The sequence below is a fragment of the Onychomys torridus genome, chromosome 4 (assembly GCF_903995425.1).
Source record: "Onychomys torridus chromosome 4, mOncTor1.1, whole genome shotgun sequence".
Lineage (NCBI taxonomy): Eukaryota > Metazoa > Chordata > Mammalia > Rodentia > Cricetidae > Onychomys > Onychomys torridus.
The window spans coordinates 117,646,794-117,755,082 of NC_050446.1; the positions used below are offsets into that span (position 1 = coordinate 117,646,794).

General features: G+C 48.5%; 2 protein-coding genes across 3 annotated transcripts; one reads left to right on the forward strand and one right to left on the reverse strand.

Annotated features, from left to right (window-relative positions):
- Positions 1 to 22,813: 22,813 nt before the first annotated feature.
- Rims4 (regulating synaptic membrane exocytosis 4) lies at positions 22,814 to 86,161 on the forward strand. Of its 2 annotated transcripts, none has more exons than XM_036185064.1 (6): positions 22,814 to 23,205; positions 63,681 to 63,819; positions 78,851 to 78,963; positions 79,202 to 79,303; positions 79,866 to 80,005; positions 81,869 to 86,161. In XM_036185064.1, the coding sequence occupies exons 1-6, from the start codon at positions 23,109 to 23,111 to the stop codon at positions 82,085 to 82,087; spliced, it is 810 nt and encodes a 269-aa protein (XP_036040957.1). In that variant the 5' UTR covers positions 22,814 to 23,108; the 3' UTR covers positions 82,088 to 86,161. The 2 variants fall into 2 exon arrangements, with proteins under 2 accessions (XP_036040957.1, XP_036040958.1); XM_036185065.1 differs by having other exon boundaries at positions 63,684 to 63,819.
- A 768-nt stretch (positions 86,162 to 86,929) lies between these two features.
- Kcnk15 (potassium two pore domain channel subfamily K member 15) lies at positions 86,930 to 92,335 on the reverse strand. Its single transcript, XM_036186473.1, has 2 exons — positions 92,002 to 92,335; positions 86,930 to 87,708 (listed from the first exon to the last, which is right to left on the reverse strand). The coding sequence occupies exons 1-2, from the start codon at positions 92,333 to 92,335 to the stop codon at positions 87,020 to 87,022; spliced, it is 1,023 nt and encodes a 340-aa protein (XP_036042366.1). The 3' UTR covers positions 86,930 to 87,019.
- Positions 92,336 to 108,289: the final 15,954 nt, after the last annotated feature.

A 108,289-nucleotide genomic window follows, 5' to 3' on the forward strand; every position in this document is an offset into this window, starting at 1 on the left:
CCACCTCCAGCCCACCCGACTCACTCCTGCAGCTATAAGCTAAAGAGCTAGTGGGTAGCCCCACCCTCACTCAGGGAGGTAAGTTAAAAAGAAGATAATGTGGTATTAAAAATATCTCCAGAGGCCCTGACCCTTCACTCTGCCAGCAGTCACATAATCTCAAAGTCATCTCCACTGCTCCCTGGCCAGGCTCCAGATGGATTAAATACTGATGGTACAGCTATACTTATCCCCCTTTCCCTCTCCAGCCAAGTCCTGACATCACTTCCTTCTCTCAAGTAAAAAATTTGAACACCCCCACCTTGGTGGAAGTCTCCAGACTATATGGAAAAGCAGGAAGAATAGAGAGAGAACAAAAATGTGGCCAGTGAAGGGCCTAATATATACTGCACATCCTCCCATGTCATGTGTTGAGGTGAGCCTGTGGCCCCCACAGAGTCTCTTTCCCAACACCTGACTCACCACAGTTAGAGCAATTCAAGAAAAGATCCGACTGCTACTCTTCAAAAGTTGAAGGGTTGAAACCCAAGCTAATTGAGAAGCTCATAGGCCCAGAGGAGACCAAGGAGATGGACAGCTATGTACAAGATGATATTCTAATTAAGGAACTGGAAGAGAAAAAGACACCATTGGAAAAAATTAGAAAGTCTGAATTAAATATGTAGAGTAGATAATAATAGACTTCCAATCACCAAGTCCATCTTTTAAGTTTTACAGATGTACCATGCTTATGTAAGATGTTAACGTCAGAGAAAGTAGAATAAAGGGCCAGTGGGAAGTTTGGAGCCTATTTCTTCGGTAAGTCCACATTTGTTTAAAAAATTAGAATTTAGAAACAAAATCAAACAAAAAGTCTGACCCTGGGGAGATGGCTCTGTCAGGTACGTGTTTACACACAAGCCTGAGACCTGAGTTTGGGTCCCCAGCACGCATGTTAAGAAGCCTGGTGTTGGGTCTGGAGAGATGGCTCAGCTGTTAAGAGCACTGGCTGCTCTTCCAGAGGACTCAGGTTTGATTCCCAGCACCTACATGGCAGCTCACAACCACATGCAACTCCAGATCCAGGGCATCTGATATTCCTTTCTGGCCTCCATGGGCACCAGGCACATATGTGGTACAGAACATAAATACAAGCAAAATACCCATACACATAAATAAATAGATAAAGACAAAGATGCCAGGCATAGCCTTTCCATGTCTGTAACTCTAGCTTGGAAGCTCGGAGTAGAATGTGAGGGTGGGGCTAGGGATGTGGGGCTAGGGATGTGACGTGAGGGTGTGAGAGGGTGTGGGGTGTGGAGACAGGCAGACCTTGGGAATGCATCCATTAGTCAGTTCTGGGTGCAGGAGAGTCCCTGTCTCAGAATGATAATGTGGACAGCCATGGATGGAGACATCTAACTCTGGCCTCCACAAACCTGTATCCCCCATCCAGAGAGATGTCGTCTCTTTCAGTATCCTTCTAGAATACAGAACAGGCTGCATCTGGCACTGTTTTAACTGTAGATCTTCTCCCTCTCCTCTTTCTCTTGTGTTCCTCTATGCTGTGGAGATTAGAGCCGGGGCCTCACGCCCCCTAACCCATACATTCCAGTTTTAGGTGGTGACTACCTGTAATAAAACATTGGTGCAGTTGTACTGTATTTTTTCAACTGTCTCCAAACTTCCTATTCTGTATTAACTACATTAATCTTCTTATATTGTTGAATGAGTCAGTTAAAGGTTGCTTTTAGCCATGGCTAACAGAAAACCCAAGTACCCAGTGATAAACAAACGGCTAACAAAGAGTGGGTTAGGCACCCATGATGTCTTAGTTGGGGTTTCTATTGCTGCGGTGAAACGCCATGGCCAAAGGTAAGTTGGGGAGGAAAGGGTTTGCCTGGCTTACACTTCCACATCACTGTTCATCACTGAAGGAAGTCAGGACAGGAACTCACACAGGGCAGGAATCTGGAGGCAGGAGCTGATGCAGAGGCCATGATGGGTGCGGCTTACTGGCTTGCTCCTCATGGCTTGCTGAGCCTGCTTTCTTATAGAACCCAGGACTAGCAGCACAAGGATGGCACCGCCCACAACGGGCTAGGTGCGTCCCCATCAATCACTGATTAAGAAAATGTCTTAGAGCTGGGTCTTATGGAGGCATTTTCTCCATTGAGGCTCCCTCCTTTCAGATGACCCAACTTGTGTCAAGCTGATGGAAAACCAGCCAGCACACGGACGGACGCCGTGTCTGTGCCTTGAGGATGTCAGGTTCCCTGCAGCTCCCCTTCAGTTTTCCTCATGATTGCAAAACCAACATTCTAACTCCAGCCATCGCATTCTTGTTCTTCTCAGGAACAATGGGGAAAATGATCAGATCAGAAAAGGAAAGTTTCCCACAAATTCCTAGTCTGGATCTCATCGACCATGACTATTACATGCTACCTCCAACTACAGTAGAGGCTAGGGAATACATTTTTCTTCCATATTAGACACATTTGATGGTTCTAAAATTGTTATTACTTAAGAAGATGCACAGGGGCTTGAGACATGGTTTGGTGGACCCATGTTTGGTTCCCAGCACCAACGTGGTGGTTTCCAACCATCCTTAACTCCAGGGGACCTGATGCCATGTTCTGGCTTCTATGGGCTCCTGCATGCACACAGTGCACATATACTCATTCAGAAACACTCAAATACACATAAAATTATATATAGAGAACTGTTAATCCTCACAGTTGTAATGCCTCATTTTATATTTAATCATATTTAATATTTACCAGTAATCTTAGATACCAAAGCCTTGTGTGTGAGAGTGATGTGTGCATGCTGTGTATTTGCACGTATGTTCCTGTGGAGGCCAGGGGTTGACACTGTGTGTCTTCTGTGATCATGTTCCACCTTAGTTTAGTGAGGTGGGGTTTCCCATTGAACCTGTAATTTGCTAATTTGGTTAGTCAAGCTCGCTAACATGCCAATGATGCCCAGTTCTCACCAGAGATTGCAGGTAAGCTGTCACTTTTACAAAGATTCTAGGGATCTGAGTTTGAGTCCTTGGTCCTGTGAAGCCAGCCTTTTACCCACCAAGATATTTCCTAGCTCTACTAAAGCTTTCTACATATCTATCTATCTATCTATCTATCTATTCATTCATTTATTTATTTATTTTGAGGTGGGGTCTCCCTGTGCATCTCAGAGTCTCAAACTCACAATTCTTCTGTCTCAGCCTCTTCAGTGCTGGGATTACAGGTGTGTCACTATCCCTGGCTGTTTCTAAATATTTTGTCTTTTATCTTCCTCGTCATTGTCAGTATTTCAGTACCATGGTTAAAGACCAGGCTCTAGGGAATTATGGCTAATAACTTCCCTCATCTCTCTCTGGTGTCTCCACTGCCCAGGAATCAGACTCTTCAGAGAAAGAGAGCATCAAGATGACCCAAGCCTGGCTCTCTCATCCAGGCAGAAACTGTCCCTTTAAAAGAGAGAGGAGCAGAGATGGCTCACTGCCTTGAAAAGCCTTCTGATTGACAGCCAAGGGCTCCCAGGAGGCCTGATGTCACCACCAGTGAGCAACAAGCCATCCAACCAGCAGCTGAACCACCGTTGTCTCCTTGGCCAGGAAGGTTCTATGCAGCACCTGCGCAGCAGGACTTAAATGTCGGAGGGAGCGTGTTAAGGACGCTGCTTTATGTCCATCCCAATATCCCCAGGGCCTCTCCTGCAGCTTTCTGTACCAAGCCAGCCCGAGCTGGCCTTCTCTCCCTTTTTTCTCTAGCCTTGGACCCTGACATTTAGTTCACACAGTGCTGAAGACCTTGAACAGATCTGACCACTTCCAGTGCTCCAGGATCATCTGGCTTTCATGTGCATACCTCCCCCCCCCCACCCCAGTTCTCTTGAACCCAGTGCTATCCTTTTCTAACATAGGAACAATGCAGCTCACTGTAAAGGAAAAGGGAAATATCAATTAGTCTATGGAAGATAAAGTGATTTACGTCATGTGTAGGATTCATCATGGCTGACACTGTTCTGTTCTTTGCTTCCAGGATATTTCTATAAACGTAAGCACTTTTTTTTTTAAGGGAGATATAAATTATGTAAACCTATATAAAGCACACATAACTATACAACTGGGTTAATTTGTACTGTGTAGACACCCATGTGATGACAACCTGGTTGGAGATTCATTATATATAAGCACCAAGTGGCTTCCTGGTCCACATCTTCCCTCCTCCTGCCTTGACACCCACTGACCAGGCACTAATTTTTGAACTTGATAAAAACGACATGTAGGCATTTAAAAGATGAGCATGAGAACTGGAGAGATGGTTCAGCAGTTAAGAACACTTGCTGTTCTTCTAGGGGATCTTAATTCGGTTCTCGGAAACCCACATCAGGTGGTTCACAACTGTCTATAACTCCAGCTATAGGGGATACATTAGCATCCACATGCATGTGTGCATACCTACATGTTGTTACACACCTACCTACACATAATTAAAAATAAATCTTTAAAAAGTGAGAATGGAGTTGGGGCTGGGACTGGGGAGATGGCTCAGTAAAGTTTGTTTTGCAAGCACAAAGACCCAGAACTCTCTCTGCAGCACCTGTCCCCCCCAAAAAGCCAAGCTGCTCGTGCTTGTATTCCCAGCGCTGGGAAGACAGACAGGCAGGTCCCTGGCTTGCTGCCCAGCCAGCCAACCTTGCTTAATTGTTGAGTCCCTGTCTGAAAATAAGGGGGATGATGCTCCCAAAGAACTACATACACTCAACACTGTCTTCTGACACACATGGACGTCCATACACGCATGTTCATCACATGCGCGCACACACACACACAAATACACACAAAAATTAAAATAGTATGCAGGTGTTTCATATCATCTTTTACTTAATAATTAATAAATATTTCTACAGTCATTATTCCTTCAAGATATTTTATTTTGCAATGGTTGGGATCCAGCCCAGGGTCTCACATATTCCAGGCAAGCACTCTACCACTGAGCTACATTCCTAGCCTCAAATCTTATTTTTCAAAATCGTGCATTTGAATAGACGACTCTACACCATTTATCTGACCATCCTTGGTTCTTGCACATCATGCTCATTTCTGATTGGCTGCTATTTTAAGCAGGACTGTGTGCAGCATCTTTTTAGTTCAGTGTTCCAGAAAACAGGACAAGAACTTGATCTAGAACACGAGGTTTCCAGTTTAGGTATTAAAGAGACCAGGGTTCAAGTCCCAGCCTGTTGCTGGCCAGCTCCTGGAATTTAGCAATTCACACCATCGTGGTCTCAGTTTCCCCATTTACTTCTTCTCCATCTCAGTTTCCACACATAGACACAGGCCTGACAGCACTTTCACCTCATCTGTTGCTCTAATGACTGAAAGAGTTAAGAGCAGAGTGCTGACATAGTGCCTGGTGGGGAGCGAACACTCCGTAAATGGTAAGCCACTATTATTCACCTTTGTATTCACTTCTAATTATTTCCTTAGGAAAAATTCCTAGAAGTCGGATTGCTGGATCAAAAAGAGTGCTTGTCTTCAGGATTTTTTTTTTAATAGTCTGCCAAATTGCCCTCCAGAAAAGCTGTGCCAACTCATAGAACTACCAGCTGCACTTGGAAGTGCCCTTACCATTTCCTCAACAGTGAATATCTAGGAAGAAAGAAATGAAGAGGGAGAGGGAAGAGAGAGGAGGAGATGGGAGGAGGGAATCCAACCCTTGCCAACCAGGCAGGAGACATTCCCTCACTGTTGTTTAGCTTTCCGGTGCAGTCATGTGCTTTCCTTCTTCACACTGGTTGTTTGTCTCTCCTCACACGGATGTGGAATGATTAGGTCTCCTCCCACTTTTTTCCTGTTGGGATGTGCGCTGATGTTCCACTGACGGGACCGCTGCCCCATTAAAGCAGTCTGTTCTACTTGGCATGGCCTGTTCCTGTGACGGGGTTTGACCTTGGTCTCAAGTTCCTGCCGAGGTGTCCTACATGATTTCCTGGGCCTTTGGTTTGTTTGTAACAGTGCTGCTGGATCATCCCGCCCATCCCAGACCTTGCTATCTTAGGATAGGCTGATGTCACCCACCCCAGACCTTGCTATCCTAAGATAGGCTGGTGCCCAGAGTGACCAGTCAGTGGGTGACTCAGTCTGCTCTACATGTTTGTCATTTAGCATACAGTCTAAGTGGCGCATGAGAAACAACCAAGAAGGAAGACGCCTTGGGATGACACTTAGCATTCTTCATTAAAAGTCATTCAGCTCTGGCTCCAAGCTCACATAACTGGAATAATGGAGCCAGTCCTGGGGTTATGCACACACACCTTCCTTAAGTTGCAGTTCAACATCATCTCCTCCCACAATGCTTAAAAGTTTTATCTTCAGGGGCTGGAGAGATGGTTCAGAAGTTAAGAGCACTGGCTGTTCTTCCAGAGGTCCTGTGTTCAATTCCCAGCAACCACATGGTGGCTCACAACCATCTGTAATGAGATCTGGTGCCCTCTTCTGGCCCGCAGGCCGAACACTCACTGTACACATAATAAATAAATAAATGTTTAAAGAAAGTTTTTTTCTTCAAATATGTGCAGTGATAACCTTGGCAAGAATCCAGGTCAATATGACTTTCTGAATTCTCATTTTATTTCTCAGGTTATTTTCCAGGCCCAGAGGTGCTTGACACCTGCCATAGCTTGACATTCTTGGCCATTGCCCTTTTGACCAGTGTCTTCCTGGCTCTGCCTTGACCTTGTCGAATCCATGCTTCTGAGGTCTTTGGAATCAGCTAGGCAATGAGCTCATCTGGGACAGTAAGTGTCTTGAAACCTGTCACTGTCACAACAAGACACTTCCACATATTTATTTGGAAAGAAGCATTCTAAGAAAAGAAGAGTAGATAGCTGGGTGTGGTGGCACACACCTATAGTCCCAGCGCTCTGGAGGCAGAGACAGGTGAAGCTCTGAGTTCAAGGTCAGCCTGGTCGGCAGAGAGAGTTCTGGGATGGCCAAGGCTACACAGAGAAACCCTGTCTCAAAAAACCAAAAGAAGTATCTGAGGAGGAGGAGGAGGGGAGGAGGAGGAGGAGGGGGAGGAGGAGGGGGAGGAGGAGGAGGGGGAGGAGGAAAAAAGGGAATCACTTAGGGAATATCAAGCACCAGAGAAAACTTTAAATAAGATAGAATAAGGGAATAAATGAAAAAGTACCATGCCTATAGATGTAAGAAATAGTGTTGTGATGGTACTGACATTTGAATGGCCTCTAACATTAGGAGGAAAGTGTTTGTATTAACTAAATCTAAACTCTCCATGGAAGACAACTGGGGATGTAGCTCAGTGGTAGAGCACAAGTTGGGTGGGTGGTGGAGGCACTGAAGACACAGAGGCAGGAGGATCTCAAGTTCGAGGTTAGTTTGGACTCTAAAGGGAGACCCTAGGTTTAACTTAGTTTTGAAGCAAGGAGACAGGGAGGGGTTGCATGAGTGGTGGCTAAGACAGCCTTTCTAAATACATATATTAAATATATATATAAGCAGAGGTGAAAACTATCATTCTGCCAGATGCTAAGGAACACTGTGATGCTGTTTCATGTTCTTGGAGCATCTAATGTAAAGTATACCGACGGGTCAGAAGGACTCCACTCAGTAACAGAGCTAGGTGGATGGCCATTTGGCCTGTGAAGAGGCAGCAAGAGAAATCAGTAGTGGAGATGGGTTATGTTAATGGTGTTGGGGAAAGTGGTTCTGAATGGAAACAAATACAAATGATTTAACAAACAGTAAAGTTTAAAGAGAAATCTTTATGATATTGGTTATGGAGCTATCTCTTAAATAAGATACCAAAAGTTCAAAGTAAGTTGGGTGCGGAGGTGCGTGGTCCAGAGGCAGGAAGATCTGGAGTTCCTAAACAGCATACTCTCACAAAAACAGAAAAAGTCCAAATCATAAGGAAAATAAAAGACATCACAAAGTCAACCAGTGGCTGACAGACTGAGAACATTTTTAAAAATTATTTCATATTTATTTGTTTTCTGTGTACGTGTGTGGCATGGGTGTGGAAGTCAGAGCAGAACTCTCAGGAGCTGGTTCTTCCCTTTACCATGTGGTCCTGGGGATTCGACGAATGTCCACCAGTCTTGGCAACACACACTTTCACCCACTGCGCCATCACGCTGGTTTAGGCTTCTGTAACATATTTTCAACAATAACCGAGGATTAAAGTCAATAAGATTATAAACTCAGCCACAAAGCATTGGGAAAAAATGACAAGACCTAATTTACAAAAAACAGGAAACTTATTTCCTAGAATCAGAGAAAAGAAAATGAAAACAGAAATGACTTATAAACTAATACTCTTCAGACTGGAGAAAAAGAAAAAAAAAAAAAAGACAGACGTCATAGTGATGCCTGAGATGTGGAGAGGTGAGCATCTAATGTCTTATAAATTCGTGTATTGACGAGCTACCTCAAAGTATCAATAAAACCAGATTAATTCTCATCCATTCCTTCCCACATTGCACACAGCCCATCACTATATCGTGAAACAACTAGTTTTGTAACTAGTGTGAAGTTGAACTAAACAAAATGAGACACATTACAGGTCTCTTCTTGCAATAATGAAATAAGTGTGATTATTTCATGAAAAAATTACCTGTGTGTGTGTGGAGGGAGCCTTATCAGGTGATGATGTAAATATATGTCTTACTAAAGGTTGCAATACAAATTTTGAATAAAATCATTTGGAAATGACTGCTATCCTTGCCCTCCCAACAGACCCATTTCTATATAGAAACTCTAGCAAAATTAAAGAGATGGTTATATACACAGTGAGTTCCAGATCTGCGGGGCTATGTAGAGAGATCTTGTCTCAGACAAACAGAAAAACAAAGATACAGGTATCAAAATCTTCAACATGCTGTTGTTTGTGATAGCAAAGTGCTGGCAACACATTACACCAGTCTGAAAATAACTTTCAATAGTGAAGGAAAAGTTTCATAGCAGTTAAACTGAATATATTAGCGTTATATAAATTAATATAGATCTTAAAAACATTATTGATGGAACAAAAATCAGTAGAATAAAATATATAGCAATAGCAATAGCATATGTGGGGTTTTAAAAAATGCCTTTTTGGTCGGGCAGTGGTGGTGCATGCCATTAATCCCAGCACTGGGGAGGCAGAGCCAGGCAGATCTCTGTGAGTTCGAGGCCAGCCTGGTCTACAGAGCAAGACCTAGGATAGGCACCAAAACTGCACAGAGAAACCCTGTCTCAAAAAAAAAAAAAAAAAAAGCCTTTTCAGGGCCTGCAAGATGATAAAGTGTTTGCTCTACAAGTGTGAGGACCTGAGTTCGGTCCCCTACACACATATGAGAAAAGCCCTGTGTGATGGCGTGTGCCTGCAAGCCCGGCACTGGGGAGTAGCAGAGAAAGGCTCATTCTGGAGTTCACTAACCAGCCATCTCTAGCTGAAACAGCTAGCTCTAAGTCCTGGGAGGCCCTGTCTCAAAAGTAGGGTGGAGAGCTGGCAAGATGGCTCAGGGGGTAAAAACACTTGCTACTAAGCCTGACCATTCAAGTTTGATTCCTGGGACCTGCACAGTGGTGGGAGAGGACTGATCCCCACAACTTGTCCTCTGGTCCCCACATGTGCCATGGCATGACGTACCTGCACTCTTCCAAACACATCATACACAGTGAATAAACAAATGCGCATTTTTCAAAACTTAAAAAAATAAGGTGGACGGTGATTGAGGAAGACACTCAATGAGGACCTCTGGCCCCCATATGCACACACCAGCACTTACATGCTCTCTCTCTCTCTCTCTCTCTCTCTCTCTCTCTCTCTCTCTCTCACACACACACACACACACACACACACACACACACACACACACACACTCATGTGCCTTTCAAAGTAATATTATACATTGTTTGTTTAAGGATACACCCGTGTAAATAAAGGTTTTAGACTGGATTGTCTAAATTCACAATTTAATAGATCAAGAGTGTGTGGGTGTCTCTCGGTGGTGGGGAATGAAAAGTAGCAAGTCATGGCATTACTGATAGAAAAAAATAAGTCACAAAGCAAACTGCTAAATTTTGAAAGTAATCATGAGGAATAATGTCATCCACTCCCAGAGAGAGGGAAGGTTGGTTCATATTAGCAAAGGAAATGCGTCATTACTTATGAAAAACCTTCAATACAGTCATTGAGTTGGCCCCACAGTTGCTTTGCTGGGGTAGTCAGCACCTTTGTAGTAAGACTATTTTTTAAAATGTTATTGGGAGAGCAAAAGACTGGAAACAATCTTAGTATCCAACAGCAGCAGGTAAGCTAAATAACATGGAATTATTCAATAATTTAAAACAGTTACAGGGAGGTGTATTTGCAGTGGGAAAAGGTAAATGGTGGATAAAAACAAAACAAAACATGGGTCACGAGACCCTAGTAGCATGCTGTCATTAAATGTGTCCATGGATGCGTGATGGACACAAGGAAAAGAAAGGGTAGGTGACCGTGGTGGAGAAAATGCGACATTTCCAGCAATGTTCTCTGGGTAATATGATGAAAATAGCGATCTATTTCCCCATTTAGCCATTCTCTTCATCAGACCATGGGGCTGAGAAGGTAGCAGAAAGGGTAGCAGTAGCAGTGTTCAAGCTGTTTACACTTCTCTTCCTTCACTCTGTGTGTTCCAGGCAAGGCTCCTGGTCTGTACAGTTTCTCCTCAGTACTCAGCAGTGAATGTATGAGCCAGAGCAGGCTACAGGTGCTACAAAGGGGTAATGGGAATAACAGGCATGGGTTAATTGGGAGGGTGTGGTGGTTTGAAAGGAAATGGCTTTCAGAGGGAGTGGCACTATTAGGAGGTGTGGCCTCGTTGACGTAGGTGTAGCCTTGTTGGAGGAAGTGTGTCACTGTGGGGGCAGGCTTTGAGGTCTCTTTTGCTCAAGCTTCCCTCAGTGTGACTATCAGCCAACTTCCTGTAGCCTACAAGATGTAGGACTCTCAGTTATTCCTCTAGCACCATGTCTGCCTACACGCAGCCATAATAATGGACTGAACCTCTGAAACTGTAAGGGAGCCACCCCAATTAAATGTTTTCCTTCTAAGAGTTGCTGTTGTCATGGTGTCTTCTCACAGCGATAGAAACCCTAACTAAAACAGAAGAGGAGAAAAGGTAATACATGAGAAGAAAAGAGGAGAAATAAATAACACTAAGGATGTTTGAAAAGGCCACAAGGAGACATTATTTTATAAACTTACCTAAAGCATATATAATACATGCATTTGTGGGCATATATATGTACACACACACACACACACACACAAAAGGGTTATGCCACATGGGATAATGGTGCTTTTCCCAACAACCATGCACAATCTAACAAAACCCCAGTGGCAAGCAGGAGACCTCTCCTGGAGTGGTAGGTTTGAGGAATGTAAGAGTCCCCCAAAGCATTGTGGGTGTTGCCATTGCTCTAGGCTGCTTGCTAGAACTTGAAGGCCAGAGCCCATTGCAGAAGACATCACACACATTGGACATAGAATTGGAGGAATTGAGCTGAAATTGACCTAAAAGTCTTTTTCCTGAGGAGTGGTTCTCACGCTTTGGGAAGGTGCTATGCAAGCTGCCAAGGAAGGGGAGCAGCCGACAGTCCCACCCGGTACTACCTGTGCCGCTGTGTAATTTGGGGAGGCAGTCACAGACCTGGAAGGAGACCAAATAAGACATAATGATCTGTCAGAGCTGGGGGCCTTCAGCAACCATCTTACTCCTTCTCTTCTTATATGTTGTGAGGTCAAGGTTTGGAGAGAATGGTATCTTCAGGATCAACCACAGCCTCACTGGGGATCTTGGTTTTGGGGAGTTCTTAAAGGGCAGATTCAGAAAGTTGTTTTATAGGGTGAGGAGAGTCAAAAGTTCTGGACCCTGAAAAAAAGGTCTGACCTCTTCCACCCAGCTGGGGGCTCTACAGACGCAGCAGAAGAGTGACAGCTTGGGAAATAGCAGAGCGAAGGGCTTGGGTCCTAGTCTACTTTCTTGCTCCCGGAAGAGAAGCAAAACATGTTCCCATTGGTAGAATGATCCCGGGGTGTCTGCTCTACAGGTGCTCCCAGGGCCTTCCACTCCTTGTGACATTGCACTTTACATTCCTGGAGTCACAGATAGCAAGAACCTACCATGTACCTCGGCACTTGTACCTTAATTATTCAGTCATTACTGACACTGACATCTTGTGGTGTGTGCACATATGTGTGGTTGTGAGCTGTCCAAAATATGTGCTGGGAAACAAACTCTGGTCCTCTGGAAGAGCAGTACCTGCTCTCAGCTGAAGCGTCTCTCTAGCTCCACAGAAACATTCGTGTATGTACTATCTTTGCACGAATGTGCAAGTGTATCTGTAGAATGCAGAATCAGTTCCTGGAAGATTGCTGTGTTGAATGGTGAACTGCTCAGGTAAGTGGTGTGTAGATTTAAGTATTTTGATCAATATTAATAAGTTAGTCTTCCAAGTTATTGTGTGACTGTTTTGATTTGACTGCTCTTAGTTAAACAGCAATGTCTTCTTTCTCAGAATGAAAGACAGAAAATGAGCAGAGGATCTCTCGGTGGTGAGCGGGGAGCACAAGGGAGTCCAGACAAGAGCTAGCAATCCCTCAGTGCTGCTCTCAGCCTTGGTCAGAGGAGTTTCTGCTTGCAGAGGGCAGCCATTAACACTCACAAAATACAGAGATTAACAACGTTAGGTACTTAGCCCTGCATGGGACATCTCTTTCACTCCCTCCAAAGCTCTTGGAGACTGTGGAAGAGAGGACGGAAAGAATGTAAAGGCTGAGGACAGGGAGGGGGGCTCTGAAATGCTGTCAACTGTATATGGCATAGCCTTTGCACCCATGAACTCACAGCAGCAGTGGCCAGCTGCACAGGACCTGAGCAAGACTGGGCCCATCAGCTGTCCATCATGGAAGGTGGAGGGGATCGTGAGGCCCCGACCCGCTCCCTGAGGAACTATTGGCAATGAATGGTTGCTGGAGATGGGGGAATAATTTTCTTCAGTGATGTAGCTACTGGTAAGTTGCCCATGCTCCATCAACACCCAACTCATGCTCAAGCAAGCAACCTTAAGCAAACACAGAGGATCACAAAACAAAAAATGTGAGAATTGGGGTTCATTGGGAAGAAGGTTAGTTCAACAGGGGCAGAGGAGGGTGACAGAGGGCATGGGGAGGAAATGACCAGAATACATTTCATACATGCATGAAATTGTCAACCATAGATGTTTTTAAAAAACATGCCTCACCTTTTTCTTTTTTTTTCTTTTTTTAGTGAACACAGGCATGTCATTAACTGTAATGATAACCAACCTTTTCTAGACTTTTCTTCATTTCCCAGAGTAAACAAGAACATTCAAATTTTCTTTCTTTTTCTTTTCTTTTCTTTTCTTTTCTTTTCTTTTCTTTTCTTTTCTTTTCTTTTCTTTTCAAGACAGGATCTCGCTCTATAGACCAGGCTGGCCTGGCTCTGCCTCCCAAGTGCTGGATTAAAGGCATGTGCCACTACCCTCAGCTTCAAATTTTTTCTTTATGCTTGAGAATTTAATTCATGTGTTCAATGAAATATGATCCCTTATCTCACAAACTCACAGCAGTGAGGATTATCTTCCCCAAACTGGTATAAGATCAATCCAGTTGAAATTCTGCACAGATTAAGGAGATGATTCATAGGCCCCATCCCTTACTGAAAAGTGACTTGGGGGGAGGATGTACCTCAAGCTGGTTTTAAAACTCATACTTCTACTGCCTCAGCCTCTTGAGTGCTAGGATACCAGGTGTGTACCACTACACCTGGTCTCCAAGGCCTTTTAATATTGTTTTGTAAGAGCTGTTTCTATATTAAGAGAATTCAACTTTTTGAGCCACCTCGTGTGGTGATCAGCTCATTCATTATTCCTCCTTATTTCCCTATCCCTGCATTTCCATGTTTCCTTATAAAAACTTTTCCTAGGTTGCAAACTTACTTTTCCAAATTTCTCTATTATTCTTAAAACTTTTATATTTATGAACTCAGTCTTGACACCGCATAGTGAGGTCTATAGACATATTATTCATACGAGGAAACTAAGATTCAGATGGGATGTGACTTAGCATAGCCTAAAGTCACACAGGAGTGCACAAAAGGACAGAATCCTCTCCTCTCTGGGCCTAGGCCTTTCCTCCACTTTGTGAGTCTGTGTGGCATAGTTTTGAGGGTGTATGCATGTATGGGAGTGTAAGAACCACCAAGTCTGCAGTAAAGTCCAACTCCATTCCCTTTGTCAAATAGATAGTGATGAGTCCAGCATTGGAGACAAAGAGAATCTGTGTCCTTGCCTGTGGCCCCTCAGGATGCTGGAGAACAGAGACCGGGAGTGTTAGGAAGGAGGCAGCTGCAGGCTGTGGATGGAGTCCTGCAGTAGAATGGGCCTGGCTTTGTCCATATTCTACCTGACTGTCTAAATGATTCCAAATGGTCCTGGCCAGTCTGGAGTGTTGTGGGTCTTTCTTTGTTCCATCAGCCAGCTTCCAAATCATGACATGAAGACTTAGTATTAATTATGAAACCTCAGCCGATAGCTTAGGATTGTTTCTAACTAGCTCTTGTAACTTAAACTAATGTATTTCTATTAATTTACTTTCTGCCTCATGGCTTTATTACCTCATCTCCATAGTGCCCATCCTGCTCACTCTGCATCTCATGATATCTCTGCCTTCTTCTTCCCAGCATCCTCTCTGCCCAGAAATCCTGCCTAGCTATTGGCCATTCCGGTTTTTATTAAACCAATCCGAGTGATACATCTTTACAGTGTACAAAAAGATTATTGCACAACACTGAGGCTTTGGAGCATCCTCTAGGCTGCTGTGTGATTGCATAGCTCTTGATGCATTTGAAAGTGCAGGTGCATCTGGAATCTCCTCGAGGAGGTAGTTATCCAAGGTCATACTGAGGGTGGTGACCTGACCAACTTCTAGCTCAGAGGTGGCATTTAGTGAACTGCTGAAGATTTGCTAAAATGTCCTAACCACAATGATGTGGTAATAATGGTAAGTACAGGGGCTGGAGAGATGGTTTACCTGGTGAAGCATAATCATGAGGACCTGAGTTCCGATCCTGAGCACCCACGTGAAGGGACAGATACAGCAGCCTGGCTGCAACCCCAGTACCAGGTATAGGGGTGGAGACAGGCAGATCTTTGAAGCTCATTGTCAGCCATCCTAGTCAAATAGATAAGTCCAAGTTCAGGGAGAGACTGTCTCAAAAACTAAGATAGAGAGTGATCCAAGAAGATGCTGGACATCAGCCTCTGGCCTCCACATGTGCACATATCTACAGGAACATACACAAACACACCAAAAACGTAAATATAGTGAGCACGTACAGAGAGCATACAGCACACTAAAAGTTTCATATGTATTGTCATGTACCCCAGCCCTATCAAGTAGCTCTGCCTTTATTACCTTCATTTTATGGTTTTTTTTTTTTTTTTTTTTTTTGGTTTTTCAAGACAGGGTTTCTCTGTGTAGCTTTGTGCCTTTCCTGGAATTCTCTTTGGAGACCAGTCTGGCCTCGAACTCACAGAGATCCACCTGCCTCTGCCTCCTGAGTGCTGGGATTAAAGGCATGCGCCACCACTGCCCGCATTTTATGTTATTTTGTTTTGTGTGTATGAGTGTTTTTATCGTATGTAGGTCTGTACACTACACAAGTGTCTGGTGCCCTTGGGGTCAGAAGAGGGCATTGGATCCCTTAGAATTGCAGTTAAGGGAGATTGTGAACCACTGTGTGGGTGGTGGGAATTGAACTGGGTCCTCTGGAAGAGCAGCCATTGCTCTTAATTGCTAAGCCATCTCTCTAGCCCCATCAACCCCATTTTATAGATAAGAAAACTGAGGCACCGAGTTTAGTAATTTACCTGAGAGATAACTACAAAGTAACTAACCGACAGTGTAGTTGGATGGATGGATGGATGGATGGATGGATGGATGGATGGATGGATGGATGAATAGATGAAAAAATAAATTAGCAGATAAGTAGTTAGAATTTGAGTTTATAAAAGTCCTATTTAGTATCTGCCTTCTAAACATCTTTAAGTTATGTTTTAGACATTTTGAAAACAGATATTTACCCAAGAAAATACAAGTATTTCCTCTCTAGCTATCAGTCTCCATGGTCAAGGTCACATACAACAGCATTCATACATAGTTTAGGATACACTTACATCAACCAGGATGCAGAGAGACAAGAACAGAAATCTTACACTGTACATAAATATAGCCAACCCAGTCAGTTACACCCACACAGACACTAATACACTTAGAGACAGGCAGACATCGAAAAGGACACACCATCAGGAGGAGACACTCAAGGAGACACAGAACCACACAAAGACCAGGATTTGTGGAATATGTGCCCTCAGATTCTCTCTCTCTCTCTCTCTCTCTCTCTCTCTCTCTCTCTCTCTCCCTCCCCCCAGTTTCTCTCTCTCTCTCTCTCTCTCTCTCTCTCTCTCTCTCTCTCACACACACACACACACACACACACACACACACACACACACACACACACGGAGTATATACAAGTACCAGGGTGTACGTTGCATTTAAAGCCAGACAGGACAGGCTTAGCACAAGGGTACAAACCTTGCAAGGTCATACTCAGAGAAAAAGTCATTGCTGCACAGATGAGGACATAGATTTGCACACATAAGCAGAAATCACACACACACACACACACACACACACACACACACACATACACACACATACACACACGCACACAGGCACACATGCACATGCACACACACTTCTACAGGCAGAGCAGAGACAAAGTCTGTCTTGTTCTTGCTGACCTAGCTAGCTGCACACAGACCCACATTAGGCTTAACTGCCTTGCAGCCCCCTGTCATTTTCTCCAGGCCAAAGCCATTTACTGGATTTTGTGAATCATGTAGAATATAAGGGCTTCTTCCCTCAGCTTAGGACAAAGGGCAGGAAGAAGAGCAACTCCACCCATATTTCCTTTTTGTCTCTGGACATTCAGAAATTCGACCATGTCTTTGTCCCTTACCTAATTTAATACACCACCTGTTTCTGTTTATAAAGTCTCCTGGCCTGGGCCCTCATTGTCTTCCATACAAGTCTTGACCACATTCTTCCATATGGCCCCCATGTCACCGGTCAGAGGAATATTCTGTCTCAGCTGTCTGCCTTTGTTGAGAAAGCAGAAAACAGCCAAGGGCATTTGGGTTCAAACCAAGACTTAGCTGCTAAGAAGAGGGGAAGGGGCCCCCTCTGCATTCACTCCGATTCACCCCATCCTCAGAGCAGCCCTAGGATTGTTTTAAAATGGAGCAGGGTTGAAGAGATACTCAATGGTTAAGAGCACTTGTTGCTCTACCACAGGACCTGGGTTCAGTTCCCAGCACCCACATGGCAGCTCACAACTGCCTATAACTCCAGTTGCAGGGTATTAGATGCCCTCTTCTAACCTCTGTGGGCACCATGCATGCATGTGGTTCACAGACTTACTTGCAAGCAAAACACCCATTCACACAAAAAACTGTAAAGCCGAGGCCACTGACTTTGTTTTCTTCATTTTGGGGGTCCAATACAGTGCCAGACTCCTAGTAGGTAACACCCCTCAGATTGAATATCATTTCTCCAGGGCAGGCTTCTTGAACCCTTGTCGGACTTATAGTCTGCCCACCCCCTAGTTCCACGATACTATAAAATAGAAATGTACTGTATACCTTTCATCACAGTTGTGGTTTAAATGCATCACAATCTATTACATAATGTCAGTAATCACTGGCATACTGTAAACCCCACAAAGGCAGAGAGACCAGGCCCATTTTACTCACCCCTGTATTTTGAGCTCTTCATACTGACTCATATGAATTAGTAACTCAGAACTTCCATTCAGTGAACACTTAGTAAATGTCATGTCTACTCTATACAACTGATTTTGCTCTGGTGTGTGTGTGTGTGTGTGTGTGTGTGTGTGTGTGTGTGTGTGTGTTGATGCATGTGGATTTGGAGGCCAGAGATTGACCTTGGCTGCCTTCTCCAGTCATTTTCCCCCTTAGTTTTTGAGACAGGTTCTGTCACTGAACCTGGAGCTCTCCAATCTGGCTAGCCTGACTGGTCAGTGAGTGCCTGAAATCCTCTTGTCTTCACTGCTCCAGTACTGAGATTATAGGCACATATCTGGGGATCTGAACCCAGCTCCTCATGCTTGTTCAGCAAGCACTTTACCAACCCAGTGGAGCCCTGCCCAGAATCCTTATCTTTATTTTTTTAATGGAGAATTCCCAAAGGACTTATCTGAGACTACATATCCAAAGTAAGGAGGGGCACTTAAGTTCACCAGACAATGCTTCTTCAGCTCCATTCCACCTGCCAGGCCTGTGGCATTCTGCATCTTACTGGTCTCAAAGTAGAAGATTGCCTGTGGTTTCCCATAGTGCTTTTCTCCTGGGTCCACACCCGCTGGTCCCCATCCACAATCTCAAGACTCCACTCACTCTTAGACTCCTTCCTCAAACCTCACTCATCTCACTCACACTCAGGTCCAGGAGGCCAGTCAATGAGATTTCCCACAGGGCAACGGCATATTTATAAGGGATCGAAGATTTAGGCTTTTAAGCCCAAACCTGAAATATTAGCCATGAGCTAACTCTGCAAGGGGAAATCACACCAAAGACTGACTAAGCTTTCTTTCCTTTAAAAAAAAAAAATGGAGCCAGGTATAATGGCACACACCTTTAATCCCACTATTTGAGAGGCAGAGGCAGGTGGATCTCTATGAGTTCAAGGTCAGCCTGGTCTACAGAGCGAGTCCCAGGACAGCCAGAACTACACAGCGAGACACTGCGTCAAAAACACAAAACAAAGATCAGTTTGTGCACATGGTGGGGTGAGGGTGTGTGTGCATCTTGAACTTAGAAACCAAGGACAGGGGCTCTTTCTTTTTACCAGGTGGGCCTCAGGGATCAAACCCAGATGGTCAGGTGTGGTGGCAGTCACCTTTGTGCTCTGAGCCATCTTACTGGCCCCTAGACTCGGTCCTTCAGAGCTGCCTTTCTTCCGTGCCACAGTCAGCTCCATCTGTCCTCACCAGGAGCCCCCAGACTCTTGTCAGCTGACCAGGTGACCTGGATCGTGATGAGTCAGCACAGGTCCGAGACTTTAAAAGGTCTCTGTTTTTCAATAGCTCTGTCCACATGTGCCATATGGCGCTTTCTGAGCCTCAGTTTCCCTCTCTCCAAGATGAGCCATTTGATGGTATTTCAGGTCCCCTTTGCTCGGCATGGTTGGCTCTGACAGGTGGAGCTGTGTGGACCTAAGTATAAGCTCACACTTACAGAGCTGTTATCTTCAGTGTTTTCAGAGCTCCAGGCTGAGGAACTCACTTATCATGATACCCTACTTCGTGAGGCCCTGTCTCTGTTACAGTTGGAGAGACTGAAGCCTAGATAGGTTAATTCACTTACTCAAAGTCACTGTTCCACTGTGGCATAAATATGATCAACGTATATATATGATCAACATATATAAATATGATAAACATATGTTTCAGAAGGGTTCAGTGGGGCAGCAAATACTCAGTGTCTCTCACTTGGTTGCCAGCAGGTGTCAGCTATGGCCCCATCAAGCTTCATCCAGGATGGGCCTCAGGATGGCTTTCCCACGTGGCCAGTGGTCCAGGCTGAGTGATTGCTGGTAGCTCCTTGGGGCTCTCTCATGGCATCTAGCATGGAGTCCTCACATAGGTAGGCATCTTGAGCAGAGGCTGGCTTCTCCCAAGGTGTGGAGCCTGAGCAAGCCAGGAAGAAGCAGCAAGACCTTTCTGACCTACCTGCAGGAGTTCTATATGCTGCACACCCTCTCCCCACCCCTGTGTTCCACTGGTTACAACATAATCACTGAGCTGGACATAAAGGGAGGGGCTTGGACAAACATTGTATACATGCTTTTAAGAGTGGAACAGAGGTCCTGCTGATCAGTGGCGAGCCTAGTATTTGACCCTCCAAAGGTTAGCTCAGGGTCTGTCTATATGCTTAACTGTCATGCACAGCCTGCTTTCAATATTTAGGCTTGGACATTGCTCTTGAGTCTCTGAGATGTCTTCCCGGGTTCCAGGCCAAGTTCTGTGACCTCCCACAGCACCCTCACATGGGCTTCCCTGAATTAATTTGCCCTGATGTTAGGAGGCTGACAGAGCACCGGAAAAGACCAGTGGAGTCGGGCTGGCCCAGGCTTCAGGCCCATTCCTTTCCTGTGACCTTGGGGACATCAGGTCTCCTCTGTAAGTCTCAGTTCTTTGTAAAAGATGGGAGACAGAAGTGCTAAGGACACCCCCCTTCATAAGCTGGTATGAGGTTCACTCATCCAACCTACAGTTAATTAAAGGGGAACCACTTTTTGCCAGGCACCCTACTAGTCTCTGGGGTGGGTAGATAGAAAGAATGAGAAAATAAGAAAAACATCCATCCTCCACAGATATGATGGATCGGATGGCTACTAGAGGTACACAGGGGGAAGAAAAGAAAGGGTGGAAAGAATTTTTCTCTCGGGGAGGTGGCCATGAGGGGAGCCTTTACTGCAGAAGTGATATTTGAAAGAATGTCCATGAGAGCAAGCCCTGCGGCTTCCCAGAGAGTGTTTCTGGCAGAGGGAAGAGAAATCCCACTGGATCTGAAGCCAAGTGAGCCACAGGGATGGGTAAGGGATGAGGACAGAGGTGGCAGAGCACAAAGTTAGGACCTTGTAGACTTGACTCAGACTCTGGACGAGATGAGAACCATGAAGGTTTGTGGCAGAGAAGTAGTCTACACTTTGGGTGTAGAGGACCAGAGTCACTGATGAGAGAGAGAGAGAGAGAGAGAGAGAGAGAGAGAGAGAGAGAGAGAGACTCTAAGATGTATGGTGTCTGAATGCCTAGAAAGAGGGAAGCTCCTGTTTACCAAGGCGGAGTGGCTGTGTGCAGAACTCTCCGATTTTTTGGTTGCTATTGCTCTCAAGGTCAGAGTATGATTCCTGGAAAGGGGACAAAGCTTCAGGAGTGCCTTCTTTGTGCCAAGTGCTCAGCAAGGCGACAGAATTGGAAGGCTGGTCCAGGGGTCCCCACCTTGCATAATTCCCTTCTGTTTGACTGTGTGTGGAACTAGGAAAAGGCATCACTGCCATGATCAGGTTGTAAGGCAATATAAAGGACGAGGGAGGACTGTCCTTTGGGGATAACCCAGTGGGGAGTTAGAAAGAGCAAAGGATGAGAAGGGCTTGGCGTGCCCACGGTGGTTTTGAAGATGGAGAGCCCATAGAGAGGGCCATTTGTAGACGTTGACCTGCCAGCACACATGGCCTTCAGGCCTACAGCCCAAAGGAACTGGATCCTGCTGGTACCCTGAATAATCATGGAATGAGATTCTTCTCCCTAGCCTTCAGTAACAGCCAGCCATACCTGACTAATGCTTGGCAAGTCTCTGAATAGAGAACCCAGCTGAGCTGCCCAGACTTCCCATCTAGACAGATTGTACATTGATCATGAGCTGTTGCTCCCGCTTGGTTGACTGCGAAGCAACAGAAAACAAATACAACCTCACAGGATAGAGGGTTCCTGTCGCCATCACATGCTTGAGGAAATAGGTCAGTGAGATGGAGAGGCTTGCCCTAGGCCTCTTGGAAAGAAGGGACCAAGCTGTCTTTCTGAGGTCACCTCGGATTGTTGCTTCATGGAGAGGGATGGGAGCAGCTGGAAAGGGGAGCCACTTCTGCTGGTAGAGGGAACTTCTTGTCATTCAGGTAGAGAGACTCTGCAGCTGGGGGTCACTGATGAACTTGTCTGTCTATACCCAGGCTCTGGGTATCTGAGTCTGTGAGTGTGATTCCAAGGACTGTGGTCATCAAGGTATGTCTGAGAGTGTGTGCCAGTGTGAGCCTGCAGCAAGGTCTCAGGATTTTGAGCCTGAGGGTGTCTGCATCAGAATGAATCCATCCCTGTGGGTGACTCAGTCTGTATGGCTGTGTCTGTAGGTATGAATGTTCTGAGGGTATGACTGTCCCAGGTTTTGACATATAGGTCATTGCAGGAGGACTGCTAAGTGTCTGAGGTGGTCTGGGACTATGTTCGGTGTGGGGGAGACTTCCAGGGTGTGGGTGCATGAGGAGGTGTGTGTCTATCTAAACTTCTGTGGGGTTTGTGGGATCTGAGGGTCTCCGCTGTGTGGGAGCACATGTCCTGCCTGTTGCTCCCTGTAATTCTGCAGGTCTCTGTGTACCCTCTGAAGTTGCCAGTTGGTGTATCTGCCACTGTGCCTCTACGAGTCTCTGTGTGTCTATAGATTGTCTGTTCAGGTGTCTATGAGGGTGTGTCTGTCTGGGTGTATGAGAGCCTAAGATCTCTCTTGCTGAGTAAATACATCCTTGTGGGTGCTTGTGTGTCTGAGGGTCTCCGTGTGAGCTGGAGTCCTAGGGGGGATCTGGCAGGGTTTTTGGATTTCTTGCACTGTGTCCCTCTGTTCACATGTGGGTCTCTGGGTGAGGCCTGCTTGAATCGGGGTGACTGGCCGCCTGCCCCTGGAGCGAGTCTGAGGACTCACAGTCACGGGTCAGAGCGGCCACTGGGGGTTCAACTGCATCATCAGCCCGGGCGCAGACATCAGCCTTGCGGCGGGCTCCTGCACCTGCCTGGCTAGCAGCGGCGGCAGCAGCGGCGGCGCAGCCCGCACCCTCTCGGCTCCCACGCCCCGCCCGCGGCGCCCCCTCCCCCGGGCCGCGGCGATTGGCTGCGGCGCTCGGCTCCGGCCCGCCCCGCGCGGCAGGAAGGCTGGGGGCGCCGCGGGCCAGAGCGCGCTGTGCCGCCGCCACCGCCGCCGCCACCGCCACCGCCGCGAGCACCGCGCGTCTCCGGCTCCACGCGCCGCCAGCGTCCGGCCCTCCGCGCCCCGTCGCCAGCCCAGCCGCCTGTCCGCGGAGCCCCGGGCCGCCGCCACCACGCCGCGCGCCGTACTCCGCGTCAAGAATGGGGCGGCCAAGCTGCCCAAGCCGCCCGCCGCCGCCGCGGCCGAGGCTCCTGGCGCGGGCGCCGGCATGGAGCGCTCCCAGAGCCGCCTCAGCCTGTCCGCCTCCTTCGAGGCGCTCGCCATCTACTTCCCGTGCATGAACTCCTTCGACGATGAGGACGCAGGTGAGCGCGCTTCTGGCCACCCACCCTGGGAGGCTGTCCCGGGATACAGATGCCAGGGACCCTCGGGGACCCGGGGCGGCCGGCAGAAGCGGCCACTGTCTCTACTGCACTCCCGGTCCCGCCGGGATAGACATCCTGGGGCCCCTTCCACTCCCTGGGGACCCCAGGGGTCTAGGATAAGCTCTGGTCCTGCCCCTCTGCCCCAGGGACCCCTTGATCATCTGCACTCACCCTTCTCCCGCAGGTGGGCCCTTCCGTGGCCTGGACTCAACTCTCCCTATTTATGTGTACCTGCCCTACAGGACTCCCCCGCGACCTCCGTCTTGTTTCTGGACACGACTTGCCCCCACCTAAGTCTGGTATATGGCCCCTAGTCAGATCTTAGGGTTTAGGCCGCCTCACCCCTCGGCTTCCGACGTGCCTCCCAGAGGTTGGAGGTTGTGCGCAGTCCTTACCTCTCCGAGGTCTTTGTGTCTTAGCAGCATCCGGAGGCTCCCTGCCCAAGACCTCTGTTCAGAGGCCAAAGCCCTGAGTGCCCCTATTTTTCTCTGGTACCCTTCCCCCACAGGCTGAGGTTCCCCACTCTAATCAGATTGGGGCGGGCCGCGCAGAACTGGCCCGTGTCTGCTGGCCTTTCCTCTTTCCTCCCCAGGGAGGTGTGAGGCAGTGTAAGCGCTAACTACACCAGCGCACCCTCCAGTGTGTGCCCCTGACTCAGGTGCTCTTGTCCCTGGGGTGGCCTTTCTGGATGGGCTGAACCCAGCTGCCAATCCGTAGCTCAAACCTTCTGCTTCTAGGCCTGAAAAAAAAAAAAAAAAAAAAAAAAAAAAAAAACCCAAAAACCAAAACCCAAACGAAATCAAACCCAAAATCCCAAATGATAGCCAGAGCCCAGGGGTGGGGAGGAAACCCTGGATCCTGGGACCAGGCAGAGGGTACAGAGAGCTGTGAGTTTGGTTTTGGGGTAAAGAAGGGAATCCAACAACAGGTGCGGTACCTAGAAGATTTGGGGGAGAGGTCCCCCAAAGAGTGCAGGATGAGGAGCTAGCATCAGATCCCAGTCTTTATTCCTTTATTCCATAAGCTGTGACCTTGGGCGAGTCATGCCCTCCAGAGCCTCAGTCTCCTCATCTGTGAAATTCGGATGACGCTGCCTCAGATACAAGGCTCCATGTGGTGGGAGGCTGGAGCGAAATGGTTTTTGAACTGATAATTTGAGAGTATTTGAAGTCAATGAGGGGCGGGGGAGAGGAGTGTGTATGTGTGTAGGAACAAGTGGGTTCAATACTGATTAAAATACAAATTAGCACTCTGAGGGAAAAAAGCATATAAGCATCACCCCAAAATTTTACTGCACAGCTTAAGGAATTCAAGAGCTCAGGTTTCAACTCCCTGCCGGCTGGATCTTTCTGCCTAGGTTCTGTTATGAGGTGGAGTGGTGGGTAATGGGTGCTCAAGTACCAGTGATAGATGAGCAAAGGTCTGTGGGTGGTGAGTGAATGGTAATAGTTGAGGCCAACACCTGATAGAATGTTCTGTTGACCTGGGGGCAGGAGTTGGGGGTGAAGATGGTTGTTGTACAGACCATGTACTCACCATCTGACACATCGAAGACCCGAGGCCCAGGAGCTTCTCTCCTCAGATAGCTGAGGAGTGTTGTATTATTATTCTAGACAAGACCAGGTGAGGTGGAGCTGGGGAGGGGTCCCTAATATAGTGGCCTCTACTGCAGCTAACTCAGACAAGAAACCAGCTGTAGAGATGAACAGGGGGAGTCTTGGGGCATCTGTGGAGAGAGAGAGAGAGCAAGCTTCCAGCCCTGGATTGATGTCAGGTTGCTCTCCTAAAGTTCGACAGACCACTTATTTGTGTCTCATGAGTCAAACTGGGCAGGAGCACAGGTGTGTAGGAACATCAGAGACAGGCATAGTTTGGTTTTTCTCCAAAGTCATGCTGCATGCTGTGGGTCAGGCACCTTGTCTCTTATCGAAAGATTCATTCTAGTTTCACTTAAGTTAAAGACAGCTTTATTGAGAATATTAACAGTATTTCTAAACACGAGTCTAATTGTCCCCACCTCCTAAGCGAGTTTCTTTAAATTCTTGTATTTTACTTGTAAAAGACCTTCTTTGGCCCTCCTAGGCCCCAAATACATGGGGTGGGAGTTGTGTATCTGTGAGAATGTGTGTGAATGGCTGAAGCCCTGGTGTGGTGTGGTGTGGGGTGGGGTGTGTGTGTGGTGTGTGTGTGTGTGTGTGTGTGTGTGTGTGTGTGTGTGTGTGTAAAACCCAAGGTCATCTGGTGTCTCATGCACAAAGCTGAGAGCAGAACCAGGTTTCTGGCTCTCTTCAGAACACCAGTAGCTTCTCTTTCTGGAGGAGGATTTTTAAAAAGCCAGATCTCACAGTGCAGAAAATGGTTCCCAGGTGAGGAGGCCTTGGGGTGTGGTTGGCAGCCCAGGGCTCTGTTTGGGCATTTCAAGCTCCCCACCTGCTCATCCCTAAGGCTCTCTCCAACTTGTGAAGGAGGAGGAGAAAGTCTACTTTTATACCTAGAAGAATAATGATGGGCTGGTAAGAGTTGGAACGCTTAATTTCTCTTCATCGTCTCATTCATTCATTTTCTCCTAAAAGAAGAAAATTGGGTTTATTTCCTTTTAAAAGAGCACTGAACGGAACTGTTTCTAAAGGCAGTTGGAATAGGTTCTGGGGTCCTGGACAGGGATTGGCTTAACCAGAGGAGGCCAGCCCAGACTTGGCTCGTCCTGACTTCCTCTCCTCTCCCGCTGGCCCCCTTTACTGCCTCTCTGTCCTTGGTGGCTTCATTTCTGAAGTGTGTCCCTGACAGGCTTCAGGCTCATCTGAGAGCCTCCTCTTTGTTGCTGTTCCCAACCCATGTCAATACATCATTCTCCATCCATTAGATTAGGCCAGAGCCATCTTCAAGGCTCTCATGCTTTTCCAGCTAGCTTCCTGAGTCATAGGCTAAGGATGAGACTTTTCGTTAGCTTTAAGTGGGGCAGAGCACCTCCCTGCTTTGGACTTAGGAGTGTGGGCAAGTAGGGTAGGGAGAAGCTGCCCTCTCTTCCCATGTCTTTCTAGCACCCTTGAGCCTAAGAAGATGATCACTGATGGTTGCTACAATGTCTGTCAAGAGGAATCTGCCCTCGTCCGTTCTGGATGCATCTCTGATGATGATGCTGTCTTGCCTTGTTCCCAAGGACGCTGGGGCTTTAGAGAGGCAGGCAGTCAGGGACAGTGGGTATTTCTACCCATGTCTTTGTTGCTCAGCCTTCCTGGCCATGGCTTTGCAACTAGGGTGGGGAGGATCTACACATGGGACCCTGTTCTCCCCTGCACAAGGAAGAAAATAATAGTGCTCCCAGTAGACTCCTTTGGGTCAATGTTTTAAAAATCATTACCATATGCTACATATCTTTCTAGGCTTTTAAGATGCATTATTTTAATCTTCCCTCATAACATCCCCATAAAATTAATATCCTGTATAACATCCCCATTTTCATATAAGAAAACTGAGGTCTAAGCAGAGTAATTCATTCAAGGTCATTTAGCCAGGAAGTGAAGGAGTTAGGGTTTGAATCTGGGAAAACTGATTCAAGCGCACTTGCTTTTAATTATGCTGCTTGCTCTGCAGTGGTACCTGGCATGAAGTGGGTCTCAATACATGTTAGCTCTGGTCTGTCTCATTAGCAAGTGAGAGTTGTCTCTGAGCATGGCCATAAAGAAGACCTCTGTGCATTTGGGCAAAGAAAATCCTGATTTTCAAAATTTTAGCCGTCATCATTTTAACAGACTAATTTTATTGCATTGTAGTTTATGAAGGTAGAGCTGGGCCAGCATTTTTAGAAGTGCCTAAAAGGTGGGTACTTCAGGGGGCTTGCAAGCCAAATGGAAGTGAAAAGCATTCTGGCTTATCGTTTCCCTTCTCTTTCTAATGAGTTATTTGTAGCAACCCACAGGCCAGTCCCTTAGGGTATAGCTGGGGATCTGGGGTATATCCCCTTTTTAGTAGATACTGAAAGAAGTTGTTACATCGGGGTCTGGACCTGAGGCTAGTATTCCTGAGCCTGACCAAATAATTTGGTGTCTAGTTCTCCCCCGCCCGCCCAGGAGAAGGGCGGAGAAGCTGGAGGAGCCAGCTCTGATTTGCCCATAGGATGGATGCTTCGATCCAGCTCAGGGAGGAAGTTACCATGGCAACACCAGCCGGCTACCAGTCCCTCTCCTAGCAGTTAAGGCCACATCTCTGGGCTGGAAAGCCTTTCATGGCACCTCCCTCTTCCGCCCAGACCAAATCTTTTTGAGGGGAGCATGTGGTGGGTGGGACCCACAAACTAGTACCACAGCCCTCATCCCCACCCCCGGTTTTGAACAGAGGGGAGATGGAGGTGGTTGTTTGAGTTACTTGGAGGCTGTGAAGCTACCCATTTCCTGCCAGACAGATCTTGGCAGTGGGAATCAGGGTTCCAGTTCCTGCCAGCACCCCCAGGCACCTGGAATGACCACATTGAAATCTCACTCTCCCTCCCAAATTTACAGGATTTGGCGGAGTTTTCTTTCCCAGGCCAAGTGCTAACTTTTGTCCTTGAAATTTGACCCAAGCTTCATCTGGGAAACAAAATGTCCTGCTGCCCCTGCTCCTTCCCCAGAAATGGTGGGAACGGAGTGAGTCTTTCAGCTCCAGCAGGGGGGCTGGGCTGTGTGCATGATTCAGGGAGCTCTAGTATATTGTATCTTCATGAGGGGGGTGCCTTAAAGCATGCGTCTAGGCTCTGGAGCCTCCTCTCCCTCCCTCACCCCAAGGGAGGCCACATTCTGTGTCCCTTTTCTTTTCTGCTGTCCGTTACCCACACCCTTGGTTTACCACACGGAACTGTAATCTCCTTGTTCGTTTTTTGAGAAAGGGTCTAACCATTCACTGTGTAGCCCAGGCTTTCCTCAAACATGTGGTCCTCCTGCCTCAGCTTCCTGAACACTTGGGTTACGGGTCTGCGTCACCACACCCCGCTTTGTCATCTCCTGTAAAATTGGGAGCTGGGCAGAATTCTTCTAGATTTGGAAAACTGAAGCCTGGTAGTGAATCAAGCCAAGTGCCTCTACAGTCAAGGTGAGCAGTAAGGTGAGCATGTTGATCAAGACATTCAAATCAAATTATCCTGAAGGAATCATCTCAGGAAAGCCAGGTGCAAGGACACACACATGCATATGCACGCGCACACACAGACAGACAGACACACGCACACAGCTTTGTACATGCCTTAGGACTGCTGCTATGGTTTTCTCTGACCCCCAGGGCTCTTTTCTTCAGTCTCTTCCTTGGGTATTTCACCTTCCTCCTCATCCAGCTCCAACTTCCTTGGTTTGCAGCTACACCCCCCTACACACACACACACTCTCTCTCTCTCTCTCTCTCTCTCTCTCTCTCTCTCTCTCTCTCTCTCTCTACTAGGTGGGGAAGGGTAAGGAAAGATCCTTCTGCCTTGGTTCCCTTTTGGGGATGAGGCCCTGTCTCCCTCCTTGCCACTCTCCAGTGCTCAGGCTGTTGGGGGTAGTTGGACTGTGGAAGAAAGTGGAACTGGGAGGCAGCACCCCACCCCACCCCACCCAGCTGCTCTTCTGTCTCTAGCAGTTGTTCTACCCAGCAGCCATCGCCAGCATACCTTTTAAAAACTATCAGGAAGGAACCCCTTCCAACCTCCAGGTCTGCACCATTCACTGTCTTTTTGTGAAAAGATCCTAGTTGACTCCACGGCCTGCAGCCTCAAGCAATCTTTATCTTCCTAAGTTCAGGGTTGGGGGAGGGATAATGATCTTAGTTAGAGCATCTCTCAGGGTGGTAAAAAAAAAAAAAAATGAGGGCTGGAGAGATGGCTCAGAGGTTAAGAGCACCGACTGCTCTTCCAGAGGTCCTGAGTTCAATTCCCAGCAACCACATGGTGGCTCACAACCATCTGTAATGAGATCTGGTGCCCTCTTCTGTATACATAATAGATAAATAAATCTTTAAAAAATAAATTTTAAAAATGTTCTAAAAAAAATGAAATGACGGAGGGGCTTCCTTGGTGTCCACTGCTTTCTATGATCTCATGGATTTCTGTATCAACAGCAGTGCTAGCTGCTGCTTCAGATGTGCCCATTTTACAGATGCAGAATCCTAATCAGCTGGAGCCATCCATGGGTGGTGATCTCAGCCCAACTGTGCTTGCCTGGAGGCTACCTTCCAGCTCTGAAGATGAGTTCCCTTGTGGGAATGGGCTGTCACAATAGCAAATGGCAAAGACCGGGGCCTGTTTGGCTTATATAAGCACCCCAGGGACTGGAAGCCTGCTACAGACCACCATTCCTGGGTGGTCCCCATCAGCTGGCCAGCAGCAGCTCTGACTGCATGACCTCCTTGAAGGATCCAGTTGTCTGCCCTGGCCCTGAGGGCCCAGCCATCACCTGCCTCTGCAGAGCGATGTAGGCCAGGACTAGATTATATTTAACGCTGTGCTATTTCCACTTGACAGCCCTGGAGCACCACCCCCTCCTCCTTCCTCCCCCCTCCCCTTCTGATTCACTTGGAAACTGATGTCAGTGCCTTATTCTTAGACCCCGTAATTGTAACTGCATTGAGCAGTGCGCACTTCATTAACAGTTTCTGCAGTGGGGGGTGAGAGGGCTGGGAGGCTGGGCAGGGACACGGGTGGAGGTGGGGACAGGGTAGCCACTGCTGGGACCCTGGCTAGCTGCCTGCTTTGGATGGACCAGACTGGGTGGGTTCCAGGTCTGGCTTTCTAAGACAGGCTGTCCTGGAAGGACCATTGGAAAGTAGTGGATGGTCCATTCTCCTCATTAGACAAGGAAGGAAACTGAGGCTCAGACAGGCAGAATGGCTTGCCAAGGTCACATGTTAATAATGGCCCAGAGTTTTGGCTGCTGAGTTTTTCCGGCATTTATTCATTGAGTTAGTCAGTGCCAAACTACATTCTGGGTGCTAGAGATGTGCTGGAGAGCGAGTCAGACGTGGTTTCTGCTCTCATGGAGCGATGCCCTGGCCTGAAGCATATAGACTATGTAATCAATTAAAAATACACATTTTTAGATTGTGATAAGTGATGGGAGATGAGATAACATCAAGTAGTCATGGAAAGCTGAGCAGTAACAGATGAGTTGAGGCCTAAGGGACAAGGAGCCTGGCTTTTCCAGGTAGGTGTTCCAGGGCAAAGGGCCTAAGGTCAGTGTGACTTAGGGAACGGGAAGTGGACAGAAGTAGGTAGCATCTGGTTAGGAGTTGCATCATCACAGCCTGCTAGGGAATGATCAGGGGCATCTGGTAGGGGAACTGAGGTCCAGAGTTGGGAAAGAAAAGGCTCCCATGTGAGTAGAGACAGCACAGGACAAGGAACTCCTCCTCACACCCATCTTTGGGTGCAGGTGGCTATGACTTTGTGTGCACAGCATGGCTTCCTCAGTGCTGAAGTTGGGAGGTACTGTGGAGTCCTGCAGACCTCCTACTGCTCACTCTGCTCTTCCTCTTCCTCTTCCTCACTGGACCCAGCTCCATCACTTCTCAGGCTGACAAAACTGACAGGGACCCTGGGGACTTCCAGGGTGGGGAAGAGAGAGTGAAGCTTGGGGTCTGCATACCTTGTTTGTGTCTTACCTCTTTTGACTCTCATTGTCCTGGGGGACCTTGGGACAAGTCTTTTTGCCTCTCTGCACTTCATTTCCTCCTCTGTAAGATGGGGTCATGCTCATAGACGACACCTCAAAGATGCTGCGAGGGATGAATTATATAATGTACATCTCCAGAGCTGGACACATAGGGTTGTGGCCTCTGTGATTGCGTGTCCGATGCCCTGTTCACAGCAGGTTTTAGCCAGTGGTGACTGTTATGGTTGTCCCATCAATTTGAACAATGAGCCTCAGGATTACCTAGGTCTGTTCACAGGCAGACTGTAGACATTGCCCCGATCCAGGGTTTCTTGTTCAGTCTGGGATAGTCCTTGAGAGTCTTGCTTTTCACCATCTCTCTCCCTTTTCCTCTCTGTCTCTCTGTCTTGGGTCTCTGCCTCTGTCTGTCTGTCTGTCTGCACCCCCTCTATGTCTCTGTCTGTCTGTCTCTCTCCTCTGTGGTGTGTGTGTGTGTGTGTGTGTGTGTGTGTGTGTGTGTGTGTGTAGTTAGAGTTTTCCTGCCTGGCCCAGTCAGGACAAATCTCTCTCACCCGCCAGTCCCACAGTCGCTCAGACCCAACCAAGAAAGCACACAGAAACTTACATTGTTTAGAAACTGTATGGCCGTGGCAGGCTTCTTGCTATCTACCTTTTCTATCTTAAATTAACCCATTTCTGCTAGTCTATACTTTGCCACATGGCTTGCGGCTTACCAATGTCTTTACATGTTGCTTCTCATGGCGGCAGCTGGCGGTGTCTCCCTCCAGCCTTCTACTTCCCAGAATTCTCTTCTCTCTTGTCCCGCCTATACTTCCTGCCTGGCCACTGGCCAATCAGAACTTTATTTACACAGAGCAATATCCACAGCATGTGTGTGTGTGTGTGTGTGTGTGTGTGTGTGTCTTTGAGAAACTAAAGCTGCATGTGTACATGGTTATGAATGTGTAGAGGCCAGAGGTTAGTGTTCCTCAGGCACTATCTATCTTGTTTTTTTGAGTCAGGGTCTTTCAGTGGTTTGGAACTTACCAAGTATGCTAGGTCCCTTGGACCCCAGGAATCTGCCTGTCTCCACTTTCCCAGCCCTCGGATTACAAACATGTCTGCCATGTAGGTTAATGTAGGTTCTGGGACACAAACTTAGGTTCTCAGGCTCTTGTGACCAGGGCTTTACCACCCAAGCATCTCCCCAGCTCAGGTGAAGGAAGGGCCTTGGCATGTGCCTCCCTCCTCAGAGTTGGCTATTGCCTGCAGGCCCTCTTGTTCCTTCATGGTCTCATCCAGAAGAACATCAGCTATGTGAGACTCACAGTGAGCTCCCTGGATCCTCTGGGAAGCCACGTGAACCAGTGATGAATGCAGCAATGTGTCTTAGAAATTGCAACAAGCTGAGGGCCAGACACAGATAGCCCTGGGAGCTCAGAGGGCCTAGGTCTAGCGCCTTTTACCAGATGGAACAAGGCACTGCTCTCTCTTGCTCTGATGAAAAGTAGGCAGGGCCATGTGTGTATACACACGGTTCATTTGAGGACAGCGTTGACTGGGAAGAAGTAAGTCAAACTGATCATGGATGTAGAAGCTTACTGCTGAGAAGTGCTGCCAAGGGGCTGGCTGAGTCAGTTTATTGAGATGCCTCTGAGACAAGATGGCCAGTTTCTAGGGAAGGTTTAGTAGGAGGTGGACCTTGTGAAGTAATAAATTTCTTATCTGGCCCAATTAAAGCTCAAAATAGGAAGACGAGGCACCTAGAGCTAGTTTACTGGGGAAGTGTGACCTAAGCAGATGGAGCACTCTCTTGGAGGGGTGGCATGGGGTAGCAGTGACCTGGGTCTACATCGTTGCTAGCTAGCCATGAGTCCACTGTAGGTAACTGGTCTGGGCTTCATCCTTGTGTGTTACAAAATGCTGCACAAAATCGAGATCCTGTGAAGATTTGAGGCTGTCTGTACCACATGTGGAGAAACAGGAGCTACTGACTTTCCTGTCATTGTAGACTTTCTGGAATGAGGTGACATGCATGCATGGCTGGTTGAAAGGTGGGAGGGTGGGAGCATGCCATAGGCTGGGGTGACCGTGCCTGGGTCTGTCTGGATGATGGTTCACTGTGCACCCATGGAGCCTGAGAGGCTGCCTTAGGGGTCTGAACAGCCATGAATCTTGGTGTCTCCTCTGGTCACATCTGGTTGCGTGTGTGTGTGTGTGTGTGTGTGTGTGTGTGTGTGTGTGTGTGTTCATATGAGTGCATGTATATGCATATGTGTTCTGGAAGCTAGAGGACAACCTCAGGTGTTGTTCTTCAGGAACCTTCCATCTTGCATTTTTTTCCTTTTAAGTCGGTGTCTCATTGGCCCTGCAGCTCTCCAGTTAGGCTAGGCTGTCCAGACAGTGAGCCTCAAGGACTTCCCTGTACTGGGGAGTACAAGGGATTTCAAGGGTGCACCACCACACCCATGATTTTTATGGGTGTTTGGAGGTCTTTACACAGCAATCAGTGCACTGAGCCCTCTCCCCAGGGGCCCCCAGGACTCAGCACCCCATCTTCTAATTGAGAGCCTGTTGGGCTTTATTTCTACATTAGCAGGACCTCCTATAAAGGACTTCATGTCCCACTTATTTCCCAAGTTTCTTCATTCAGAGTTCCTCATTAGCTGATCTTTGGTGGATGGATCATTGAATAATTTTAAAAATAAGCACTCGGGAGGCAGAGGCAGGCAGATCTCTGAACCTGGTCTACAGAATGAGATCCAGGACAGCCAGGGCTACAAAGAAAGACCCTGTTTCAAAAACCAAAACCAAACAAACAATTTAAAAAAATAAGGATTTTGGACATTAGTGTATGCAGATTCTAAAATTAAATGTATGAAAGATCTAGTGAGAAGTGTGCTGGGCACCCCAGCACTGCATCTTCCTGCCCCTTCCATATATGTGCACTGGTACCAGACTTCACAGCCAGGTCTGTTGCTGTTGTTGATGAAAACATCTGTGTTGGAACAAGCGGAATAGCACCAAAGGCCGTCAGAGAAACTGTCCGCCCACCTCCGGCAGGCCCACTCCCATAGCCACCACGGCAGTCTTTTTTCCCTTTATTCTGAGACAGGATTTCGCAATATAGCCCTGGTCATTCTGGAGCTCACTCTGCAGACCAGGCTGGCCTCAAACTCAGAGATTTACCTGCCTCTGCCTCCCAAAGGCATGCACCACCACACCCAGCTTCTTTAAGGCTTCAGTATCTCCTTACTTTCCTGTTACCAAATTGAGTCAAGTGCCTGTGGTGGTGTCCGTTTCTGAGCCAGGCACTGTGAAGTCTGGATAGGAACCAGATAATTCTGGGTAGCTGGTAGAACAGAGGTAAGGGCAGAAGGTGTGGTTCTGAGTCCTGGCCCTTCTATGTGTTGACTGAGTGACCATGGTGGAGTTATGTAATCATTCTGAGGCATCTGTAAAATGGGTTTATCAGAGCCCCTTCTCACTGCAAAGGTGCCACGAGGCTTAAATGAGTCAGTATTTGTCAAGTGCTTTATAGAGAGCCTGGTGCACACTGAAAGTGAGGCGTGCTTGTGCTTAGTATTATAGGGTTTTTAAACCCTGAGATTGACTCAGGCTCCCTTGGATGAGGACCAGAGAGGCATCTTCATTTGTCCACAGCCTCATAGCAGGTGGCTAGGAAAGCCAGAAACAGTGCCAGTGTTCCCATACTCATGACTCAGCCTTCCCTGACCCCAGATGTGCCTTGTGCTATGATGGATGGACCCTGCTGCCACCTGAGGCTTCAAGTCTGTACCATACGTTTTCAGCACTCAGTGTCCCTGGAAAATGCCACTTGCAGTCACCCTGGGACCGGGTGGGAGGATGTGTCACTGAATGGGACCTGCCGTGAAAATTAATTAGTGCCTCAGAAGATGTCTCGAGAAACATCTCTCATGTGCCTGGGTCCAACACGATGCTGGACTAGGAGTCTCTGGGGTGTATCCAGCCTAGGCTAGGCTACCCTCAAGCCCCCTCGCTCCAGGGAGCTGTAGCTTCTGGTGGGTATAAGTGTTGGAGAGGAGGGACCTTCAAACAATGAACTGGGAGTCTCTTGCAAGGAAGGGTTTAGCACACAGAGGGCACCTAGGATCCTTTGGCTGTTTCTGGTGGAAAGCAGTCTGGAGGCGGTGCAAACTCTCCTGCTTCACGATTTAGCTAGACTGGGCTTTGGGTTTGGCTGATGATTAGTAGGAATGACAGAGACGGATATGGGATGGGCAAGGAAGCCACACGGTATTCAGCTGCTTGTGCCAAGGGTGGTAGCATCCTAAACGAGCTTTCTGATCTCCTGTGTCCATAGCCCTCCAGCTGGGGAGCAGACATAACTTCCAGGGCCAGGCAGTTCCCACTAGCCAAAGGTGGGGCTTTAAAGACAGGAGAGCCACTTGGGGGTGGTGAGGGTGATGCTTGGTAAAAGGGTATATCCGGGGCCCAGACGTTAGGGATCCTCTGACTGGGGGAAGTGGGTGAGCCCAGCTCTGTCCTGGCCCATACCTAGGCAATGGCATGTCACCTGTCTGTAGTTCCGTGAGGTGGGCCTGATTATCTCAAGAGGCCTATTTATGAGTCTCTGGCTTGACCCCTGTCTTGGCCAGGGCCTTTCATCCCGTGAGAACTGGAGCCTAAGCCTGAACCCAGCCCAGTGGTCCCTTCAGCGTTCTGTGCCGCATTTCTAGTTATTCTAGAACATATATGTGCGTCTGATGCTTCTCAAGGCTCCTTTCCCAGTGCCACCTTGAAGGGCATCCTAAATGACTTCCACTTTGCATCTTCCAGGCACAGAGTACTCCATGCTGAAAAAGGATTTCAATCTACTCGATCTCATGGACTCCCATGGAACTCTGGCCTGAATTGGAGAAGTGGGCAGGCTGCCTGAGGGGATGTGACAGCTCCCAGGAACACTGATTTGTCATAGGGCGACCTGGATTTGAGATCTCATTTCTGCCAGTTTGCTGGTTGGATGACCCTGGGGCATGTCATTCTCCTCTTGAACCTTGGTTTTCTTGTCGGCTGAACAAGTGTGTGGTTATAACACAGCAGCTAACCTGCGAGTTCAAGATGCTGTGTGAACCCAGAACTCAGCAGGGTGCTCTCTAGCTGGTCACTGGTGGAGAAGCTAAGAAACAGCAATGGTCCCCATGCTTGTGGAAGAAGCAATGTATGCATAGGGAATAGTCTCAGTTTAAGGGTCCTCTGCAGAAGGGGCACAACAACACTTGCCCTACTGTCCACTGTCCATGTTTGGGTTTCCTCCGATGTAGACTCTGAGATGAGGATTCAAGTTTAAGTTGCAGAGAAGCCTCATGGAGCTGCTGTTTTTTCTGAGTTGAAAGTCAAATAGTGATTGTGTATTGTTCATATAGTTTACAAAAGTGATCTGTGATGCCCAGGAGGGAAGTGAGGAAGTAAGGCAGGAAAGAAGCCAGGACACAGCATATCTTTAGGCTGGTGACCTCTGAGTGTGAGAGACTGGAGACTCTGGGGAGACTCCATAGTACAGGGCTACCCTGTGAGAGGCCAGACAGCACATAGTTTGGTCTTTTCAGGTCCTGGATCTCGCTTGCAATTTTTCAACCACACAGGTATATACATGAGCAAAGACTGGATCCTAATAAAACTTTATTGACAGGTCAACTTAGTCTAAGGGTTATAGCTTGAGAACCCCTAGAGTAGAAGGCTGACTTGAATTGTCTACCCAGAACAAAGGAGCTGGGCTGTTTATTTTTCAGCTCCCTTAGTAATGGGAGCTGGGGTGGGTGCCAAGAGTGGATCGTGGCCATCATTTCCAGCAGATTAGGGGGGGCACAAAGAGTGTATCATAGCCATCATTTCCAGCAGGCTAGCATGTAGCCCTCAGGCAAAGAAATGCAGGTGCTGGTAAGAGAAGTCAGGACCGGGGTGTGAATTGGGATTGGCAACAGCTCATTGTAGCTAGGGGGTGGCTTGCTTGACCACTAGAAGGCAGTGTTGGAGAGAAGGCTGAAGGATGAACAGGACCCCAAGTTCAGGGCAGGGGTTTATTACTTCGTATTTCCGTCTTTAGCAAGTATTTGATGCTCCTTGGCTCAAAATGGCTTCTCTACACCTTATGCTGTTTTGTTGTTTTCCACACTCTGGACAGAACCCAGGACCTCACATGTGTTAAGTAGGTGAGCTATTTCCCCAGCCCCAACTGATGATCCCATTCTAGCTTTTCACTTCTGTGCCTCTGCTAGGCTGTCCTCTCCTGGGGTGCCTCTTCCTTCTAGGAAGCACTGTCGATCCCTCCACATGCACTGTGAGTTCCCATGGTCCTTTGCTTTTCCCTTTCTCCAGGGACTTGTGTGATCCTGTGTCCCACCCGGGGCACTGGTTTAGGACAGGCAGTTCTGGCTCCCTAGCCTCTTCCTCCCTTCCCAGCACCTCATTCCTGCCTTTCTTTCTCTAGTGGTTGCTGTTGCCAGGCCCTATTCTGGGGACCCCAGACAAGCTCCCTCTCATTGTCTTCATGGAGTTCTTGTCTGGGGCGGGGGTGGGAGGGTGGGGAGGGAGGAGATAGCGGTTGATATTGGACAGCCCAAAGACACAACAGATGGTTCCATCACTCCTGTGGTATGAGGCAACATACCAAAAAAAGGCCGTGGCAAGGGAGCTGACCCTGGGGAAGACAGAGGGGACGGCTAAGCTGAGACCTGGGGGGTGAGTACAGTTGACCTTGTACATGCAGCAGAGAGTTAGTGTGGACAAGGGGCCACTCTACTAAGCTCTGATAGGCAGCTATGGGGACACAGGTGGAGTCCTGGATTCTCAGTTGGTGTGATTGTTCTGACCATCCCCCTCTTTCTCTGTCCCTCTGTCTCTCTTAGGCATACACACACATAGAAATAGTAACCTCAGGTCTGTCCATGATAGAAGTATGGGTAGATTTTGCTCTCTAGTCTGTGTCTTACAGGGTTCTCCAATAAGATGAGGCATGCTAAAAACCGAGGGCTTCAGAGTCAGGAGCCCCAGTCAGGCTCCCACTGGTAATTGGCGTCCTTAACTGTTATTTGCAACTCCGAGGAGATTCTCTTTCTTGCTGTAGAAGGGGGGAAATGCTAACTAGCCCTACTCACATGGTGCCTATCACCTCACTAACTCATTGAAGCCCCGTGGCTGTGCTAAGGAGAAATTATGATGCTCCTTACATTATAGATGTGAAGTCTAAGACACAGAGTGGCAACAGAGGCCACCCAGGACCACAGCAGGGGTCAGAGGCAGGATTCTGTGCAACTGCCTGGCTCTGGAGTCTGAGCATAGCTTCTTGGCTTTAATGCCATCTCATAGGTCAGGAGAGAGGAGCCTTCACCCAGTGCCTGAAACATAGTGCTCAGGAAATGCTCACTTGTCATTGTCTGCAGCTGTCAAGGGCCCTGAAGTTGAAAATGGACTTGGTATTTTGAAAGCCCAGAGAAAGGACTATGTGGCTGATGGGGTAGCACATTGGATCATACTTCATTCAGTGTTATCTCTTACTCATGAACTTAAGGGCAGTTGGAGCCCTTGTTGACTTTTTAGCGGGCATGGGATGTGATACTTAGACTTGGGTTTTGCAAATCTTCAAAGACTTCTTTGGCGTCATGGAGAGGAATGGAGACAGAGGTCAGGGTTGGTCCTCTTTTGCACATAGTGATTCTTCTCACATGTGTAGGCTCTCAGCCAGGCCCATGATGGGCCGTTGTCCAGGCTGCTGCGTGGGCCAGAGCACCAGAGAGAAGGCAAGAGTGTGTCACCAGGCTGGTCTGGTGATGCTTGGAGGCAGGGATGTACCGGCTGGAAGGCAGAAACAAATTACTCTCCCGGAGCCGAGGCCAGGCCAGTTCCTGCCGTGTTACATTATTAAATTTGTAATCTTCGTGCTAATACTTTCCAGCAGTGAATAAGAACCAAATTTGAAATGCTGGCTTTACATTTCTGGAATGGGGTTCTTTGTCAAGAGCTCTTGAAACCCATAATTTCTCTCCAGAGGTGACTGTCAAAGTCTTTTTTAAAAAATTAAAATAATAATAAAAAAGGAAAACTATTCTTTAGTTAAAGGTTGAGGCTAGAGGGGTTGACCCCAGCTGTATGTCTCCAGTCCCAAGAAGGACTCAGAATCAGGCCAGACCTGTGGATGCTCAAGTCTGCCTTAGAATTTGAACTCCCAAATCTGGGCTCCGTGGGAGAAGAGAGTGAGAAAATCTTCGGGCCTACCTTGCCCTCCCCCAGGAGTTGTTGAGTCTCTAGATTTGTAAAAAAGAGCTTGGTGAAAAACCGAGTCACAGTCTCAAGGGACCAGCCACTGTCCCCATGACCTGCAGGTGGCGGCTGGTGGCCGACGTTTGTCACCTCCTTGGTCCCAGTTCTTCACCTGATGTGGGTGGGGTTGCCAGGCTGCCTGGTTGCTCTGTCTGACCCTCCTCCAGCCAAGCCCTAGCTCATGGGTATGAGGAGCCTGAAAGGGGATATGTTCACCCACCTGGCCTTTTCATGCTAGGCCAAGGTCCAGGTCTGGGGACCCCAGAATGCCCTGCTCACACAGCCATAAGCCAGTGGGTCTATCCAGATCCCTTCTCTGTGTTCATCCCAACTGAGAGGGGACTCTGCCACCGAGGACCTGACCAGTGACCTTGAAGGTGCTCCTTGTGTGGGTGAAGACAGCACGCAGGTGTGCAGTGGGGGCTGGGAGTGGAGAGCAGGGGTGGGCTGTGGCCGAAGTCCAGCACTCTCCTCACTTTACGATCAGCCTCAGGACTCTGCAGATTCTAAATCTGAACCTGCCCCTGCCTTCAAGGTCATTATGAAGACATATTTCTCAGAATAGAAGGAGGGGACATATTTTATTTAGTAGCCCTGATTTATAACTTTTAAATATTTAGAATAAGTATGAGAGTCTCATTTGTATCTCTGCCAGAGCCCTACATATTAGGGGCCTTTACATCATCCTTTGAACTATGAAGGAGACAGTCTGCTGGGCTCTTCCACTCTTGTGGTCCCCATCAAGGGCTCAGGGGCAGGAGCCTGGCTTAGATGGCACTTTTGTGTATCTTCTCACACCCTGAGATTCCTCCTCCAGGAAGGTGAGTTGAAGAAAGACCCCTAGGTCCAGTATCTGCAGGACACTCTGTGACCCCTCGGTCCAGTATCTGCAGGACACTCTGTGACCCCTCGGTCCAGTATCTGCAGGACACTCTGTGACCCCTCGGTCCAGTATCTGCAGGACACTCTGTGACCCCTCGGTCTAGTATGTGCAAGACACTCTGTGACCAGCAATCCTACTTTCTGCCGTCGCCACCCTCCCCTAGACACAGCCTGTCTGAGAGTTCACAGCTCCCTCTCAGACCAGACCCAGGGAGGAGCCACCATCAGGACCCAAAGGGAAAGTGCTGACGTTCTGGAATCCTGAGCAGTTTTCAATGTTGAAGGCATCCTTGTCCAAACAGGAGTGTGTGCTTATGTCTGCCAGATACTCCAAGCACTTTACCTCCATTATCCTATTGAGGCACCAGACTGTGGGGAGAATACAGTGTCACAGCCTTTGCACAGATGGAGAAGCCAAGGCACAGAAAAGACAGCCTTGAATTTGGTTCAGGATCATTCAGTAGTAATTTCCAATTCCCATCTGCCTGGTCCTTGAATCCACTAGTCTGACCTCTGTCCTGTCCTGCCCATTCATCATTTAAAAAAGCTTTTGTTTTCTACATTGATTCATTGATCTTGTGTATAAGAGAAGGGCATGGCACAGTGTGCACATGGAAGTCAGAGGACAGCTTACGGGAGTTGGTTCTCTCCTATCACATGGGTTCCAGGGATCACACTCAGGTTGCCATGCCAGGTCACCTTTCATTGATGCAGCCAGTAGTCGCTGTCAGTTGTTCCTGTGTGCTGTATCCTGAAGGGGTTGCTATGGAGCCAGCACTGCCCAGCGCAAGGACAACAGACAAAAGGTAACACTGCGGGTGTGTGTGTGTGTGTGTGTGTGTGTGTGTGTGTGCTCCATTGAGCGTAGGATGGAAAAGGCCCCAGAGCTTTGCTCAGTAACACCTTTCTTGGAGACCAGAATTACGTCGTTATTTTCAGATCTCGTTGGTCTGTTGAGATGGGTGGGACTTAACCTCCCCCTTCACCATCCTTGTGAAATTCAGAGAATGGGGATGGAGAGGGGGAGAGCCAGTCATTCATACTTCTATGACAGGTTGGGTTGGACCTTGACTCTGAGTACGCCAGCCTATGATCTTGTTCTAGTACAGGATACCTTTCATTCCTAAGAAAAGCGGATTTGCCATTTATCATATCAACTTTTGCATATATGTGAGTGAATGCGTGTGTAAGTGTGTGTGTGTGTGTGTGTGTGTGTGTGTGTGTGTGTAGGGGTATGTGTAGGGGTGTTGCACCCTGTTTCTGAACATAGAGGTTAGAGTTGATGTCAAATGTCTTCTTCAATTGTTCTCCAAACTTCTTGTTTGAGGAAGGGTCTCTCATTGAACCTAGCACTCACTGATTTGACTGGATGGGTTCGTCGGGAAGCTCCACGAACCATCCTGGGTCCACTTCCCCAGCACTGAGGTCACAAGTGTGCACCACTACATCTGGTTTCCACGTGAGTTACTTTACTGACTCAGTTATCTCCCCAGCTCCACACTGTTGTTGTTGTTTTGTTTTGTTTCAAGACGGGATTTCTCTCTGGAGCCTGTCCTGGAATTCGACCTGTAGACCAGGCTGGCCTCGAACTCACAGAGATCCTCCTGCCTCTGCCTCCTGAGAGCTGGATTAAAGGTGTGTACCACCACTGCCCAGCTCCCAGCTCCACATTTTAACTTTGACACTAGTTGTAAACTAGTTGTAAACACATATACCATCCCCACTGGCATTTCCTGCATATGTACTGCACTATCAGGTGCTGTGCTGAGGTTTCACGTGTGTTTCCTCGTGTGGTTTCATGTGGTTTTCTGGTGTTCCCAGTATCCAGGGCTGCACACACAGCAGATAGACACCTGCACTGAATTCCTCTGGTTATTAAATGCTCAGGCAATGCAGGGTGTGGTCATAGTGGAAACTTGAGGAAAACACAGAAAAAGCAGATAAAAAGAAAGTAAAAACAACTCCAGAACTGATTAGAACCCATGTTGGGGGAGGGGGGAAGCCAGGCATGGAGGCACATGTGTATTATCCTAGTACTGAGATAGTAGAAACATGCAGAATTCTGGGGCTCCATGGCCAGCCTGCTTAGTGAGTTCCACTGAGAGACCCTGTCTGGAAACACAAGGTAGGCAGCTCTTGAGGAATAACTCTTGAGATTGACCTCAAATCTACACACACACACACACACACACACACACACACACACACACACACACACTACAAAGGGGGGAAGTCCTAATCTTTTAGTCCAAAGGTAGAAGAAAGCAGAATGTACTGGAGCTGTTTTCAGAACAGACAGAAAGAGACAGAGAGAGGACGCATACTCAGGAAGACTTGTTTAAAGCAAAGCAGGGTTATACTATGACGCTGTTTTGTAAGCCAAAGCCACCGCCATTCAAAAATCACCTCAAAAGGACCTTCACAGGCTGGTCTCACTCGGATTTCTAGGATCAGGTCTAGAACTGAATGCTGCGGGCTGTTGGTCACAGGCTTGTCCAGGCTGCACGGGGACAGCACAGAGCAAGCCGCTCAGCCTGATGGGCCATGGTGCGTATCTATCCCTGCTTTTCCAGTCTCTTTCTTGTAAAACCAATCAGTAAATAAAATTTAAACTGACAGCCCTCCCCAGGATTTTATTCTGTGCCTGGCCCTGCATTTCTATGCAGAAGCAGAAGGCTTGGGAGCTATAAATAGCCCCAGCCTCTTCTACACAGTGGCAAGAAGCATTTGTAGGTTGTCTCCTCCCAACCTGGTGACCTGGATTACTTCCTCCCTGCAGTGGCTGCCTTCCTTACCACCTCCTGTCTGTCCTGCATGGAGCCGAGCAGGCCCTGTTGGTGAGCAGTTCCTGAGCACCTACCCAGGGCCACACCCTCTGGCCTGGGTGCACAGGCTTGTGATAATAGCCCCGTCTTAGCCTTCTGAGGAAGGAAGCAGATAGTGTAGACATAGTGGTCCATGGATGAGATTTTTTTGGGGGGGATTTCCTGGCTCTGGGAAGCAGAGGATGCTTCCTGGAGGAGCCCGGGAGGAAGCAGCCTGGGAGAAGGAGCTGGTGGCCCAGTAATCATGCTGGATACAGTCCTGTACAGACTCACTCTTCTCTGTTGCTAAGCAGACTGCACACAGTAAAGGTGAGCCCTGTGTTCTGTGGGCCCAGTGGTTCCCAAGGCTTCTGGAGTCCAGTAGTCTTAGGTGAGGAGGATGCCCCACTTTTACTGGTCCTTGGTTCCATGTTTTTCTGGATTCCCAGCTCAACCTAGACAATCAAATATCTCCATGAAGCCTGGGAACTCATCGTCTCTTGCATCCCCTGGGGATGCTTGTGTTAAGTCACACTGGGGATTCAATATGCTGTCCTGTCTCTGTCTAGGAACCGCAGCTCAGTCCCTGATTTACCTGATGAATGGGGCCACAGTCTCTCTTGGGGTGCCTCTAGTGATAGGAAAGGGGGTTCATAGCCTCTTGGGGTTCCTGCTCACCAACAGGCAGCTTCTTGAAGCCAAAGTCACCTTCATCATCAACCCTCGCACAGTGATGACATGGATAATTCAGCATGCATAGCGGGTACTTCTGTTATCCACAAAATAAACTGCTTTGGGAAGCAAAAACAGAGACAAAAACATGGATCTCAAATACACTTAGACCTGAGTTCAAACATCTCCCTTCTTTATTATTTTCCTACCCTAAGGCTGTGTCCTTAACCTCTTTGTGTCTCAGTGTCCACATGAGTAAGCTGGGGGACATAATGCTTCTTATAGTCAGGTCTCTGGAAAGATTAAGTGGGTGTGTGTGAGCAAGGTCCAGCACTATCATTACTATTATGGAGCACATTTGAATGGTGAAATCAATATCCAAAAAGTTTTCCATGAGTCCTTAGTGTGTGACTAGCCCTGCCCTGGGTGATGGGCACATTGCGAGCAAGTTAACACATGGCTGTTGTAAGTATCAGCATTGTTAGCCCCACTTGGTCATGATGGTGGGTAGGACAGTGTTCTTGATAAGAAGACACACACACAGGTCAGGTAGTGGCGCACACTGAGGCCCCAGCACTTGGGAAGTGGAGGCAGGAGGACCAAGAGTTCAAGGCCAACTTGGGATACATGAGACCCTGTCTCAACAAAACAAAATAAACGAGTAAGATGGAGGAAAGAGGAAGGTTAGAAAAGCTGGGGTAAGGGGTGGATTCTAAAATCCACTCAGCTGGTAAGGTGGGACTCATGTCTTCCACATCTTTCTCTCCTTTTCTTTACCTTTACTAGATTTTTCTGAGAGTCCCTATGGGAAGGGAAGAAGGAAGGAGGCTGGCAGATCATTTTGCACTGGACACAGGGACTTCTTCATCCTCAGACCCCATCATTTCCTCTGTGCTGGGCCACTCAGGGACAGTTATAGGAACCTTCTTCTCTCTATACACACTACCACTGGGGACTTAGTTCTGATGCCTTTGGGGGTCTTGCAGGTAAAATGGGTCCTTGGGACCACATGTACCTGGCTATTCAGTCAGCTTGGCCTCAGATCTGCTCTCTCAGCTGCATGTGCAGCCAAGACCCTCTGCCCTGTACGGAGCTCCTCCTCCACCTTTAGTCACAGCCTGAGCCCAAGTCTAGGTTCTCTAAGATTTCTGAGGCTCAGGGCTGGCACTGGCTGGCTGTGAAATGTCCCCTGTTGTCAGTGTCCTGCCCCATCCAAGGAAGCGAGAAGTCTGCTACTGTGTTCCCTCTTCTAGGGAAACTGGGCTTTAGGCCTGCTCTTTCTCCACGGGACAGAAGCTCCTGGCCAAGAAACCTCAGACAACCCAAGGAAATGAGAAAAGTGTTGTAGCTTAAAATGTACCTGTGGTCAGACTGCATGCATGTTCATTGCTGATGAGGTGGGTCTCAAGTAATGCCACCCTCGTTCTCGTCCTTCTGTTTTCTTTCTCTGCCATGATCCTGGCTTGGCTGCTCCTGGTCCACTTCATTGCCAATCTAAGTCCTGACACCTGGGAACCCCAGTGTTTACAAAGTACTTATTTTTCAGTTCATAACCTTGAACCTCATGGAGTTTTATACAAGTGGCATCGTGTGTGCCTGCCTCTTTTCCCTTGGGGGAAATCAGAATTATTCTCTCGAGGGAAACAACTCTCAATAGATTTTCAAGGGAGGCCATGGGATTAAGAAGGCTGAAAATTGTGCTCCTGGTTTATATGGAATGGGGCTGGGTGTGTTAGAGGAAAACAGGGGGCTTGGGTTCCCACTGATGATGTTCCTGCCCCCACTCTGCAGAATGCAGGCAATGTAAGCCTTGTTGAGCCTCGGCTACCTGTCTATGAAGTAGGCATCGGACTCAGAGAATGCAGGGTTACCTTTACCGGCATCACAGTCAAGGTCATCATCACTGTGTGTCAGGCCTCCTGACTGGAGGTCCTGTCTTCCAAACTGTGCCTTCTGTCACTTTTCCTGCATCTTTACAAGTTTACTTTATTTTTTCAATTGTGTGTGTGAGTGTGTGTCTGTGTGGGCTGTGTGCACATGTGTACAGGTGCCTGTGTAGACCAGATGAGGGTGTCACATCCCCTGGAATTACAAGCAGTTGTGAGCTGCCTGATGTAGGTACTGGGGACCAAACTTAGGTCTTCTGCTTAACTGCTGAAACATCTCTCCAGCCCTCTTTCCTGCATCTTGATCTCATCTAATATTATTTCCCCTTGATCACTATGTCCTAGCCACTCTTGCCAACTTGTGTGTGTGTACACATGTGTGTGTAGAAATACATGTGCTTGCTTGCACATACAGAGGTCAGAGACAACCTCAGCTGTCATTCCTCAGGTGCCATCCACCCTGTTTTTGCTTTTTCTTTACAACAGGGTCTCTCATTGTCCTTGAGCTGTCTAGTAACTCCCAGGGATCCCCCTGTTACAAATGTAAGCCAACCACCCTTACCTGTTTATGTAGGTTCTGGGGATTGAACTCAGATCTTTGTGTTTGCCAGGCAAGCACTTTACTGAATGAGCCATTTCCAACTTGTTCATTGAGCATACTGTACATAAAGCTGCTATGGGGTTTTTTGGTCCCTGTCCTGGATAGATATTCACAAGTTTATTTATTCCTTTACTCCCTTCAGGTTCCTTTGGTTTTTGGAGACAGATTTTTGCTATGTAATTCAGGCTACTCTTGGACTCCACTGTGTAGTCCAGTTTGGCTTTAAACATGTGACCATCCTTCTGTCTCAGCCTCCTGAGTGCTGGGATTACAAGTATGTGATGCCACACACTGCTTCCTTCTTTAGTTCTTTACCAGCTTCTCATGGTGAGGCTGCCTGACCCTCTGTGAAAGCATCTTCACATGTGAGTCATCCTCTTGTTGATATCTGTCACGTCTGCTGTGTGCTGACTTTTGTTGCCTAGGTGAGTTCCAGGGCCTAGGATAGTAGTGCTTGCCATATAAAACATGTTTTAAAACTACCTCATGAGTAGATGAACTCATGAATGGCTCTTGTCTGGGCTGAGGTAGGATGCTTTGGTCTCTCACATTCCCCAGACTTCTGTAATGTAGTAGTTCAACAAACTGATATTTCCCTGGAGACTCCCTATGCCACAGTGAGCCTCAGGTTCCCAGGATAGTGTGTGAGTGTGAACACCTCTGAGGCACTAGGGGCCTGGCAGGTGCCACGGCAGGACTCCCCTTTAAACACTTCCTGTACTTACTTGTAGCTAGCCCTTCTGTCCCATTGGCTGTTTCTTCGACCCAGATTGGAAGGGGCCAGGGACAAGGACTTCTCCTGCCATGCACAGTGCTCTGCCCCACTCCCACAAGGACAAGAGCACATGCATGTGCATCTGTTGTCTGAAGAAGGGAGGCCAGGTTGGGACCAGCTGAGGGACATGACTTAGATATACCCAGGAGGGGTGACTGGCCCTGCCTGGGAAAGTGTCCTGAGAGGTGAGGCCCCTCCTGTCCCTTGGCAGATTGCCTGATGCCTCACTTGGCTACCCATGTGGCAACTTGGGAACCATGGCAGGGTGGTGGCACCCTCTCCCTTGGTAGTTGGGTGACTCTTCTATATTTCAGCTTCTACCTGAACCTGTGCCCTTATAGTTAAAAATAGCCAAGGATGGGAGTACAAGGACACCGTGTCCTCTGCCACTAACAGGGACTCTGCTCCCTCTTCTCAAAAAGGACTGCTTGACTGCAGATCAAGGAAGGCAACACCGTAAAAAAGCACCCTCCCTGTTATCTTAGAGGTGAGCCCAAGCCTCTCTCCCCAGTCCAGTATGACCAAGATGAGCTATGGGTGTCACCACTGGAAGGCTCTCTGGGGTAGGCAGACATCTGGCAGGAAGTCCCAGAGGCCCTCTAGGCTTAGGACCTTGGCAGACATCACCAGTTAATCAAGGCCTTCTTTCCCAGGACCGTGGTAGGCATCACCAATCAATCATGACACTTTTTTCCCCTCAATCCAGACACAGTGTAAGAATTCTTAGCATGGGCTATTTTAGGCAACAGCTACCAGAGAGAGAGAGAGAGAGAGAGAGAGAGAGAGAGAGAGAGAGAGAGAGAGAGAGAGAGAATGAGAATGAGAATATGTTCATCATCACCAATCTGCCAGATGGGTCAGAAATTTATATGATGTCACATGGGAAGTCCACGGTGCAGCTGGGACCAGACCCACATTGTCTGAGTCCCTGCTAGGGCCTACCCTTCTCTGCTCCCATGGCTCCTTTTTTTCCATCAGAACTAAGGTTTCTAGGTGCTGAAGAATAGCTTTTAACCTGCAAATTACAGGCCCTAAAGATTTCTGCAGTGTATTGTCTGTCTGGAAGGTTCTTTTCTAAGGGAGGAGGGAATAGCATTCATCAGCTCTCAAAGAGGCCCCTTCAAGACCAAGGAGAGTGATGAAATCAGGAAAGAGAGGAGTATTGCTACTCAGTATGTGGGCCACAAATCAGCAGTGTTGGCCTCACCTACAGTGGCCAGAAAAGCAGACCTCCAGGGCCCACCCCAAATCTGCAGAGGCAGAATCTGCATTTAACAAGATCCCTGGGGGACCATTTACACATTACCACTGAGAGGTACCTGGTTGGCATTCACCGGGCACAGCATCTGTGTGCAGCACCCGCTGGTTGCCAGCTTTAAGGTAGGCGTGGTTCCTGCCCTCATTTGAGAGCGTGGAAAGGAACAGGTGCCACAGCTGAGCTGGGCCTAGAAGCTCTGCGGGGTGGGGGGTGGGGGTGCTAAGGCCAATTTGAGAGATGTCTTTGTTTCAATGGAAGAGAAAAAATGACCCCAGCCTGCATTAAGCTGGGAGTTTCTTGTGAGGAGGAGTTAGTGGGCACAGGCAGCTGCTGTCCTGCAGAGCAGTTCAAAGAGGGACTGGTCTTGGGACCTAAGGAGCTGAGCAGATCAACAGCAGATCTATCACTCATGGATGGCATTTCTCACAGCTCCCAGTGCTGAAGGCAGCTCACTCAAGGTGGAATTGCTTTCAAGGGATACTGCTGCTAGGTACTTTCAGCTGGTTCCAACTGGTTGCTCTCTGGTAAACTCTGAGGAAGTTGGCCATCTGTAGTTGAGGAGGGTAGAGGCGGCAACCCTGAAGCAGAGAAGACAACTTACCTTGGTGGGGTTGGGAGGAAGGAATTTGTCGTCCCCCCCCACTCCCACCCTCTGCTCCACATCCATGTTCCCCATCGTTGAAGGCTAGGATGTTCTGGAACTTTCCATGAGGCTCTGACGTATGGAGAAGGAACTTAGTTTCCTATCTAAAATTGGGCACGTGCTTGGCAAGGCCAGAAATGGCCTGGGGCCAGGGCCTTGGAGAAGCTGTGGCTTTGGATCCTGAGAACCCAACTCTTCCCCACAAGGGGCTGTGGTTATCAGGCCCAAGGCGACCATGTGCTCAGTCTGTGGAGCACTTGATGTCCTGTGTTCCCTTGTGCAGCATTGTCTGATGAGCTTCCTGCTGACTTCGTCCTCTTGTATGATAGTTTCATTACGGATGCTCCCATTTTTCCTTTCAGGAAGACTGTATATAAGGTGTGGCACTTCTTAATAAACTTGTTTGGCATGAAGACAGCTTGTGCAAAACCTCCCAGTCCAAAACTTTCCTGTCCTCTTTATCTTCTGATCCTCTGGTTCTTCCTCCCAGGGACCACTGGAGAACAACCTGCTGGTGTTTTCATCCCTGGATCCCCGTTGGTGTTCAAGTGCATTCTGAGATGAAGGCCTATCTGGCCTCCAGCAGGGTTCCCAAGCTAGCCTCTTGTTCAGTTAAAGTACTTCCTGTCCCTCGAAGAGGCCTTCCCCACCCCCAAGCTACTGTCTCCTTGACTCTGAGGGGCCTGTGTAGAATGGAGTTAAAGTCAGTCCTGGGATATGAGATGATATGGATGGAGATATATACATTTTACACACACACACACACACACACACACACACACACACACACACACACACACCTCTTACTGGACTATAATCCACATACCATATAGTTCACCTGTTCAGTTTATATAGTTTAGAGTTCTGTAGGTTTGTATACCCACAGACAAGTAACTGCCATCCCAGTCAGTTGTACATCGTTTTTGTTACCTACCAAAGATACTTTGTATTCATGACTGGTCAATTCCCATCTCTCCTCACTCCTGCCCTGACAAACCCTAGTCTTTTTATCTCAATAGGTTTATTTCTGCATTTTGTGTAAATCAAGTTACTGAGTGTGTGTGTGTGTGTGTGTGTGTGTGTGTGTGTGTGTGTAATGACTAGCTTCTTTCACTTAGCATAATGTTGTTAAGGTCCCTCTTATATGTTGTAACATATAACACTACTTTGTTCCTTTTTATAGCTGAATAATAATCTGTTGTGTGCATATACAGTCTGCTTAGCTAGGCATGTCTTGATGGACCTCTGGACTTTCTGAATCTCATAAAGGAACCTGTTGTCGGCATGTATGCTCCACACAACTGATTTTGCCTCTTGCCTCTACTGCTTTCTTGATGTGGAGCCTTTGGCGGGTTGCTTTGGTTCTCAGAGCTTGCTTCACGAGTTTCTGAGAATGGGGAAGACTGTGTCCACCTCAGCGTCATTGGTAATTGTGGCTGTAATTTACTCTATACCCTTATCTTGCTGTGACAGGAACTGTGCATATGCGATGCCACAAGGGACAGGAGAGACTGTTTCACAGTTAGTATGGCTCTCTGCTGTGACAAGCTCGCATGCTGCCTTGTCATAATGAATCAGTTAGTGACTAGATGAGTTCTCCTTCTAGTGTGGGTGCCCAAGCTTCCCCATTCTCTGTACCCTTGGCCTTTTCACAATATCAGGATGATCGTATTTCTTTCCTTTCCTTTTAGATGTTTTTAATCCTTTGAAATATATAAAGAGAAGAGTACAGTGACTAAAAACGCTCTCTGGGTCTCTGTCTCTCTGACTCCTTGCCTCTGAGGTGTCTCACACAGGACTTGCTCCTTCACCCCAGGTCCCAGAGTTATTCCCGGGACAGGGCTCCTGCTGACTCATAAATAATGTTGAATATGAGCAAAAACTAGACCTTTGTTCTATAAGTTACTGAAATTTGGAGCCCTTTGTTACTGCAGTGTTACCCAGCGAGAGCTGACTGATAACGCGGACTCCTAACAAAGGTATAAGGTGGGTTCTGTCATTATGTCTAGCATACAAGGGAACTGAGGCTCATACATTCAGTAACTTTCTTTAGTTTTCTCAGAAAGTGACATAGGCTAGGCTGAGGATATATTTGATAGCAGAGCACTTGCCCAGCCTGGACGAAGCCCTGGATTTGGTCTCCAGCACCTCAGAAGGAAGACCAGGAGAAGAGGGCTGCTTCTAAACCCTGTTACACAGCTCCAGAGCCTGTGCTGCTGAGACGGAAGTGAGTGGGCTGTTTGGTGACGGATGAGTAATCGGGTGTAGATGGAGCACCTGGTAAGTAAGTGCATGATGTCAGGCTTTGTAGTATAGGTTTAGGGCAAATCCTGGAAGCCTTGGATGCTGTGTGTTCTGTGAAGCTTCCCAGTGCCAGATGGGGAAATAGACCATACCTTTGTCCACAACCCACTTCTTTCAGTGTGTTTGTTGGTCCTGAGTGCTAGTAGAAATGGCTTTCTGAGGAAAGGTAGCCATTGGCGGGGACATCATTTTGGTGCCCGCTGTCTCCTAGTGACTGTTGCAAGGCCCCTTCTCTATAAGGTTGTTTCACGTTGGCTGGAGCAGAGAGAATGACTGCCTGCCTTCCTCTGCTGAGTATAGAGCCCCTCCCCTATTGTATTTACTCTGCATCTAGAACGTTCCAGCCTCCATTGACCTTTCGAATCAACATTTTTTTCACCTTCTTCCCACATGTTTCCCACTTGTTAACATAACCTTCAGCTGTACCAGAACGTAGCATTTGTATGGTCAATGAAGATACTATTTTATTTGCAATTAAGTGTAATTCAGCATAGAAATGATTCTGCTTTCAACCCAGACCCCCGCCTCTGCCTCTGGTGTAAGATTAATTATCTCTCTCTCTGGGTCTCATAATGTTCTGCATACATCTCTGCCCTTGCTCTGCACTACATTGTAATTATAGCACCTTGTGTTGTAATTGCCCCTTTACTTCTCTGCCTCTTCAGGTAGACAGAGCTTCAGCAAAGTCTGGGTTTCATTCATCTGTATTGTGAGTCTCGAGCACAGGCTGGGGCACTGAATAGGTAGTTAGTAAAGAGATTGTTGGATGAATGAAAATTACCTGCCACGTCTTCCTGCCTTCTCCCACCTGATAGCCCCTCAGGATGGAGATTGTTCTTCAGACCCCCGCCCCAAGAGAAACATGGCATAAGAAATGAGCCCAGGGGTTGGGGATTTAGCTCAGTGGTAGAGTACTTGCCTAGCAAGCACAAGGCCCTGGGTTCAATCCTCAGCTCCACACAAAAAAAAAAAAAAAAAAAAAAAAAAAGAAATGAGCCCAATAAATACTTAATTTGTTGGGTAAGTGCAAATAAAATTTCTTTCTAGGGCAGAAGCAGGTAGGTTACAAAGCACAGTTATAAGCTCTCACGCTCCTCCTTTCCCTCGCCGGGGCTCTCAGACCCTCACCACCCACCTTTGCCTCATTGTTTCCTTGTCTCTCCTCCTTGTGTCTGTGTGGTCTCTCCTTCAGACTCTGTGTGATAAGGCCAGAGGCATTCTTCTCTCCCCATGCCGAGGGCAGAAATGACTGGGTCTGCACTGAACCAAGATCCTGCTCTGGCTTTAGCTTCCTGCCCACCTTGGGCAGGTGCATTATCTCCAACTCTCCTGTGAAAATGGTCCATACTCAATGGAAGTGTGTGTGTGTGTGTGTGTGTGTGGTGGGGGGGTGTTAACCATGAGCACAACTTGGTGATGTGATCTCCTATCAAAGTATAAGTTTTTTTTTAATTACTGTTAATGTTTTTTTGTGTGTGTGTTGTACGTCTGTGAAGTGTGTGTGTGTGTGTGTGTGTGTGTGTGTGTGTGTGTGTGTGTGCAGGTGCTCATGCCAATGCCTCATGGAGGATGTCACGTGGCCTGCTCTCTGTCACCCAGTTGAGCCAGGGTCTCTCACTGAGCCTGAAGCCAGGCTGGTGGCCAGAAAGCCACGATGATCCTCTTGTTTCTGCCTTCCACGTCCCTGTGGTTACAGATGCATGTGGCCATACTCATATTTTTATATGCGTGCTTGGGATCCAAGCTCATGCTGACTCTCTTACCCTCTGAGCCATTTCTCCAGCCCCTGGACATGATTCTTTGGGGGCAGCTGGTGGGAAGTAAGTATGATTTTGAAATACACTAGCTGAGATGGGTGTGTCTCCCAGTCTGGAATTCGCTCCTTCTGTGAAACCTCCACCCCAGCTATGCCCACCTGATGACCTCTGCACTTGGCTAGCACCACGGACAGTTCCCATGGTTGTTGGGGCTGCTGCTTGGCTTCTATGCATAGTGGTGTCTGCGGCCTTTAAGAGCCACTCATGACTGTGTATCACCAAGATGGTCAAATCCTTGCAGGATTTAGCTTCTACATGCTGTTGGTTATCTAGCACCTTGATTCTGGAGATGCTGAAAATATAGGTCGTAATATCAGTGAAATGATGACTATTAGGCCTGGTATTGGAGAACAGTTGATGGAGGTTAATGATGATATCCAAGTTTATTTAATGCCAGATGGTTCCAGACTAGTGTCTACTCCTTCCTCTCCCACCTCTAGTGTTGTCCATTTCTTGTACACTTAACATTCATCAACAATCTTTCCACCATTATTTCCCACCAAAGATTCCCTGCACTGAATGTCATTTCTTCAGGATGTTGCTTCCTGCTGAAGGAAAATCTGTGTGTTAACCTGACCGGTCCAGAACATGCTGTAGGGATCCTTCTAAATCTGTATCCTATGGCCCAGCATTTCCAGCCTTAGGTTTGTGCCTTGCAGAACTGTGCACAAATGGTCACCAAAAGACACATGCAAGAATAATTTTGGCAGAGCCATTTGTAATATCTCCATATGGAGATTACCCAAATGCTCACCAATAATAGAATGGATGAGAATTATTTTGATCCATTCACACATTGTACTACAATAAAGAGAGTGAATGAAGCCATTAGAATGACAAACCTCCTAAGCAGACTTTTGAGTGGAAGAAGCCAGACGGTAAAGGAAGTATATTAGGAGGCTCTAGCTATCACAGGCTGCAAGGCTGGGGAGATAGTTCACTCAGTAAAGTGCTTGCTGTGAGTGGGCTCCCGAGAACAATCCCAGCAGGCATGTAAAAAGCAATGGAGCACATCTGTAAGCCCAGCACTAAGCAGACAGAGACATGCAGATCTCTGGAGCTCACTGGCCAGCCATTCTAGCCAATCAGTGAGCTCTAGGTTCAGTGAAAGACAGTGTCTCAAAAAATAAGATGGAGAGTATTCGAGAAAGACACACAGAACTGACCTCTGGTCTCTATACACCCACACAAACATAACACACACACACACACACACACACACACACACACACACACACACGGCAGGGAGGGGGCACACAATTTAATGGATAACATAGTCTGTGCTCTTAGGAATTGCAATAGTTAGACTGTTCTTGTGAGGGGGTAGCTAGATGTGGGCAAGGGGAGCTTCTGGGCATTAGGAGTGCTCTGTTTCTTCATCTGACAGCTGACACTGTAGACCAGTACTCTGTGCAATATTCACTAAGCTCTGAGCACCTAAAACTGTATACTATATAATTGTATACTTTTCTTTGTGTATATTATAATTCAACAAACAGTTGCTTTAAAAACATCTCCCTCCTAGGTGGGTATGATGGGGCACACCTTGAATCCCACCTATGGGGAAGCTGAGGCAGACGGATCTCTGTGTGTTCAAGGGCAGCCTGGTGTCTGTTTCAAGTTCTAGGCCAGCCAAAGCTACATAGTGAGACCTTATCTCAAAAGCAAAACAAAGCTCCATCCAGGGAGAAGAGGAGAGGGTCTAAGACTTTTCTGTGCAGGGTGGTGTAAAGTTTGGGACACATTTGGAAGTATTCCATCTACCAGAATGCTGAGCTCACTGGGGGAAAGGGAAACAGATCAACAGCATGGAGCTGGGGTTGTAAATTAGGACCAGGTCGGAAAAGCAGTGTGTTACAGCCTTTGATGTATTCTGCAAGCCGTGGGGTGCCTCAAAAGTTTCTAATCAAAGAAATGGTGTGTTCTTTAGGGGGAGAGCTTGCGGGGAAGGACAGTTTTGTAGTGGACACAACATTGCCATAGAAAAGGGAAAATGACAGTAAGATATTTTAAAATCTGTGTGTGTTTCAGTGATGGGGTCAAACTCAAAGCTTTGTGTGTTTTTAAATGCTCTACTACTGGGCCACATCTCCAGCCCTTTACATTTTCCTTCTTTTTGAGGTAGAATTTCATTGCACCCTGGGTCTCAGGATGGCCTTGGACTCTCTCTTTTCCTACTTGAGCCTCCAGAGTTCCGGGCTTACAGATGCACACCACCATGCATAGCTGAGGAGGAAGCTGAAATGGCGTGGTGGGGCAACTTACTCAAAAATCATATAGCTAATGATATGGCTGGGGCCAGAGCTAAGGACCCAGGCAACCAAGCTCTGAAGACTTCTCCATGTCTCATGCTTTAGGCTGCTAGACACTGGAATCTCCTGGAAATGCTGTAGATATCTCAGTGAGCAGCTGTGGACCAAAGAACAGAGAGCTAGAGAGCCATCCATGAGTTCTTACGCCACTGACATGACCACTGATGCCCCCCTGGAGCCTCAGTTGTCCTCTGAACAGTGAAGGTATTGGTCTGGAGGGTCCTGAATTTCGCTCCAAATGGAGGCTAATCTGGCTTCAAGAGAAGGCAGATTCTGATCACTCTAGATCAGAGGGGGGCAGGAGTAAGGCTCTTCATAGAAGTCACCAGGTTTATGATTCCTCTGCCTGTCCCTGGAGACACAGCCAGAGACACTGTCAGTTCTCTGAACCCCATGTATGGTATCAGGCTTCAGTTTTCAGGTGGATTTGAAAGCTCAGTCAAGTAAGGTAGGAGAAACTGAATCCAATAGGAATATCAAGGCCAGGGAGAGGTTGGCCACAGAGGGAGGTAGCAGCCGTCAGAGACAGCAGCAGCGTGCCAGGGCATTGGTGTTTCCCTCCACCTGGTTTGAATTAACTGAGTTACCTGGAGCTCTTGCCCTTTGGGATACATAGGCTGTGGTGTGGACCCACAGTGCACACTCACAGAGATTTAGACACTCGATGGGGGACCAGTGGTGGTTAGAGATGGAAGGCCTAGGGACCTGGGACAAGTGTCATGTAACCTCTCTCGGCTTCTGGCTCCTTGTGTGGAAAACAAAGCCAGCAACATTCACCTGCAGTGAGATGCCAAGGGGAGAAGTAGCTCGCCACCCTCCATCCTTCGCCCAAGACCTCCAGTGGCTGAGGATTCAGGGTCTGTGGTTCCCACTCTGGTCCTGGCTTTGCACTCGCTCCGGCTTGTCTGATGTATGCCTGGATGTGTTACTGAACTGCTTCAAGCCTGTTTCCTTGTTGTAAAATTAGGCTATAACGCTTGCCTCTCAAAGGCATTGCAGACTAAATTACATGTCTAATAGTGCACGGAACAGGGTAACAGCCAAAAATAATTGTGTCTGCTCTCATAATTTGTCACTATTATTTTCTTGCTCTTTGTAAACGCTCTTAGAAGATGCGTTAAGCCCGTTCCCATTTGGGTATGAGCAACTGAGCTCATTCTCTTGCTGGAGATGTGTAGTTTTCTTGGGGACTTGTCTGTACACCAATCCAGTGAAACACAGGTTTAGTGGCAGTGGGGGGGGAGCAACTGAGTGGGATCCTCAGTGTTGAATGGAAGCAAATGAGCTCTCATTGTCAACATGAGCCTGGCATGACCCTGCTCCAACATTCTCCAGTAGAGGTGGAGATCAGACGTCAACTCGAGGAGCTGGGTAAAAAGTCTCCTTGGAAGACTATGGTAGAGACTGGCTCATTAGCATACTGTCTTGGGGGCTGGAGAGATGGCTTCATGGTTAAGAGCACTGGCTGCTCTTTCAGAAGACCTGGGTTTGGTGTTTAGCACCTGCATGGCGATTCTTCACCATCTGTTAACTCCGGTTCCAGGGGAATCTGATGCTTCTGGCCTCTGCTGACACCTACACTCATGTGCATACACCCCCCCCCACACACACACACACATGCACACACCTACATACAATTTAAAAAAGTAAAAATAAATCTTAACTAAAGAAGGAATCTGAGTGAGGGTACCAGCAGGATGGCTCAGTGAGTGAAGGGGTTTGCAGCCAAGACCCAGGCCCCACGTGGTGGGAGTAGAGAACTGACTCCTGATTTCCACGTGTACCGTCACACACACACACTCACACACACACATATATACACACATATACACACATACATATACACACACTCACACTCACATATACACACACTCACATATATATACACACACACACTCACATATATACACTCTCTCTCTCTCTCTCTCTCTCTCTCACACACACACACACAGAGAGAGAGAGAGAGAGAGAGAGAGAGAGAGAGAGAGAGAGAGAGAGAACACCAGGCATGGGAATCAGAAAAACCTGGTTTGGCTCCAGCTCTATCCTGAGCAGCTGTGGATGTCTGCATGTCCCCAGGAAAGTTACTAAGCCAACCACAAATTTGCAGTCTTCTGCCTGCACACCCCAAGTCCTGGCATTACCACTGTACACCGCCATGCCCAGTGGAAGTCACTTTTTGGTCCCACTTTCTTCCTGCGTAAAGTGGAGCGGCAGCTAGTCCCAGTTATTGTGAGAACTGAGCAGGTCGATGGCACTGACTTAGTGATAAGAATGTCCTGGTGATAGCCACCCTTGTTGAGTGCTGGCCTCTGTCACTAGAATGTCCAGAGGATAAAACCATCTTACATAAACTACTACATTTACTTTTATCTTTTATTAAATTTGTCCTTTGACAGTTTCATACACACACATCTAGTGCACTCTGATTGCTGTTCTTTACATCTTCTCCCATCCCCCAATCATCCTAATATTCCCTCTCCCCACCCAGTCCCTTTCTTACACCCATGTCTTGTATGTGTGTATGTTTGTGTGGGCTACTGAGTTGAACCTGAGCCATCTGTGTGACCATGAGTGCGGAACTGTCCGTGGGAGCATGGTGGACTCATCCCTGTGGGCACAACTGAAGGAATGTGTGCCCCCTCTCAGAACCCATCAGTAGCCAGTGGCTCTGCAGGAAGGATGGGGCACTGTTGGCCTCTTTCCTATTGGCTGTTGGCAATGTCAGTCTTGTGCAGATCCATTGCAGGCGGCTCCTGCTGCTGTGAGGCTGTGACGGCATTGGCGGGGTCATACTGTAAACGATGACATTTAAGGCTCACAACCTCTCTAAGAATTTTGTGCTGTTGCTACCATTCTATAACAAAATGGGATGTAGAGTGCCCGATGTAGGTGTTGTTCAAGGATAGACTCTGGGGGATGGTTAGAAGCTTGATGGTAACGTTGAGGGAGGGGGAAGAAGAGGAGAGGGAACCAAGATGGGGAAGCTCTGAGGATGGATATGGAGCACGGAGAGTCCATCCAGGCTGAGGAGACAGGAGGACAGGGAGCTGGGAGGGAACTGGAGCAAGAGGGAGTCAGTGGCGTGTCAGATGCAATGAGTGTACTGAATTTGTCAGGACAGGAAGAGCCATTCTAGGGTTTGGAGTAAGGTCATGCATGGTTAGAGCTGTGATCTAGTTATGAATATATTTGTATTTTACTTTCATTTATAGTGTGAACTTAATACATTTAACTATAAAAAAATCCAAATGGCAAATAAGCACACAAACGAGAAATAAAACCCCTTCTCGTGTGCTAGATGGAATCTAAATCGGTGAAGCCATTTGGCAAAGTCAGCTACAGCAGAACAAATATCCACCTTGTGATCCAGCAGCTCCTCTCTCAGGTACATTTCCAAAAGACACAGGTGCAGACTCCCCCAAGAGGCTGCCACTGAAGTGGCCACAGCAACATTGCTCCTCCATGGCCTCCAACTTGATGAAAAGCCAGCAAAAACCCCCCACCAAAACAGCACGTAAGCAAGATGTGTCAGTGACTCCAAACAGAAACCTGAACGCATCTCCGAGGTGGGGCAAGAAGAAAGCAGCTGCTTCTCCCTAGAGAAGAAGTGCTCCTTATGTAACCGTGAAAACCACGCACACCACGTAATTGCTGCCGTTAGAGACCCGCGTGGGGGCCGTGAACCACTGGTCAAAGTGCTGACCTCCTTGAGGTCCTAGGGATGCTTGCTGTTGTTTGTTTTAGGATCTATGTTAATTATACAATCTTATTTAGTTTGTAAAAATTCACCAAGCTCTACACTTCCAGTCTGTGCACTTAAACTTAGATGTAGAAGTTATAAAAAATGATCTTGTACACACTTCTTCTAACAACCCCACCCCACAATTACTCACCATTGACTTTTTAGTTCATGTCTTCCTAGATTTTTCTGTTCATATGAATAAATATAAAAATGAACTGCTTCTCTCTCTCTCTCTCTCTCTCTCTCTCTCTCTCTCTCTCACACACACACACACACACACACACACACACACACACACACACACACGCACGCACACACGCATGCACAGCTATCTATAGCCTTACAGAAATGGCACCATGTTTTACATACTGCCTGCTGCCTGCTTGTTTAACTTAGCGGTATGCTGAGGGAGCCATTCCGTGTCACTGTGGGTGTAGATGAGTCTTCTCAGAAGTTACACGGTCTTTGATTGTGGTGATGTGTCATTTAATTAACTGGTCCTTCATCGATGGGCAGTCAACTCCGGCACCTCATTGACAGGAACAGTACAGTGGGGGACCCCTTGGTGCATAGCTTTGTGTTTTTCTGTGATTGCTTGTGTAGAATGGATGAGTAAGAGTGTGCAATGCCTCGGTCTGAAGTGGTGTTTTAATCTGTTAATGGCTTGTGGGTGGTGGGTTGGAGGTGGCTCAGAAGCCATTTAGAGTTCAAGCTCGAGGTAGCAGGGGTATGTGGCTGTGAAGATGGACAAGAAGGGGATATACAGTATAAGAAGGGACAAAGCCCTTGCAAGCCCTGGAACACAATAGATGAGAGAAAAAGCCTCTGTAATCCTGGGGGGTTCTGAGTCTGGGGGCACATGGATTAGAAGCTTATTAGAAGAAGAAAGACCATAGCAGACTGAGCTTTCTGTAGGTTGAGTCCAGGGACCTGGTTCTCTTCCCTATGGTGATGGAATGCAGTAGCAATAAACACAGGCTGAGGGGCTGTGACTAGAGGGCGGGGCTCACTTGCGTAGGGTGGCTCTGAGAGAGAGAGAGAGAGAGAGAGAGAGAGAGAGAGAGAGAGACCCCCAAGGATGGTAAGAGCCTAATTTGTGTAGAAGCCAGTGGGACTGTGAACAACAAAAGCAATGGCCAGAGGCATTTGGAGATCCAGTAGAATTCACTATCAAAGATGTCAAAGAAAGATGGAGTCCGTACCTCCGGCTCAATAGGTAAAGGAATCCCCATCTAAGTTAGTCCCCATCTCTGCTGACCACCATGGGTGTGCCGCTACATCTAACGCTGGCTCTTACCAGCACTTAGCTTACCTGTGATTAATCACTGATCGTCTACTTGCCAGCTTCCCCTCTCAACAGTGAGACCACAGAGCCGGGGACCATGCCACTTCAGCTCCATCCTCTAGTCCTTGGTCACTATTGCCTCCTGTCCCTTTCCCTGTCTCCTTCTCTCCTCCCTCTAATAAATTGGAAGAGGGGGGACTTAGGACCCTGTGGGGGAAAATGCAAACTGTACAGTTGGAATTTGGGGTACAGCAAAGCTAAGTGCCTGTAAAAGATGGGAATCATGTTGTTTATTATACAACAGGGTGGCCAGCCTTTGAGGGTAGCCGGTTGCACTTTTGGTACTCATGGTCTACAGAACACAAACTCTGAGCTCCACAATGGTAATTGTGCAGGATGGAAACAGTCCTTTGGCCAGTGTTCACCACCTCTGGGAAGCCTCCTCCATGCTTAATCTACCATGTAGTGGCACTTGTCCCCATTATCTATAGAGGGGATGGTTGCCCCTGAGTCCACAGTGACTGTGTTCATGCTTTCCCAACTCTCCTGCCCTATGACCCACCTGTCCTGATGTGACCTTTCTCAGGATGAGACTGGCCGGTGTCTCTTCTGTGTTTTGATCTTCCTCACTCCCAGAGGAGGGACATCTTCCTCCTAGGAAATAACAGCCTGAGACAGCATCAGCAAGAGATTAATAGAAGAATTGAGTAGCTGAGGTTAGATGGTGAGCATTCTTGGAGTGCTTGCACAGAGCATCTCCAGGTGAGAAAATACAGCATGTTGATGAAAACTTCAGCAAGACAGTTGGAGAGGGCGAACTGGGAAGTGTCGTGAGGTCATTCTCTCCCTGTAATGACTGTAGCCACTTCTGAGTAGCATCTACTGTGTGCCAGGCGTGGTGGCAAACATCCCATCATTAACCCCTCACAAGCCCCATGAGTGAGCAGTCTGATCTTCATGGCCAGTGCCCGGGCCATCATCCTTAAGAGCCGGACTCCCTGTTTCCTGAATCCAGCTGGCATGAGGCCCAGGAGCCTGCGTGTGAGGCTCCTTGAGGGCTACAGGCTGTCACAGACATGAAATACATCCCGGCCTCCTCAGCCCCGGGGACTGAACTCTTTGTCATGTGTGACTCTGTGTCTGTCTGTGACAGTGGCATGGAGGCAGGGCACAGGGCTCAGGGATGGGGATCAGATGCCTGGGAAGGTGTCTGAAGCATGTCTGCAGGTGCTGGTCATGGGTCTGAAGCCTCAGGAAGGGACTGTCCCTGTGCAAGACTTCACTTGTTTCCATGTGTTTGTGTGTAGAGGGACGCTTCTCTTACCTGGGTGTTTCTGGGTTTTCCATAACTCTGTACCCGTTGAACACAGAAGTAAGGATGGAGATGGCTGGTTAGAGAGAAGTAGGTTAGAGAAAATAAAGCAGACAGACAGAACACACTTCCATCACGTGTTCATAGACACTGGGTGACACACAGAGAAATGTGTACTGCTGCCTCTTTGGTGTGCTTTCTCCAGTGGGTGGGCGTGGACCTTTTAAGGATGCACATCTGGTGTACCCGGTTACCCTCAGACACACATTGAACAGGGGCTAGGGACCCATGGAAACACAGACAGTCGGGTGGCACAGGTACACACCACCTAGTTGCCCTCAGACAGACAGCAGCTAGCTACAGGTGGAAACACACATGTATTTAGACATTTAGAGTCCTTGCATCTTTGCGTGGGTATTCATATGTGTTTCTCTGAGTATACAGACACTCCTGTATCAGTACACCAGGAGCGCATGTAGGAACATGTAAGCACACACTTGGGCAAACATACACAGCTTTGATAGCTCTCTACATGGGTATCTGAGATTCTGAGAGTCGCAAAGCCACAATGCTATTAGAGTGCTGGGAAGAGGCCAGAAGAGGCTAGATGTGGCATTCCCCAGTGGGTCAGTCAGTGAGTACTCACCGATGAAGTCTTTGAGGTCCCCAGGCTATTTCTAGATTCTAGGATGCTGTAAGAAAGGTCTCATTAAGAATTTACCCCATCCACCAGGCAGCAGTGGAACACACCTTTTTTTTTTGGAGCTGAGGATCGAACCCTGGGCCTAGCGCTTGCTAGGCAAGCGCTCTATCACTGAGCTAAATCCCCAAACCCGGAACACACCTTTAATCTCAGCACTCAGGAGGCATAACCAGGTGGATCTCCGTGAGTTCGAGGCCAGCCTGGTCTACAGAGTGAGATCCAGGACAGGCACCAAAACTACACGGAGAAACCCTGTCTCAAAAAACAAAACAAAACAAAACAAAAGACTCTACCCCATCCATAGTGAGCCATAGTCCCCATGGGACAGGTAAGGCTTACCATGAATTATCAGGCCATGGGGCTCTGAGGGATACCTTCTGGGCCATATTGCTGCTCCTCCTCACTGGCTCTGTGAACCAGTCCCTGGTGTGTGCCATTGTCCTCTACACTGAATCAGGGAGAATAGGAACCTCAGCTTTATGGACTCCTTGGGGCACCATGGTTTACCCAGCAGTCACCAATTGGCTGTCCACAGTGAGCTCAGAGGCTCCCATTGGTGAACACACCTATGTGGAAGCTGGCCAATAAAAAGCCAACACATAACCACATTGCGCAGTCAGCACCAGGAAACACCAGAAAACAGGCTCTTAGGCAGAGGGGCTGGCTGTGGAGGAGCTGGCTTGACATGAGTTGGTTAGAGGTCTTCAGAGAGAGGGTTGTATCACAAGATGGAGGCAAAGGAGTGAGTGGCTGATAAAGAAAAGCATGATGGGAAGGAATTCCAACAACAAAGGCCATTTTGTTTTCATCATTACCTTGCGGCTCTCCCATTTTACAGATAAACATGGAAACCCAGGGAAGCTGGTGAGTTCTTCATGTGCTCTCTCGCCAATGAGAAAGGCCTTCAGGATTTGAGTCCTGCCGTGTGGCTACAAAGCCAGTGGTCTTAGTGGTCCTCAGTGAGGGTGAATTTGTTCTCTAGAGAATAGTTGCTAACGTCTGGATACATTTTGGTTGGCACGGCGGGACTGGGATGCTCCCAGCATCTAGTGATGGGGGCTAGGGACACTGCTAGAGACTCCATAGTGAACAGAACAGCGCCAGCAACATGGCAGGCTGCTGCCCACAGAGTCATTCACTCTGGCATTGAGAAGCCCTGGCCTGACCTTGCAGAGCACCTGAAAGAGTATAACCCATAATAGGTGTTCAAGATGGTATCCGTAGACGACAAGGGGGAGATTGGAGAAGACTGCAGGGGGAAAGGTACACAAATAAGCCTATCCCTTAACAAAGCTCGAGAGGGGATTGTATGCTGGGTAGCTGCTCTGAAGGGCAAGTACCCCGTGCCCCAGGGAGTGTGGGTACGGGTGAGCCAGGGGGATCAAGGACATTGGTGGGCTGGGTTAGGGCTGAAGCTTGGCTGCCGTCAGCTGCTGCAACACTAACCAGACAACTTCTTTCTCTGTCTCCTCCCACTCCCCATGTCTCTCCCCATCTCTCTTGGCCCCGGTGCTCAACAGCAGACAGCCGGAGGCTGAAGGGTGCCATTCAGAGGAGCACAGAGACAGGACTTGCCGTGGAGATGCCCAGCCGGACACTGCGCCAAGCCAGCCATGAGTCCATCGAGGACAGCATGAATAGCTATGGCTCGGAGGGCAAGTGAGTGTGGGGCCTTCCTGTTCCCAGTCTTCCCGGTGGGGAGGGATTAAGCAAGCCTCTCAAGAACCCTCAGTTCTTGGGCCGGTGGGATGGTGACTAAGTCTTTTGGGCCTTCAGGTGAAATCAGTAAGATGCAGAGCCTAGGTTTTATGTTTGATTCCAGCTCTACCACTTTGGAGCTGTGTGACCTTGAAGAGGGCACATCCCTGAACCTCAGTTTCCTTGTCTGTAAAATGAGGCAATAGCATCAACCACCTTGGGATTGTGATGGTTAATGTTAGCGGTCAATTTTATAGGCTATAGGATCACCGAGGCCTCCAGGCACATCTGGAAGGAATTATTTAGTCTCTGGCCATGCCTGTGAGAGTTATGTTGGTTTAATGGAGTTGGGAAGACCCACACTCAAAGTGGACAGCGTCATTCCTTGGGCGTGGGTTCTGGACTGCAGGAAAAAGGAGAAGGCATGGGCATGGTGGCTTGTGCTTTTAATTGCAGCACTCAGGAGGCAGAGGCAGGAAGATTTCTATGAGTTTGAGGCCAGCCTGGTCTACATAGAGTTCCAGGACAACCAGGGCTATATATTGAGACCCTGTCTGGAGAGAGAGAGAGAGAGAGAGAGAGAGAGAGAGAGAGAGAACGCTATCTGAGCATTAGCAGCTGTGGCCCTGTGCTTCCCAACTGTGGGCGCCATCTGACCAGCTGCTGCCAGTTCAGCTGCCTCGACTTCCTGCTCTGATGGTCTGTACCCTGAACTGCAAGCTGAAACCTGCCCTTTCTCCCTTAAGCTACTTGCCTCACTGTGTTTTATCACAGCAGTGGGAGAAAAAAAGAAACATGGATGTTATGAGGATTAAGTATTCACAATCATTGAAATCCTGAGTTATTATGTATAAAGAGCGTAGGACAGTGCTTGGCACCTACTGTATACTAGTGTTGGAAGATAAGCCAGAGAAAGGAGTCACTGGGGTTCAGTAATATATCATTATTGTTTCCTTTTCCTTTAGTTTTTAAAATCCCAGTTGGGTTTTAAAAATACAAACTAGGGCTTAATAAAGACTCATGTATGTCAAGTCTTAAGAAGGCTCTGCTGCATGGCTTCTCGCCAGAGTTTCCTTTGGGGCTGCAGAACAGGATCTGGGTACGTGTTACAAATGCAGATGACAGGGCTCTGTGTCCCAGCCACCCAGTCGGTCAGTGTGTCTGGGAGGGAGCCCAGGAAGTCAGATTTTCAGCCTTCTGGAGGAACCAATCTAGGCTAGGGGCTCACCTTCATGGGGCCCTTAGAAGACTAGGGGAGGTTTAGGGTTTGCCTCCCCTGATGAACACACCTTCATACACACACACACACACACACACACACACACACACACACACTCACACTCACTCACAGAGTCATACAAACCTACTCTTTTTCGTTTCCCTTCATGCCCATCCTTGAGTTCCTGGCTAAGAATTTTAGATTCAAAATAACTGCCTACTGTATAGACAGCCTAGGACTCAGAGAGGGTTGGGGGTTTGCCCAGGGCCACACAGCCACTAATATACAGAACTCAGGAGTCCTGACCCCCAGCTAGAGCTCACTCTACATGACCACATTGCTTTGTTTTTCCAGTTGTCATTTAAGGCAAGGAAGGGACCTGGGTGTCACATTCCTTGTCGTCACACAGGAGGGAACTGAGACTTGGGAAAGTTAAGGTCTGTGCCACCTATCTGTGCAGGTGTCTGCTGCACGTGGCCATGTAACTGTAAATGGACTGAAATGAAACAAACCATCATGCTCCTCTGTCAGGCTAACTCCGTTCAAGGCCTCGTGGCTGCACGTAGTTCATGGCAGCTGTATTGGATGAGGCAAGAAACAGAACATTTTGTCTTCATGGGGGTTTTGCTGGACTGCACTGGCTGAGTGGCTTACCCCCTCCCAACTGGGGACTGGGTGCAGACTCCAGCCAGTTTGGGGATGGGAAGGGCTCAGCCTCTGCCTTCATGGCTGGTCAGCCTCAGCTGGGACTGCCGCTGGCTAAAAGCCCTGTCCCCCCATTCTCTGCTCCCCCCATCCCCAGTCCCAGCTCACACACACTCCACCCTCACCCGTCCCACACTGGGCGTCTCTGGCCTTATGAATGGTCCTGGTCCTGGCAGAGCTGCTGTTCCACCTACCTCGAGGGAGACTTTCCTGTGGGAGGGAAGAGGGGTGGACAGCGGAAGGGAGAGGAGGAGGAAAAGGAGGGCAAAGGAGGCAACGGTCTGCATTTTGTGTAACCTAAGACACTTGGCAGGGCAGCTAAGCTTGGAGGAAGTTATCCAGGCACCCAGGGAGTAGGAGTACCTTCTGATTCAGGAGGCCTGAGGCCTAGTCTTGTCCCTGCTACTGGCACATTGAGTGTGTGTCCTTGGGTACCCCTGTGATCTCTAGGCTGGAAGACATTATGTTGGCCTCGAGAGATTAAAAGAACCAGGTCCCAGGGAAGCAGTGTGATGCCCTAGGTGGCAGCTGACGTATGGAAGCTGCAGCCCTCCACCATGGAAAAGAAAAGACAGGCTCAGGCCATCACAGGACTCCCTGCAGGGGAAGCATAATAGGAGGGTATCACGAGGAAGAAAAGAGGCACTGGCTGCTTGTGGGTAGAAAGCGGCACTGGGAATCATTTGCTGATGTGTGCTTACAGGGACCAGAGAGTTCAACTGCATTTTAGACAGGGTCAAAATAGGCTCGGCAGTCGGGCAGCCCTGGCCTGTGGTCTGTGCTTCTTAGTAGCCATGCAGCTTTGGGGAGGTCACCTCCTTTCTGAGCCACATGTCCATTGCAGAAAGGAGGCAGTAATAGAGGGAGCTGCCCAGAGATCAGCGGTAAGGGGGAGTGGCTATGTGGGAAGCACCTGGAAGAGTGACCAGCACGTGGCTGACAGTGATGACGGTCACTGCCAGTGTCGTTTATTGTTAATTCAGCCACTGTGAGCTGTGTGTTTTGCTGTTTGGGGTCAATTGCTAACAGATAGGGTGAGCCATCCCACAAACAAATGAGTCTACAGAGTGCAAAGAATGAACACCGAGCAGGTTTTGGCTGTAGTGGCCATTAAATGTTTGGGGAAACTGAGGGAGGATGAAAGGTCTGGAAGATACTACTTCCAGCAATGGGGACAGACGATAATAAATACATGACAACTTAACATGCTGTATGCCAAATCTGGCAAGAGAAAGGTGGAGGGACTTGGTGTCCTTGGTGGCATCGCCAGCCCATGAAGCCACCCCAGAATTATCAACCTCAAGAACCTAGAAGGGATTGAATGAATCTTGTTGGAGGCCAGCCAGGTGCCACCACTTCATGCAGCACCTGGTTGAGAAAGGGACAGGGAGTGTTCATCTGTGGCCATCCCCTTCTGTTCCTTAGGTATTTGGAAAGCTGGTCAGACCCAGCTGCCAGGCTCTGGAACAGGAAGGGGTGGGAGTACCCTCACCTCTCTCCACCTCTTGGGCTCTTGCCAGCCCAGCAGATGCTCACAGGGAGCCAACCTTGCTTGAGGAGTCCCACAAGGCCACCATCCCTGGCACTCCCGGATTGGGCCACTGAGCACCAGGCTACCGGGCATGTAAAGGCACTGGGGCTTTCCACGTGAGTTTCCATGTCAACACATGTGATTAGTCACCTGTACTATGCCAGATAGCTGGGTTGGCGATCATGGAAATTATGTCCTCAGGAACTTCCACTGTAGGGCACTGGCCAATCATCCAGAAACCAATACAAAAGGCAGGTCTGAAGATGGCGGCCAAGCTGCCATCCCAGCCAGGTCTCCAGGCAGAGAAATACATGCAGGTTTGACCTCTGTCAGTGAATTTGCTGTAGGCTCTAGGGTAGTAGTGACTTCACCCCTTCCTGTTGAAAGTGTGGACCTTAGTTCAGCAACAACAGCACCCCCTGTGGTGCCTGTTAGAAATCCAGATCTCAGCCCTATCCACACCCATTGGGTCAGAATCCATATGACACCAAGATCCCCAGCTGGTGTGTCAAGACACCCTGGCTTAATGGCCACATCAGCCATGTAAATACTGTAGAAAGCATTGTGCAGACACTATGCCAAGGGCTCTGACCTACGTTGACTTGTTTCGTCCTCATAACAGCTGGATGGTGTTGTGAATGCTAATAGCCCCACTTGTAGAAGAGGAAATGCTAGGGGGGTGGTTTGCCCAAGGTCTCAGGGCAAGGAAGCAGCGGGGCTGGGATTCATAGCCAGGCTTCTCTGCCCAGTCACACTCACCTCCTTCTCTCCTGTAATTGTTCCATCAGTGAACATTTCTGGAGCAGAGGACACAAGGTCCTCATCTTCCTCCTCTGTATGACTCGGCATGTGGCATGTGTATTATCTTTCAGAGCTTGGAAAGAACTCCCTTTTCTGGAACCCCTTTCTCCCTCATCCCAGATTGGGGTTTTATCTGTGAAGGACAGAGGGGCTAGAGTCAGAGTAGGGCCATCTCACTAAGAGAAAGGGTACAGAATTCAAGCCTGAGAAAGAGTCCTGAGGATGCTAATACACACCAACTACATACTACACACAGACCAACACCCACCCTCCATTCCCCCCACATACCTAGACATATATACCTATATCACTCACACATATCTATATACACACCTCTACCACATACACATACAACTTACACACACCTAAATGAATATACCTATATCACATACACACACACACATCTATACATACACCTATGGCATATACACATAACCCCCACACATACCTATACACATACCTACACATACACACCTGTATGTACATACAGACACTTACACACACATACTAGAAGCATATACCTATATCACATACACACACAAACACACACATACCTACACACACCCCTACATATACATATCTATATGTACCTATGCATACACCTATACAAATACATGCATACACCATACACACAACACATATACATAGTCCACATACCACACACACGCCAAACTTTCAACTTCACACACATCACAAACATATGCCGCACACCACACATACACCCCATATACACATACCACACCCTCATATACAGACATACCTAAACATATACATTTTTACAAATATACTGTACTTTACACACACACACACACACACACACACAAACACATACATCCCATACCCCTGCCCCCAGGCTTGAAATGCTTCGAACCAGACCTCACATGTATATTCAATTGGAAGAGGTTTACTTGGAAGGGGATTCTGAGAAATATTGTGAGAGACTGGGCGGGGGAGGCGTTTAATGGGTGTGCTGTTTGGCACCAGCTTCCTCCATGGGCAGCTCAGTCTTGAGGGGGAGCCTGGCAGCCAGCAAGGAGCAGGCTCCTGAGTGGAGACTCTCAGCAGGTAACTGCTACTTGCTGTGGGCACTCCCATTATGGTCTCTTGCTCTTTCTGTAGTACCATGGTCGAGGGACTAGAGAAATTCTTCAGGGTCTAGAGAAACATAGGTGAGGCACAAGGGGGATGGCCTTGGAGTGGTAGTTTTAGATCAGCAAAGTCCATCACACAGAGTGCACTGGACCCCTAACCTCCAGCCACCCAGACCAGAACATTCTAGACTACCCATCTCTTGTATTCCTTCCAGGACCTGCAGTGATGTGCCCATTTTAATTCTCTCTTGAATCATCCATTTCTCCCATGCCCATCCCTGAGGGCCCATTGCTCTTACCCAGACACCTGCAGGTCTCCTTTTGGCTCCAGACTCCATAGTCCCTCATCCTGCACTCACTAATGCTGACCTCTCCCAGCCTCTCTCTGTCCACCTCCCCGAACCTTCTGCTCGCCGCTGTCTTGCCTTACATCTCAGCATCCATGGTTCCTCTGCCTGTACTCCTGTCCCTACCCCTTTGTCACCCTCCGACTCTCTCCTCCAGAGCTCAGTGAAGGACTAGCACATTGCTTCAGTTCCTGTGCCAAGACCCGTTAAACTGTAGTGACTCCCAGGAGTGCAGTGCTGAGGAGGAGGAGGGAGCCAAATTCTGGCCTGGTCAGGGTGCTGAGCTCATTAACCATGTCTGCTCTGGGCATAGCGGGAGAAATGGAATGGCTCACAAGTCTGCCATTTCTCTGACTAGATCAGCAGCTTGCACACGCCCAGCCTTTCCAGCCATAGCTCTCACCACTGTCTGTCCTACTAGACACTCATTTCAGCGCCTGCTTAGCTGGTCCACAGTTGGTGTTCTCGAATGTTGATGACTAGGTAGGTATGCTGTGGTATGTTCTGTATGTTAAATGTGTTGTTCTGATTGGTTAATAAATAAAACACTGATTGGCCAGTAGCCAGGCAGGAAGTATAGGCAGGACCAAGAGAAGAGAATTGTGGGAACAGGAAGGCTGAGGCAGAAAGACGCTGCCAGCCGCCGCCATGACAAGCGAGATATAAGGTACTGGTAAGCCACGAGCCACGTGGCAACTTATAGACTAATAGAAATGGGTTGATTTAAGATAGAACAACTAGATAGCAAGAAGCCTGCCATGGCTATACAGTTTGTAAGTAATATAAGTCTCTGTGTGTTTACTTGGTTTGGTCTGAGCAGCTGCAGGACTGGCAGGTGAGAGAAATCTGTCCTGACCGTGGGCCAGTCAGGACCAGGAAAACTCTAGCTACTTAAGTAGGACAGAAGCATGTCCACATTCCACTCATTCGGTCCTCTCTGTCTCCTTCATCTCACAAAAGCCAGGGACTTAACATCCTGTCTTTCAACCTAGCAACTCCCAGAGCTGGCTTCTAGGACCCAGCTGCCTGTTCTGTCTGTTGTTGTCCTGAGGTGTCTGGGTCACTCTGCCACAGCCTAGGAAAGTAGCAAGTGAGCTCATGACAGGGTCATCGCAACCCAGGCTCAGGGTTGCATGATCACCAAAGAAAGGCCCAGGAGACTAGCAGATAGCAAGAACCCCCTACTCACCCCCCACCTTGTGCTGTTAGCAGAGTCATTATGACTAGTGGAGGGTGTGACCATGGGCTAGGAGAAAGGAGTTTTTTCTTGTTTTATAACACTAGGCTTTGCTGAGCATTTGACCATGTCTGACTCTGCCTAAAAGAATCTAACCCATTTAATGCTCAGGGTTACTTTCTGTTTTACTAGAAAGAAAATCAAGTCCTGGAAAGGTGAACCATGGATCTCCATAGTTAGTGAATAATGGGGACAGGATGTGACCCCAGGCCTGCCTGACTCCAGAGCTTGAACTGCAAATCCCAGGCTGTGCTCTGGAGACATGGGGACAGTACTGTTGGCCTTCCCTGTCTGGATCCTTCACATCCATGGCTTCAGACAATCATAGAGAAAATATCTGGATGGCATATTGTCTGTGCTGAACATGTGTAGCATGCATACATTTCTTCTTGTCATTTCCTCTTAACCCTGATAGTGAGACCAGGTATTTGCATAGAATTTATTAGACATTCATAATCTAGACATAACTTAAAGTCTACAGGAGAATGCTCCTAGCTAGTATGCAAATACACCATCTTCTTTAAGGGAGTTGAACATCCATGAGGTTTGATATCCAGGAGAAATCTGAGAATCAATACTCTGGGCATAATAGGGGTCAACTGTGTCTTCTAAGGGTTAAGAAGTTGGACTCTGGGGCCAGACACCTGGGTTTCAAATCTCAGATCAGCCACTTTTTAGCAAAGTAGTCTTGGTTGGATTACTGTTACTCCAGTGTCTTGCTTTACCCTGTTTCTCTAAAGTAGACATTGATGGTAAGTTTTATTAAGATTTATAAAGGTGTTGGAGTAAATGAGTTAACATTGATCAGTTAATAGTATCAGGCTTGGCTCATGACAAGTTATTGATAAATGAAAAGCAAATCCTTGGCTCTATGCAGAAACTCCACTCTCAGGGAGGGGACAAGCTTGGAAACGTTTTGACTACTTGATAGGTGCAGTCTAGATCCTGTGGTCCAGTGTCTCTTAGCCCACGGTCAATTCTGCGACCCTGCTTGTTTTGAAAACTAGATTTTGTTGCAACATGATTGAAGTATTAGGGAACAATTTGAGCTTCACACAGACTCCACATTTGCTCAGTCAGGTGGGGTGTCGTCTATCAGCCCCAGGAGGTGATTGCAGAAAGCTGCTTTCACCTAGGAACTCACACATTCCCAATGACTGAGGCACCCTCGGTTGAGCAGGTGTTAGGATCTGCTATGGTACGATGCTCCAGCTGGCTCCAGCCAGCCCTCTCTACTGCTTCATAACAAATCACAGAGGGCAACCCTTTGCATGCTGCCAGCTACCTTCAGCATGTCAAGGTAATGTACCATATTTATTGTAATACTTAAGCACTTCTCGACTATTTAAAGTGTATTAAACTCTATACCATATTTACTAGGTGTGTCTGTGTCCCCCACCACCACACACACCTTTTTATGTGATTCTGACCCATTTTCTTCATAACCTGTGATCTTCACTGCAGGATATTTTTCACTCCTCAGTCATTTATAGGACGGCACATTTTGCCTTGTAGCCGATTGTTGTATGAGGTGAATCTGTGTGTGTGTGTGGGGGGGGTGACTGGATGGATGGACATGCATGGAGTAGGCAGCGGGTAGTGGATAAATGGGCAAGAGAATGGACTTCCAGAACCTTTTAGAACCACAGCTTGTAATCACCATGAGGGCTGTACAGCCTTTTAATTTCTGATGCCATTAAGTCGGGTGATCCAACTGGAAAAGAGAATAGAGTCAAACCTGTAAATTACCCAATTACTTCTTTAACCACCAAGAACACAGGGTCCAAGCAAAGCGCAAAGGTTAATAATAAAAGACAAATGGATTGTGCTCCACAAACAAAACTAATAGGATTTGAGTTGCAGGAAATCTCATTTCACCATTAAAACAAAATAAAAGGCCAGTGGAACAATGGGTAAAATCCTGTTTCAAGGCTCTGCCTCTGCCTGTGTGGCACTGGCCCCAGGAGGAACTGGCTCGAGCAGGCTTTCCGCCACTCACATGGCCTGTGCCGGAACAGGAAGGACCATGAACATGCCAAGTAGAAGGGAGGAGACTGTGCCAGGCTGGCAGCAGGGGCCGGCAGCCATGATGTCTTGCTATGATTGATTCAGGAGCACCTCTGTGTGGACCTGCATTATCCCACCCATGTTCCCCAGTGATTCAGCTAAATAGGGACTCTTCATTTTTACTTGATATGTTAGGAAACTGTAGCCCAGAGAGGTGAAAACCCCCAAGGGCTGGAAAGATAGCTCTTAGGTAAAGTCACTTGTTACCAAGCCTGACAACCTGAGTTCAATTCCAGGGCTCCCATGAAAAGGGCCTGTTCCTGCAAGCTGTCCTCTGATTTACACACACTGTGGTACCATGTGTGAATGCACACTTGAGTGTGTATATACACATGCACACATACACACACACACACATAAATGCAATTAAAAATTTTAAATCTCAGGATTGGGGATTTAGCTCAGTGGTAGAGTGCTTGCCTAGCAAGTGCAAGGCCCGGAGTTTGATCCTCAGCTCAAAGAAAATTTTTTTTTAAATCTCACCCATGTTGTCCAGCACTGGAATACAGGGTGTATATCACGCCACAAATCTTAATTGTTATCTTTTATTCTGCTACTCTGGAGTTTGTCAGGGGACATTTACTGAGCTCCTGTTGCATACAAGGACTATTCTATGTAATAGCATGTGTGAAGCATGTTACAGTCAACAAGCTGTGCAGAGCCTGGAAACATATACAACCGATATGGCACAGGCATGCTGTGCACAAAGTGGAGTGATCTTGTTACTAGATTAAGATCACCAACGTAAGTGCCGTGACAGTAGTGGCTTGCTGGAAGTCACTTGACAAGCAGGTGGCCAGTAGGCATACAGAGAACCACATCTGATTTATTAAGCCTAATTAAGCTTTTCCCCACACCTCCAGAGGAAAATCCCAAGGTGGAGCATGGCCCCTTGGTGGAGTTGGTCTTCTGGCCAGCAGGGGCAAGGCACACTGTGCCTCTTGCTCCATGGATGTTGTTTTTGCTAGCTCAGGGTGGCAGCTTGGTGCCTTGGCAGCCAGTGAGGCACCCTGGGATGGGAAATCAGGCAGCCGCCCAGATATTAGAAACAATTACCGCTAATTACCAGGCCTGCCAATTCCCCATTGTCTGCCTGCACTCCACCAAGAATCAAGGAGCAGGCGATGAGGATGTTGGAGGAAGCTTTCAATTTTGGCTTGCGGAATGCCTGGTGCAGTCTGGGGGCTGGGCTCCTGTCTGCCTCGAAACTCACAAGGCCCCAATACCTTTCCATCTCTCTCGGTTTCAGAGTGCACATTCTCCTTATAGAATAATCGATCTTGGATCCTTCAGAGTGTTGGGAAGGTGGGGTGGAGGGACCCAGGGCCATAGAGCAAACCCCACATCTCAGCTGTGAGTCAAGTGTTGATCTCAGTGGAATAACTAAGGGTCTTTGGTTTTATAAATGTGGTGAGTACATACTTTAATCTCCAAACATTTAAGTGGATATTTATTTTGTACTTTCTCTATGAAAATATACTGCTGATGAGTGAAGAGAATAACCACAGGGGTTTACCTGTGTGCCTCAGTACCAGACAGCCTCTTTCTGAAGCTGACCCAAAGACTTGAGTGGAATAGGAGGCCACCCCAGAAATCAACACTGGGAGCAAGAAGAAATCTGATAGGAAGGGAGGGGCTCATATAGGGCAGAGGTCATGCCTATGACCCCATCCCCCAGTAGGTAGCCAAATCTTGGGGAGGCTGTGGAAGATGTGCAATCAAGTTATCCATTATCCCAGCTGCCGGCCATTCCCAGTTGTCATCACTTGGATGTTGTTTCTGGGGTGAGGTGGGAGGGGTTAACCCTTAGGGGCTTCCTCTCTGCCCTGCATATAAGCAGAATGAATTGTCACACCAGAAGAGAGGCCCTCGGACTGTGTGGCCCATGTGAGAAAGGGCAGCTGAGTGCAGAGGTGCATGCTGGGAGGACAGGGTGACCCTACCTGCCTGGCTTAAGTAGCTACTACTCTACTGCTGATCTATAAAATGTGTTCACAAATAGTATGGACCAAAGGCCTTTAAGGTCCAAATGAATTAATATGTGTAGAGAATGCCCTTCGACCTTTGGTGGACTGCAGTAAGGGTTGTTCATTTGCTGTTAGAGATCTCTTAGTCAAGGCTCCATTTTTCCAGTTTGTTGAAGCTTAATCTCAGGTGGTTCAGGATTGTCCAGAGGATTACATCTATACACATAGAGAGAATCCATGTAAACTGCCAAAACAGGCTCAGGGGGAACAACCAAAGTGTGCCTGCCCTTGGTATCCATGAGTTGCTTCTGTGGACTGAACTAGCTTTGACTCAAAAATATTCAAAAAAACACTCCAGAAAGTTCCAAAAGCAAAGTTTGAACTCGCCACATGCCTATCACTGTAATGAAGACACACCGATGGAATGGTGTGCAGATGTACATTGCTACAGTGCCTGCCGTCTCTCGGGCCCTCCACCCACTGTACAAGCATCGTTTGCCTCTGTTCATGTTGCCCCTTAGGTAGATCTGCAGCCGTCATATCTGTGCGGCACATGTATGAAGTTACCACGTCATTTTTCCTAAACAGCGTAACAACTATTTACATTATCATGTGCAGTGGCATTGTGGGAAATGTCTTATGTAATCTGCCCATGATTTAAAGTGAATGAGGAGGGCTGGAGAGATGGCTTGGCGGTCTGTAACGGCAACTCTAGGAGTTCCAACACCTTCACACAGACACACAGGCAGGCAAAAACACAACGTACATAAAATAAAATTAAAAAAAATCTTTTAAGAAGAAGTATATGAGGGTACCTGCATAGGTCTATACAAACAACTATCGATACATTCATCTTATAGGAAGGACTTGAGCATCTGTGGGTTTTGGTGTCTCTAGGGGTTCTGGAACTGGAATCAATCCGTCATGGGTACCAAGGGACAACTGGTCTAATAGGATGGAGAAAGCTCAGACGCTGAACACATTGTTTAGTTTGTGGCAAGCATCCCACATGCCCCAATGTTCTTTCTTCCCATAGCATTTGTCACTTTCTCTCATGGTATAGAATTGATATTATTTTTAGATATGTTTATTTACTTGTGTGTATTCATGTTTCGTCTGGACAAATGTATGTATACTGTGTGTGTGTCTGGTGCCCACAGAGGTCAGAAGAGGGCGTCAGAGCCCCAGGAACTGGAGTTACAGACAGTTGTGAGCCACCGTGTGGCGCTGGGAATGGAACTCGAGTCCTTGCGAGAGCTGCCAGTGTTCTTAACCAGTGAGCCTTCTCTCCAGCCCACTGATGATATTTCTTGCTGTGTGCCTGTGAGGACAGAAATCACTGACTGCCTTGTTCCCTGATGTGGTCTACGTTCAGAACAGTGCCAGGGATGTGCTAATGAATGAGTGAATGAATGAGTCAACATAGAGGCCGGCTGAAATGCCTGTGTCCTGGCAGGGTTATCAGTGCTGGGTAGTGTTGCTATCATCAACTGTTATCACTGTGCTGCTGGGACCGCAGAGGAAGGATGTGTGGTCCATAGGCATCACCCATCAATCACCCATCATTCCAGTGTCGTTCGGCTGGTGATTCTTGCCGCCTGCTCCTCAGTCATTGTTTCTCTGGTCCCAGCCACAGTCCTTCACCAGACCATCAGCCTCTATGGATCTTTTTCTCAAGTGCACATGTGACTTTTGTATCTGGGGTGTGGAGGGACACTGGGGCCTCAGAGATTGTCCAGAGGTCACTTGAGAAGACTCCCAGGCTGCCATTTCTACAGAGCACGGTGTCCTTTCCTTGGCTCCACTTTCTAAGAAGTGTGGTGCAAGCCCTGCTGCTTTCAGATCCCTGCAGCATCAGGGATTTTCTCTGATCCTTCAGCATCACCAGCTCACCTGGAGACCATCAATCTCAGCTCACCAGACTTCCTCTGCTCTCCAGGATGGGGGCTTTGTATGGTTTTTGGGCAGCACTATGCCATTTTTTGTTCCTATTCTTCTTTCCCTATTTTTTGTTTCTGTGGGGTTTTTTAAAATTTTGTTTTGTTTTCTTTTGTTTTTGTTTTTTCGAGACAGGGTTTCTCTGTGTAGCTTTGGAGCCTGTCCTGGAACTTGCTCTGTAGACCAGGCTGGCCTCGAACTCACAGAAATCCGCCTGCCTCTGCCTCGTGCTACCACCACCTGGCTTGTTCCTATCTTTCTAGAGATGGCTCAGAGGTCAAGAGCACCGACTGCTCTTCCAGAGGTCCTGAGTTCAATTCCCAGCAACCACATGGTGGCTCACAACCATCTGTAATGAGATCTGGCACCCTCTTCTGTATACATAATAAATAAATAAATCTTTAAAAAAAGAGATTTGCAATTTAAAAGTCATGAAACTGAGTCTCTATGCATCCTTCTAGGCTACCTCTCATCTAAAGCAACCTTCTGACACCCTGTTACTGGTGTGTGGAGGACCCAGGGGGCAGCAGGGAATTACGGTAATGGATGTGGAGTCCTGTGCCTGCTCTGGCTCTGCCCAGTAGGTACACAGGGAGGGGTTGGCTGAGCAGCTTACCTGACATGGTGGAGGGTAGACCTGAGCAGCCGTGACCCGGGATCTAGTAGAGTCCGAGGGTTTTGTGAGGGCATCTGTTACTGGTCTAGTCCTCTGGGGCACTTTGAACTGCCAGAGTTGTTGAGTGACCAGGCTCAGCTCAGGCATCTGGCCCTGGATCCATCAGCTCTGCCCAAGAATCGGGGTCACCCTTTTTGCTAGGCAAATGTGTTTCTCGTCTGAATAATGGTGGAAAAGATTGGTTTGTCGTTTTTTGTTTGTTTGTTTGTTTGTTTGTTTGTTAAGGAGCAGTCAGCCTCCCATGGTCATGGTGGGGATGAGAGGAGAAAATGGGCTGCAGGCAGCTTGTTCCTGCAGACAGAGCCCATCACTTCTTCTCACTCAGTACTGCAAGGGACCCTGGAAGGGGAGCAGAGTGTTGCCGTTCCGAGGGTAGACAGGGAAAGGGGAACTTAGAGGGAAAGCAGGCAGGGAAAGGACCTAAAGCTGCTTTAACCAAAGTACTAATAGTAATGACTGTTACTGACTTACGTGTTCAAAAGGAGGTAACTTCGTTAGGCAAAGCTTGATCCAGAAGCCTACGTAATACCTCCAGTCTGATAATGGCTTCATCCCTGGGCTCTCCATACCAAACACTCCAGTTCCATGTCCCAGACCCAAGTCTGATGGAAAAGGGAACCTTACCCTCCCCATAGTTCATAAAGCTTCCATATCAGATTTTCATTGACTGAACTGAGCCATATGTCTGAGCTGGAGCCAGGCCCTAGCCAAAGAGGAAAGGGGTGCCCTGAGAGCTGGTCCTCCCTGCTACAATCACATGCCTTGGAGAAGTGGGGTCCCTAAAGAAAATTGGAGGTTCTATTACCAAAGAAGGAAAAGTGGATATCCGGAAGCCAGACAGCAGCAGCAGCATCTGCTGGGTCCAAGGCTGATGTGCAGGGCACTGATCATCTGGGCCTTTCTCATTAAACTGCTGATGCTGGTCTAGCAGCTGGGCAGAAGCATTACATGTGATGTAATCCTAACCAGCTCCAGATGTACCTGATGCTGCTGATCTTTGGACCACACTTGGATTATCAAAGCATTAAGCCTTATGTGCCAGCACCTGCCAAAACCATGTCCCATGATCTCTATACCCCCACCCCTGGCCAGTTAAATCAGCATCCATGGCACAGTCAGTGGGGGATATGGATGAAGATCACCATGGAGCCTGGGCAGTGATGGCTCACACCTTTAATCCCAGTACTCAGGAGGCAGATGCAGGCAGATCCCTGAGTTTGAGGCTAGCCTGGTCTACAGAATGAGTTCCAGGTTTGCCATGGGTACACAGAGTACACAGAGAAATCCTGTCTCAGTACACACACACACACACACACACACACACACACACACACACACACAATGATCACTATGGAATGAGGAACATTTTGGATCTGGGAATTGATCCCAAAGCACATCTTTTTCTTCTTGCAGTCTTAACTATGGAGGTGTTTGCCTGGCTTCAGATGCCCAGTTCAGTGACTTCTTGGGGAGCATGGGACCAGCACAGTTTGTGGGCCGCCAGACCCTGGCTACCACACCCATGGGTAAGTGTTCGAAGCCCTGTGCCCCTTCCTCCTTGCCCTGGCTTGATGGCTTCATGCTCTGAGCACCTGGCTTGGAGCCTGGGCTACATAGTCCAGTCCTCTGTGGTGCCTACCTCTGAAGTGTCCAAACTGTAGCTTTGGGACTTAGTCTGCTCTTGTTTGGGCTGGGAGTGAGTGGAAAGGGACAGCAAGTCCCTACTGGAGCTTCTAAGGCACTTTCTGGTGTCATCTCTTGCAGGGGACGTGGAGATTGGCTTGCAAGAGCGGAATGGCCAGCTGGAGGTGGACATCATCCAGGCTCGGGGTCTGACTGCTAAGCCAGGCTCCAAGACACTGCCAGGTGCGGGAACGTTTGAGAGATATATGTGGTGTGGTCCCTGGACTGAACTTGGAGAGAGAGAGACATCTTTCTTGTTTGTCATCGACCCTGGTACCTAATATATACTAGTGTACCTAGTACACTTGGCACTCAGTGGGGCTCAGAAAGAATTTGTGGAGAGACTGACAAATGATTGCGTAAGGATGGCATGGTGGGCAAGTCGTGGACTGAGGGAAGAACAACTAAGCAAGGGAAAGAGGAGGTAATGAGGGTCACTAGAAGGAAAGCAGGCCCACCCAGATGTGAGCTTACATGCTGCCCACCCAGATGTGAGCTCACATCCTGCCCACCCAGACATGACCTCACATGCTGCCCACCAAGATGTGACCTCACATGATACCCCACCCCCCAGATATGGCTGTCCATGCTGCCCACCTTATACCCGTGTGCCCAATGGCCCTTTCCCATGCTCCTGGGGGTTCTCTGGTTCCCAGAAGTGTGTGGTTGAGCCCTCTCTGTTGCACCTATTACCCACAATTTGAGGGAGCAGCCTAGAACCCTGCCTTCTGCCCTCTGTTCCCAGCTGCCTATATCAAGGCCTATCTGCTGGAGAATGGTGTCTGCATTGCTAAGAAGAAGACCAAAGTGGCCCGCAAGTCACTGGACCCGCTCTACAACCAGGTGCTGCTGTTTCCTGAAAGTCCTCAGGGCAAAGTCCTGCAGGTAAGGGGTGTGTGTGTGGGTGTGTGTGTGTGGGTGTGTGTGTGTGTGTGTGTGTGTTATTTGGGGGCAGGGTCTCTTAAGGGCCTTACCTGGGGAGTTGAAACCTTGGGGCTGACTTGCACCCACAACACTTCCCATGTCACTATGAATTTAGTCCCTCAGGAGTCTTGACTATTTCATCCCTGGGAAACATGTGGGAAGGAATGAACTAACTCCCAAAGGTTGTCCTCTGACCTCCTTATTGATGCCATTTTCTGAACACTCCATGCATGCATGCATGCACACATTTGTGCACATGCACACACAAACTAACAATAACAACAAAATATATGTATATGTATACACACACACACACACACACACACACATACACACACACACACACGGGATGGAAAGTTATTTCTGTAGTTAAGAGTGATTACTGCTCTTCCAGAGGACCCAAGTTCAATTCCAAGAGCCCACATTAGATAGCTCACAACCACCTATAACTCCAACTACAAGGATCCAGTGCCTTCTTCTGGCCCTTGTAGGCAGCAGTACACATGTGTGCGCTTACTCACACACACATACACACAGGTACGTGCCCATGCATCTGCACATATACCACACATAAAATAAAAACCAACTTTCTAAAAAGATTAAAAAACAAAAACAGAAACCAAGCAGACAGTAAGTGACAGTCTTGTGTGACTGAGGACTGTCCCTTAAGCCTGTTTTCAACTCTCCTAACACTGTGACCTTTTAATATAGTTCCTCATGTTATGGTGACCCCCCAACCCTAAAATTATTGCGTTGCCACATTCATAACTGTGATTTTGCTGCTATTATGAATCATAATATAAATATCTGATATGCAGGGTATCTGATATGTGAACCTTGTTCAACTCGTATGGGGGTCGTGACCCACCGGTTGAGAAATACTGCTCTAGGCTTAGTTGAGCAGGGCTGAGTTAGCCCACCTTCGCTGAGGAGGATAGAACTAAAAGACAGGGTGCAGGACAGCAAATGGGGGTCCTGCAGCTGCAGACCCAGACCCACAGGCCAGATCCGACAGGATGCTGACAAAGAGACCGGGAAGGTACTGCAGAGAAAGATCAGTTGGAACAAGAAAGGAGGCTACTACCAGTGACTGCAACATCCACTTGGTGAACATGCTTCGTGTGTGGTTCTGAGGCTGCCCGTGGGGGCAGCAGGGAGAGGGGTCGTGTTGCAGATGTAGGGCTATCCTTCGAGGCCTTCATTCAAAGGTGGGGCCATGTGGAGGGCAGAGCAGAGAGGGCGATTGAGAGGAAGGAAGCCAAGGTAAAGGATGGCATAATAGGCACATTGGCACCACAAAACCATGGCCAGATGAGTGACTTTTATTGTTTTGTACTTGGAGATGGGGGCACACATGCCACAGCATGCATGCGGAGGTCAAATGGTAACTCGCGGCAGTCCATTCTCCCTTCCTGCTAGTGAGCTATGTGGGCTCCGGTATTGACCTTAGGTCATTGAGCTTGGCGCCTCTCCCTGCTGGACCACGATCTTGCTGGGCCCCCTTGTGTGATTTTCAAAGAGGTAGACTCTGCAGGACTTAGCGGCATTGGCCTAAGGGACCCCGAGTTCTGGCTCAAGGCCTATGATGACTGTGACGGGCTGTCTGTCTGTCTGTCTGTCTTTCTTTTTTTCTTTCTAACTTTTATCGTGTGGGTGTTTTGCTTGCATATATGTCTGTGTACTGCGCATGGTTCTGGTGCCTGTGTGATGCCAGGAATCAAACCCAGAGCCTTGTGCATGCTGGGTAAGCACTCTACCAGCTGAGCAACCTGTCCAGCTCTCAGTTGCAAGATGGGATCAGTCATTTTTTTTTTTGTCCTGCAGGTGATTGTGTGGGGAAACTACGGGCGGATGGAGCGGAAGCAGTTCATGGGTGTGGCCCGGGTGCTGCTGGAGGAACTGGACTTGACCACCCTGGCTGTGGGCTGGTACAAGCTCTTCCCCACCTCCTCCATGGTGGACCCAGCCACAGGGCCTCTGCTCCGGCAGGCATCCCAGCTGTCCCTTGAGAGCACCGTGGGGCCCTGTGGCGAGCGATCTTAATGCCAGGAGTGGGGAGGGGCTCCCCGAGATGGCCTGGAGACCACCCAGCCCTGACCTGGGACCCAAGGCCCAGGAACGCATTGGACATTGGAGGATGGGGTGCTTCCCCACAGTGGGGAAGCAGAATGGGGAGACCTGCCCCCCTTGGGCCCCTCCTCCTTCACCTCCTACCCCTGAGACCTTCCCTCTCCCAGTGGGTTGGCTACACTTTTGACTTGGCCGGTTTTGACCTGGTGGGTGAGGCTACAGTCAGAGAAGGACTGAGGTGGCGGAGCAAACGACTCTCCTGCCCCACCCCCACCCCACCTCACCCCTTTTGCCTCCTTGGAAGCTCGCTGCCCAGAGCCAAGTCCAGAGCCAAGCCGGCCATCTCCATGGTGCCAATTACCAGCAAGTGTCTTTCCTGCGGCACCGGGTTCAGGCAGCTACTCCTGCCCCAGAGCTGACGGGGCAGTTTGCAAGGATCCGGAGCCAGCTCCCGGGGGTCCAGAGCTCCCCACTTGAAGGGGAGTGTGGGTCTCCCTCTGCCTGCCCGTAGAAGGAGCTTTGCCGCAGCCTGTCTGAGTCCATCCATCCATCCCTCCTGCCTGCCCCTCTGCTGTAAGCTCTAAGAATTGGGGGCCAGCAGAGATCCGAGGAAAGGAGGAGGTGCCTGAGGCCGGGCACAGATCCCCAGGGGTCCTTGCTCCATGGGATTGCAACAAGCTGGTCTGGAGCTCTTGGTGGACTGGAAAGGACATAATCATCTGTGATATGGTGGAGGACTGTGGGACCTGAGTTTCCAGAGCCCTGCACACAGGGCTCTCATATGTAGGGGTAGTGGGAGCCAAGCTTTGAAGAAAGCTGGATTAAGTTTAATGGCACCAAGGTACGGGTTTCCCAAACAGGAGAACCCCTCTTTGTTGGATGAGATCAAAGGTCATCTTGTTTCCTTCTGCCTCTGGTCTAGGGTCTTGGGGAGGCATTAGAACCTCTCCCATTTTAGTCTTTTTAAAGAAACCATCCTGTATGAAGGGCAGAAGCCACGGCCCGGCCTCATCACCACAGTTCCAGGAGGTCCAAAGGGAGGGATGCAGAGCTAGGAATGTAAGAATTAGAGGCTCCGATGAAGCCTGGGTAGCTGCCTTCCTGTGGCCCTCCCTAGGGCCTGCAGGAGCCCTTTTGCATGCGAGGGAGGACACAGTCTGGCCCCTGTAGAAGCACATTTCTATCACTCTCCTGGGAGCCGCCCAGCAGCCCACCACTCCTCACCTCGCCCCTGCTGTGTAGGGTGTAGTCCAGGCTAGCTGGGTAATTAGTGTTCACCCCAGGCCTGCTCTTAGCTCAGATGTAGTCTTTTTTCAAGCCCCAGGCTGGGGGTAGAGGGGAGACCCCAGTTACATTCCACAAGATTGAAGCCTCTCTCTCTAGCCTGGGCTGGGTGGGCTGCCTGGCTCCCCAAAGGCCAGCCCTTCCACCTTCTTCTCCCTGCCTTCCTCCCTCCTCCTGTACAGGGTTGTAGCCCTAACTATCCATTATACTCAGAATTCTAGGGAAATACCCTTGGTATTGATTTTCTTTAGGATGCACACCTGAGGATTACTGGGCCTTGTAGAGGGGTCTGGACTCCATTAGAGGGTGTCATTTTCCACTGAGGATGCCAGGGCTCTGTTGAATCCCACCTTGTTCCTGGTTCCCCTACCAGGGATTCCTACCACTTGGAAATTCTCCCCATTCCCTGCCTGGCTAAGCTCTGAGCGCCCTTTAGGGTTCTGGTCCAGTTTGTCACCTCCATATGGAGCTGTGCAGGAAAGGAAGGGGCTGCACAGGCTCCTCTTCTGCAATTGGTCTTCAGAGTGTCCTTGAGACCGTGGAGGGGCAGGCCCTTTGGGACAAGGGAGCAGGGCTCTGGATGGGCTCCCATTTGAGGCCCACAGTTAGCCATCACCCCATTTTTTCAACCCGTGTGATATCTCTGCAGTTAGGTTATTACTCACTGTTTGGAATATTTTGAGCCAGGAGAGCATCTTCTCTCTCCAGCTGTCACTGCTGTGGTTGTTCAGGAAGGGACAGAGCTGTCAGAACCAGAGGAGGAAGGGCTCAGCTCTGATTTGTCAGAGAGAGAGAGAGAGAGAGAGAGAGAGAGGAGCACAAGCTCCAAAGCAATAACAACACCCTGGGGTGGTCAGTGAGGCCTCCTCAGTGATTTTCTTGTTTGTTCTGTGAAATCTCACTCACCTCCTGGAGGGGTGGAGTGGGGGGCTGGAGCCCCATTTCTTTGTGTCATTGTAAGCTGTAAGCGTGTGCCCCACCTACAAGGGACTCTGACCACTGGCTGTGGAAACCGTGTCAGTCCTCACCGAGAACTGGACAGGGCTTGGGGGAGGGAGAGGATCTTCATCCTTAGCTTTGGGATTATCAAGCCCAGCCTGTCGTCACTGCTGTCTGACCCTCTGTCACCTCGAATCTACCACCTGAAGAGGAGTAAAAAGGTGGAGTTGGGGGGCCTCTCTGGTGCTGGGTCTCTAGGGGTGTTTCTTTATTTCTCTGAACAGAGGCTACATACAGGACAGCCATGAAGGGCCATCTCCATTATCCTTTCCCAGAATGCCTCTGCATTCTGAAGGGCAGGGCCTGTGGATCTTTAGTCCATTTGCACTTTGAAAAAACAAACAAACAAACAAAAAATACCAAGGCCCTGCCTGAGGAGAGTCATCCTGGGGCCATTGGTATGCCCAGTGGCCCTTCCACCTAGATATTCTCTTCATGTCTCACGCTGAGCTGGAGCCAGGGCAGGATGAAGGGGGACAGCCAAGTCTCATCCTCTCTACTTTTCTTTGAAGCCTGCCTCCTGCTGGCTCCAAATTATGGCAGGACAAACTGTAGCCAATCTGAGAAGTTAGGAAACCCAGGCCTCTCAGCAGTATGCATGGGGGGGACAGAGCTGGGAACTGCAGCAGGGGACCAGCGCTTGCTCTGGGGACAGGTCATCTGCCACCATCATCATTTCTAGCTTCTGAGCACAGGTGGCACTGCCCTCCTGACTCTCTCTCTCTCTCTTCTGGGCTAGCGCCTTTCCTAAGCTTGAATTGGGAGAAGAGGAGGTGCCAGGGTGGCTGGGATCTCCTGGGCAGTCTCCCCAGTGATCCTGAGCTGAAGGATTTGCTCTAGGTCTTTTGTTCTGCAGGTCCAGCTGACAGTGGGTGGGAAACACAAGCTCCCACCTGGATTTGTAGAGTGGGGGCTCCTCGGGAAGATCTCGCTCACCTTCAGAAGGAGTAGCACCCCTTCTCATAGAACTTCCCACAATGTGTCCCCAGTGATTTTACTCTGACCCTCACAAGAGCCCCAGATAGCGAGTGGAGGGAGGTCTATGTTATCAGCTGTATTTTCAGGAAAGGGAGGTGGAGGTCCTGAGAGGTGCTGGCTTTGACAGTGACTGAGCACCAGCCACTCTCTGGTGGTCCACAGCACAGGCTGCAGCATACAGTTGGGGTAGTTAAAACTTTTTACAAGCAATTCACCACTGGGTTCCTGAAGGCAGGAGATTCTGGAGCAGTTTGAGGTTCAGAAACAGCACAGCACCCCACACTCTCCCAAGGCACAGCTGTTGCACCAGGCAAGGTCACCTGCATTTATTTATTGAGCAACAGCACTACACTGGGCCCAGAGCCTTGAACCCCCTTCCTGTCTCTTGCAATGGCTCTCTTGGACCTCCAAGAGGGTCTGTGTCTGTGAAACAGGACCTTGGTGGATGGAGAGTTTCTGCAAGCTTACCTGGCAAGCCCCAAGGGTGTTTCATCTCAGTAAGAGAGCCTGTGTGGGCTAGGTGGAGGCTGGGAGCAGAGGAGGTGTTACCTCTGAGCCCTTTGTGTCTTCCCCACGAGGTGGCAGGAAGGTGGGACCCTGGAATCCTTGGGCTGGGAGCCTCCCTCCATCTACCCACCTTCCCCTGTGCCCTCTTGGGGAGCAGGAACAGCCTGGTCCTTCAAGGAGGGAGGGTTTTGGGGGTCTCTGAGTTGGAGTGGGTCACATTGCATTGTGTTCATGACCACATAGCTCATGTTGGAAATTAAAGTTTTTGGCTTTTTTTAACCCTGGTTTTGCTCTTGTTTTACATCAAGACAATTCTATCTGGGAAGAGAAGGGACACGTGTTTTAAGGGGTGAGCGCTCTAGGATGCCAAGGTGCCTTGCTGCGGGCTTATAAACATCCCCTATGAGCGGAAGCTTGCCTCGGGAAGTTCTCCCACAGGAGCCCATGTGAAGCGGGGTCTGCAAATGAACTCTTTCACAGATGGAGAAGCTGGAGTCCAGGGAAGTGACATGTTGCTGGTGATGGGTGCGACCCAGAATGAAATTTATCACACGCCACTGAGCTGTCTATAGGTAGTAATAGGGGTGATGGGAGATTATCCCCTTCATCCAAAAGGGACTAGCCAGGGACAAGGCTTCTGCTTGACAGTAGGGGCAACCATCTACTTGGGCTAATTCCACTCTTACGCAGAGCAAAAGGAATGCTGTCATCGATATAATGCAGAAATTGCCCACTGTGAGCCATAAACTGCCTTCAGTCTGTCTCTATCTCATACTTCTAGCATGAGCATCCAGTCTCAGTAGTCAAATTCTAGTGTTTAAAATTATGCCTTTCCCCTCAAAGATACCGTGTGTCTTCTTCAGAGCAGAAGCTAGCCCTAGCCACTCGTCAGCCTTTGAAGGGGTGACCTGATGTCACCCCTCCTCAGAGCTGAAGGCCACATTTTCCTACAAGTTTAGGCTAAACAGTTTACACCTCCAGGATAACTGTAGAGTCGGCTTGTGCTTTTAGTGCAGCATTCATGTATTTCTAGAAGGGATGATCCACAGTTGGTAATGGGAGCCTCAACCCGCTCCAAGCCAGAGGAAGGGTGGGTTTGCTAACAGGCGGGACTAGACATTGGCCAGGGTAGGACTGTCAGATGGACTTCCTCCGTGCTCGGCGGCTGGCTGAGCTGCTGTGGCAGTGGTGCAGGGCTTCTGGACTCAAGGGAGGCGAGAAGGCTGGGTTGTCACAGGCCCAGGTCTCCAGCTGATGGACGCGATGAGAGACGCAGGCGGAGGACGCAGCACGGACGCGGCTCTCGAGCGCCCCCCTGCGGAATGCGCTGGCGCGGCGGGCTGGACGCCCGGGGGCGTCGGCGCTGGCGAGGAAGCGCAGGACCACCAGGTTGAGGAAGGCACCAATGACCGTGAGCCCCAGCAGGATGTAGAGGAAGCTGAAGGCCACGTAGGGCGGCTTCCTCTGCAGCGCCTCGTCTCTCTGCAGCGCCACGAAGTCGCCGAAGCCGATGGTGGTGAGGGTGATGAAACAGTAGTAGTAGGCGTGGAAGAAGGTCCAGCCCTCGAAGTACGCAAAGGCCGCGGCGCCAAGGGCCAGGGTGGCTGCGCACAGCAGCAGCCCGGCCACCACCATGTTCTCGGCGGACACGTGCGGCCGCTGCAGACCCAGGCAGCGTTTGGCCGCCAGCAGCAGGCACCTCACCAGCGCGTTTAGACGCTCGCCCAGGCTCTGGAAGGTGACCAGCGTCAGGGGGATGCCCAGGAGTGCATAGAACATGCAGAAGACCTTTCCGGAGTCTGTGCCTGGTGCGGCATGGCCATACCCTGTGCGGGGAGAGAGATGGGATGCTGAGAGCCCAGCCTGTCCCAAGATGCTCCCACCCCAGGCCTGCCTGTCCTCAGCAGCTCTAAGCCCTCCTTAGGTCGTCCCCACATTCTGAACACCTTGAGGCTATTCACATCCCAGGTGTCTACCCACCCTCCCCGTGGAGGTGGATAGTCGACCTGTGGTCCTTCCGAACCACAGAATTCTGTTGGGGCATCTTCTGTTCCCAGCAGTAGCGAAGAGTGGATCTTAAATGTTTGTTACGCAGTGGAGGAAGCCCAGTCCCACAGCATGGACCCAGTTGATAGGATGCTCCGGAAACAACAGTTGGAGAGACAGAACAGCTCCGTGGCTGTCTGCTCTAGGTTGAAGGACTACTCAAGGACTTAAGAGTTTGGGCTGCACGAGAGGGCTTCTGTGGCTTGGTCTGCACCTATTTGACAGCTGCTCTGACAACCTGTGGTGTCTAGAAAATGTGAATTTTAGCAAATTATGCCCTAGTCAGAAGGGACAGGAGACAGGTCTTCTGTGGTTTCTTAGTATCTGCAGGGTAAAGTCCCAGTTCTCACAAGGATTCCCCCAGGCCCCCCCCACTTCCAAGCCTCACCCCTCCACTCACTTCCTTCCTCCCCAGCCTCAGCCCTCTCTGCTCACCTCCCCACTCTCCAGCCTCACCCCTCCTATCTCCCCTCTCTCCAGCCTCACCCCTCTCTGCTCACCTCCCCACTCCCCAGCCTCACCCCTCCTCTCCACTCCCCAATTTCCATACTCACCCCTTTTACGCCCACACTCTCCAGGTATACCCTGTTGTTCCGCTGCTGGAAAGTCATTTCTATACTTCTTTTACATTTTCCTCCCCTTGGACTGCCTTGTCTCCCCTTCCTAGCCCCCTGCTCCCTTTAGATTCCTCCTCATCTTCTGCCAACCTGTCGGCCTTCACTAAACACCCATTGGTCCTGGGAGTCTCTGGTTCAAGCACTATTCACTGGTTCCCTCATGGGCTCTAAGCGTGGGTGGGCTTCCTTGAGTCATGGGTCCTCGTGCCACTGTTGTGGAATGTGTGGATGTGTCTCTTTCTGGGGAGAGCAACAATAGCTTACATGGGCCCGAAACCAGGGAGAAGTGAGGGGGTCCATCTCCCAAAGAGAATAGCCTCCAGCAGACTGACCCTGTCTGCCCAGAGGTAAAACATACAGATCCCTAGACATGTGCAGTTCTATATGGTAGCCTCCAGTACACACAGATGTGTGAAATGGTGTGCCACTGTGGTCATAGCGAAAGTCAGAACCAAGCACACACCCATCAATAGTGGCCTGGTTAGGTTCACCCCAGCCCCATTCAAACAGTAGAACACTACACCAGACCACAGTGGCCATATCAACATGCAGGCGTCCGGCAACACCTAAGGAAGCTCTTGGTTGTCTCTACTAAGGGCTGGGAATGGGGTAGCTGTGTGTTACTGGCATCCAGAGGCAGAGGCTGGGGGTGCTGCCAACAACTTACAGGGCATAGGGCAGGCCCCCAAACAGAACCAGGGCAAGACATCAGGACTTCCAAGGTTGAGAAGCCCTGCTATTCAGCCTGAAAAAAAAAATGACGTGGCTCTTTAGGGTTGATATAAAAAGCATTAAGACATTCTAAACCAGGGTCTGGGGTACAGCTCAATTGACAGAGTGCTTGACTAGCGTGCCTGATGTCCCAGGTTCAATTCCCAGTACCATATAAAAGACACGCATGGTGGCACATAGCTGTAAATCTCCAGCACCTGAGAGGTTGAGGCAGGAAGACCAGAAGTTCTCTGTCATTAACAGATACATAGTGATTTTGAAGCCAGTCTGGGCTACATGAGGCCCTATCTCAAAAAATCAAAGGATGTACTAAATGAAAAGAGCAGGAATAGGCAGAACAGTGCATGTAGTGTATTCTGCATCCAATGTGTGTGGTGTTTAAAGGACATATACACAGAGCACATAGCTGGAGCACTCGAGAGACAAGTGAGATGTATGTGAACTAGGAGATGAAGGAATGGGTTAAGAGACAGCACAGAGACCCAGAAAGACAAAGATGACATGTTTCCTCTTTCCTGTGGAATCTAGCCTGTAAAAAAAGACATGAAAACTAGAAGAGGGACCAGAGGGAGGAGGGCAAGAGAAAGGAGTGGGTGTGAGTATAATCGGAGTGTCTGGTAGATGTGTATGAAAATGTCACAGTGAAACCCATGGCTCTGTACAATTAATATACACTAATAAAAAAGACCAAAGGACTTCCAGGAAAAGGAGACAGGAATGAGTTTCCTTTTCATTCTGCACCCCTTGGCACCCTGTGAAATGCGCAGTGTGAACATATATAATGTTCAGAGACTCGGTGTAACATAAGCATTTAAAGCCCCATAGTTGGCTGCCCTTCCACTACGTCCCCCATGGGTCCGCCTCCCTGTGGTACCAGGAAAGGCACACACTGCCCATCACTACTTTGAATCCTTGAGGGCAGGAACCCTGGTAGCCACTTCTGTACATCCTGAGTCACCCATGCTTTGCACAGACACACAGACAATAGGTCCACGGAAAGTTAACTGACTCAAAGCAAACGCGAGGAGAGGGAAGCTAGAGGGGACTGGGCCCTCCTTAGGACTAACAGGCCAGGAAATGCTGTTTTCATCTGCTTGAGTTATGCCAGGTTTGAGCAGAGGGAAGTGAGTATTAACAACACATACCAGGTACTCTCCACAGATTCTCTCATCAGGCCCAGGGTTAACACTGTTACCCCTGTTTTGTGATAAAGAAATCAGGCTCAGGGGGACGGAGTTGTGCAAAGGTCCCAGAGCCTGAGTTGTTAGCCCCAGGTCCTCCATGCCTCTTGGTGCCTTTCTTTTGCTAAAGCAGAACGGAGATTCTGGACTCTTGGGGCCTGGCTTCCTGAAAGGTTTGTTTGTTGCTTTTTTAACACAGTACAACAAAGGAAGCGGTGCGCCCCCAAGTGGCCAGAAAAGCCAAAACATTTCCCGTTTCTACACCTTTTTGTTTTGTTTGGTTTGGTTTGGTTTCCCTCGCCCTCGCCCCCCGCGTTTCTTTCTCTAGCTTGGGTTTCACGTTAGCGGGGGAGGCCAACTCTGACCTGAAAGCGAAAACGGGAAAAGGCAGAGGCTTCAGAAATGGCACAACCTCTGTAGGCATGGTAAATGGGAATGTCTTGAGAATGGGGCTTGCAGCCAAGAGCGGGCAGAAGCGTTGAATGGGGCTGGGTTTATAGTTGGCAAATAATAAATTATCACTACCGATAGTGCCTGCATAGTCTACGGCACCATATGCAGCCGTTTACACTCCTGACCTCACTTTAAACCTGGCATTTGCCCGGCAAGGTAGAACATTTGTTTTTTGCCTTTGACAAAAACAGGTGTTGGGGGCACAGTAGTTTGCCTGCAAAGGTAGGTGGCTGGAGGGGCCCAGAACTCAGCTTTTAGGGTTGCAGGTGTGCTTAAACCCATGGCTACTGTGCAAGTGCATCCTTCCAGATGTAGGCAACTTCTGGTCTGCTCCTGGAAGGCCACCGGGACACCTGGCAACCACAGCTGGAGTCTGGTACCAAGTGGTGAGCTAACGCAGGTCTGAAGCCCTGGAGAGCCGCTTCTCTCCTTGCAGGTTCCCCAGGCTTAGCCCCTCAGGTCCTGGCCAGGTGTGGTTATGGCAACAGCTGGAGTCCAAATAGTGTATATAGCGGCTCCTCTGGCTGCTCCAAAGCTTTGGTAATCAGCCATTCCCTTAACAAGTGGTTGGATTCCTGTTAGTCTCTAGGACACTAGCCACTCAGCAGTCACAAGGCAAATGAGAGCTGTTATTCAGGGCTAATAGAATAATTGTTATTGTAATAAATAGGCAATCTTATTCCCACGGTGTTTTCTGTGGGTCAGGTCCTATGCTAAAACAATCTGCACACATATAATCTCCACCACAGATGGCGTTCCTCCCTTCCCCTTGCAAGACATGTTAGGACTCCTAGTTTTCAAAGGAGAACATGTGGTAGCTCAGAGAAGTCAAGAAACTTTTTTAAGGCTACACAGCTGATACAATGGGGCAGGGAAGCCCTACTTCTGTTCCCCAAGACCCTGGGGTTTCTTCTAGTCACCCCTGTGTCAGCCTCGTGACAAACCCTTACTGACTGCCCCCATTCCGCCCAGTAAGGCAAATGAGCCTCAGAGAGCTAGCATGCTCCTTCCAAAGACAGGGACAGGGGTGGGACCGCACTCGAGGAGAGATAGGGACTGAGCGGGACAGGGGGAGGCTCCGAGGGCTCACCGATGGTGGTGATGACCGTGATGGCGAAGTAGAAGGAGCCTGCGAAGCGCCACTGGCGGCCGGCGCGGTGCGGCTCCGCCTGCCGCGCCAAGCGCTCCAGCTCTCGGTAGTCGTCGGCGGAGAAGCGGTACTTTCTGCGGAACTCGCTGCGCTTCCGGGCCAGCAGCCGCTGCCGGTTGCGCTCGGCCTCGGACTCCAACGCATCGAAGACTGCGGCGCCCACCAGCAGGTAGGACAGGATGCACAGGATGAGCGCGGCCGTGCGCGCGCTCTGCTTCCTCATCGCGTCTCGGGGGCTCCGGGTTTCCGTGCGCCCCGACGGTGCCAGCTCCATCCCTCCGCTCCCCGCGTACAGCAAAAGGCAGGCTCTGAGCTCTCCGGCTGCTTCCCCGCCCTAGCTCACGCAGGTCCCCGAAGGGACATCTGGTGCTGAGGCCCAGCCCAGGTGTGCAGAGAGCCCGCCTCCATCCCTAGCTCGCCCTAGGACTTGGGGCTAGTCACCCTTTCCTTCCTCCCGTCTATCACCTAGGAAATGTTTGCTAAGCGCCCTCTGTTGCCCACTCTTCTCGGTGGGAGTAGAACGAATATGCCAGCAAGCAGGGAGGGATGATAAATGAGCAAAAAGATAAGGTAAGACAGGTGTGATAAAGGAGAAAAATAGCGCTTGGAGAGGCGCGTGCCAAGCCATCCAGGAGTGACCAGGGAGACAAAATCCAGGCCACAAGTGTAGGTTCCTAGCCAAATCAGAAGGGAGGTGACTTGGTGCAGGAGACAGCAGGAAACAGTACTGAGGCTGGTGTGGCTGCCAAGAGAATTGGGATGCAGGCTGGAGAGAGAGAGAGAGAGAGAGAGAGAGAGAGAGAGAGAGAGAGAGAGAGAGAGAGAGAGAGAGAGAGAAGTGACTTTTTTCCCCTTATTTTTATTTTATATGCATTGGTGTTTTGCCTGCATGTATATCTGTGTGAGGATTCTGGATCCTCTGGAACTTGAGTTCAGACAGTTGTGAGCTACCATGTGGGTGCTGGCAATTGAACCAGGGTCTTCTGGAAGAGCAGCCAGTGAGTGCTCTTAACCACTGAGCCATCTCTCCAGCCCCAAGAAGTAACTTCTATAAATACATTTTTAATTTCATTTTTATTTTATATTTGCCTACATACCACTTGGACAGGGCCTGTGGAGATCAGAAGAAGATGTATGTTCTCCTGGAACTGGAGTTACGGTTTCCAGTTGTGAGCCACCATGTAGGTGCTGGGAATTGAACCGTAGGTCCTCTGAAAGAACTGCTGAGCCACCTTTCCAGATCCCAGGCTGAATCTTCAGGACAATTGAAAACCATGGGAAAGCAGTAAGCAGAAATACCTGCAATTCCACCATAATCTGTTTTTTGTTTTTGTTTCTTGTTTGTTTTTGTTTTTGTTTTTGTTTTGTTTTGTTTTCTTTTCTTTTTTTTCTTTTTTTCTTTTGGTTTTTCGAGACTGGGTTTCTCTGTGTAGCTTTGCACCTTTCCTGGAACTCACTCGGTAGACCAGTCTGGCCTTGAACTCACAAAGACCCACCTGCCTCTGCCTCCCGAGTGCTGGGATTAAAGGCGTGCGCCACCACCGCCCAGCGTTGTTTTGTTTTTCAAAAAGGCCAGGCATGGCAGCCCACACTTGTAATCTCAGCAGTTGGGAGGTGGAGACAGATAGATCAGGAGTTCAAGTCCTGACTGGGCTACTTGGCACCATGTCTCACCACCACACCTCAGAAAATGCAAGGGACTACCATGTGGAAAAGAAAAGGTGGCCGAGAGTGAAGACCCCTCAAGAGGATGGCACCACCCAGATACATGCTAAGGGGGGCTAGCCTAAGGTAACAGATGAAGGGAAGCAGATGGCCCTGGGATACATTAGAGAGCTGGACACACAGCAAGCCTTGCTGTTTAAGCTCCCTGGCATCAACAGGCTTCACCAGTCCAAGCTTTAGCCAGTAAATCCTTGCAGAGGTGACACAAGCTCACCAGGCCTGAGCTCTAAAACCCTGCCCCCATGCCACCCCACCCCTTCCCCTCACCTGCAGGCTGAACATAGCACCCCCAAAGAGCACAGGAAGGCTGTGTGCCTTCCTATGATCCATTATGTCAGCGTCTGATTTTGGGGGCGGTAAATCTGTCACGGAAGGTACACTCCAATTCACTGGACAAGAGTCACTAGTGGGTTTGGGTGTGGAGGTAAAGGGAAGGACTCAGGATGACCCCGAGGGATCACCTGCGCAGCTAGGTGTTTGGGAAACCTTTAATTGACCCCTCTTCTCAAGGAGCACACTCCTGTCTCCAAGCACCAAAATGGTACCTTCATCAGAGTCCTACCTGTGGGCCTGTATGGAGACTTGAGGTACAGCACCAGTTACCCTCACCTGAAGCTGTTGGGGACAACTGGCCCTCCCAGGTATCTGCTGCAGCATGGCATGCATTGCTATCGTCTACTCAAGCCTGTCTCCCCACAGCCTCTCATCCTTGCTTGCTTCAGCCACCCTCAACTCTCAGTTCCTGCCATAAACTCTTGCTTGGCTCATTACAGCCTTTTCCCATCCCACTCAGCCAACATCTATTGCCTCCCTGCCAGGGGCCGGGTAGCAGCAGAAGTGCTTAATCACCCCAACTCAGCTGGCTCACACCCTGGCCCCTCTGCCACTCTCAGCACAATTGGATGTGTTTCCCCAGGTGGTCTGAGCTCCTAGAGGCCTCTGAGTGCCCGTCATCTTCCATTCCTCCCACTGCGGTATAACCCTTGCATTCCACATATGCATCACCCCCAAGGATCATCCTCTGGTCTCCAGCACCCAGACCTGCTTGCAGCAGACACCCAGTGGCAGTTTGAAGTCAAATGAGAACTTTCATGTGCAAGTTAGGAACAGCTTACTTCCATTGCTTCCGGAGCTTGGGCTGGTTCAGTTTCCCCACCCATAGAACGTTGGGTTTGTTTGCTTGTTTGTTTTTGTTTACCGAGATAGAGTTTCTCTATGTAATAGCTCTGGCTGTCCTGGAACTAGTTTTGTAGGCCAGGCTGGCATCGAACCCATATTAACTTTGAATGTCATTCCTCAGGAGCTATCCACCTTGTTATTTTCTTGGAACAAGATCTCTCATTAGAATTTGGGGCTCTCCAATTCAGGCAACCAGCTAGCCAGCCTGCTCCAGAGATCCTCTTGACCTGACCTCCTCAGGTGGGATTACAAACACATACCACCACACTTGACTTAAAAATGGTTGCTGGGGATTGATCACAGGTTCTCATGGTTGTTAAGCAAGCATTTTATAGGTCAAACTCTCTCTCTTCAGCCTCAGAAAGTAATTTGGAGGGGAGTGGGAGGTGGGGGTAAGTCTCCAAGTTTGTGATGATTGACAGCTGCCATAGGGTTAATGGAGAAGCCTGGGGAGCCCCACCTACTTGCCAACAGGATTACCCTAGGGGCATTTAGCCACTGTTACTGTTACTATCACAGTGAGTGGACCCTGGCCTCTAAGACCTCAGTTCTGGGGTGGAATTGGGGCTCAGTGCCTATAGAAAAAGATCTGCACGCCCTCACCTCCAGAGAGTCAGGATGGCAGCCAAGTGGCCCAGAAGCAGGTTGCTGACTCAAAGAGCTAACACCGTTGCTGAGATTTTATTTTTAGTAAGGGCATCAGCAAGTTTGTTTTTCTGATTCTTCTCCGCACAGAGAGGCAGAAACCTGGGCAGAAGCCTCGGGGTGGGGGCAGGGCACCAGGCCCTTCCACTCAAGAAGGGTTGGAGAACAGCCTGTGGGGACAAGCAAGCTTGGGGAACAGCTTGGTGGTGGGGAGCGGGGGCAGTTCATGAGGATGATCCTGATCACAGCTGAGGTTCACGAAGACTTGAGTTCAAATTCCTGCCCCTCCACTTTCTACTTGCATGTCCAAAGATAGAACATCTCCACCTTTTTGTGCTTTGGTTTTCCCATGTGAGAACCGAGATACCAGTGCTCCCCATGGAGAACCGTTACAGACACTGTGATGTGCTGCTTCCCAGGTATCCCTGAGCTGGCAGTCTTGTTTCCTCCCTTTTCAAAACTGCCTGTCTACAGATGCCAGGAATTCTGTTTTCAGAAACAGAGGAGAGGCTGGCTAGAGGCGCTAGAGACCTGTGTGTGCTGAGCATTGCCACAGCGTCACCTCTACAGGTCAGGAAAGAGAAGGCACCGATCTAGCAAGTCCCCGTGGTCATGGCTGAGACAGGACTCGAACATGGGGCTGCCTGAATCCCAAGGGCACCACTCTTGTTAGGCTAGGCACTGCTGGCCTTGTCACTCCTTCATGGGCCCTGGGGACCATGCTTTCCTCATCTGTTGTCTACAGAGCCTTGGTAGTCGGATCTGTCCTGCCACTGTGAGGCAGGATCCCGTGACATAGAACTGAGGGTGACTATCAGATGTGCCCACTGGGGTGGGTATAATTGGGGCCATGGAGGCACTGTCTGGCCCTGCCAGGCAGGTGACTCTGCCCTGTGCTTGGCATTTTTGGTTCAGCAGTGCTATTTTAAGCTGGAGGAGGTTAGAGTTTGTGTATGTGTGTTTCTCAACTTGGAAAGTCATCAGCTGAGCAGACACCAAAAACAGAACTCCCCAAGGCACTGCTTTCGGCTCCCCTCCTCCCCCTGCTTGGGGACCTGAGGAGACCTGGTGATTTTCCTTTGTCCCCTGATACCAGCATTATACCCATGGCCTTTCAGGGAGACCTGGGGGCTCCTTAAAAGCTGGAAGCCTTTGCCACTCACACGTTGGGTAAAGGAAGCCGAGGCCCAGCACAAGAGACGGGACTCATCTAAGGCCACACAAAATCAGGTGGTGATCAAGGGGCCCAGATGGAGTAGATAGTTATCTGGGACCTTGGGTCCCATCTTAGGCATGTGACTTCACCTCTCTGAGCTCCAGTTTGCCCTCATCTCTGCCTCAGCAGGTGAGTAGGAATATCAGCCTGGCGGGATTCCTGTGAGGATCCAATAAATGTGCTAAATACAGGATCTCACCAGCAAATGACGGCACCCCTCCACCGAACCAGTTTCTCGCCAGCCCCTTCCCCGTTGCCCATTCTGAAGGGCTTTGGGGATCATAAGAAATTGGTTTTTACAGTTAGAATGAAGCTCAGTGATATCCAGAAAGCCAACAGGCTCAGGCATTTCCCTTGATAAGATCCCTATGTGTCCCTCTTGACAGAATTGACTGTTTTCACCCCAGGGGACATCATTGGGAGCTCCTTAGAGAGCAGCTGTGGCTTGTCAGCAGCCTGACTGTCACTCAGGGATCTGAGCTGCATGACATTAAAAAGCTGCTTCTCACTAACCAAAGAATGCCAATGACAGGATCGGGCAGGGGATGTCCCCAGAACGTTTAGCCACTGGAAGACAAACGTATTTTAGGAGAACCAGAGAGAGAGAAAACCATACTCGCATCCACACTAGAGGGTACCACTGTTCCCAGGAAGACAAGGATGTTATCTGGGGGACAACTGTGTGAGCATGGTCCCTGTCTGGCTTGTGGTCTCAGGCAGGGCTGCAGTTTTGACACTGGTCTATGACCATTTTCTTAGGGCCACTGAGACTTCTTTTCAGCTGCCTGAGAGTGAGACTGTAAGGTTAATGGAGATAGTAAAACTTCCATTATTCACTAACACATTTTTCTCTGCTAACAGTTAATAATAAACGTCTGCCATAGGTCAGGTGCATGCTTTTAATCCCAGCAGAGGCAAGTGAGTCTCTGGACATTTGAGGTCAGCCTTGTCTACAGAGTAAGTTCAGCACAGCCAGGACTACACAGTAGACCCCATCTTAAAAAAAAAAATATGTAAAAGGAATATTGAGATTTTTCAAATAATTCCAATTCCATGTGCCTTTCATAATTTTCACAGTAAAGCGGTTTTTAAAGTGTGTTTCTCTCTGGGGTGGTTTAAATGAAAATAGTCCCCATAGACTCAGATATTTAAGACTTAGTCCCCAGTTGGCGGTGCTGTTTGACGGGATTTAGGAGGTGTGGCCTGGTGAGAAGAGGTGTGTCACTGGGGGATGGGGAGTGAGCTTTGAGGATTCAAAGACACGGCCATTCCTGCTTGACAATGTGTTCTGTTTGTGGTTCAAGATGTGAGCTCTCTCTGGATTCACAAGCTCACATAAACCTTCAATATGATGCCTTGGTTGTGGTGTTTGATCACACAGCAACAGCTGAGTAACTAATACATTCTCTAACCACTCCCTTACATTGTTTCCCATTGTATCTTTGGTCTGAGTTGGAGGATCAATCTGAGTAATGAGAACTTTCTTGGTTTTTTGTTGTTTTGTCATTTTGTTTGTTTTTAAAGATCTCTTGTAGGATGGGCAGTGGTGGTGCATGCCTTTTGTCCCTGCATTCAGGAGGCAGAGGCGGGTTGAGCTCTATGAGTTTGAGGCCAGCCTGGTCTACAGAGAGAGAGTTCCAGAATAACTAAGGCTACACAGAGAAACCCTGTCTTGAAAAAACCAAAAACCAAAACAAACATGTAGTTGGCTTTCTTGGACCACTAGCCCCCAAATCATGACATGGAGACTTATTAATAATTAAGAGTGCTCAGCCTTAGCTTAGGCTTGTTTCTAGCTACATTTTTTTAACTTAAATGAACATCTCTATTAATCTATGTGCTGCCCCAAGGCTCATTTACCTCATCTATGTACTGTCCATCCTGCTTTCCTGCTTCCTCCAACTCTGGCTGGCTGACTGTTGGCTGGCTCCCCTTTTTTCTCTGCTTACCAGCCCCATGTATTCCTCCTCTGCCTAGCTATTGGCTGTTCAGCTCTTTATTAGACCAATCAGGTGCCTTAGGCAGGTAATGTGAAATAGCAACACATCTTTACATCGTTAAACAAATACAGCATAAACAAAAGCAACGTACCTTTACATAATTAAATAATTTAGGCAAATCTTTGCCTAGTTAAATATTCCTCAGCACACACACACACACACACACACACACACACACACACACACACGCACACACACACCTCTGTGTGGTTCAGGCTGGTCTCAAACTCACACTTCTCTCACCTCAGTCTCCTAAGTGCTGAGAACACAGGCATGTGCCACACACCTGGATTTTAGCATTCTTAGGATCCCCAGGCATGCATCATAGCAAGGCATGGGCTAGGCACTTCAATTGCACCCTAAAGAAGAGGAATCTCAGGCTTACAAGGACACACGATTAAAGTTACCAGGCCAAGAGGCATGCATAGGAAGGCCACCTGCTGTAAGCTTATTCTGGTGGCAGCCACACTTCCCTGTAGGGAGGAATTTACCAGGCAATGCTGCAGGTGACCCTGGCTGCCACCTGGCAGTCAGAGTTCAGCTGCTGACGAGCCCCACCCTCTCTTCTGCAGTGAAATCTACTCTGTTGAAATCAAGGGTGTCTGAGTCACAGGGTCAGGGCTTATCCCGAAGACATCATGGCCTAGAAATGGCAAGAAGATAGGGAAACCCTGGACAAGAAAGTCACGGGCTGGGGGCTGGGAAGATGGTTCAGTCAGTAGCTTGCTTGCCACGCAAGTGTAAGGATCTGAATTTAAGCCCCAGCACCCATGTTAAAAGCCAGGTGTGGCAGGCAGCATTGCCTGTGATTGCAGTGCCAGGAAGTGGAGACAGAGGGATCCCTAGAGAATGCTGGCCAGCCAACGTGGGTATAGTCAACTTGGATGAGTTACAAGGAGAGTGTACATGCATGCATATATACTTGCACACATGTGCACCCACATTAATTCACACACACACACACACACACACACACACACACACACACACACACAGAGAGAGAGAGAGAGAGAGAGAGAGAGAGAGAGCGCCATGTATGTGTTTAAGGTTGTGCACCATGGAACAGTACCTCGGTGCTTTATCCACTGGTTGTATGTGTCCACTTACATTCAAATTTGTTATAATTATGGAATGCTTAGAAATCCAGTTCTAAATCATGGGGCTGGAGAGATGGCTCACCAGTTACAAGTGCTCACTCACTGCTTCTGTGGAGAACTCTTGTTCAGTTCTCAGCACCCACATGGTGCTCACAGCCAGCTGTAACTCCAGTTCCAGGGGAGCTGATGACCCCTTCTGACCTCCTTGGGCACCCATACACTCAAGATAAGTAAATTGAAAAAGTCTTGTTTCAAAAATTCAGGTCAGGCTTGGTGGTATGTAGTTGGAGAGCTTCTCTCCAGGTTCCACCAAGCCCCCACGGTCCCACAACCCATGTATAAAATAATCATACAGACACTTACATTATTTAAACTGCTTGGCCATTAGCTCAGGCCCACCATTGTCTAGCTCTTACTCTTATATTTAGCCCATTTCTGTTAGTCTATACTTTGCCACATGGCTTGTGGCTTACCAGTATCTTTACATGTTGTCTCTCATGGCAGCGGCTGGCAGTGTCCCCCCTCCCCAGCCTTCTACCTCCCACAATTCTCTTCTCTGCTTGTCCCGCCTATATTTCCTGCCTGGCTACTGGCCAATCAGCATTTTATTTATACAGAGTGATATCCACAGCACTTCCCCTTTTCTTTTTTGTTAAAAAAAAGGAAGGTTAACTTTCACATAGTAAAATTACAGATAACAAAACAATTATCAAGCAAGAATTACAGTTACAATATTAAAGAAGATATCCTATCTATCTTATAGTTGTGAGTCTAAGGTTTTATCTTTTATCATAACTGAGGAAATTATATCTATCTAGTCTTCAACTACATCAAAGATCTCAGAAGGATATAATATTACCTGAGAACCAGGAGAAGGATGTAAGCAACTTTCAGAAGTCTTGCAGGGTAGACAGAGACAGCTGGCAGCCTGGACAGCCACCTAATGTTCCTTTGTAAAGTTGGGGCATTTGTCTTTAGCCCATAGGGCTAGAGTCTCTCAGTCACTTCTCTCAGTGTCCTGTAGAATGTCTGGCAGTTTCCTCTGCGAAGCAGGAACCTGAAAGACCATTTTGTCAAGCAAAGTTTAGTGGTCACCTTTCTATGGGTCCTGTATGTCCAGTCGATCAAGCAGTCCAGGCAAGAACAGTTTCTTGCCCAAATGGCTATTTTTGCCAAGGTGAAGATAAGATATGAAGTGTCTTTAATGCCCATCCTCCTCTCTGAAGTAAATCGGTGCTGCCAGGAGCAGACATGTCTCACTGTCCAGAAAGTCTAAATTTTAAAAGTATTTTAAATGCCATATTCTGTAGACCTTTGAAGTGTTTGAAGATTACCTATCTATCTGAAATATCTCTATGTATACCTAGAAGACTTAAATAACATGGCTACGACTATGATTATCATAGATGACTAATTATTAATCTATTTTTAATTATCCATTACATTTTAAAATGAGCGATATAAACATAATACCTTAAACAAGAGTAGAAATATACACACAGTATAACAAAATTAACTTTAAGTTTGTATCAATAGACTAAAGTCTATACCAATGTAAAACATTTTAAACAAGTTGTTGCTCTTTAAAAGTAAGTTCCTTAATCTACCCTTTTATCCTATTATATCTATATCATATCCCCTTTTCTTCTTTAGAAAGAGATCGCATTTATAATCAACCTGCTTTAAAGAAAAATATTGGTTTTTTTCTGTCCCATACCAGAGGGTTCTTTTGATTTGGGGCACAAGAATTTCTTAACCTTTTTTTTTAAACAATGTGCTTGGGTTTAGAGAAGGAGTGAGCCAATTCCATCTCCAAAGCCAGCTTGATAATTTTGGGAATGTAGGTGTAGTTTTTCTTACTACTTCCTGCTGGAGGGGGGCGCTGTATCTTATGGGGACACAAAGAAAATTTTAGGATTATGGAGTAGTCCGTGAGGGTGAACCTCTGAGCCAGTTGCCTTGAAAACATTCTGGATGTCAGATCATCTGGGCCTTGGTGTCACCGGAGATCTTTTAGGTGGTCTTGGCTGATCAAACCTGATGTATCTTAATCTGGAACATATCCATAGCCTCTGGCTTTCTGTGGAAACAAAAGCAGAGACTCTTTTCCAAAGCAACATATCCTTATATTTAAATTTTGAAGTCAAGGTACCTTTAAAATTTACATATTTGCTTAACTCAATAGCTTTTATGATCAAATCTTTTTTGTAGTTAAAAATCTCAAAGACAACACAAACCAGATTCTCTGTGTAATATGCATTTTTGTAAGATTGAAACACCGCTGTGGCTGCTGGCTCCGCCCACCTCAACTTCCCAACATGGCGGTGGTACAGTTTATCACCAGCTCTGGGTCTGGAGCCATGTGTACCATCAACTATCAGAAGCAGTTCTATCAAAGCAGCACATAGCCCAGAAACTTTTTTTTTTTTTAAACTATCAAAGGCTAAATCCACCATGCATCAGAGTAAAGTGTCTCTTATAGATTCCTCATTCCCGCCGCACTGCAGGTCAGACGCACACACCAGGAACCTGCCATAGTAGCTCAAACCGGCAGGCTGCCACTAACTTGAGAGAGACGATTAGGAAGCTGTTTTTAGTTCCGTTTTAGAATCTTTTTTCTTAGGTTTTAGGTGGGAACTCTTGCCCCACGTTGGGCGCCATTTGTAGTTGGAGAGCTTCTCTCCAGGTTCCACCAAGCCCCCATGGTCCCACAACCCACGTATAAAATAATCATACAGACACTTATATTATTTAAACTGCTTGGCCATTAGCTCAGGCCTACCATTGTCTAGCTCTTACTCTTATATTTAACCCATTTCTGTTAGTCTATACTTTTGCCACATGGCTTGTGGCTTACCGGTATCTTTACATGTTGTTTCTCATGGCAGCGGCTGGCAGTGTCCCCCCTCCCCAGCCTTCTACCTCCCACAATTCTCTTCTCTGCTTGTCCCGCCTATATTTCCTGCCTGGCTACTGGCCAATCAGCATTTTATTTATACAGAGTGATATCCACAGCAGTGGTACATGCCTTTAATCCCAGTCCTTGGGAGGCACAGGCAGGGGGATATCTGTGAGTTCAACTCAGCCTGGTCTACAAAGCTAGGCCAGCCAGGGGTACACAGTAAGACCCTATCTCAAAATAAAAATAAATAAATAACTTAGTTTGTAAGGGGAGAGAAGATAGTGGAGCCTGGGTTAACCAAAACTAAAGACTTAATGGAAAACCAGTTTGGAAATCTACTGCTTCATAAGCTAATTACAAATTGTAATTAAAATATAGAACGAGTTTGAACACAGATACCCTGTATGTGTGGACAATATTTCCACCAGACCACTTGGGTTATTAAAGAAAAATGTCAGTGCCAGGCATAGGTTATTGATCAGGAAGGACCCCAAAATCCCCAAAACAACACAGACTATTGCATTGCTCCTGATTGCCAACCAGAACTAGATGTTAAGGCCCTACTACAGAAGACACAGGACATTTTGGTTTCAGGACACAGAGAAAGGAAGCTGGAACTGACATGAAACCTTCCTTCCTCCTGTGTCTGGTTAGTGACAGAGGATGCTATGCAGGCTTTCTGGGGAGAAAAGTTGTTCATGTCAGCTCTGCCGACAGCCCTGCATCCCACCACACTGATTTGCCAGGCAAGATGTGCCCACCAGAGCAATAGTGGCGTGAGAGTCATGCCGGTCGCCAACTGCTTTCAGATTGGGTGAAGCCTGAGCCACAGGAAGAAAGACATGCCTGGTACTGTAAACCTGCTCAAAGGCATGGCTTGAGAGATTCTAGGCAAGAGCATAGTACTGTTGTTTTGGTACCCAACACATTGCCAAACCACCTTCTAAATATTTATGCTGATTCCCATAGACTAGTGCCATTCTCAGCCTTGGCTAGAGAAGCTTCTTTTTGTGGTAGCCAGTAGTTAATGTGGAGACTCGTAACTGATGAAAGTGCAGAGTAGGTGACAGTTGATTCTCAGCATGGACTAGGACAATCTATACACACACACACACACACACACACACACACACACACACATTCAGACAGCATCACAGAGGAGGGGCATCACAGAAACAATGTAAGAGCTGGAGGGAGGAGAGGAGGGCTGTGAACTGTTGTCTTCTGGAAATGGCAGGGCCATGGCACTCATGAACCCACTGCAGCTATGGCTACCTGCCCAAGATCCAGCCAGCAAGTTGGGGAGGACAAAGGCAAAAAGCATCCAAAAATATCACAAGAACAGTCTCTATACCACTTGCTAATATTCTTCTCCTCTGAAACCTCTTGAGCCAAGCTGTCATATGCTGTGGGAGGTCTTTCTGTGTGCTGTGAGTATGTGTTCCTCCCCTTGGCTAATAAATAAAGCTGCATTTGACCTATGACAGGTCAGGATGGAGGCAGGTGGGAAAATCCAAGCAAGACAGTGAGAGGAGAAAGGAGATTGGGAGGAGATGCCAGCTGCCACCCCAGGAGCAGCAAGATGTCAGCAGAAAGGTCACACCATGGCCACGTGGCAACTTATAGATTAATAGAAATGGGTTATGTTAAAAGAGCTAGCTAGCAAGAAGCCTGCCCTAGGCCATGCAGTTGGTAATTAATATAAGCCTCTGAGTGATTATTTTATAAGCAGCTATGAATCGCAGGTGAGAGATTTGTCCCGACCTCAGGGCAGGCAGGACACAGGAAATCTTCCGGCTACAGTCACATCTCTCTCAGCACCGCTGTCCATGCTCCTGCGTGGATGGACCATTAAGGTCCACTTAAAATGTTCAACTGCTTTTCCAGTACAGTCCTCCAACAAGCAGCCTGGTCAAACCTGTCACATCAGTGCCCGGTCCCTGGAACTAACTCCTGTCTCAGCCCCTGTTCTGCTGCTGTGAAGAGGCATCATGAGCAAAGTAAACCTTATGAAAGGAAGCGTTTATTGTCCCCATATGTGAAGGACACCCAGGACTGGCCGGCAACTATGGAACAACAGGAGCACAGAATCCTCTACACTTGTGCTTCTTTCTTTTTAAAAATATTATTATCATTCTTATTGTTGTTTGTTTTTTCCAGACAGGGTTTCTCTGTGTAACTTTGGTTCCTGTCCTGGATCTCACTCTGTAAACCAGGCTGGCCTTGAACTCACAGAGATCTGCCTGGCTCTGCCTCCTGAGTGCTGGGGTTAAAGTCGTGTGCCACCACTGCTTGGCTACTTTTATTATTTTAATTGTGTGTATGTGTCTGCGCATGTGTACATGTGTGTGTGTGTGTGTGTGTGTGTGTGTGTGTGTGTGTGTGTGTGTGTGTGAGAGAGAGAGAGAGAGAGAGAGAGAGAGAGAGAGAGAGTGCATGTGCCTTTAAAGACATCGGGGCCCCGGAGCTGGAGTTACAGGCAGTTGTAAGCCACTTGATGTAGTGCTAGGATGCAAACCTGGGACCTCTTAAGAAAAGTACACGTTCTTAACCTCTGAGCCGTCACTCCAGCTGCCCCCTGGATGTTTCTTTCCAGATCTTTTGGAGTTCTTTCTTCCATGCCCAATTTAAAGTAGTTTTAAACCACAAGTCTTTATTGAGCTTTCATAAAAAACAAATCTCTTCCCTTTGTGCTCACATTTCACCAGCTTATGGGATCTCTAATTCAATTGCCTCTTTACAAAAACCAGTGTGGCTGGTGCAGGCCAGTTTGTAAATAAACACAATAGACTCTTGGCAAGCATGCAGTTTGATGGCAGAAAGCCAGCGGGGACAAGGGTGCCAGAGAATGGCCTGCTGGCCACTCATCAGGCGTGTGGCAGGAGTGTCCCATTCAAACAGCCTGGAGAGCCCTGTTAGCCGGGGAAGCTGTTTAAACAGATCGCTAACAGGGATTTTGTTCCCACCCTCATTCTAGCAAAGACTCCATAGTATGGTGTTGACTTCGGGAGACGCCTGCACAGCACAACAATTCATTTTCCAGCCTGTCTTACAGCCACAAGTGATCCTGGGATGAGCATCACCAATGCAAGTTAGAGTGTGGGTTCCAGACATGGCCTCTTGGGGGCAGAGAAACGTCTCCATCACTGTCTGCAATACAGATGCAGAGGACCCTGTACCCTGGGAAATGGTGGGTCACCGTGCAAGCAGCCAGGAACATCACATGAAGGAAAGCCGCCATCCCGCCCGAACACTTGCCTGGTTTAAGACAGCTAACATCACCCAATGGACACACTTACCATGTGAGCTGTGATAGTCAAATCAGATGATACATAGACTCCTAAGTGGGACTTCCTCTTGTTTCAGGTTCCCAGATGAAGTCTGCTTTACAGATGAGGTCAAACAGAAGGCACCGAGAACACCTATATTCCAGAAAGCTCCAAGCCTCACCTGCAGGCCCTTATAAGAAACTTTCCACTGCCTTCCTCCTCCTAGTCTAGCCCCTCCAGCTGTGTAGTGAAGTCAAGGGCAAGTTTCTAGGACCATAGAACAGGTTTAGATCCTGGCCCTACAATGTACCAACTGCAAGACCCTGGTAAAAATATGTCAGCTCTCTGGGTGGCCTTAATGATAATATCTGTCACCTCACTGCCCTGTAACCTCCCAGAAACAGAGGCTGTGAGGTCAGCTTGAGTCCTGGCTGCATGTTCTATTCCACCTTCCCTCTGACCCATGCCTCCTTCCTCTCCCTGACTGCTGAATCCTGTCAATCACTACATGGGTCTCTTCTTTATCTAGTTGGAAGCCAGAAGAGAGTCACAAGGAATAACAAGAGCCACCCAGGTCAGAGCAAGCAGCTTGGGGAAAGGCCTAGAAGGGAGAATGTGGCCAAGAAGGGATGCCACACCCATAGGGTGTCTCAGCACAGAGGATCTGGAAGACACAAGAGGCCTGAGAATCGTGGGTCTGGTCCAGTCAGTGGAGGTTTATTTCAGAGTCCCAAGGGGTTTTAAGCAGAATGACTTAGCCATCATTGTGCTTAAAAGGTCTTTCTGGCTACGTGGTGCTGCCAATGCGAGAAGGCACTCACGGTGGGTCATCCAGTGGACAGACAAGATACCCTGCCTCGGGGCCTGGTGATTAAATAATACATTCAGCACAAATGGAAAAGCAACGAACAGGAACTGGGGGAGAACTAGCTATCTCTATCACCACCTCACCCTGAAGCTTGGGACAGTCTCCAAATAGGCTGCACTTTTACATTTGGGCAACAGGGGGCAGCAGTGACCTCTAGTTCCAGGACTTGGATCAGCTGGCAGCCTCTCTCCACTATTCAATCCTACAAATAACCACTAGGGGGCAGCACAGTGTTACTGTTTCCTCCACCAAAGCCCATTTGAAACCGCTAATAACACAGATTTTAGCGAAATGGGCACTCAAGGTGGGCTGGGAGCAGGGGACTCAGGAAATGCAAGATCCTGCTAGACCAGATGCTGGCGGAGGGGCGGGTTGTTCTTGAACAGTCGACAAGTGACTGACCACGTGTGATCTGGATACTTGATAATATTGCTCAGTTGAAGTTAAGAAAAGGGAAAGGAAAAGACAAAATGGGAGGAAAGGAGGGGGAGAGAAAGGGTAGATAAAAACAAAGAGGAGAGAAAAGACAGAGGGGAAGGATAAGAGAGAAAGAGAGGAGAGAAATGGGTGGGGATGGGGAGACAGTGCACGGGCCGTGGGTTCAGCTGGTTCTGAGTCTCCTAGCCCTGACAGTAGCTGTAATTTTACATCTCCATCTTCAGTTTCTCCTCTGTAGGGCATGAATTCCTTCAAGTACCTCACATTTCAAAAGTCATGGACAGGTACACCAGGACACAGTAAATACTCAATAGGTGATGGTACTGTCTGCTGCCTGGCACCATCCTGGTGCTAAGCCCAGAGCAAGATCTAGAGGGCCAGATTCTCTAGAGCTGTCGCCAGTTAGGACAGGGAGGGTGCTGGGCCCCCTGGCAGGCCTGGGATCTCTCTCTGCCTTCCACTAAGGGAGCCCTATCTTCATACCTCCCCCAACATGCAGGAAGATGGGGTGCCCCAGTCCACAGTCTGGCTACTGCTGACCGAGGAGTTTCCAGAGAGCAACAGGTCAGGGACACACAGCTCCTCTGCTGCTCCAACCCAGCACTAAGGAAGAGAGTGCAGACACTTTCCTGGGGTTCAGCCAGTCAGACCCAGGTAGCTCAACTAGGAAAGCCTGACTGAGGAAGAAGGTCAGAAGGTCTTCACCACCTCTTTACACAGGGAGGGTTCCTGTCCCAGCCCTCCATCATTCTACTACACAAAGGCTGCCCTTCCTCTCCCTGTTTGGTGACTCTGGGAGACTGGTAGCCCTACATCGTGAGGTTCCTTTTCCTCTTGCCTCCAGGCCAGCTTTGGGTTTGGCCACCTTTCCCCGGCAGTGGGAGGCTGC

Coding starts and splice junctions, on each gene's coding strand:
- Kcnk15 (XM_036186473.1), bottom strand. CDS start 92,335: ATGGAGCTGGCACCGTCGGGGCGCACGGAAACCCGGAGCCCCCGAGAC. Junction 87,709..92,001: donor CACGGTCATCACCACCATCG/GTGAGCCCTCGG, acceptor CTCCCCGCACAG/GGTATGGCCATGCCGCACCA.
- Rims4 (XM_036185064.1), top strand. CDS start 23,109: ATGGAGCGCTCCCAGAGCCGCCTCAGCCTGTCCGCCTCCTTCGAGGCG. Junction 23,206..63,680: donor CTTCGACGATGAGGACGCAG/GTGAGCGCGCTT, acceptor GGTGCTCAACAG/CAGACAGCCGGAGGCTGAAG. Junction 63,820..78,850: donor AGCTATGGCTCGGAGGGCAA/GTGAGTGTGGGG, acceptor TTCTTCTTGCAG/TCTTAACTATGGAGGTGTTT.